This window comes from Haliotis cracherodii, unplaced genomic scaffold, assembly GCF_022045235.1.
Source record: "Haliotis cracherodii isolate W230 unplaced genomic scaffold, xgHalCrac1.p SCAF_13, whole genome shotgun sequence".
Classification (NCBI taxonomy): domain Eukaryota; kingdom Metazoa; phylum Mollusca; class Gastropoda; order Lepetellida; family Haliotidae; genus Haliotis; species Haliotis cracherodii.
The window spans coordinates 27,678,484-27,822,662 of record NW_027266268.1 but is presented as its reverse complement, the minus strand read 5'-3'; the positions used below and the strand labels follow the sequence as shown (position 1 = coordinate 27,822,662).

General features: G+C 40.2%; 5 protein-coding genes across 5 annotated transcripts; 3 read left to right on the top strand and 2 right to left on the bottom strand.

Moving 5' to 3' along the window:
• The first annotated feature begins 47,350 nt into the window (after positions 1–47,350).
• Positions 47,351–51,123, top strand: LOC139459133 (perlucin-like). Its single transcript, XM_071240585.1, has 4 exons — positions 47,351–47,420; positions 47,518–47,603; positions 49,943–50,036; positions 50,845–51,123. The coding sequence occupies exons 1-4, from the start codon at positions 47,357–47,359 to the stop codon at positions 51,063–51,065; spliced, it is 465 nt and encodes a 154-aa protein (XP_071096686.1). The 5' UTR covers positions 47,351–47,356; the 3' UTR covers positions 51,066–51,123.
• A 15,833-nt stretch (positions 51,124–66,956) lies between these two features.
• Positions 66,957–83,426, bottom strand: LOC139459132 (eukaryotic translation initiation factor 3 subunit G-like). The gene is made up of 9 exons (XM_071240584.1): positions 83,384–83,426; positions 83,233–83,276; positions 81,402–81,499; positions 79,975–80,034; positions 78,871–78,975; positions 77,830–78,133; positions 77,501–77,634; positions 67,755–67,861; positions 66,957–67,048 (listed from the first exon to the last, which is right to left on the bottom strand). Exons 1-9 carry the CDS (start codon positions 83,401–83,403, stop codon positions 67,030–67,032), a joined length of 891 nt encoding a protein of 296 aa, XP_071096685.1. The 5' UTR covers positions 83,404–83,426; the 3' UTR covers positions 66,957–67,029.
• Positions 83,427–83,653: 227 nt separating this feature from the next.
• Positions 83,654–96,945, top strand: LOC139459818 (protein C10-like). Its single transcript, XM_071241512.1, has 3 exons — positions 83,654–83,899; positions 87,599–87,775; positions 88,761–96,945. Exons 1-3 carry the CDS (start codon positions 83,857–83,859, stop codon positions 88,907–88,909), a joined length of 369 nt encoding a protein of 122 aa, XP_071097613.1. The 5' UTR covers positions 83,654–83,856; the 3' UTR covers positions 88,910–96,945.
• Positions 96,946–108,265: 11,320 nt separating this feature from the next.
• Positions 108,266–129,259, bottom strand: LOC139459131 (transcriptional adapter 1-like). Its single transcript, XM_071240583.1, has 10 exons — positions 129,179–129,259; positions 120,827–120,863; positions 120,079–120,133; positions 119,691–119,756; positions 119,430–119,530; positions 118,784–118,865; positions 117,260–117,390; positions 115,215–115,363; positions 111,128–111,287; positions 108,266–110,276 (listed from the first exon to the last, which is right to left on the bottom strand). The coding sequence occupies exons 1-10, from the start codon at positions 129,247–129,249 to the stop codon at positions 110,109–110,111; spliced, it is 1,020 nt and encodes a 339-aa protein (XP_071096684.1). The 5' UTR covers positions 129,250–129,259; the 3' UTR covers positions 108,266–110,108.
• A 145-nt stretch (positions 129,260–129,404) lies between these two features.
• On the top strand, positions 129,405–143,595 carry LOC139459817 (surfeit locus protein 4-like). The gene is made up of 4 exons (XM_071241511.1): positions 129,405–129,696; positions 135,210–135,473; positions 136,157–136,200; positions 137,448–143,595. The coding sequence occupies exons 1-4, from the start codon at positions 129,646–129,648 to the stop codon at positions 137,899–137,901; spliced, it is 813 nt and encodes a 270-aa protein (XP_071097612.1). The 5' UTR covers positions 129,405–129,645; the 3' UTR covers positions 137,902–143,595.
• The last annotated feature ends 584 nt before the right edge of the window (positions 143,596–144,179 follow it).

Below are 144,179 nucleotides of genomic sequence, written 5' to 3'. Positions count from 1 at the left end.
TTTAATCACCAAATATACGGTCAATTAGTTTAAGGTCTAATTCAGGAGAGAAAATAGAAATAAGGCAACGATGGGTTAAAACCGTCCCATGACAGTTTGCAGTCAACATTGATAATGTGTTGCCTGACAACATCTCATCGGAAACCACGTTGATTTGGAATGAACGCAATTACATAATGATGACTGAGTACTAATTAGCACTGTTGGCATGCCGTCGACTTAGACAACGGACGATGCAATTGATCCGCGAATAGCAAGACTAGCCCGAGACCATGGTTCTCCGAGTTTACATTTCAAAGAGCTTTCGAATGACTCCTCTCCTGGGTTAAAAAAATCTACGCCAAGTCAAACGTTTCAAAATTTAACGCATCAGTGTTAAAATCTATGTCTGATTTAATTCAATATTTTGACTCATGTTGACTTTGACCATATGTCCCGTGTTTTTTTCAGGTGAACAACTGACTTGCATTTGCTGGGATTTTATATTGAGACCAGATATTTATTTTCAGCTACAACTCCAAAAGGAGATATTTTTTTTATTAAAATCATGAGACAAATCAATTCCAACAATATGAAACATAATTATTATTTTCAAGACGTTTCGTGGACAATTTACTTTTTACGATACAATCTAAACTTGACTAAATACATGTACAACTACTGTTTGGTTGAATGTCAAGCATCAGAGGGTTAATCCCAAGGGACCAAGGCCATAGTTTGTCCCTATCCCAAGAGCTATGTATTAATTGACCCTTATTAAAAAGAAAATCACCGTATACGCATCGAGCTAATTGTTTTTTATGGATCTCTTACTCTCTTTTATAGAAATATAATGGATACGAATATTTCAAAAAAATCCACATACGAACGTTAACATTACAAAGCTGACCAAAACTTTGCCTATTTTGAATAACGCCAGAGAACAATCAGTCTCGATCATCCACCAAAAAAGATTCCGCTGTGCATGGAAGGCAAAATAGCGGTGAAAATAATAGGAATGGATCAGTGAATATCAGTGATGACATGAAGACACGTGCGAGAGGGTGTATGTTGTTTTACGGAGTTATTAATATCAGTTAGCGGGTAAGAGAGTAAATATTGCTAATGCAATTTTCTTCCAATATTACAGCAATATCACGACGGGGACACCAGAAATACACTTCGCATATGTAAGGAATCGAACCCAGGAAATCGTCGTGACGAGCGAACACTTCAACCACAATGCTACCCAACCGCCTTCTCCACTCAGAGCGTATTGATAAATTTCTTGACCATCTTCGGATATGTTGATAATAATTCATTTACGATCACTCTTTCTCAAACTTCATTAAGCGATCTCTTTTCTCGACAAAACTTTACGATCGATTTCAAATAGGATATTCACTGCAATGTTGTTTACAATTCCTGTATTTTACGAAAAATAAGAAAGTGCTTTTGCTCCTTTTTAGGGCCAATACGCAAGGATGCAACTGCCTTTATCTCGAGGCCATTTTATTATATGAATGGTAGCCACTTCTTTGAATCTTGTCCCTAGTGATACCTGAAACTGGATCTAAAGAAAGACTTGTCACTACAGGTAGATAAGGATACCCGTTTCGCGAACACCTGGTGTTATCCTTTTAATTGCTCACAGTTGTAGCTGTCGTTTTGTGTATGCGACATACAAATGTCAATATCTCTAAGCCATGAACTTTTTTAACTATTTCAATTTAATGCATTTCATTATTACTCATTGGGAAGGGGTAGGGTGTCTTAGTGTTTAAAGTGTTGGCTCGTCACGCGGAAGGCACAGGTTCGAATCCCTACATGGGTACAGTGGCCCATCCCCAGTGTTCCTGCAGTGACCTTGCTTGACCATTGCTAAAAGCGGTATAAAAACCATAATCACTCGTTGTTATTCATGAACAAGGTATTGTCATGTTTAAAATAGCTACCATTGTGCATATGTTAAAAGAAAGAATTAGCTCCATCAACCTTCATTCGGAAGTTACATGCTTACAAGTATGTACTCATTGATAATTTTCAATGATTCTTGAGTTCCTTTCAAACTGGCCTCCTTTATTGTTTATTTTTCATGTGACAATCATTATGAATACACCTATAGCTTTCATGTTCCGATTATGCTCTTCATTAGCCAGGTGTTTGTCTGACTTACAAATGTATGCATTTTGACATAATGCGTCTTAATCGTTTCCTTGGAAACGGGCTTTCAGAGACAATTGCATGTCTGTGACATTTCTCTGAGACTGTGTCGGGTTTTAGAAAAAAATCAAGATGGCACCGAACAAAAGTTAAGCCCCATCGGTTAGGGTTGAGAAAATAAACATTTGATATGTGTTCCTTGACACAATCACACTCGTCAGGCAAATAGTAAAAAGAGACAGTTTTTAGTTATAACAAATATTGGTGGTTTAGTTTTACATTGACCATAATTTGGTTCGTTTAAGTGTGACAGGACAAGGGGTCTAATTTTAGAATGAAAAAGAAGGAATTCGTTATTTTATGTGGTTAATAGTCATATTTACGTGATCCAAAATACCCACCACGACCGCATTACATCTAATCTTGTCGGCCTTCGTATTAGACATTTGTTTCAAATATTTATGACATTGTTGTGTGATCGCTTGCTGCTGTTACACAATGTAATTAAAGCCCTTGTTAATCTGTGTGCTAAACAACCAATAAAATCAGTTAAAGAGAATGAATCTGTTTGTCTTCTTGTTGTCATTTCCTTGTGATGTAGCTTTGCAATAACGACATTGTGTTTTTGCCTCAAATGTCTGCCATGGAGGCATTATTTGAAATGACAAACACCTTGCGCATGCTGCGTGTCAATAACGTTTTTACATGTAAAAATGATTCATTCCCTATAAAAATATTAACAAATAGTGTTAGCCATTTCCAACTTCATTGAATTCAGTTTGAATACTGTGCTGAATATTAGGACATGAAGATAATTTGATTATATAGTGTATTGTGACTTTTCCCAATGCATTGTATCTTACGTTACGTGCTCAAATACGTATATTTAGCAGATAATTCTCATTATTATGGAAACGGTTTTGTCACTTTTATTTATTGACAACGAATGTTTGGGGAAGGTTGGGGAACACCATATGCCAATGAAATTAAAATTTGCTGATCTGTTTCTTTATGCATATGAATTTATCCCCGGGTTGACAAAATCAAAACAAGGTTATTGGGCCAAGAAGTTTTACTTTAGCTTCAGATATATCGATGATCTGATATCGTTCAGTAACGGTCAAATAGCCAATTCCCTTCCACTGATTTACCACCTGAACTGGAAATACAAGAGACCGGTGACACAGCCTCATTAGTTTCATATTTAGATCTTTCCAAACAGGTTAAGACCTCTTCACAAGATTGAGGGGCGGTCGGGTAGCCTAGTGGTTAAAGCGTTCGCTCGTCACGCCGAAGACCCGGGTTCGATTCCCGACATGGGTACAATGTGTGAAGCCCATTTCTTGTGTCCCCCGTCGTGATATTGCTGGAATATTGCTAAAAGCGGCGTAAAACCATACTCACTCACATGATTGATGACAAGAGGGTTGACTTCAACTTCACAATAGGCAACTTTCCCTTCATTTCGAGTAATATTCTGGCATCTCCAGCCTTTGGTGTCAACATTTCAAAACGTTTGTGGTACAATCGAGCATACTGTTGCTTAGAGCGTCATACAACCCTTGCTCAAAAGTTGTTTGATCAAGGTTACAACACCAAGGCCTCAGTAAGGCATTCAGAAAGTTTTATGGAAGACATGAGTAGGACATTTCCAAAGTTGAGGCTTCAGTGACAAGAATGATGTCCGATGCAATTCTCCCATTTTCACTTGCACCATATGTTCCCGTACCTTTTTAGGGGAACAACTGACTTGTCTTTGCATGTGTTTGTGACGGGTGCCGCCGGTGGGGCAGAATACGCTTCTTTTCGCGCGAACCTGCCATTATCTCTATTTTGATAGTGATTCATGAACACGATGATGATTCAAGATTCATGTTCTTGATAGTCGGATTCGTACAATCGACTCTGCTTTTGCCAGAGATTTGTTATGAATATGGAAAGTGTTTTGTCGCTTTTATTTATGTTCAGATCCGTCTGGTTTGGAGGCCGGCGTAGTGTAAGACACGTTTACACGTGTACAACTGACATTTCGCCAGAATTACGCAGACTTTGATTGATGGTGTTTTTTCTGTAAAATTAATGAGTTTCTATGTAATATGGACTGAGCCTTTCTGCAACACTGACAGCGTTTTTGTGTAACACTGATGGAGTTTCTGAATAACATTAGATGTTTTTTTCTGGTGTGACATTTATGGCGTATCTGTGTAACATTTATAGAGATCCTTTTTAGCTGATGTGCAACTACGGTAAAGTACCTACCGTAGCAGTATGGTATCTCTGGTGGTAAATATTATATATATATTTTTCGGTTATTTTTGATGAATTAATTTGAAGTAAGTTATGCAAATAAAACATGTTACAAATAGATCATCAATTGTTTTTATTAGCAAGCACTTTATTGAGAATAATCCTTTTGAAAAAGTTAATTTGCGAAAAAAAAATATATTTCGTTGTATTGATACATCACTTTACACGCAAATATTCGTCTGACATGCAGACAAAGACAAATATAGCAAGATTGGCGGAAACAATTCCAATCCCTACTATAAGAAAACATGAAAATGTTACAGCGGGCAACGCTAACATGGAAATGTGTAAAAACGTCCCTAATTGACAATCTTATGCCAGACAGTGGCCCACAACAGAAAGGTACGAATGTGTATTATGTCACGATATTCATGACATTTTCCCTGACACTGCTATTTATGTAGAATAACATTTCCTTCCTCGTGTTGCCTTCAAATGCTATAGGGTGTTCTCAATGTCTAATTCTTTCCTTCATATGTACTCTGTAATTAACACAATGTATTTCCTCAAGCCAAGCATTCTTCGAGGTGTGTGGAACATTCTATTGCTGGAAGTAACGTTAGGCTCATTTGCTCTAGTGCAAAAGGTGTTGGCAAACGTGGCAGGAATGTTGTTAGTAAACTACATAATTCCATTCTCAACAACTGTTTTAATCCGTTTGCACTAATTTGGACATTTGATGGTGATTATTTAAGGGCACCTGCGCACTTGATAAACTTTAAAATAATTGTACATGTCTTAACAATGGTTTGTTTGCAGGAATGCCTGACTGCAGGGTATTTTTATGCACTTTCTTGCTTTTAAAAAATGCTTCTTAAAGTTCCCTTCTCCGTAGTTCATTCATTTTCTTAAGTTGTTTTTGTTGTGTTTTGAAATTATTTTTTTCGCTAGGTTTGCGCTCTCTTTCCTTCCTAAAGCTTCCGGTAATCTGTGCAAATAGAACTTGTAGGAATGGATGAATTGTCAAAATCACATGTTTATGTATTTATATTTATGATATACATCTTGTTTTAAGCAGTTATTAGAAATAGAATAAACTACATAAAGTTTATAACCTCGAGCCTTCTACTACGTTGCAGCTTTTTGTAATAATGGGAAACCGCAATTTTGTATTTACGTATGGTCCTGGAAATGTTTAAATATCTAAAAACAAATGATTATCATATTCAAAAATTGCATCATCTTTTGGCAATATATTACCGTCAAATCTAACATATGTGAAACACAGAATCAATATTCTGATGATCAGTAACACTTGAAAGCAATTTTGCTGCACCTTCATGTTTTGTTTGGGATATCAAAGTTAAACATTACGACACTTAAGTCAGATACATTAGTATTACTAAAACAGTACATACTAATATGTTGAATTTTTAAACGTTTTAGTATATCTAGTATATTATTTTATCCCAACAAAGTTGAATATTATTTTAGACAAAATTACAAATGTTAATCTACTTTACAAGCTGCATGTAAATACAATTCGTCAGTTCGAGTGTGTGAGTAAATATTTCTTTAAGTTTCATCAGAAGTATATAAATTATTCGTGGCTCCTTCTGTTCGATATCACCACATGGAACTGTCAATCATACGGATGTATTAATCACACGTTTGTAATTCTCAACTTCGAAAGATAAATTTGTGTAGAGTGTGGGCGTCCTTAAAGAGGACGTTTGTGAATATCTCGATACGTTCATTTCGCCATGGGCACTCTGGATAGACAGAGGTGTAGATGTAAATTTAAACAAGAACCAAGTGACAATGCTGATCAACTTCCACTTCACTCCCACAAACATAAAACTCCATGTTAAGAGGCTAACAAGCCTCACGTTGTCTTTTTCAATATTTATCCATTCCTTTTCCCGTTTTTGATTTATCTGCAACAATTCCACGACAGATTAGGTTAAATTACCCCCATTGATGCAACATGTGGTGTATTTGTTTTACCTGATTTCATAGGAATTCTCTACCCTGACGAGAAAGTAAAGGCTTACCGTTACCCTAACCCCCGTGGGCAGTCAGTGCGCCCACTCATTGAATGACTGGCGGTACACACTTTATAACACGTACATTATTTCATGCTCCTAAATAATGCAACATATTATTACCAAGTGTTAATTCTGAATTTATTCGGAAACCACCACCAGAATAAAAAAAAAACTTTTTGTTTTTTTTAATTACGTTTAACGAATAAATTTAACTAAAATAATTGATAGTAACTGTAAAAAACGTTAGATTTCTATTTACAGAATGTGATGACTTTAAGATCATTCAAACCAGGCGATCAAGTGAACATTTCAGCAATCGTAGACATTTAACGGTAAAGTGTAGGAGGGGGAGACAACTCTGCCTGGGTCAAAAAGTGCGAACACTTTCCAAGACGTCACTGTATTTGTGTGGAATTTCTATATTGTGAAAATAACTACAATTGTTTATGGTTAATCTCGGACTTGACAACGTGACGCATCTAGAGTCACCACGACACATTGTAGCACAGGGCGACGTGACACTGGACTGAGGTTTGATACGGCGTAATCATTACGTAACGTTGTCCCACAGTTATAGGCTACAGGTTCACCAGGAATTCAGTATAGTTAAAGATATTCCCTATCTCTCATATGCTTTTTACACTCTTACAGACACTTTATTCAGTAATAAAGAAATTTAGGTATCAATGTCCATAGTACAATGCAGAGTGGATATTAACATTTGTCACGTGATGTACATGATTAGATTTTAAATCAAGTTACACATTCCTCATTATAAAGACATGTTTTAAGAGTACAGAAACAGCATGGACCATATCAGGATGTTCAGACTTCAGCAGATTTATCATTAACTGACGGTCTTTAAAAATACCTTGCAACATGGGGAGAAATGTATACCTTAAATTCTTACTGGCAGAATGTTCACGTTAACTGTCTCTAATTCATTATGTAATTTGATCTTCTTTAATTGGTAATAATAAATGGAACTTGATAAACATGAACTTCATCCTATCGTTTTATTCATTTTATATAATACTATTCTATTTAAGAAAGACATAATAAATGCATGATTTTGTCTTGCAGGGCAGCTCACCATTCCGCGAACGCCTGGGATAATCACTATTTTATGGTAATTCATAAACACATGCTCATGATATAGTCGAATCGTACAATGGATCACTTATGAACATGGAAAGGGTTTTATCCGCTTTTATTAAGACATGTACATGTTTAAATATATAACTAATAAGTTCATGATTCTGAGAAGATATAAAAATGTACATTAATACATGTACATACTTCGATATTGTTCCAGTCGGTTTCGTCAATATTATTCTATATAAGATACAGTGCTACAAATAGTATGATTCCTATTTTAATTTATGTATAACTCGTACAATGTATAATGTTGTGCGTTTAAAGTATAAAATCTATTCTCAATATATATCCCACAAACTCGTGAATGAATTCCTCAGGCCTATCTTACAGTGTTACCCCTAAAACGCCACGACGTTCTCAACTGTAAGCCTTCTGTTAGTGTTAGGTCGTTTTAGTCAGACCCCATGCCCTCCTGCTGGGGTGAACGAGAAAAGACAACGCGCCTGACTCAGGGGTCATATATTTGACGTCTACCACCTCTAAGTGTGTGCACGGCTTACTAGCCACAATGTAGGCGTCACATGCAATCTTACAGGTGCATTGACTCAACACGCTGGTGATTCATTCCGTTACGTTTATAAAACACATGTTTCCTGTCAGTGTTAGAATACTGCATGACATACTATGTGTGTCCTAGTCTATCCACGAGGACCTAGACACTGGCCTTTTTGGTATTTTTCTGAAATATATCTCCTTTCTTCTTTTACCCATTCTGTATCAAACTCTTGAAAATTGTCTGAATGGAATTTTGAAGTTGACGTCAAAGAGATTTTGTACCAAAATATTTTATCGTAAAATGCGAATTCTCGCCCCTTTAATCATAGAAACGTTGTCTTTTCTCGTTCACCCCAGCAGGAGGGCATGGGGTCCGACTAAAACAACCTAACACTTGGTAGAATACAAAAGGCTTACAGTTGAGAACGTCGTGGCTTTTTATGTGTAACACTGTAAGATAGGCACTAGAAGACGTGTTATATCAGCATGCCTGAGTAATTCATTCACGAGTTTGTGGGATATATGTGGAGAATAGATTTTATACTTTAAACGCACAACATTATACATTGTACGAGTATACATAAATTAAAATAGGAATCATACTATATATATCACTGTATCTTTTATAGAATAATATTGACGAAACCGACTGGAATAATGCGAATTCTCTCCCCTTTAATCAGAGAGATGAAAGATATATTTACTGAAAGATGTTATTATCGGTTACGAAACTGGTGTAACCACCTAATCGGGTAGTGGTGTGCTACTCCGAAACGTTTGGCTTAGCAGAGATTACTATTGAATATGGAAAGGGTTTTGTCGCTTTTATTTATTGAACACCAGTAACGAAACACGTATTCGCCTTATGAACAGGATATACCCTCGATGTGGCTAAGATATATGTGATGGGAAAGAATAAGGATCTACGCCGGACTGCTGAATTCAGTTTCAATGTAGTCATTGACGCATTCATCTGATGAGATGGTGAATATCTACCTCCAAAATATATAAATACGCCAATAACACTGTTAACATCAACCCAGGCTATATTGGTGGTCATGAACAGAAATGCACCTAATACCAAATATATACACCTGAAATTTCGATATCGCTTTTTTCCAATTAATCATTCCAAAATTTTAAAGAATAATTATCAGTTGTTAAAAATTTAATTTTTCTTAATGGCGATTCTATAGTGGCTTGTAATGCCTTTTTCAAAGTAAGACAATAGGCAGATGCAGAGACGCATATGACTTATTATACTTATAGTACAATGGACTCTGCTTTTAGCGGAGATTTCTTATGAATATGGAATGGGTTTTGACGCTGTTATTTATGTACGTGTCTCTGGCTGACCGGGTACATGAAGAAGGTTCTATAGAGAAAACCTGTACAAACTGTCCCGTATTTCAGAGAGAGCTGACGGTGTAAAGAAAAATACAATGTGTTCTCACGACCCTCACCGGCCCTCAATCCGGCCAATGAAAAAACTAGTGCACAATACAGTAGTTGATGGCTTGACGTAGCTCCGAGCCATACCTGACGTCGAAATCAGCATATTACACGCATCTGCTTCTAAACCACCACGGAGAGTATGTCCCGCGTATGTCGCTAATGTGCCGGCATGCCGAGGAGGTAGATGCTTTAACCACTGGAAGGGAACACTAATGGTGTGACAAAATCTGTAGCAATGCAGGAAAATTACTCGACTGTTGTTAGACAAGCGGTTCGATATCTATGTATGCTTGATACGGCGTGATGAGTTACGTGTGTACCTGCCAGTGTACAGCTATTGGTACAACAGATGGTTGCATTGCCTAATGCAGACTGACGTACAACTGGCAGATGGTATCAGATTGTGTTGATTCCATTCTAGCTTGTCTGAGGCTTTAGAGAGATACTGTCTTCAATGACGTTGACATTGCTTCTTTAAATAGCACTGACTAGCACTGTCGTCCTTCTATTTTATCATTTTGGCACCTCCTACCACATGAAAGAGGCAGGATTTCGGATCTTCTTTCGTCATTGGTGTTTATTTTTACTTCGCTGATGTTTCAGAGTGAAGACGGTGGGTCTTGTATGTGTGTGTGTGTGTGGGGGGGGGGGGGGGGCTCGGTCAGTGGGTCTGAGGAGAAATTTTGTGTGTGGGGTTGAGGTGTTTTTTATTTCAGATAAGTTCGATGTTGTTTGGGATTGGTTGATACTGAGTAAATGTTGCTTCTATTCAGGCCACTTTACCCTTTCTCCTGTGTTCAATAGAAGTCGCTGCAGACAATGTGCACGAACGCACGATAGGGCGTACTCTCTGTGGTGCGGTGTACGTTGTGAGTACAGGTTGGAATACTTATGCCTTTTAAGAATTGTCGAAGTATTTATACTGCTTTTTAGACGGAAATTCTGCTTTTAATATGTTTATCCTATATTCTCACCTATTTTCGAAAACCTGGTATGATCACTATTTGATAGTGATTAATAAATACATGTTTATGTTATAATCGGACTTTCAGTAGCGATTTCTTATGACTTTGGACATTTTTTGTTGCTTTTATTTACATTTAAGTAAACTGAACATGGGCACCTCGGATTAAAGTCTTCTTAAACTGAAACAAATCTGTGCAAATAAAAACTTATTTGCAGGAAAATGGAGAAAATAAAAATAACAATAATTATAATGTGCATAGTTACAATGCGCAGCATCCACTCCCTAAAGCATATGTAAAGAGCGCTAGATTATTACCCTAAACATTGGATCTGTGTGCAGTCGATTTTCATTAGACGCTAGAAGGTTAAACGTCACATTACCATCTCATCCTCCCGGGTCCCCATTCACTGATTGGTAAACAGAGGCATACTTCGAACAAAGGCACTTGCCTACATGTGCTTCAGCGTATCTATCGATATTGTATCTACTTTGGCCCGGACGGGTAACTCGGGTACCCGGGTCGGGTGGGTACTGAGTAGGACCCGGGTACCCACAGGACTACCCGGACTCATGGTTAGTCACGTTATATATTGTTTAATGACAAAAAATTATCTTAAACTCTATGGTTACACTACAAGTCACTAATGTTCGCATTTCTTTCTGACTATGCACCCATTCCTTCTGATTTTTCATATGGTTGAATAAAGATATCACTCAATTCAACTTCAGTGTATGAATGACCAGATATTTCATAAATGTATCTAAATACGTTTTGCCAGGGATATGCTAAAAATGTTCCCAATCGGACATTTTGAGACATCTCCTGAGACCGACAGTGGGTACCCGGGTAGGGTCGTGTAATAGGGGGTCGGGTACCCGGGTAGTAAATTTGGATTCGTTCCAACCCTAGTATCTACTGTCCATGACAGGAATCATACCAATCGTATCTGCACGATGTCCAATATTGTTAAGTTTAAGGAAAAGATTACTGCTTTGAAGACGGAAAGCATCCTCCAATTAGCATTGTTCAAAGGAGAATACATATTTGTCAGACAGCTCAATCCAAATTGTTGATTAAAATCAACAACAACAAAATCATTTTCATGAGAAATGTACGATTCCAAATATATCATGATCACGTGTTTATGAATCACTATCAGGTTAACTCTCCACGTCTGCTTCTGATATATTTGACCCGTGAAGATCCGGGGTAGAATAGGTCTTCAGCAACCCATGCTTGCCATAAAAGGCGACTGTGCTTTTGGTAAGAGGCGACTAACGGGATCTAGTGTTCAGACTCGCCGGACTTGGTTGATGCATGTCATCGATCCCAATTGCGTGGATCGATGCTCATGATGTCATTCACTGGATTGTCTGGTCCAGATTCAATTATTTTTCTGACCACCGTCATACAGCTGGGATATTGCTGCGGCGTTAAACAACAAGCAAACAAACAATATAATTCATGTCATGATACTTTGTACGAGTACTGCCATTTATAACAAACGTTTCTCATCTCAGTGCATCACAGTTTAACGTTTTAACTCATCTTGCGTCTAGTGCTGCCAAGGTCACACCGTAACACTGCATGCTGACGTTCAAGTGTCAAACGTCTGACGTAATATTCCTGCTGCCTGATTTATTAAAGGAAGTATTTAAAATACGACTGCCGTTATAAATATTTCCATAGTCTAAATGTTTCTCATCATTGTGTTGGTGAACTGATTCAGAACGTTCCCATTCTATAACAAATAGCTAAACAAAATCTGACGTTTTTAGACTCAGTTTTATTATACATGAAGGTCAAATGGTGCTATTTGTCAAGATGGCGAGAACAAAATCCAGAGAATTTCGATGAAAAAAATCGTGTTGACGTCGGAGGAGGAACTTTTTGAAATTACAACGTTTTTCTAAAAAGTAATTTTCCTGATATTGATCTTTTACATTTCATGTTTTCATACAAACAAAAGATTTTTGTAAACCCGGGGCTGAAGTAAAACACAAATAATTCAATGAAATAGAAACAAACAACCTGAAAGAAAAAAACTTTAACACTTGGGAAAATTAGGTCTTTATGAAACAGCCATATGAAGTAAATTCTCAGTTTTTTCTAATCGTCATCGCCCTAAGTCTTCATGTTCTGGGAAGACGAAAACAGCTTGAACTTTCTTTCTTCTTCTCTGATAAAAATAACTGGAGCGATAAACAACTCTGTCATCACGGAAACTGCGATAGTTGGCAAGGGATAAACGACGCTTTCAGTGTCTTTTAATGCATATACCTACATCTTGATCTTGAATCATGTTTTTCTCTCAGACCCGACCCTAGGGTTTCACAAAATGCGAAGCAGTATTAGAAAGGCGGAACACGGCAAGTAGCCAAAGTCAAAGGGCTATTTTTTCAGGGCCTCGGTCAGAGAGTTTTGGCCTGTTGACAAAATGACTGCTCCCTTATTGTAGCAACGGAGCCAAGATATTGGTGTGGCCTAGCGGGGTGGAGGACTCGCAGGTGCAAGCGAAGATTCGACAGGGCCCCTAATCTCTTCTCTTTATTGTTGTATTGTCTCTATGTGCATATTCAGCGCAATGAAGGATAAGGCCATCGCAGTTGGCTCCGATGCAGGACTCCGTCAACAGTCGAATGTGAATTGGGAAAACAGTGCGTCTTAGTTGGTCTCAAATCGGAATAATCCGCATGTTTCCTGGGTGACACTGTGTTGGAATTTACACCCTTGTGCTACATTGTAGCTCTCCTGGATTCTTCTACATTTAGAACATTTGGAAATAATATCCATTATTCTTCAACGAGAAATTATAAAATCCAGTGAGTTCCTTAGTCCAGCTTTTCGGTTGTTTTTGTTATTGGGGAAACGGGCTGTCCACTTGTTAATCAAATTTGTTAATCCAGATTTCATCCGTGTGTGTGTGCGTGTGTGTGTGTGTGAGAGAGAGACAGAGAGAGAGAGAGAGTGAGTGAGTGAGAGAGTGAGTGAGTATGGTTTTACGCCGCTTTTAGCAATATTCCAGCAATATCAAGGCGGGGAACACCAGAAATGGGCTTCACACATTGTACCCATGAAAGATCCGGGGTAGAATAGGTCTTCAGCAACCCATGCTTGCCGTTAAAGGCGACTATGCTTGTCGTAAGATGCGACTAACGGGATCGGGTGGTCCCCGATGTTTTGGTTGATGCATGTCATCAATCCCATTTGCGTGGAACGATGCTCATGATATCAATCACTGGATTGTCTGGTCCAGACTCGATTATTTACAGTCCGCCGTCATATAGCTGAAATATTGCTGAGTGCGGCGTTAAACAACAAACCAACCAACCAGCCGATAGGGGCTTGGTATTTAACTGTTACGTCCAAGTCGATATAAGCTGTGCTATCCTTTGTGTGATCGAATTTTTTATTTTCACTGTTATTTTGCCATTTTCTGAGCGTTAACGTTTTAAATTTATAAGAATAAAGGCAGTTTCTATTATGAAAGTTCTTACCAGTCGTCAGAGAGCACCAATGGCCTGTGACCAATAACATCTGACCCTTGACATCTTGACCAGTAGGTTGCGTCAGCTGTGATATGACATATTACACACATGTATACAACAAAGACATATATTTACATGTTTCCAACATCAACGTCAGCGTCAACGTCAACGCCAGAGAATAACCAGTCTCGATTTTCCGACGAAACAGATTCCATTGGGCGTAAAATGCAAACTAGCGGTGAAAATTATTGAATGGATCACTGAAAATCAGTGATGACACCAGGTGTTCACAAGAAGGGTAAACATGTCCTGCCCTCACACTCGCCACTCACACAATTTGCCTAGAAAGGTATATGTTTGTTGCCTGACACCTGGCACATTAAATTGCAAGGGTTTGAACATGCACCAAATGGTATATGTCAAACGGTTCACAGCCAACCATGCTTGCCGTAAAAGGTGACTATGCTTGTCGTAAAAGGCGACTAACGGGATCGGTAGGTCAGGCTCGCTGACCCGGTTGATGCATGTCATCGGTCCCAATAGCGTGGATCGATGCTCATGATATTAATCACTGGATTGTCAGGTCCAGACTCCATTCTTTACAGACCGCCGTCATGTAGTTGAAATATTGCTGAGTGCGGCGTTAAACAACAAACAAACAAAATATTACCTATGTACCATCACGTTATCAAAGTGGATGTAAACAATTCAACAGCTGACACTTAAATTTGTGTTCCAGTTCTATGAAATTACTTCGTCCTGATTATGTTTCTAGGCACTTTGTCCATGTTCATCGGTTTCACCAAAGTGTTAAACGTCTAATGCCTGCATCACCTCCAGCAGTCCTCCCACATGAAGTTGACACGCCGTGACATAACTGAAATGCTGTCTGAAGCGGCGTTAAACCCAGCTCGCTCACCATTTAAATTGCCTTCATTGTTTCATTCCTTGGAGTGTCTATTCATGTTCAAATATGATTGGCTGAGTTCCAGGCCTGAAGATAAAGACTTTGACTTAATCTACTACAGATAATCTGTTGCATTGTGGCCCTCCTTGCCATGTTCTCGTCAAGTCCCGCCGCCCTAAGATGACTGTTGAGCCAGTGCAAACAGAGCTGGCCATTGGTCAACGGCCCACCTGACAAAAGCGGTCAGCCCTATTGACACGTGTATTTGTCTATGTGACCGCTACTTAAATAGCTTGACTGACGCTCGTTTAATGTTTGGGTACACGAACAAATGCCCCTGGAAACAATGAGTTTATATCTGCCAATTGACATCGTTCAAGACAGATATGTGTTTCTATCTTTATACATCCCCAGCTGTGATAAAACAGACGTTAACCCACCTCAGTCAGTCATCTGTGCTATTAAACATGGGGAATGAATTATGGGCTGAAAGTAATGAATCAACTGTGTCCTGCTGTGCCTGGGTTCTTTAATACGATGTCTCATTATGGAAATATTAGTGTGTTGGATTCAACGCCGCTGTGAACAGTATTCCAGTTATATCATGGTGTACCAGCTTAATGCGGGAGGAAAGCCCAAAGTGATGCAGGTCTCAGACTTTGTACACTTAGGTGAAACCCACGAGTGAGTGAGTGAGTGAGTGAATGAGTGGGTGGGTATGGCTTTACGCAATATTCAAGCAATATCATGGCGGGGGACACAAAAAATGGGTTTCGCGTATTGTACCCATGTCGGGAATCGAAAACGGGTCTTCGGCGTGACGAGCGAATGATTTCACCACGAGGCTACCCGACCGCCCCTTATATGGTATGGTGACGACAAACATTGAATCGTAATCACGGCGAACCAGGATTCGAACCCACAATCACGCAATGCAAATGTAAAACAGATGGGGTTCTTCACCAGCGTTGTCCAGCTAATATTGATTTCGCCTAACGGACAGTTTGTATTTTATTCCAGTCACGATGATGAGAATGTAACTTTAATGCACAATGACTTTGGTATGGATGTCTCTCTACGGTGTCTTGGGCTGTATAAAGCTCCTATCACAATTATTTGAAGGCGAATGCAAGACCAGTACAAGGCGAGTATAAGACCAGTACAAGGCGAGTATAAGACCAGTACAAGGCGAGTACAAGACCAGTACAAGGCGAGTATAAGACCAGTGCAAGGCGAGTATAAGACCAGTACAAGGCGAGTATAAGACCAGTACAAGGCGAGTATAAGACCAGTACAAGGCGAGTACAAGACCAGTACAAGGCGAGTATAAGACCAGTACAAGGCGCGTACAAGACCAGTACAAGGCGAGTGCAAGACCAGCACAAGGGGAGTGCAAGACCAGTACAAGGCGAGTGCAAGACCAGTACAAGGCGAATGCCGCAGGTACAGTGGTAGAACATGGAACAACATTATCAGCGTAGCGAATAGTGGTGAGATTTCTTAGTTATGTTTTCTGCCCGTTGCTTGCAGGACAAGTGTAAAAGTCCCATTCATTCACAGACATTTTAATGAATCGCGTTATACGCATGTATTCATGTTCTTCCCACTTCCAAATGCCTGTCAAATATTTTACCTTTAGCTGTATAAAATCGTTACAAATCGATATGCATGTCATCTCTCAAATTACTCCTGTCCACCAGGACTTTCTTTCCAAATCAATGCCTTCATTGTAACACGTGCAACTTCATATACCACCACAATACACCACGCATGCCTATAGTGCCAGGTCATCCACCATCGAGAAGACCGGGTGGCGCGGGTGGCCCAGTCGTCTAAGGCGCCGCGATTCGCTGTACAGAGTTGCGTCCCTTGGGCACGCCAGAAACCAATGATTGTGGGTTCGAATCCCGTTCGCCCCGATTACATTTCTATGTTTTTCAGCGCCATACTCGTGGGTTTCACCGAAGTGGTAAACGTCTGAGACCTTCATCACTTCGGGCTTTCCTCCCACATTAAGCTGACACGCCGTGATATAACTGGAAAAATGTTAAAAGCGGCGTTAAACCCAACTCACCCACTCACTCACTCACTCGAGAAGACCGCGACGTAGACTCAACAGGGTGAATCTGAAAGATGACATTCCAGATTTTAAAGAATGAGTTTCCCTCTCCAACTTCAAAATCATCGAGGATCACGTCAGACTAGTGAATGCAGTATGCGTGTCCTGTATTTGGGTACGTGATCAAATCGTCCCTACGTTAATTGTTACTGGAACCCAGAACTATTGGCTCGGTTAGTGGTGCAAATACTGAAACATAAACGTTGTATCAACAAACAAACGAACCCTGATGTGAGGACAATCAAGACGGTCAACGCAAAAACCTGGATCGAGACATCAAAAGCGGACATGGGTCGGACAACGTGAAGAAACGCGAAGTAAACAGATAACCACAACAAACAAAGGAATGTCAAGGTCGGAATTATTAAGTGTAGAACAAGGAAGAGTAGCACAGTGATAAACACACGGAAGCCACCATCACGACACAAACTCCCACGGTATTTGGGGATAATTAGCCTCGAATCAAAATACAAATACTATCATAGACGAGTCGTTTCGAAAGGAATTAGTAGCATTTCTCGAAAAATGAGCACGATTTAAACTGATATTTAAAACATTTGTTTTTCTAAAATGAAGGTGTTTAGTGACGAGACTATGATGTTTATGAATTTGGTTAATGTGTCTTTTGGAATGGATTGTTTGAAACAAACAATTCCAATCTAATTTTAGAATATGCACATTTAGCGCAATCTGGAAGAAAACGGAATAACATGCGAATTAATCATTTTGGATTGTGTACGGAATTTGTATTTTTATGTTTAGGAATTATCTAAAATACCATACCTTTCAACTACATTTTTGTTGGCATTTCACTCAACACAATGTATTTTCTGGTAATATGAAACTATTTGTTCTGTTTCGAAATTATTCTCTTTTTTTGTTTATCGATTTATTTAAATATTCCCCTTGCACCCCTTAAACTACATTTCAATCAGTCCGGGAATACTTGTACTGCATGGTTTTTTTTTATTTTATCATGACATCGCCTACGACCATCTAGAGTAGATACACATGCAACATTGGCTCTACACACACGGATCCAGATGAGGATGCGGGGGTGAGTGGCACGTCCCCTTTCTGAAGGACACTTAACATCTTAAAATACTTATGGGCCGGTGGGGTAGCTCTTCAAGCCGAAGACCTGGGTTCGATTCACCACATGGGTTCAATTTATGAAGTCCATTTCTGGTGTCCCCCGTCGTGATAAATTCTGGAATATTGCTAAAATCGACTTGAAATCTACTCATTTACTCACTTAATATTTATATATTTTAATTTTTAGGTGATCGGGCAAACCATGTGTAAAGATATACACTAGATATAACCAATAACTAAATCCTTATTCAACAACAATAACACAGCTAGCAAAAGCAAATCATGTTCACATTCATCTACTGATGTATGTTTACTCGTGATCACAAAATGTACCCAAAAAATATATCTGCGCTCTAACTCACCGCTATCTTTTATCAATGTTCAAATGAGGCTACAAGATAAATCTTGGAGGTGGGGGGGATTTCCATACCAAAGTGCTCTTGCAACAACAAACCAATTCTCCGAATCTTTCATGTCTTCTAAGTGTGATACGTTATTTATACAGCCTACTACCATGCACGTGAGATGCATACATCATCCAAGCGAAATAAATACTTTTTATTTTTATTCTTAGATGGATTTGTCTTTTCAAAAACAAATATAGCCTCTTCGCTTTAGATAGAAAAGCCGACAAACAAACAAACAACTTGTGACGTTGTACGATGTCCATATCGATATCCTGCGTTAACTGGAAGAAGTGGGCAGAGACTATTTAATGTTAAGATCACCTTTGTAAATTTAAATGCGTTAAACGTTCGTCCTAGCTCGGGGGTTAGTCCTTGCATGCACTACTCGCGATTGTATTGGCCAAACCGATGTCTTCATTAAATCTTCTTAGGGACGTGTTACGTATATTGTCATTGCATTATTGGCATCACAGTGTACATTGTTTGAAGTCAGTTTAATGCGTCCCTGTCGTGATGTTGCTGGAAAATTATTATTTATTTTTTTAATTACATTTTTATTGTTCCCGGAGTAATACAGTATTCCGTCAAAACATATTTCGGATTGCATATAATGACACAATGCACTCGTTAAAATGTGAGGGTTTGGAGGCAAACATCATCGCATTTCAAACTAAAAACGTTGCAACACACATTCAGACTCAAACATAGCATGTATCAACAACGAGCTAAGAATCAAATGCTGAGAAGTGACCACTTTTTGTTAAAGTTATTTTTGTCATCCTTTTTCATCGCAATAAATTTCTCAATTAAATATATGTTTTTAAGGAGTTTTAAAAGTATTTCTATTTTCGGTTTGATTCCCTCGATTCCACATACATGAATATGCCTTTTCCCCAATAAAAGTATATAACTTATTAAAGTATTAGAGTATTTAAAACCAAAGCAAATAAGATATTTTGTCAATTTAATTGAAATATTGCTGGAAGTTTGCTAAAAGATGCGTAATACCACATACACTCGCAATTAATCATATACCAATACTTTAATTCCTGATATGGCCCTCTCCTTGGTGTAGTGGATAGAACGGTGGTGTCAATGAAGTTAAATTATGGTACTTGTTGTTACCGTGCCTGGAATAATAATAATAATAATAATAATAATAATAATAATAATAATAATAATAATAAATTCATTAAAGCTACAAAACCCTTTCCATATCCAGTAGAAATCTCATTTGTACGATTCCGACTATATCATTATATATAAAACATGGACGTGTCGGTTTAGAGTCAGTATAATGTGTCTGAGAGGGGTATCCTGTTAAACGGGACTAGCACTATAAAGCCAGCATATCTTTGCTTAACGCTGAGAGGCGCGAATGAAGCTCACTTATATCATAAACATTCATTACAACTAAAATGGATAGAATTAATGCCAAAGGGGGTGGCACATGACTTCTTTTCCTTAAAACGTCATTTAATAAAATACTTGGTTTTTCATATGTTTCTAAAGTGCACTGAATTGTCATCTCTTTGTCTGTTTAATATATTCAGCGTATTTTGGCGTATATCCCCAGCTCTCTCTATAAATGTCAGTAGCCCAATATGTGTATGTAAGTGGGTAGGTCTACCTACAAAACTTGACCAACGTGGTCAGACAAACAGAACCCTGATCTTCCACAGGAGAGGTCGGATTGCACAGCTAGTCGTTCCGTCGGCTACGGTCGCCGCATCACCAACGACTATGTCGACGACAAAACATCGCCGTCCAACTTCCTGTTTGTGACAGAGGTGGTCTCTGTACCGGGAACATTGGCAACTTGGGACTAACCGAGTGTAATCGAATCACCCCCACCACAATTTCTAAAGTCGAACTGACTGTAGACGAAATGAACTGTAGTCAAAAGAAGGCGGCACCATTCCCGGTGTGCGTTCTGTCACGTGATTACGAACTTGCACCTGTTCGACCCTTATTCAACCTTCAACGATGTCGTCTGCAACTTCTCCCCCGAGTTTATCTCCCGTCGTTCAACTGAGCTACCAAACGATGGAGCCAACGGTGCCTCAGGACATTATCATAAAACAGCCATTATCAGTCATGTTACCATATAAGGTCATAATTAATATGCATATTAACATAATCAAACATGGTGCCTGACAATCGGTACGACTGTGCCCACTAACGACTCCATGGTCCCCGGTGGGGTGGTCTAGCGTTGCTTGCTGGTCGGCTGTGTCTACTGATTGTTCATTTCATTTTGACTTGATTTATTTTGTGCAGAAACTGTGATATTTACAGTTTTGCTGTCACTTAAAAGACTTTCGGGAGATTTAAAGTGCACTGTTTTTTTAAGTTCGATGAAGATGAAACGATGGCTTTCAAAATAAATTTTTTAATTATAAATTTATTCAAAGTCACAATTTTAATTTCAAACTGTTATTGCAAGAATTTATGGTAAAATGATTATTTCCGTTTCCAGTGAGAGACAGAGAATAAGCGATGGCTTTTTAAAACCCAATACTCGTGAAAACGACGTCAATCCATATCGTAATTAATATAAAACAGTTTTTTGAGAGACAGAAGTTTATTCAATATTTTAGGCCATATGACCTATAGTACAGAAGTGTTTTGTTTTTGTATCAACATTGTACAGTCTCGTGTAGGTAATAATAACTTTACATATAATATTAACGTCTAATTTCAAAAATCTTCTTCAGGACTTTTGACAGATGATATTGTATTAGCATTGCGGGAGTTCAACAAATTTTTCATCAGTTGTTCATCTTTGTACATAGTTGAAATCATAGGGAGGTATCTATTTCTAAGAAACTGATAATATTTACAAATGAGAAGTATTAATATAAATTGTCAGTTATCAAGAAACATGACAGGTACTAAAGCCTTGGAATTCATGAGAAAAAATAGCGTCTTCTTATTGATAGTTTTTCTATCCGATAAAGCGACATTGGAGGAAGGTGACGACATAAAGTAGCCCGACACGAACTATTCACACTGAAACATTTCGTGGTCAAGTACTGCAAGTGTATGACTAACGAAGTTGCTGACCACATTAGGAACCAACCACCGTGCGTGCACCGAGGCGCCCCCATGTGGCTCGCAATGAAATATGAAAAGATAAACAGGCCACATTTCCAAAAACATTTGCCAGGAGAGTTAAATATTTGATGTGAGTGCCTTTGGCCATCGCTGTGAATCGTTACTGTGACAAAAGATGCAATTTGAATAGCTAGCACACATGTATGTAACATGAAACCACGCATAGCGCACATTGCCTTAGTTGATTTTTTGGTGAAAAAATAACAACTGAATTATTGTTCTGTGGGTTTGGAGAAAAAGGTTACATTTTCAGTTTTTCACAACTAAATATTTGTCAGTTGTTCCATTATCTCCTGAGACGACCGTGAAGTGGCGTTTAATGTCACGTGGTCTTTCTTTCGAAAACTCACAATTTGTCCCATAAATGAGTCAAGATGATAATAGGAATATTAAATGTTGTTGTGTGTGGTGCTCTGTTTAACATAACTAAATAACCTTTCCTCGTGACCCATACACCTGGAAAGAGAATCATCACACTCACCTTTTTATTAATCCCTAACTTCCATGTATCTTTTGTAAGTTTAACATGTAAATATGACATTAATCTCATTCAAATGTCAAAGATGCTGCTGCTACCTGCCGGAATGTCAGAACAACAACTCTGTATGTTCGCCGGATGGTCACGAATACTATCGATCTTTACAATTAGTGTGTTCCATTTCATTTCATGTTTAAGCAGTCGTTAGGTAAGTATTGTGTTTGTTAGGTTCATCTCATGGAGCTGATTGATCACCTTTTCGCTAACAATTGGCGTCATCGCTGTTATAAAGGGATTCATAAAGATATGTTTATTATACAGCGCAATGGACACCGCGTACAGGAGTGGATTTTCACAGACTGAAGGGTTTTGTCGTTTTTAATTTGTTGTTTAATTAAGATTGAAGTTTAGGTGATTTCTTGATTGGCAAGGTTTAAATTCCTAGTGTCCTTATCTTAAGCTCTTTGTTTTCATCACTGCACTTTCCTCCCACTCTACAAGGCAGGTACTGTGAAGGTTAATATTTAAAGTTATTTAATGTGTGTTCTATTCATGCCAGGATAATGGATAAAACACTATGATTAGAAACATGTGTTTGTACCATTAATAGTATGTTATTATTTATATATACTAATGTTTGGTATGTGGAGAGTGTATGTGCATAAGATAAATTTCATTTCATAATATGTCCGTTTGTGGTTTGGTTTAAGTGTCTATTGGATTAATTTGTGTATTCAGAAACTTGCATCGTGTATTCATGATTCGATGCTCATCTAGATGTTATTTATATGTATGTAAATATATATTATTTGAGTTATCGTAAATGTACGATATGATTATTGGAAGAATTGCATATATTATTGATAATTGTTCATGGGACCATATCGTTTTCCCATGTGTAGTGTTGTACTTAAGTATACTTTAAGTTTATGATTGTAGAATATTATATCATGAATATCTTATAGGTACTGTAGATTATTACTTAAATTATACTTAAACTGTTTTTGGTTTCCTGTGCATTTCGTGCATGAACATCCTTCCATTGCGGAGCTATGATTGCTCATTGGAGTATTTATAATTGCAGGGGGTCTTCCCACCGTCAACAGCCATAAACAGACCTCTCACTCTTAGACTGTGTCATCGTTTGTTCATACCCGATAAGCATATTGTGCTTTATGTTCCATATCTATATATATTCTAACACAGAGACCGCGGGAATATAGCTGGCATATTGCTAATTGCGGCATTAGACAACATTACACACACACACACACACACACACACACACACACACACACACACACACACGAGCGCGCGCGCACGCACAGACACGCATATACACACAGACACACACAAATGTCCATGCACGTCGCTATACAGTTCAATAATCTTGAAACCTTACTTAAAACCAGTTTATCCTTACAATACAGTAACACGGTAATTTGGTTGAGGTTCCATGCCATGTCTATCCATAACTGTTCCTCTGTAAACGTACAGAGGGGGCACGGCGAACCAGTAGTCAATTAGCCGTGCAGAGTTATGGTCCTTAGGCGTGCCAGAATCCGATGATCGTGGGTTCTAATCCAAGATTCGTCCTGATAAGAAATCTTGTTTTGTCAGCACCATACCCGTTCTCGTAGGTTTCGCCAAAGTCGTAAATGTTCACAATCCAAATCACTTTGGTTTTTTCTTTCGCAAATTATGTTGACACGGACGTAATAGGAACCCGGTCACGCATCCTTATCCGTTGTTTCTTTTTACATCTAGCATGTCGCAGTGGGGTCTAATCTGTCTGTATATACGACGCATGTCTACACTGGTTCCGTATGTATATACGTCGTAGATCTACAATGGTTCTGTTGTTAACAGCACTAGGTACTCTACCGTCCTTCCCCTGTACAAGAGCGTGCCGAAACAGTCACACCCATGCTCAAGAGATGTTCCCTTCCTACCACATTTATGACAAATCTTTACAAACATAACCTCCAGTTGGCTGCCTGTATCCCCCAAGTGACGCCCGTAAGATACATCACATTGTCCCAATGGTGGACCAGTACAAGAAATCTCAAACCTCCCACCTCCGTGCCGAACATGGTCAGGCTGGCTTACTCGCGAGACACCTAAGGTTTGAGTTTTTGTAGAGGGCGTTAAGAGTTAAGGCTTGAAATCTACTTGCAGTCATTTTTTCATGTCTTCTAAAACAATCCGACCTGAAATGGTGACGATGACATTCATGCTCTGTCAAAACTTCCGCATTTGTTTTTTATGAAAGATTTTCTTTAGGTGTTCTGAGTGCTAACGTACTCGCACATGGATGTGGACATAATTCTACATTGCAACGAGCACGGATGCACTTCAAATAACATTCATAAAGATCAACACTTTGATTTCAGTCCTCGTTGAAAACTCCACTTTTACAACTGATGTTTATTTTTCGAAATTGCATTCAACTGTGGATTACCATCTTGGACCCATTACAAGCAAGCAATTACAAGCAAGTGAAACAAATGATTTGCCAAATGTCTCGTAAGGCACATATCCATAACTTGCTCTGTTCAATTGTTTGTTTGGTTTGGTTTATCGTCACAATACTGACTCTTAACATGTGGAAGTCGTTGTCGCCACAAAGATGATGTGCCTCAAAGTCATCTGCAGTTTTCAAACATTATGGCAAAGTGGTCTCCGAGGATCCGACCGCCTCGTAGGTGTAGTGAATACAGCGTCCGATTCCAAACATTATGGCCAAGTGGTCTGCGAGGATCCGACCGCCTCCTTGTTGTAGTCGATGCAGCGTCCGATTCCAAACATTATGGCAAATTGGTCTGCGAGGATCCGACCGCCTCGTAGGTGTAGTGAATACAGCGTCCGATCACAAACATTATGGCCAAGTGGTCTGCGAGGATCCGACCGCCTCGTTGGTGTAGTGGATACAGCGTCCGAGTCCAAACATTATGGCCAAGTGGTCTGCGAGGATCCGACCGCCTCGTAGGTGTAGTGAATACAGCGTCCGATTCCAAACATTATGGCCAAGTGGTCTGCGAGGATTCGACCGCCTCCTTGGTGGAGTGGATACAGCATCTCCCCGGAAAGCGAAAGGTCGGTGGTTCGATCACCGTCCGCGTCATAACAAAAGGCGTTCAAAGATGGTACTTAGTGTTACCCTGCCTGGCGCTGGCATCGAGTCAGTATACTGTATCTGTGTGGGCAGTCAACCAGGACTGTTGTGTCAGGGCATTCACGCTGAGGTAACACTAGACTTGATGCATACTAAACATGGCTCCTTTGTATAACTCATACTAACTAAATGTGTTAATTCAAGAGTCTCTGCTTACTTTTAGTAATTAATGTTATTACCTTCATTACAATTTTTGGTGATATTATATTTTACATTAACATTTAAAAAACATAAAAACGGGAATTCAAATTGATATATTACCGATATGCATATATTATGGTTCACGTATTTCCATGTTTTTGATTTTATATATCTGAGGGGCGGTCGAATAGCCTAGTGGTTAAAGCGTTCGCTCGTCACGCCGAAGACCCGGTTTCGATTCCAGACATGGGTACAATGTGTGAAACCCATTTCTGGTGTCCCCCCGCCGTGGTATTGCTGGAATATTGCTAAAAGAGGCGTAAAACCATACTCACTCACACTCACTTATACTTCTGAGAATGCATATATTTCCTTTAGAATATATTTTTCTGCAAGTTGTCATTAGAAATAACACATACACATGAATTACCGTTAGAAATTGAACACTGGTATTTTGCAAACTTCTAAATCGGTCAAGTCATTCACCTGATGAAGGAGGAAGTATATACTCCGAAACGTTGTGTTCCTCATAATAAAGAAGTTGACATCCACAAATTCTCTTCCTCTAATTCGGTGATAAGTAAACATGTGCTGAACGAAGTTTTGTTTTTCCGAACACATTATTATTAGGTCTTTGAAAGGCATTTAGAAGTGATACACATAAGGAAGAGAATATATGAATGTCAACTTCTTTATTACGAGGAATACAATGTTTTGGAGAAAATGCTTACTCCTTCATCAGGTGTTCACTCCCACTGATGAAGGACTAAGCATATACTCCAAAACGCTGTATTCCTCGTAATAAATTCTACATACATTCTCTTTTTTATTCTACATTATTATTGTAGGAGGAAAGCCCGAAGTGATGCAGGTCTCAGACGTTTACCACTTTGGTGAAACCCACGAGCACGGGTATGGTGATGACAAACCTAGAAAAATAATGTAGCGAACCGGGATTCGAACCCACAATCATAGGTTTCTGGCGTGCCCAAGGGACGCAACTCTGCACAGCGAATCGCGGCGCCTTAGACGACTGGGCCACCCGTGCCCCCTCAACGGTAGAAATTCCGGACAATCTCTCCCTTGTGAACACATGTAGAAAATCCGTCTGCAGGTTCCAGGTCCTTCTTGTTAGCTCAGTCGGGGAGATAAATCCGTTATTCCTGGCTTTGTCTCTTACACAACCACCGCAAACCGTGCTTCCGCTGTCCATGGGCAAGTCTGCCTAAGTCAAACAATCAAATACACAGCGAAACAAACAGAATAGGATTTATAAGGAATAACTCTCCCATTACACTAATATATATGTAAATCATGGCAACCAAAGGCAACAAACATACGTTAACCCAGAAAGTAAACAACTCGATCTATGCTAATATTCCAATGTTGACATATTTTCATTACATACATTGTAGTCATCTTGAAGAGGGATTGAAGATGAGGTTTAACCACGCCTTCGATAACATTTCGGCATATAAAAGGTGGCGGCAGCTCAAAGGAAAGCGCAATATTACTCAGTAATAGAAAACCCCACGAGAAGGATAGCGGATCCTCATAGCCAGGGGAGATAACTCTGCACCGCGAATAGATGCGCCTCAAGCCACTGGACCATCCGTGCCAACTCCTTCAAAAATATTATTATTATTTTTGCGACCGGTAGAGCAGGACATGCTTACCAGCTTCGCGAACACCTGGTGTCATCACTGATTTTCAGCGGTCCATTCATATAATTTCCGCAGCTATTTGCCCTTTTATGCCAAGTGGAATCTTTTTCATTAGAAAATAAAGGATGGTTATCCTCTTGCATTGTCAATTTTTTAATTATTTTTTTTTAAAAGGAAGTAATGTTACTTTCTCTCTTTCCCTATTTCAACGCTTTGACAATCATTAAATTCTACATTTTAACACCCATAGTCATCTGTCATTCATTAAAAATATTTTCACTGATCACATGAGCGACCTTGAGGATACTACAATTACAAACTGTGACTGTGTCCCAAGTGATGCAGTGAGGCAGTGCTGGGGTGATGGGGGTGACAAAATAACATTTTGATCTTGACACTGAACAGTGACGCCATCCAAGTTGCAAGTGGAAACATACCACACTGGATACGAGGTGGAGTTTCCCAATGTATATTTAATGTGCATCTCCAGCAAGACAAACAAGAATATTATATTTTATTCCATGAACCATCGTGTAGTCAATCTAATTCAATGAGTCAATAAGGAGGGTCATATCGTGATCTACGTTTTGGTAACAGTTTGCAGTCAACATTGCCGTAAGATGACGTATGCAAATCAATTGCAACAGAGAGTTAAACAACAGAAATACTATACAATAGGTTTTGTTATATTAATATCGGTTTGATTTAATAAAATTTTAACATCTATTCGTGATTAGATTGAACATATTAATAATTGATAAAAAAACCAGCTTATTAGCTTATTACTTGCATCTGACACACCCCCATCATATACATTGGTACTGTCTACAAGTTAATTTTACCCTGGTAGTATTTTAATTTTTAATTGTTTTATTTTGTTACTGGATTAGATGAGTGCATGGAAATTATGTTTAATCCGTATTAATTCTGAGGTGGATACTGCAAAAATATTGAAAGCTGCATTAAATACGCGTTACAGTGTTTTATGGCAGCGTCATTAGAATTAAACGTAAAGAGTTGTCAGTTAAAGGATTACTTTTAATCCAGACATCATTATAGGTTCCTCGCATGTATTCCAGAACGAACAACTAACGTTCATGGTATCGTGTCATTGTTTGCCAGAGTCCTGTATGGGATATTTACACTGTGTATGTATATTTAGTGAAGCTTTCAATTATATCCAGTTAAAAGACAAACGTTCCTTAACCTACGATATTGGGTGTATATAGCACTTTAGTTTACACCCAAGACGTGCTTAAAACTCTGCATCAAACGGAACAAGGTGCAGTCAAATTGTATGTTGAGTTCACATCATGCAGACCATATGCACATACGACATGAAGCATTTTAACCCAAGTGGACACAAGATTCGACATACTCATATATCCTGGCGTTTTACTGTATGTTTGGGCATATGATTCATCTCTCAATGATGAAGGGGGCACGGGTTGTCCAGTCGTCTAAGGCGCCACGATTCGCTGTGCAGAGTTGCGTCCCTTGGGCACGCCAGAAACCTATGATTGTGGGTTCGAATCCCGGTTCGCCCCGATTATGTTTCTAGGTTTGTCAGCACCATACCCGTGCTCGTGGGTTTCACCGAAGTGGTAAACGTCTGAGACCTGCATAACTTCTGGCTTTCCTCCCACATTAAGCTGACACGCCGTGATATAACTGGAATACTGTTAAAAGCGGCGTTAAACCCAACTCACTCACTATGTTTGAGCCCTTGCTGACTTTAGCAATATCCCATGGCGTGATGAAGACTAGGTTTCCCTCGGCTAATCCGCAGTCCTTGCTATACTCACAACACCTGGTGTCTCATAGCAATAACAACACTGAAATGCAGACACAAAGCCACACTTTATTTTTGTATCTCGAAGCATGAGTTTGCAGTGAGGATACAGGCCGATTGTATGGAGAGATATTGAAACACAATGAAGTGTTAAAGCAATGTTCCAATATGATCGTTTTTCGAATGTTTAATTGTTTCTTACATGGCTTTGATATCTAATTACGAGAAAGAAAATAATAGTTTTAGTTATTCTTTCAATAAATGCAATTTTGAGAAATATTTTGATATTCCAAATTCAATTGTCCCCTTATCTGACATTTTGGATGTTTTGCATCGATTATAATATTTCTATTTTGTATGGCAAACCAAGTAAAGTTTGAGGGATAGTCACCAACATCTTCATCTTGCTCAAAGAACAAAGTATTTGAAAGACAAAGGCAATTCTTTTTCAATAAATTATTATAAAACGTACATTAATAACTGATTGATAAGCATAGAATTGGACATTTTTCTAAACGTCTTTCAAAAGTATTTTATACTAAATATGATAAAGACATACATAATCTCTTTATCCATTTGTAACAAATGGCATTGTGTATTCACTCTTTATCCACTGTTCCTAGTACACGCGTGAGAGAGTAGGTCATACGTAATATGCAGATGAGATAGTGACAACCCTAGACACCGAGCGGTGCAAAAACTCAGAATCATGAACACGAACAAAGATTGCAGATACGAATGACGTTACGGTGTGCAGGACTTAACAGGAATAAATAGTGGCTGCATTATCTCCGGTCTGCGAAGATTACCGAAGACCTTGAAGAATCACGTGAATACAAAGAACATTTGCTTGAATGCGAAATGCTATTTTAAGTCAATATTATAATGCATTTAAGATATTGATCACAATAAACTAATCAATGGGAGTCAATAATAAACCAACTCACTTAAATTGCTGCCCTCTCCTCAATAATTACTTTTTGCTATCACCACTGACTTACTGTTTTACAATACACCTTCATAACCATGATATAAAAGTACCTTACCCTATTGATAGAAACAATTAAATATACAGTAAGCGATCACAAGAGGGTGAATTTTAATGGATAATCCAACCCCGAATTTGGTCAACACCCTTTGGTGACAAACTGAACAGGAAGCAATACATAATTGACTTATGCAATGTGAGGAAAAAGCTTTTCTAACAGAAATACTCGGCTTGCAATTGTCGTTTTCATGGCTTTTTAAAAAAATCTGATTGTTATTTTTTTACTTTGCTAACTTCTAGATAAAATGGACACTTTTTCTACTATTTAAAATAGATCTTATATCCTGTAATTAGCTTCGAAGCTCAGTAATGAGACGTTGATCCTGCCGTTTCTAGCGGATGTCAAGACGCGATCCGTAGATATGAAACAACAATGTGTTTAGAGAAAGTCTTAGTTTATTTGTAAATCTCCAGATGAGAGTTCCACATAATTGTTGCACAAACACACAGCCGGCGTCATGCGGAGTGTTTGTAGATGTGAGTTGCTCGCATACCACCACACAATGCGCATTGTTAAAGTGCAGTAGAAACAATGCGCTTTCTTCGATTTGGTTAAGATTTTAATTCTCTCTTCAATGTTTATGTGTGTATTTACGTCAAAAATTACGTTGACATGCACTACTCTCACTGCGTCAAGACACATATTTTTTAAAGTTTTACTTTTAAAGAAATAAAAAAAATTTTAATACGTTGGTTGAGATGTTATCGACTGTAGGCTATTTAGAATTGAAATGTGCGTTCACAATGGTCATCATTCATGAAATTACTTAATACGGTTGCATGTTTTGATTGAACGTGAACTTTTGCGTTGGGCATGATACGCTCACCTTTTCGTGACCATCTGGTATCATCGCTATTTGACTATTTCATAAACACATGCTCGTTTTATAGTCGGAATCGTACAATCGATTCTTATAAAACAAAAAAGCGTTTTTCGCTTTTATTTGTAAAATTAGATATGTATTAACACACACAATGCCATTTAGAAAGTGGTCAAAAGTAACAAATGTTTTATTTGGGATAACACTCTCTTTGTTAAGTACATATTCTAGCATTTGTTTGGGGAGAGTCCCATCCGGGATTCGATCCCACACTGCCATTGTGAGGCATTCCTAAGTCAGCGATCTAACCCAGTCAGCCACCGAGGCTTCCAGTGGTTTCCAGTGGCTCGAAAGTACGAGAAAGAAAGTGTTATCCCAAATATAACATTTATTATACAGATTTGTATTGATTGCCTGTTGAACTTTTAACAAGTTTTGACAAGTTGTAACAAGTTTTGACAAGTTTTAACAAGTTTTGACAAGTTTTGACAAGTTTTGACAAGTTGTAACAAGTTTTGACAAGTTTTGACAAACCGTGCCAGTGATGCACACTCCGATGTGACTCGTTCTGTAGTAGGTACCATGCCATCAAAGGTTATTTATGGCACTATGATAACAGCAGGTAATTCATCGCCAAGTAATTCGGAGCATCGTTGTATCGTCAGGTAGTTTATGGTCCATATATATAGCACCATAAGACAACATTGATATTATTGCGGGGTCAGTACAGTAACAGTACATAATGATAAGGACCACATTTCCATCAGAAGGTGGTGGTGATATGAAACAGGGTTTAACGTCGCGTCCAAGATTATTACACTTATATGGCTGTGTGCATGGCTGCTTGTACTAGTCCGGACTGATGCCGATTTTATAGTTCCAGCCCACTGAGATACCATGCCGCAGTTTAACATGAATACCCAACTCACATACAATATACTGACTCCGAGCCGACCAGTCCTTGTTTTACACCTGTATGAGTTCGGCACGCGGACGTGGGAGAGGACACTCAAAATGTACACCTGTTTCAGTTCGGCACGCGGACGTGGGAGAGGACACTCTAAATGTACACCTGTTTGAGTTCGGCAGGAGAGCACACTCAAGAGATATACCTGTATGAGTTCGGCACGCGAACGTAGGAGAGCACAGTTAAGAGACATACCTGTATGAGTTCGGCTATTATAAGTTCAGTACGCGGACGTTGGAGAGGACAGTTTTATGATTGTTATTGGGTTGGGCGCGCACAGGGTCTTAGAATGTTATATACTTATGTGTTAAAAAACGATCGATTGGGATTTGGGATGTAAGATTATAAACTGTGAAGGGCGGCGACGTAGTTGACATTTGGGTGTGTTATTGTGAGTTATAAGTTGCTTTGTGATTTTTTTACAGTTATTCAGGGAGGAGGATGTTTTTGTGTAGCCTTTGAAGTGGCCGTAACCATGTGGAGAGTTACAGAGGGAGAGTAAAAAACATATCTTTGCTACAGAAAAGACGTACCATGCACTTTGTTGATGCATGTGTCGTACAGTCTTATAGTGAGGTCTTGGTCTGTGTTTCTTAAATGAATGTATGTGATTGAGGTTAGACTAACATATAGACTTTGAAATCAGTGATTGCACAATGCATTTTTCTGTCCAGACTTGCATTTTTGGAAACAAGATTAGTTTTGGTTTGATAAAATACAAATATTCCAGTAAAGGGTTCAGGACTAACGTTCGGTTTGTAATGCATTTTAATTGAGTATATTTTGTTTTGATTTTATTTAAGGGGATACATAATTCAGTAATTTATATTACTCTGAAGTAAATTTTATTTAGATAATTATTTAATTTTACAACATTATTTATGTATGATTTCGGTAGCGTTGTTATTTACACGTCCACAGCTTTACGTATGTACAGACGTATGTACTTCAATACAAACTTAGGTGTTTGTTTTGTGGGTTGTACATTGAGGTAGTTTGTTGTTATACTGTGAACAATAATGTTTATCAATATCACTTTAAATGTCGTAAGGGACCTGAGTGAGCCTCTGCGAATAAGGAATTAGTTGATGAATATAATTTGTTTGTTTCGTCGTTGTCACATCCAAGGAGCACACTATTCTATGCATTAGGTCGTGACAGCACAAAACATTTCTATTAAACAATCATGGATCTGTTGTGCATTTGGCGAAGAGGCGGAAACATGAGTGCATATTTATATCACGTATATAACAGTGTTTGATTTATTGTTCCCAGTCAGTACCTCGGATCAATATTTGTGTTCGAAATTATTTGGTTTACGGGTTCCGCTTCTAACACGATGGAGTCGTTGCTCCAAAAATGTCAATGACAATGATTATCTAAAATGACTTTTAAAAGTGTTGCGAACGTTTGACTAAACAAAACAAGCGAGGCACATCTACTATCAGTGTTTCATAGGAGCAGTTGAAGTAATTTGTTTGTAACAGGCGACCAACCATGGCTATTTATGACATTTTCACGTTTATTTGACATGAATATGATAATTGATTTGCCTTTGCATGTGTTTATGACTGGTGCAACAGACGGGACAGGATGCGCTCACCTTTTTGAGAACACCTGGTCTCATCACTATTTTGAAAGTGATTCATAAGCACATGCTTATCGTATAGTTGGCACAATGGACTCTGCGTTAGCAGAGATTTGTAAGATGTTGTCACATGTAAGTATTTCCAAATGCAAGTAATCTATACTTCTCCGTCTAAACTTGCTAGGACTGCCACTTTGCCATAACTTTGAGTCTCCTTGTAAGAGGAGCGCAGTGGATGTTGATGTCCCGTGATACGGACCTTCAAGTGGAATAACACATTCATCCCCACACACACACACCCCCACACACACACCCCACCCCCACCCCTTAAGCTGACTGTCTTGTCACCATCTGGGTCTACCCTCCCTACGGCTGACTGTCCTGTCTTGTCACCATCTGGGTCTACCCTTCCTACCGCTGATTGTCTTGTCACCATCTGAGTCAACCCTCCCTACAGCTGACTGTCTTGTCACCCACCGTCTGGGTCTACCCTCCCTACGGCTGACTGTCTTGTCACCATCTGGGTCTACCCTCCCTACGGCTGACTGTCTTGTCACCACCTGAGTCTACTCTCCCTACCGCTGACTGTCTTGTCGCCATCTGGGTCAACCCTCCCTACGGCTGACTGTCTTGTCACCATCTGAGTCTACCCTTCCTACGGCTGACTGTCTTGTCACCATCTGAGTCAACCCTCCCTACGGCTGACTGTCTTGTCACCATCTGGGTCTACCCTCCCTACGTCTGACTGTCTTGTCACCGTCTGGGTCTACCCTCCCTACGGCTGACTGTCTTGTCACCATCTGGGTCTACCCTCCCTACGGCTGACTGTCTTGTCACCATCTGAGTCTACCCTCCCTACTGCTGACTGTCTTGTCACCGTCTGGGTCTACCCTCCCTACGTCTGACTGTCTTGTCACCATCTGAGTCAACCCTCCCTACGGCTGACTGTCTTGTCACCATCTGAGTTTACCCTCCCTACTGCTGACTGTGTTGTCACCATGAGAGTCTACCCTCCCTACCGCTGACTGTCTTGTGACTGGCGTGGGAGACGCCATGTAATTGAAGGGACATTACTCTTTAAAGAACCAGGAGGTAATGAACCACTATTAAAATAACCGTACCTCAGTGAATGAGTGAGTATGGTTTTACGCCGCTTTTAGCAATATCCCAGCAATATCACAGCGGGGGACACCAGAAATGGGCTTCACACATTGTACCCATGTCGGGAATCGAACCCGGGTCTCCGGCATTTAACCACTAGGCTACCTGAATGCCCCAATCCTATTTCAGACACATACAAATTATTCTGAATTCTTTGAAAATTGTTTCATATTTGATGATCACGAAACTGTTCGAAGCTTTAATGGCAACAATAATATGTCTTGAATTGATCTCTAAGTATAAATATTCCTTTAGGCACTCAGTAAAGGCATATTAAACAAAAGCCGTTTTGAAACCAAATGCAAACCACACGTGCTGAAATAGACAGACACCCGGGTGTCTATTCAAGGATTTACGGCAGTGAATGGGATCTAATGTCACGAACTTCCTTCCGTCGTCGACCCGTGCTTTTTCGACCTCACACGTTCATTACCCCATACACAACAGTGTCCACCAATTGCAATTTCCTCAAATTTTCAAGGGTTGGGTAATGAAACACATTCAGACTATATGGGTAGTTCAGGGATGAGAGTGACCGCTTCCGGGATCGAGCGTCTGCCTGGAGAGCGGAAGGTCGGCGTAAGAGATGCTACTTGATGTTACCCAGCCTGGCGCTAAGCCATTAAGGGGATAAAAGAAGGACTGTTCGGCTCGGAGTCAGTATACTGTGTCTATGTTGGGTATTCATGTTAAACAGCCGTGTGGTAGTGGGCTATCAAATCGGCATTAGTCCGGACTTGTACAAGCAGCCAAACACGTACGCACGTACGCATGCATGCATACCAGCACACGCAGATTGGTATAAAAGTGCAAAAATCTTGACCGTGACGTTAAACTCCTTTTTACCTCACCTATTATTTCTCTGATCTAGACGTATTTCCTTCCAATAAGTCCACCTTCACGTACACAACTAAAGGGGCATCACTCCATGAATAGTTAACGAAACACTACTAAAATCCTCGTTTGTTATCGTCATTCAGATCAATTCGTATTTTTTCAATAATTATATTTTCCTAAACATGCTATTATCCCCAACACTCTTTCTTGTAGTTGTCGGATCGCGCCTGTTGTTTATCATCCCACCTCATGTCGTTCCCCGGAGCCAGTGGGGCCCTGGTGGGGTGAAGTGTTTGCTCGTCACGCCGAACGCCTGGGTTTGTATCCCAACATGGGTACAGTGTGTGAAGTCAACTTTAGATGTCCTCCATCGTGATATGGCTTGAATAAAGTGAAAGGCGACCTAAAACCGTACTAACTCACTCCTAAACTATGTCCAGTCCTTGCTGTCGAACTAGTACATATGCCACAGTGTCATGTCACATGTTACACAGTCTATTTAACAAACTACAAATGTTTATCATCCATTTAATTTTTTAAATATCTACATAGTTAGATAAACATATTTCATGAAAGGATTAATCAAGAATTTTAGAGTTAATATCACGAAACGTCAAAAAGTAAAATGTTATGAGGGCTTCCAACATTATTGGTTAACAAACCCTGCCAGACAGTGGACTCTGTCAACTAATTCATACACTTGACTTGAATAGAGGCGGCTTACTACCGTGTTTACTCACTCCTACACTATTCCAGCCCTTGCGGTCAACCGAGTAAAGCTAGCACACAGTGTGAAGTGACATGTTACTTGGCCCATTCAACAAACTACAGATGTTTATCCTCCATTTCATTTTGAAATATCTACAAAGTTAGATAAACATATTTCGTGAAAGGATTAATAAAGAATATAAGAGTTATTATCATTAAACGTCACAAACTATTTAATCTCACGTAGTTATCCATTGTTTAAAATGGCGGGACGGTTTCACCAACAGATGCACTTATGCATTCTTATATTTGTCCGTGTTTGCTGTTGTAGTAGGATATCTTTCTAATTATGTAAAGCAATATGTAAATCACACCGGAAGACTTCCATTACCATGGCCTCCTGGAATATGAGTACAGCGCATCATATGCGTCATATGCATCATATACGTCATAAAGAGTGGCATGACATGAAGCGTGGCAGTAATGAACAAATCCATAGCGTATTCCCACAACATTTTATATATGTCGTGGTGGTGCATTAAATGTAACTAAAAAGGCTTCTCATAAATCAGTTATTTGCTAAACTCTGGACAGTACAGTAAACTACGGTTATAGCGAACTCAAAGGGACCACAAATTCTAGTTCGTTATAACCGAAATTCGTTATAAGCATATATACAGCATATATACAGCAAATGGCAGGGACCTAAAACCCAGTTCGTTATATCCGCCAGTTCGTTATAAGCGTGTTCGTTATAACGGTAGTTCGCTGTATTCTTATACTCGTCGGTGTTTGCGGTTGAAGTAGGATAACTTATGCAAAGCAAAGTCTTAATCAAGTTGAAAAGTCACATGGCATGGTTTGCTGTGATTTGAGTACAGCGCAAGAGAGCAATGCATCATTAAGAGTTTTCAATAACATTGGAGTGTGACAGTAGCGAACAAATCGATAGCGTATTCCTACAACATATTATACATGTCGTGGTGGCGCAGTATATGACATATGATATGTGACTTTGATAGTGATTCATAAACACACGGTCATGATATTGTCGGAATCGTACACTCGACTCTGCTTTGTACAGAGATTTCTATAGGATATGGAAAGGGTCGCTTTGTGTAACGGAATAACCGGAAAACACATTTACTTGGTAAGTACTGGAGATACCGTTTTGATATGGTTAAGCCTCAGTCACACAGACAATGCGACCGCGATGCAACCTCCTGGTGACCAAAATATTTGATAATCGCAATGAGGTTTCAGGGGTCTCTGAAAGGTTTCACTGAGGTCGCCACAAGGTTTCAGAGTGGTCGTAAAAACCCATTCGGTCGCAACCAGTCTTTTGGACGTGCACAAAGGACTTGATGCGACCGATTTGGTCGCTCGGAGGTTTCATTGGTCTCATAGAGGTCCCCAAGTGGTGTTATTTTAATCGCAGATTGGTTTCCACTGTGCGGCGATCGGTTTCGTCTACACAAAGGTGTTGACTCTTTGCAACCTTGTGGCGACCTATCGTTGATTGATGAGTGATGAGGCGGTGATCGACCGGCCAGTGTAGACCATCCCTGTAGTCTGTGTAGACCATCCCTGTTGTCTGTGTAGACCATCCCTGTTGTCTGTGTAGACCATCCCTGTTGTCTGTGTAGACCATCCCTGATGTCTGTGTAGACCATCCCTGATGTCTGTGTAGACCATCCCTGTTGTCTGTGTATACCATCCCTGATGTCTATGTATACCATCCCTGATGTCTATGTAGACCATCCCTGTTGTCTGTGTAGACCATCCCTGTTGTCTGTGTAGATCATCCCTGATGTCTGTGTAGACCATCCCTGTTGTCTGTGTAGACCACCCCTGTTGTCTGTGTAGACCATCCCTGTTGTCTGTGTAGACCTTCCCTGATGTCTGTGTAGACCACCCCTGTTGTCTGTGTAGACCATCCCTGATGTCTGTGTAGACCATCCCTGTAGTCTTTGTATACCATCCCTGTTGTCTATGTATACCATCCCTGTAGTCTGTGTAGACCATCCCTGTTGTCTGTGTAGACCATCCCTGATGTCTGTGTAGACCACCCCTGTTGTCTGTGTAGACCATCCCTGATGTCTATGTAGACCATCCCTGTTGTCTGTGTAGACCATCCCTGATGTCTGTGTAGACCATCCCTGATGTCTATGTAGACCATCCCTGATGTCTGTGTAGACCATCCCTGATGTCTGTGTAGACCATCCCTGTTGTCTATGTAGACCATCCCTGTAGTCTGTGTAGACCATCCATGTAGTCTTTGTAGACCATCCCTGTTGTCTGTGTAGACCATCCCTGTTGTCTGTGTAGACCATCCCTGTTGTCTGTGTAGACCATCCCTGATGTCTGTGTAGACCATCCCTGATGTCTATGTAGACCATCCCTGATGTCTGTGTAGACCATCCCTGATGTCTGTGTAGACCATCCCTGTTGTCTATGTAGACCATCCCTGTAGTCTGTGTAGACCATCCATGTAGTCTTTGTAGACCATCCCTGTTGTCTGTGTAGACCATCCCTGATGTCTGTGTAGACCATCCCTGTTGTCTGTGTAGACCATCCCTGTTGTCTGTGTAGACCATCCCTGATGTCTGTGTAGACCATCCCTGTAGTCTTTGTATACCATCCCTGTTGTCTATGTAGACCATCCCTGATGTCTGTGTAGACCATCCCTGATGTCTATGTAGACCATCCCTGATGTCTGTGTAGACCACCCCTGTTGTCTGTGTAGACCATCCCTGATGTCTGTGAAGACCATCCCTGATGTCTGTGTAGACCACCCCTGTTGTCTGTGTAGACCATCCCTGATGTCTGTGTAGACCATCCCTGATGTCTGTGTAGACCATCCCTGATGTCTGTGAAGACCATCCCTGATGTCTGTGTAGACCACCCCTGTTGTCTGTGTAGACCATCCCTGTTGTCTGTGTAGACCATCCCTGATGTCTGTGTAGACCACCCCTGTTGTCTGTGTAGACCATCCCTGATGTCTGTGTAGACCATCCCTGATGTCTGTGTAGACCATCCCTGTTGTCTGTGTAGACCATCCCTGATGTCTGTGTAGACCATCCCTGATGTCTGTGTAGACCATCCCTGATGTCTGTGTAGACCATCCCTGATGTCTGTGAAGACCATCCCTGTTGTCTGTGTAGACCACCCCTGATGTCTGTGTAGACCTTCCCTGTTGTCTGTGTAGACCATCCCTGTAGTCTTTGTAGACCATCCCTGATGTCTGTGTAGACCATCCCTGATGTCTGTGTAGACCATCCCTGTTGTCTGTGTAGACCATCCCTGTAGTCTTTGTAGACCATCCCTGATGTCTGTGTAGACCATCCCTGATGTCTGTGTAGACCATCCCTGATGTCTGTGTAGACCATCCCTGATGTCTGTGTAGACCATCCCTGATGTCTGTGAAGACCATCCCTGTTGTCTGTGTAGACCACCCCTGATGTCTGTGTAGACCTTCCCTGTTGTCTGTGTAGACCATCCCTGTAGTCTTTGTAGACCATCCCTGATGTCTGTGTAGACCATCCCTGATGTCTGTGTAGACCATCCCTGATGTCTGTGAAGACCATCCCTGTTGTCTGTGTAGACCACCCCTGTTGTCTGTGTAGACCATCCCTGTTGTCTGTGTAGACCATCCCTGATGTCTGTGTAGACCACCCCTGTTGTCTGTGTAGACCATCCCTGATGTCTGTGTAGACCACCCCTGATGTCTGTGTAGACCTTCCCTGTTGTCTGTGTAGACCATCCCTGTTGTCTGTGTAGACCATCCCTGTTGTCTGTGTAGACCTTCCCTGTTGTCTGTGTAGACCATCCCTGTAGTCTTTGTAGATCATCCCTGATGTCTGTGTAGACCATCCCTGTTGTCTGTGTAGACCATCCCTGTTGTCTGTGTAGACCATCCCTGATGTCTGTGTAGACCATCCCTGTAGTCTTTGTATACCATCCCTGTTGTCTATGTAGACCATCCCTGTAGTCTTTGTAGACCATCCCTGATGTCTGTGTAGACCATCCCTGATGTCTGTGTAGACCATCCCTGATGTCTGTGTAGACCATCCCTGTTGTCTGTGTAGACCATCCCTGTTGTCTGTGTAGACCATCCCTGTAGTCTTTGTAGACCATCCCTGATGTCTGTGTAGACCATCCCTGATGTCTGTGTAGACCATCCCTGTTGTCTGTGTAGACCATCCCTGTAGTCTTTGTAGACCATCCCTGATGTCTGTGTAGACCATCCCTGATGTCTGTGTAGACCATCCCTGATGTCTGTGTAGACCATCCCTGATGTCTGTGTAGACCATCCCTGATGTCTGTGAAGACCATCCCTGTTGTCTGTGTAGACCACCCCTGATGTCTGTGTAGACCTTCCCTGTTGTCTGTGTAGACCATCCCTGTAGTCTTTGTAGACCATCCCTGATGTCTGTGTAGACCATCCCTGATGTCTGTGTAGACCATCCCTGATGTCTGTGAAGACCATCCCTGTTGTCTGTGTAGACCACCCCTGTTGTCTGTGTAGACCATCCCTGTTGTCTGTGTAGACCATCCCTGATGTCTGTGTAGACCACCCCTGTTGTCTGTGTAGACCATCCCTGATGTCTGTGTAGACCACCCCTGATGTCTTTGTATACCATCCCTGTTGTCTGTGTAGACCATCCCTGTAGTCTTTGTAGACCATCCCTGATGTCTGTGTAGACCATCCCTGATGTCTGTGTAGACCATCCCTGTAGTCTTTGTAGACCATCCCTGATGTCTGTGTAGACCATCCCTGATGTCTGTGAAGACCATCCCTGTTGTCTGTGTAGACCATCCCTGTTGTCTGTGTAGACCATCCCTGATGTCTGTGTAGACCTTCCCTGATGTCTGTGTAGACCACCCCTGTTGTCTGTGTAGACCATCCCTGTTGTCTGTGTAGACCACCCCTGTTGTCTGTGTAGACCATCCCTGATGTCTGTGTAGACCTTCCCTGATGTCTGTGTAGACCATCCCTGATGTCTGTGTAGACCATCCCTGATGTCTGTGTAGACCACCCCTGTTGTCTGTGTAGACCATCCCTGATGTCTGTGTAGACCTTCCCTGATGTCTGTGTAGACCACCCCTGTTGTCTGTGTAGACCATCCCTGTTGTCTGTGTAGACCACCCCTGATGTCTGTGTAGACCATCCCTGATGTCTGTGTAGACCTTCCCTGATGTCTGTGTAGACCACCCCTGTTGTCTGTGTAGACCACCCCTGTTGTCTGTGTAGACCTTCCCTGATGTCTGTGTAGACCATCCCTGTTGTCTGTGTAGACCATCCCTGATGTCTGTGTAGACCTTCCCTGTTGTCTGCGTAGACCATCCTTGTAGATTTTGTTGACAATCCCTGAAGTTTGTGTAGACCATCCCTGATGTCTGTGTAGACCATCCCTGTTGTCTGTGTAGACCATCCCTGATGTCTGTGTAGACCATCCCTGATGTCTGTGTAGACCATCCCTGTTGTCTGTGTAGACCATCCCTGTAGTCTGTGTAGACCATCCCTGATGTCTGTGTAGACCACCCCTGTTGTCTGTGTAGACCACCCCTGTTGTCTGTGTAGACCATCCCTGTTGTCTGTGTAGACCATCCCTTATGTCTGAGTAGACATCTCCGATTTAATAGCTGAAGTCTACGAGTTTGTGTCGAAATTAACTTTGATTGATACCACTTCTGATCTCCGAGGCGCAACTTCTCCATTTACATTGTGGTGGCGACCAGACGTTTTATCAAATAGTTCTGATATTTGTAAGGAAATGATTTCCTGGCCGCAAACATCTGATTTAAACAGTTGATTTCACCGGGACAGTTAATACTTAAACCTGCCATTCACACAACTGACATTAAAAAAAGTAAGTATATATTGCCTGACGCCGCACAGCTGTACTCCTGTAGGCGATAGTAGACCTAACCCTGCCTGGCGACGGCGGCCTGTAAACAAACCAGACAATCAAGTGATCAATGAACCAGAAAATCAAGTGACACGACAGTGCATGTACTGATTTTGTTGAAACTAATAAAAACGACATGTTACTTTGAATTACGTCCACAGTGTACAAGTTCAGAGATTCCGCTGCTTATAAGTAAAGAAAATACGTTTAAGAAATTAAGGTATTCGTTTTGCAACACAATAGAGGCAGGTTTAATTTCTTCGCCAAAAACTACACCATCTGTTCGATTGAGTGATCTGAGTGAAAGAGTGAATACTAAAATGCTAATAGGTCTTCAGCAACCCATGCTTGCCGTAAAAAGCGACAATGCTTGTCGTAAAAGGCGACTAACGAGATCGGGTGGTCAGGCTCGCTGACTTGGTTGATGCATGTCATCGAATCCCAATTGCAATCGATGCTCATGTCAATCACTGGAGTGTCTGGTCCAGACTCGATTATTTACAGACCGTTGTCATGTAGCTGGAATATTGCGGCGTAAAACAAAGTGCGGCGTAAAACAACACACTAACAAACAAACAAACAAAACTAAAATGCTAAAACCGCTCCGCTGATGATACCTCGCTGTGTGTGCATGGCACTTGTCCATCCCCATGTTTGACAGAACGGACCCAGCTGCCCGACAAAGCTGTGACTTCGTGAGTGTCAACTTCTCATATTGCATTTAAAGCTTGTCAGCTGAGGGTTTAGATAATAGAAATCACACGTATGTCAGACATCTGATCTTTCCGCAGAATGTGTCAGTTCCTGCATGCAATCGATAGCGTACACCATAATGTTGCATATCAAATGCGAGATACAGTACAAGATAATTCACCTGCTGTTCGTGGTATCCTTCTGTTGTTCTCTATCTATGCATTATTAATTCTATTTCTCGAAAAGGTCAAAATAATACGCGGACTATACAAAATATAGGGATGAATTGGAAAGTCTCCATACTAACACCCGGTGTTCACAAAGGGAAACAGTATGTCCCGCTCTACTGAAACCAGCATCTTATAGAGGACCAGGACATACAGTTTGTGGTCCCTCAAAGATATTCACGAAATAGTTCACACTTATAACCTGTAGCTAAAGGTGTGTGCACCTGGTGTTTATAAAGCGATAAAGAATGTCTCCGAACCAGCATCTTATAGAGAAACAGGACATACATGTTGTGGTCCTTAAAAATAAATCCATGAAATACTTCTCACTGATAATCTGTCTCGGATTGACAAAATCAAAACAAGGTAATTTGGACAAGAAGTTTAACTTCAGCTTCAGATATATCGATGATCTGATATCGTACAAAAACGGTTAAATAGCCAACTCACTTCCACTGATTTATCAACTTGAGCTATAACTACAAGAGACCACCCGTTTCATGTTTAGTATTGTGATTTTGCATTAAGATTCAGAGTGACACAAACTCTCCACAAGACAAGAGGATGACTTCAACTTTCGAAGTTTCAAACTTTTCCTTCATGTCGAGCAAACCTCCTGCAGCTCCAGCCCTTGGTGTCTACATTTCACAACTTTTGAGGTACATCGAGCATTTAGGCACAATCGACCAAGATTTTAAAGAGCGCCATGCAACCCTTGCTCAAAAGAGGTTTGATCAAGGTAACAACATTCAAGGGCTCAGTTGAGCTTTTAAAACGGTGGGGACCGCCTCCGTAGTCTAGTGGTAGAGCATCCGCCCGGAGAGCGGAAGGTCCGGGTTTCGATCATACCAAGAGACGTTAAAAGATGGTACTTGTTATTACGCTGTCTGGCGCTCGGCATTAAGGGGCTAAAACAAGGACTGGTCGACTCGGAGTCAGTATACTGTGTCTGACTGGGGTATTCATGTTAAACTGCGGCATGGTATCTCAGTGTGCTAGCACTATATATCAGCATCAGTCTGGACTAGTAGAAGCACACACACACACACACACACACACACACACGTGCATGCACGTCGCTATATAAGTGCAATAATCTTGGACGCGACGTTAAACCTCATTTCACCTCACCTCAAAACGTTTGGGCAGGATACGCTCACCTTTTCGCGAACACCTGGTATCATTACTGGTATCATATGTGATAGTGATTCATAAACACATGCTCATGATATCATCGGAATCGTACAATCGACTTGTGACTATAGAAAGGGTATAGTCGATTTTGTACTGAGGTAAGTGCATGTATATCAGTCTAGTCAATGATTACCGTAATTACTCTGTAAATATAGACGTCAACGCCGGAGCATTACCAGGCTCAGTTATCCGTTGAAGAAAAGATTTCATCAATATTTAAATGTGTTTAGACACATACATGACATGTTTATCTAACATTTTAGGGAATTAGATTCAATCCTAAACGGAATAGACATTTGGTGAACTCGAATCACATGAAATGGCCTATCGTATAATTCAGACTATATATTCTGCTGCTAAAGACGTATTTGCTGTTTTAAAATGCAAAGTTATCAAATGACTTGATTTTAGTAAAATATTTGTCACTGTCACACGGACATGATACAAATTATCAACAATACAAATTATAATACAGACAAATAATTACCTTACAGTAGAAACAAAATAAATGCACAGGTCTACTTCACAATCTCAGGATTTAGAAATATTATGTTAGATCTTTATAAATTCTTACTAAGGGAACTAACTAACTGAGGATTTGATTTTTAGCGGTTACACATGAGGAAGAAGCGTGGATGCCGATGATGAAGAAGTGTGGAAGCTTAAGAAGAAGTGTGGAAGCTGATGATGAAGAAGTGTGGAAGCCGATGATGAAGAAGTGTGGAAGCTAATGAAGAAGTGTGGAAGCTAATGAAGAAGTGTGGAAGCTAATGAAGAAGTGTGGAAGCTAATGGTGAAGAAGCATGGAAACCAATGATGAAGAGGTGCGGAAGCAAATGAAGAAACGTGGAAGCTGATGAAGAAGTGTGGAAGCTGATGGAGAAGTGTGGAAGCTGATGGAGAAGTGTGGAAGCAGATGATGAAGAAGCGTGGAAGCTGATGGTGAAGAAACGTAGAAGCCGATGATGAAGGAGTGTGGAAGCTGATGATGAAGAAACGTGGAAGCTGATGATGGAGGACTGTGGAAGTTGATGAAGAAGTGTGGAAGCTGATGATGAAGAGGTAGGGAAACCTATGATGAAGAGGTGCGGAAGCAAATGAAGAAACGTGGAAGCTGATGAAGAAGTGTGGAAGCTGATGGAAAAGTGTGGAAGCAGATGAAGAAGTGTGGAAGCTGATGGAGAAGTGTGGAAGCAGATGATGAAGAAGCGTGGAAGCTGATGGTGAAGAAACGTGGAAGCCGATGATGAAGGAGTGTGGAAGCTGATGATGAAGAAACGTGAAAGCTGATGGAGAAGTGTGGAAGCAGATGATGAAGAAGTGTGGAAGCAGATGATGAAGAAGCGTGGAAGCTGATGGAGAAGTGTGGAAGCCGATGCTGAAGGGGTGTGGAAGCTGATGATGAAGAAGCGTGGAAGCTGATGGAGAAGTGTGGAAGCCGATGCTGAAGGTGTGTGGAAGCCGATGATGAAGAAGCGTGGAAGCTGATGGAGAAGCGTGGAAGCCGATGATGAAGAAGTGTGGAAGCCGATGTTGAAGGAGTGTGGAAGTCGATGTTGAAGAAGTGTGGAAGCTGATGATGAAGAAGTGTGGAAGCTGATGATGAAGAAGTGTGGAAGCTGATAGAGAAGTGTTGAAGCTGATGATGAAGAAGTGTTGAAGCTAATAGAGAAGTGTGGAAGCTGATGATGAAGAGGTGTGGAAGCTGATGATGTAGAAGCGTGGAAGCTGATGATTAAGAAACGTAAAAGCCAATGTGTTAAACCCCAACACTCTTTCCGGACGTGACGTTTACAAATTAATTTCTTAACATATGTGGTCAATTTGAAAGATGAAAATGAACGACAAGAGTTGAAGAGGTTGGTCTGTTTTCAAAACATAAAAGTTATTTTCTGTCAACAATGTCCAGATCAATGAAGGTTAGTTTTAAGTGATGATCCGACAGATGCGGCGTGCTCGTTGAGATACTATATCAAACAACGATGTATTTTCTCCAGTGTTATGAATTATCTGAATATTATTGCCTTTAATTTGCTGTGTCAAAGTCATGGATGATCAATAGGCTGTACTCTTAAATGGATATTAATACGTTTACGTAGAAGACGAGTTGCCTTTTATTTCTTACAACCTCGTTTACCCAGTATGTTATCATTATATACACGATGATCTGTTAGACACCCGACACACAACCAGAAAGAAAACTGCAACTGATGATGCGATCCTCACATGAAAGATGGTCTTAACATGATGAAAATGTGTGCAAGGTACGTAAATATACTCCCCTAATAAACTCTAACCAGATACGGGGGCACGGGTGGCCCAGTCGTCTAAGGCGCCGCGATTGGCTGTGCAGAGTTACGTCCCCTGGGCACGCCAGAAGCCTATGATTGTGGGTTGGAATAATGTGAAATTACCCTCCATTCATCTCTCACGGCCAGTCCAATCTGATCTCCGTTCCTGGTGGATTGGGACAGCGTCGGATTCTCTGACCGACCACGTCGGTAGACCCGAGTTCTGACGTCGGATCTAAAAAAATGGAACCTGCTCTCATCGTAAAAGGGCCCGCATTGCCAGTTCTGACGGTGAACCTGACGTACCCAACGTGAACGCTGGAGACGGTGTTGCCTCGCCAACGTCATCTTTCACAATGGCCCTGATATCACGCTGCTGTAGTCAGTGACGTACTGTGTGACGACTGATGGCGCGTACAAGCGTTGTCGCTCAAGATGGAGTCACAGCGAGGAATATGTTACATAGGTACAAGGTGCCGACATCGCGTCCTTTATTGGCTGTTGTGACGCCACGTCAACCTGGTCATCGTTGTTTTCGTACAGTTCACAACTACTGCGACGTGGGCGTAACTTACCCCCAACAGCACCATACAAGTTCCCCTCTTCCGTTGTTCAGCAGTTTGCCTTGTCACGTTCTCAGGTCTACTACTTTCGATTCCACACTTTATTTTGTCATGACACTTATATCTTTAAGTGCACGGGTATCATGCTTCACGTGTAATGAAATTTTGCTTCATAAAGTCATTTTACACGTGCAGCAGCGACGATGTTTAAATTGTTACGTTAGGTCGAACAATATGTGAAATGTATTTAACCTTCTATGAACGTAAATTGTGTTTCGGTATACTATATTTTGATCGTCAGTTTAGATGTTCCATATTCCGGATCAATATGCCACGTTTCATCAACCATATGTGTCCGTTCCCACTTTTGAAATCAATACCTTCACACCTAGCATCTAGTATAAATGTTTGATTAACGTTCTATCCAGCATTATTCTGATATCGACTGCAATGGCTCCACACCAAGTCCTCACTCTGATGGTTGTCGGTTTCTGCATGCTAATGCAAGTACAAGGTGACGTTGTTGTAGTCTTGGGTTGTAATCTTTGGTCTTTAGCACTTTTAATTCAACAATTCAAGTGTATTTATTGCATTGTTGTTCTTTCCTGCAGGAGCCCGATGCCCCCTTGGGTTTGTCAGACATAAGAGATCATGCTACTGGTTCTCCACAACCACAGGATCCTTCTCGGCAGCTCGGGTAAATCTGATTTTGTTTTCCTATATCAAGTTATTGAACAAGAGGTTTAGTCAAACTAAAATAGCAATAGTATAGCCATGACATGTTTTGTTACTTTACATGACTTGTTTTAATGTCCATCTGGAGACATACAGTGTCCCTGTACAACCCTTCATTACATCCCGTACTGACTTCATAAACACTGTTTGTTGTGAGTTAAATGGGGTTTAACGTCGCGTCCAAGATTATTGCACTTATATAGCGATGTGCATGTATGTGTGTTTGTTTGTGTGGCAGCTTGTACTAGTCTGGACTGATGACGATTTATAGTGCTAGCTCACTGAGATACCATGCCGCAGTTAAACATGGATACCCCACTCAGACACAGTATAGTGACTCCGAGCCGACCAGTCCTTGTTTTATCCCCTTAATGCCCAGCTTCAGACAGGATAACAACAAGTACCATCTTTTAACGTCCTTTGGTATGACGCGGCAGGGGATCGAACCCCGGACCTTCCGCTCTCCGGGCAGACGCTCTACCACTAGACCACGGAGGCGTTTGAACCCAACACAGTTTGAACCCAATGGAAAATACGCGTGTAGACTATTCATAGTCTCCCTTTCATTATTGTGACAACTTTTCTAACACATGTAATGAATTTAGAAGTGTCGTAAATATAAACTAACAGCACAATGGGAAGGTGTAAAAACACACCTGAATTGTCACAGACAATTGCAGACAGAATAAGGAATACACCAATTGCCTATGTTATTACCCATTAACCCCAATGTCCCCACATACTTTTAACAGACCACGGCGGACATATGAATTATGTACAAATAAAACAAGGACAAGCAGAAACTCACTCCTGGTACAGAGCCATCGCAGTAGATATTCGATCATTGGTGATAGATCATCACACATATGTGCACATAAGAACAGATACAAGGGTTATCTATTATCCACAATAACAGATGGTTATATTTCATTGCACTCTGTGTGAAGAATGATAATGACCGCATCGCCCAAAAGCTTTAATACCAATGTATCATTAGCATTTTTTTTTCAGGATACAATAAAACACAAATGTTATGCCAATAAGTCAATAGCTGGTATACCCGTTTTTGACGATATTGCATATTGTTTCTTGTCCCATTTTATTAATACTGTGGGCATAGATTTTACTTTATCATGTTCTGAATAGGATCCAGTAGCACGATGTAAATATATACTTGAACCATCATTGTAAATGCACAAGTTGTTATCGGAAATGAAATCTTCAAGGACATTTCCTTTAGTATTAACATCAACACTTCCCCATAATGGGTTTTGGCCGTTCAAATCACCCATGATAACGCAGGGCGTAGGAAGCTGTCATACAGAGATTTAAGATCTGATCTCCGAAGCACTGAAGGAGGAGAAAGATATAGCGAGCACAGAGTAAATGTTATGTGCAAAGTCAGTCGTACTGCAACAGCTTGAAAATTGGTATGAAGGGAAACAGGGTTGTGGATCACACGCTGCCTCGCCAAAACAGAAGATCCTGCAGTAGCTTTAACACCTGGAGGAGAAAATGAATGGTAGGAACTATACCAACGCAATCAGTTGTCATTCTGTTTTAGATGTGTCTTCTGGAGACAGATTGCGGACATCGTAACATATTGGATTGCTAAATGTAATTCATCAAACTTGGTCCTTAGACCTCTGCAAATCAAATGAATCAGTGGATCCATAATGTTCAAGTTACAGGTGGATGAACAGGCGATCTACGTCTTACTTCTGTTGCGCACATTAGGATGAGGAGAGCAAACATGTCCTCCAAGGTTTGATGCCTATTATAAATTTGAATAGGGTCATGGTGACCCTTCGATACACGATCTGAATTTCTGGAATAGTCAACTTTTTTGCTGGCATTTGTCAGGAAAGATTTGGAAGGTGCAACGTCTTCCCCAGAGCAGTTTGTACATTTGGGATTGTTTGAGCAGTCTAGTGTGTCATGAGGAGGTTCTCCACATCGATGACATTTCTTTCTGTTGGTACATGATTGGGCACCACGCCCAAACTGTTGACATGAGTAACACCGGAGTGGATACGGTATGTACTTATCCACACCAATATTATAGTTACCTGCTTTGATAGAATGTGGTGGAACAGGAACAGAAAAGGTAAAAAAGGTAGGTGTTTAAATTGGTCGGTTCTATTTTGTGCAGATGTTTATTCATTTCCAACTGGTAATTCCATCTTGTTCACTTAAACCACAGTGATATTAGCTGAACGCGAACAGCAACTGTTACCAGTAAAGAAAGCTACAGATGATTGTGAGTTTTAAACTTTACCTAGTTGTGACTGTTCCTTTCAGACCATGTGCCGATATTTGAGGAGTGACCTTGCCAAGGTGACAAGTAAAGATGAGGATGACTTCCTCAGGCATTTTGCGCTGGTTCGGGGAAAAGGTGAGTTCAAGGGTTATTTCCAATGATAAACCAGAATATGCTGAATATCAACAAAGTGTTTTATGCTAAATATTAAGTAAGTGAGTGGTATAGACTGAATATTCACTTGGATTTATATGCTGAATATTAAGTTAGTTTTATGTACTGAATATCAACAAGGTGTTATATGCTGAATATTAATAAGGTATTATAGGCTAAATATTAATTAGATGTTTTATGTTGAACATGGTTTTGTTTGTTTGTTGTTTAACGCCGCACTCAGCAACATTTCAACTATATGACGGTGGTTTGTAAATAATCGAGTCTGGATCAGACAATCCAGTGATTACCATTGTGAGCATCGATCCACACAACTGGGATACGACGACATGCAACCACGTCAACAAGCCTGACCACCCGATCCCGTTAGTCGCCTCCCACGACAATCATGGGTTGCTGAAGACCTAGTAGTAGTAGTAGTAGTAGTAGTAGTAGTGAAGTAGTAGTAGTAGTAGTAGTAGTAGTAGTAGTAGTAGTAGTAGTAGTAGTAGTAGTAGTAGTAGTAGTGTCAGGAGTTGATTTCTGAATGAAATGCAGAGGTAAACCCTTTTTACATGAAGTGCCTTTTGTTGAATGGTGTGAAATCTATGTTCTACTTCTATGTCCACACAAGAAAATCATAATTGACGTCAATTAGTTATAATGATACAAAATATGCATGTATGTCAAGGAAACAAGTATTTCCATCTTCATGTCAAAGCTTATACGTCTTTGTCTTAACCTGGACAAAGGCTTTGTCTATGTATGTGTATACCCTTAATATCCGTAGCCACTGGATATTTCCTGGGTGCCAGTGACGTCCGCCAGACGGGGAGGTGGTCGTGGAATGGTGAAGAACAGCAGATGACCTACACCAACTGGGCACCGGGAGAACCAAATCAACATTTAGCAGAACACTGTCTTGTCCTCTGGAAACATTTTAATTTTCAATGGGCTGATTATTCTTGCCACTTGGAACTTAACTATGTTTGTGAATGTCCAGTTTTGTAATAAATCATTACTGACATGGCAATTATTGTTTATTTGGGGGATCAAGCTCATAGCCAAAGATGGAATAAAAATCGGTGTCTAACTGTGCCGTAACTAAGGCATTTTCACAAGTTTGGCAACTTTAGAGATATAAATTGCGAAACAATTTTGCATGGGCACTAGGCTAGTCAAGCAGTAACACCTGCTATGTATGTGTCTGTAGACCTCTTCGGCTTGGAACCTTTTCCACAAATTAAAACAGTTGGATTTGACCGAAATATGTCCGAATTTTTGCCTTGTTTCATTTTGTCGCTGTGTGTACATCTGGCTGCACTTCGAAGCGTTAAGAAAGGAGAGGTCAACTTCTCCACGCTAGACTGTTTTCTAACCCGGTTCTCTATGGGTGAATTTCTAATAGTAGTAGTAGTAGTAGTAGTAGTAGTAGTAGTAGTAGTAGTAGTAGTAGTAGTAGTTTGGATTATCTCCCATGATCAACCACTCTTTGAGACTTATACATTTCTAAATTTAAAGGCAAAAGTTAACCAAGAAATCGGTTCGTACATAACATTGTTCATAACTTGAGGAATCAGTAAATGAACACATACGATCAATTATTGATTAACATGTTATGTTTAAACACACAGTTAAATATCACATAGACAATTCAATAGGTCCAATTCATGGCAACAGCAAAAGGTAACAGGCCTCACGAATATCCAGATTTGTTTTCAGCTTCGAATGCTTTCAAACAGGCCTGTCTCCCTTCTTGAATCCAATATAGTGTCGGAAGCTGGCAGGAATCTGGGTTTTTGATAGGTATAACGCCGTACTTGGCAAGTAGATAAGACGTACGTCAGGTCCTACAAGGCTCCAACTGCCCATGTGTTGCTCAAATATACACACAGACAGCCTATCGGATGTAGTTTTCAAGGTAATAAGACTATATGGGCTGTTCACAGATGAGTGATGTATACTGTTTCACTATCTTTCGAGCTTACTTCCGTGGATTGATCGTCTGCCCTGAGAGCGGATGATCGGTCGTTGGATCCCCTGGTCGCTTCATGGCAAAATACATAAAAGAATCCACACACGCACGTATTACGCACGCAAACACGCACGCACGCACCCACGAACGCACGCACACGCAGTGTAACCATCTTAAACGTTGCGTTTCACAATACCTTACCTCACCTATTATTTCCGAGTTTGATCGAGACGTGTTTTCCATTATTAAGACCACACAAATAAGGGGCATCACTACATATAAGACATGAATCGTTAACGAAACACCCTTAGAGTCCTCGTATGCGTCATTCTGATGATTTCGTACTATTTCAATAATCACAATTTTCTAAACATACTATTATCCCCAATACTTTTATTTATCACCCCACCTCATGTTGTTCTCCAGAGCCAGTGGGGCCCTGATGGGGTGAAGTGTTTGCTCGTCACTCCGAACGCCTGGATTTGTATCCCAACATGGGTACAATGTCTGAAGACAACTCTTGATGTCCTCCGTCGTGATATGGCTTGAATATAGTTAAAAGCGACCTAAAACCGTACTTACTCACTCCTAAACTATGTCCAGTCCTTGCGGTCATGCTTGTACATCTGCCACAGTGTCATGTCACATGTTACACAGTCTATTTAACAAACTACAAATTCTATCATCCATTTGACTTTGAAATATCTACAAAGTTAGATTAACATATTTCATGAAAGGATAAATAAAGAATTTTAGAGTTAATATCATGAAACGCAAAAAGTATTCACTCCCACGTATTTATCCGTTGTTTACAATGGCGGGACACCTTTTCATTCGTCGGTGTTTCATGCTGTAGTAGGATTTCTTCATAATTGTGTCAATAAATATGTACATGTAAATAACACTGAAAAAACATCCTTTAGCATGGTCTGATGTGATTTCAGAACAGCGCAAGGGAGAAATGCATCATGAAGAATCTCCATTTTTTAGGCATCTACTAAGTAAAGTTACACAAACATATTTCATGAATGGTTTAATAACGAATTTTAGAGTTAATAACATGAACCGCCAAAAATATTTACTTTCACGTATTTATCCGTTGTTTACAATGGTGGGACCGTTCCACGTACAGACAACAACGTTTTTTATTCTTATTCTGTTGTAGGATTTCCTAATAATTATGTAAAAAATATGTCCATGTAAATCACACAGAAAAACTTCCATTGTCTTGGTGTGCTGTGATTTCAGTACAGCGCAGGTAAAATGTATCACGAAGAGTCTCCAAAGATATTGGAGTGTGACTGTAGAGAACAAATCGATAGCGTATTCCTAAAACATATTGGTGGTGGTGTCGTGGTGGTGCAGCATATGTAACGAAATAACCTTCATGTAAAACTACAACGTGTGAAGGCAATTTCTGGTTTCACCTGCCGTGATATTGTTTGAATAAAATGTCAAGCGGCGTGAAACTATACCCAGTCACTTTGGTATGTGTTGAGTCTAGGAGTTGATGTGGTTGAAGTGCAGCGTTATGTGTAGTCACGACAAAGTAACGTACCACACCTTGGATATGAAACAAAAGACTGATTTAGACTACACTAGTGGCACGGACGATTGTACCGCAGCTAACAGATCGACGGCCGCGGTTTCCTAGGGCAACGCACGCCACAGGGTTATAAGAACACCTAGGGTGCTGCTACAACTCAAGGATTTCTGTGGCCAGTGAAATTAGTTATTTGAAATATATCGATTGGCTTCGGCACAAAATCACGAGTTATCTAAAAGGTCTACTTTTTAAACAATCGTTTTCAGACCTAGACACATCCACCAAATGCAGATTTTACAAGGCAGTTAAAGACAATACCGATATTGAATTGTATTTACAACATTTGTCTGGTAAAGGTAAAATTAGTTTAACTTTTTTTATTTCTTGTCACTATCTTCCTATTAAAACAGGTGAATGGAAACATATTCACATTATAGAAAGAAAATGTACTGTGTTCACCAAATGACATTACAGACGGGTACGACTATTTGTTTAACTCTGAAAAAGGTTCCTACCACTATTGTTATATAAACCGCCAATCGGTCTTTTAAATGATGAAGCTATTTCCAAGTAAACACATATCTACCTTTAGGAAACTGTCTAACTATTGTCGCCATATTTCTTTTACATTAAGGTACAAATAGTGTTGACTTTGTCGCCATGACATAACACATTAGATCTCTATGAACAGAAGGTTCTGTTAAGTTCTGATATTGAGCCCAAATCAGACCCCATGAAGCTCCGGACAACTGTGGGGGGTGGTTAAAGCGTTCACTCGTCACGCCGAAGACCAGGGTTCGATTTCCGACATGGGTACAATGTGTGAAGTCCATTTCTGGTGTCCCCAACCGTGAAATTGCTGGAATATTGCTAAAAGCGGCGTAAAACCATACTCACTAACTCACTGTAAATTGGGTGTCATGGTGCTTAACTAACACTAGAATAACCTCTTACCCACAGACGATATTAGGCGATATTGTTTGTTACAAAGGGCAATAACTCTCCTTTTGAAATATAAGATATTATTATGACATAGCTATGATTTGAGAGTTTATAATCAAATATTTCATCAAGACATGCACTGTCAGTTTATAGTTTTTTATGGGCGAGAGATATTTCATGGATTTCTTTTTAAGGACCACGAAATGTAAGATGCTGGTTCCAGTGGGGCGGGACATGCCGTCTCCCTTGCAGACACCAGGTGTTAGTATGAAAACTTTCCAAATCATCCTTGTATTTGGTATAGTCTGTGTATGACCTTTGTCATAACAGTAAGAGAACAGCCGATGGATTCACTTTTATTGAAATAGTGTTTCCACTTTGCTTGTGTGGATCGTATTTCATGTGCAACACTAAAGTGTACTGATATTGATTTTGCAAATATGAACTGACACATTCTTCGGATAGTTCTCATAAAACATCCCCGCTTAATTACTGTGTCTGTCGCGCGTGTGATATCTATTTTATCCACTCACAGCTAACCAGTTTTCACAGTCACGAAGTCACACGTTTGTGCGGCAACATGTGGATGGAAAAGTGCGATGTAAAGACAGCTCAGTATCATTGGTGGAGCAGTTTCAGCATTTTAGTATTCCACCGTACAAAACGGAGGAAGGGACTTGGTAAATATACCAAAAAGGTAACAGATCTACAGATGAAGAATTAATGTATTTGAAGTCACGATATCTAGAGGTGATGACTAAAATCATTGAAGGTTTGAAGTGGTATCCAGAGGTGCCAACTTCATGCAAAGAGGCCTCCATATAATTTTTCAAATCAATTTATGTGATTCACCACGACATTAAAAGAAAACTCTTGGTGTCAGAGAAAATATTGAGTGAAGTTGCGTATGGAACTTGAGTTTAGACGCAAGAATAGAAACGTAAAGAATGCTATGGCAGTCAGTCGAGGCAATAAGAATAGTGGACATACTTGCCGGATTCATCATTGCTGTAGATCAATTCCTAATTTTGTGAAAATCAGAAGTAGATATATTTTTCAGCAGTTGAAGCTTGTCGCTTCAGAGTTAAACTAGCCTACAAAATATTAAGCAGGTTAAGGCGACTCTGTTTTCAATTCAATGGATGATTCGTTGGTCACTGATTATGACTGTGAAAGCAACTGTACTTCATAGCTTATCGGCAAACAATACGAAAATGTACATATGTGTCATAAATATATAGCTATATATTAAGATGTATATAATATGTCGTAAGGACATTAATACATTAAACATTTAGGTTATAAGTAGGCTTTAAAAAAATTCATTCCATCAGTGTAATAGCTTATCATTTAAGAAAATGTACATTTCATGGGTCACTCCATAACTTTCTTAAACCTACTTGATCAAATGTCCCACAGCATCAAGGTACTGCGTTGAGGATGTCTGGCCTCCCTTGCAGTTACAAGTGGCGTCTGAGTAGCCTATTATCCATTCCCCGGTACACCATGTTCATGCTAGGTGGGGCTGCACTAGAATCCAATTGTGTAAGATTTGCACACTCAGCACCTTCAATCATTCTAATGAACTTCCTAGAAGTGGAAAATGGGTGGCTGATGCTTCAGCGAACAGTTCAGGCAACTAAGAGTACTGGGGATAAAAGTATGTTTAGAAAATTGTAAATATTAAAATAATGCGAAATCATCTGAATGACGCATACAGGACTATGAGGGTGTTTCGTTAACTATTCATTTCTTTTATGTAGTGATGCCCCTATTTGTGTGGACTTAATGATGGGAAACGCGTCTCGATCAAACTGGGAAATAATAGTTGAGGTAAGAGGTATGTTAAAGTTTGTAACCCTGCGTGTGACATGTGTGAGCGTGCGTGCGTGCGTGCGTGCAGACGTGTGTGGATGCTTGTAATAGTTCGGTCTTTTATCTATTTTGGCATGACGCGACCAGGTGATCCAACCACAGGACAGACGTTCAATCCACGGAAGTAAGCTCGAAAAATAGTCTAAAAAAATAGTCTGTTGCGTTTTTTATTTGTTTTGAAAAAAAAATTATATTTCGTCTGTCCACTCACCTTCTGGTTGATGTTGGAGATGATAAACACACAAAAATTATGGAAGGCTAAACATCTGGACTGGGCTCTTGTCTGCCTGAAAGCGGTACGAACAGTGGAACCAGTTTACTATCAGCGTGGATGCGGCCATAACAAGAATCTTGATATTTGTCCTCTAACCCTAAATGTAGTCACATTTATATTTTTGTGTGTTTCTTTGGGAATGTCACCATCATGCATTTTGAAAAGGTTTACGGCTGACTATTTCCCAGATGAATTAACGAAAGCACCTAACATCCCCTTACAGTCGTACTATACCATTTACATGTCAGTTGAAATGAAATAGAGTTTCAAACTGACAAACAAAGAAAATAATTTAGGTAGGGAAAGGCTATTCACCGGTTTTCTGTAAACATAACGGTCCGTTCGCGGCAAGATCAACTCCAAGCAATGTTGTGGTCGCCTATCAAAGAAGGGAGCTGTGATTGTTGGCAGCGATAGTTATGAGGAGCTTGAAATGGAGTATGAGAGTAACTCTAAATCATATTCTTCCTTTTTTCTTGGTATTGAGTCTGCTTGTACCTAAACACAGTGACCCGTGAAGATTCCGGTGTAGAATAGGTCTTCAGCAACACATACCTGCCGTAAAAAGCGACTATGCTTGTCGTAAAAGGCGACTAACGAGATCGGGTGGTCAGGCTCGCTGACTTGGTTGATACATGTCATCGATCCCAATTGCGATCGATGTTCATGATATTAATCACTGGATTGTCTGGTCCAGACTCGATTATTTACAGACCGCCGAATATTGCTGAGTGCGGCGTAAAACAACCAACCAACCAACCTAAACACAGGCATTGTTAATTTAGTGCATAGTCAGTGTTGAAATCTGACACGACCCACTCGCTCACTCAGAATCGAATCCCGGTTCGCCCCAATTATGTTGCTAGGTTTGTCAGCACTATACCCGTGCTCGTGGGTTTTACCGAAGTGGTTAACGTCTGAGACCTGCATCACTTCCGGCTTTCCTCCAACATTAAACTGACACGCCACGATATATCTGGAATACTGTAAAAAGTGGCGTTAAACCAAACTCACTCACTCGGCCATCTAGTAGATATTCCAGAATTATATTTTGTTCAGTTTTCAAATATTGAACAGAGAACTTTATCAAAATATTTTCAACACCAAGTCTGGGGAAGTCGCCATTTTGAAACTAGTGCCGTAAAACTCCAGAAAGATGCTTTCTCATTGGCTAATGGCCACTTCTTGTTAGTAATTTCTATGGTATGTCATTCTGACGTCCTCAGATCGTTAAGCAGTAGTAAGAACTAAGATCTGATTTTAATAGGACTGCATTTAACGCCCATTTAAAATATGCTTATATGTTTGTTTTACCAATACATACTTATTTATGACACAGGTTAATACTAGAAGTCGAATCGTTTCCCACGATACAAGAACTGATAACCCAGCCATGTATGTGATGGTGTTTAAGGGACAACTCCAGATATATCGTTTGACTTCACATTAGTGATAACGACATATATAAGTCAGTAGAGGATACCATATGAGGAAAATGTATTGTCCATCTGAAATAAGTAAATATCAATAATAGCCTTTAAGGGATTATTTACATGGTCAAACGTTGGGGTTTTACATCGGTATTCATGTACTATACTCACATGTATTGCAGGATTGAGAGAATGCAGCACAGCTATTTCGAAAAATTAAGCCAGCAAAAGTGAGCACCCCTTTATAAAATGTATCAAGCATTGCAAGGTTTAGTTCTACACTGCCCGTTGCTATTTTGACGTTAAACCACTAAATAGTTCGCTGAAGATGCATAGTCGGGTATAGAACATTTTAAGTTCTCCCTCGTCCTTAAAACAATACCCTCTGTCAGTCGATGTATTTCGGATTTTCTCCCCAAACTCTATTGTCACACATACTTTGAATATTAAAGACTTAGTGTATTTTGTAGTCTACATAACACATTTGGAGCTTGCTGCAGGCAGACGAGTGCTGTTGAAAGAAGCACTTCCTTATAAATATTATTGTTTAGCTTTAACATCAGCTGTTTATGTCTACATAACATATTTGGAGCTTGCCGCAGGCAGTGCTGTTGAAAGAAGCACTTCCTCATAAATATATAATAATATTTTTAAAAAACCATAAATATATTAATTTTTAGTTTTAACATCAGCTGTTTCAGTCAGAGCTGGTTATTGTGATTCAGTAGATTATAAACATGTTTGTCTGTCTCTTTTTTGTGTCCTGTGTACGCGTGTTCAACGAGTGTGGTGTCCCTACACTCTTTCCTATCCAACCAGGCTTACAGGCAAATAAAGATGATTGTCTGTTTTTGTGTCTTGAGTATTCGTATTCAACAAGTGTGGCGTTTTTACACTCTTTCCTCCCCGACAAAGCTTTCATTTTGTGCTTTAACTGGGACATGGTTCAACGCAGCGCTTGACCAAACGCACTCACTCTTTCTATCATCATGGAAGACTCCCAGTGAGCTTGAGGACAATGATATTCAAAGTAAGTAATGGTTTTTACTTTTTGTTTGTTGTTTAACGCCGCACTCAGCAATATTCCAGGTATATGACGGCGGTCTCTAAATAATCGAGTCTGGACAAGACAATCCAGTGATTGACATCATGAGCATCGATACGCGCAATTGGGATCGATGACATGCATCAACCAAGTCAGCGAGCCTGACCAGCCGATCCCGTTAGTCGCCTTTTACGACAAGCATAGTCGCCGTTTACGGCAAGCATGGGTTGCTGAAGACCTATTCTACCCCGGAATCTTCACGGGTCTTATGTTTTTTAAGACAAACAGTAACTGATCATTACATGAGCTACGGTTATAAAATATAGGAAAGAATCGGGTGTTCTTTTACTTATTTTGGGTACCGCATTTATAAGACTGGATGTCAGTAGCTTAACTCGTACGTTTGCTTATTGGGGAAAACCAATACCTGTGTGATAGAGATGGTCCTGGTCCGTGTGCGGTGGTGCGTGTGTTAGGTTTATCAACTCGCCCAAGGTACTGATAAGATAGACACTACCCCCTTCTCGCTCGCGTATTATTAATGATGATCAGGACAGTCAGTGAAAGTGACAAAAATATTCCTCCAGTGTTGAGGGAAATATCAATAGAGGAGGTTGTGCTCACAATGGTCCTCCCTTCAGAGATGCTGGCTCTCACAGTGATCACATCAACAATGAGGATAGCACTATTGTTTACATGGACATTCCTGAACGAAACCCATGCATTGATGCAGAATGTAATTTTCAGGAGTCCTGATACATCAAGTGTCCTGTTACTAAACAAAGTGGAGGCAAGGTCTGTTCTTGAGTGTGGTCTGCCCAGCATAGAAACTGTTGGTGCCAATGTATTTCTTTACGGAAACAATACGAGGCAGTGTTCTCTCATGCGAAGACAGATAGGCAATCATGGCGCAGAGAGTGTTCGAGATTCCGGAACGACCCGTCTTTTTGTACAGGGTACGTCAATAATACTCAGTGGCAAGATATGATGATAAATGCAAGAATTTCGAAAACTGCATATTTTTGTGTTTCTAGTTAAACTGATATAATTTCTAATATGAATGAAGTAACTAAGATTTCTGTTACGAAAACAACTATGCATGGCAGAATTTCAATTTTTCTATATCTATTTTAAGCTCACCTGGCTGAAAGTCAAGTGAGTAAATGAGTATGGTTTTACGCCGCTTTCAGCAATATTCCAGCAATATCAAGGGGGACACCAGAAATGGGCTTCACACATTGTGTACCCATGTCGGGAATCGAACCCTGGTCTTCGGCGTGACGAGCGAACTCTTTGACGACTAGGCTACCCGACCACCCCTCAAGTGAACTAATGTTACGGACTGTTTGTCCGGCGGCGTCGGTCGTAAATATCTTCTCCTTAGATAATTCTCTAGTAGGTTTGTCAGCACCATACCCGTGCTCGTGGGTTTCATCGAAGTGGTTAACGTCTGAGACCTGCATCACTTCGGGCTTTCCTCCCACATTAAGCTGACACTCCGTAATATAACTGGAATAATGTTAAACGCGGCGTTAAACAGGCAATCAAATGTGACAGCAGGAAAAAGTAACATGCCCTACAGCTATTGTAAATACATTCACTTTTGTTCAGAATGTCACTGTCGAAGGTCTCGAAACAAGTCTGTGTCCGTTCTTGAATCACAACTGATATTGACAACAGTTTCTACTGCCACATAACAATATGACTTACAGGTCTCCCGTTACAATACACCCACAGACACGCGTGGGGGCACGGGTGGCCCAGCCATCTAAGGCGCCGCGATTCGCTGTGCAGAGTTGCGTCCCTTGGGCATGCCAGAAACCTATGATTGTGGGTTCGAATCCCGGTTCACCCCAATTATGTTTCTAGCTTTGTCAGCACCATACCCGTGCTCGTGGGTTTCACCGAAGTGGTAAACGTCTTCGACCTTCGGGCTTTCCTCCCACATTAAGCTGACACGCCACGATATAACTGGAATACTGTTAAAAGCGGCGTTAAACTTAACTCACTCACTCACTCTTAACATAGTTTCTCACTATTTGGATTGGTCCATACATTTCTGTTATAAAAATACTCCCGTGCTTTCATTGTAGTACAAGTTTTTACTTTTGTTACTTGCTTTTGGACCGCCTCCGTGGTCTAGTGGTAGAGCGTCCGCCCGGAGAGCGGAAGGTTAAAAGATGGCACTTGTTGTTACCCTGTCTGGCGCTCGGCATTAAGGGGCTAAAACAAGGACTGGTCGGCCCGGAGTCAGTATACTGTGTCTGAGTGGGGTATTCATGTTAATCTCAGTGAGCTAGCACTATAAATCGGCATCAGTCCGGACTAGTACAAGCAGCCACACAAACACACACACGTACATGCAATAATCTTGGACGCGACGTTAAACCCCATTTCACCTCACCTACTTGCTTTTGTCAGACAGGCAGTTGTCACACAGCTTATAACATCAGGTTTGGTTGAGTGCACCCCAAGACTTACCTATCACTTCCAATTGAGAATGGAATTACCCATGTAAAATCAACAAAATCTGACAGTAGCCCTTGAAAAGTTAGAAATGAAAAGGTCTTATGTATATACTCAACAACAAAAGTTCCTGTGACACCAATATTTTAGTGTATTTTTCAAACAAGTAAAGTTTGGTTTTCAATATTGTAGTACATGTATGGAATCAAGTCACAAAAACGCAACTGCTACAGAAAAGCATGCATTCCATGCAAAAGTTGCCTTTTATGCACGCCCCATGCATTTCACTACCCAAGAATGGGTATAAAAACATGTGCGTTCACGGGATTCCATATGCATTGTTTAGCATCGTGCTGACAACAACCACTCAGAAAAACAACAAAATTACGCAATTATTCAGCATTACGAAATGCCACGCCTGTCCGAAAATGAGTGTCTGCGAGACATTGGTATGCTTGAAGCAGGATCGAGTCAACGTGATGTTGCAAAACAATTTAACGTCCACAGAAACACCATTTGGGGTTTATGGCAACGTTGGCAACAGACGAATGCAGTCAGCGACCATCCTCGGAGTGGCAGGCCACGCGTAACCAATAATCGACAAGACAACTGGATTCGAACAACACACCTACGAAATCGATTCCAGCCAGCAACAGTGACTGCAAAAAGCATCACTGGCCTTCGACGAATATCTTCACAAACCGTACGTCGTCGCCTCAGATGTGCAGGGATTGTCGCCAGAAGACCCGCCAGACGTCCCATTTTGACAGGAAACCACCGTCAAACACGTCTGTGGTGCAGATAGCGTCTACGCTGGACGACCATGCAGTGGGGACAAGTTCTATTCACTGACGAGTCTCGTTTTCACTCCAGCCACAGCTATGGACGGATTCGAGTTTACCGACGTCGAGGTGAACGTTACGTCAATCATTGTGTCATGGAAGAAGATCGGTTCGGGGGCTGCAGCGTTGTGGTATGGGGTGGGATTACAGCAAGACAGAGGACCCGTTTGATAGTGGTAGAGGGAAATCTCAGTGGACAGCGTTACCGCGACGAGATCATCGGCCATGTTGTTCTACCGTATTTGCGTCGTCATGACCCAGGCATTACCTTTCAACATGACAACGCCCGGCTTCATATTGCTCGACTTGTTCAGGATTCTTTTCAACAAAACAACGTGAATGTCATCCCCTGGCCGGCTCGCTCCCCTGATCTCTCACCAATCGAGCACATGTGGGAAGAGATGGATCTGCGCCTTCGACGTCAACCACGTGTTCCACAGACACTCCAGGAACTTCGAAACATGCTCCAGCAGATATTGACAGATATCCCACAGGGCTTTGTGCGACGCCTGGTCCATTCCATGAGACGAAGATGTGTTGCTTGCATCGTAACCAGAGGTGGACACATAAGCTTTTGATTTGTAAATTGACATTTTGGCATGTTCCTGTTTTTTTATGAAATCACGCAAGTCAGTATGCCAAATTAAACCATTTGAACACATTCATGAGACTTTTATCTGTTGCAAACCGAAATTGTTTCAGATTTGGTAAATTTTCATTAAATCTTACTCAATGTCACAGGAACTTTTGTTGTTCAGTATTGGGAAATATAAATAAAGTAATACTTGTTTATACTTTACTTCTTCATGCAGGTGACTATCTAGGAATGACGATCGCCAACTCAACTGTCTTAACAAACTTCTGTCATACAGTGAGTGAGTTGGGTTTAACGCGGCTTTTAACATTATTCCAGTTATATCGCGGTGTGTCAGCTTAATGTGAGAGGCAAGCCCGAAATGATACTAATGAGCTTATTTAAAAGACCTCTGTAATTCCATTGTGTTATATTTTGTGGATTCATGGTGCTTTCACAAGAGAAATGTCACGTGGACCTGAGGAAGACTTTGTTGAACTCCTATTTGTTTCATGTGAAGATGGAGTTTCCTCCGTGTCCAGAGGTGAAGTGAGGTGAAATGGGGTTTAACATCGCGTCCAAGATTATTGGACTTATATAGCGACGGGCATGCACACGTGTGTGTTTGGGTGTGTGTGTGTGCTTGTACTAGTCTGGACTGATGCTGATTTATAGTGCTAGCACACTGAGATACTATGCCGCAGTTTAACATGAATGCCCCCCTCAAACACAGTATACCGAGTCAGAGCCGACCAGTCCTTGTTTTAGCCCCTTAATGCCGAGCGCCAAACAGTGTAACAAACAACAAGTACCCTCTGCTCTCTGGGAGGACGGGGGCACGGGTGGCCCAGTCATCTAAGGCGCCGCGATTCTGTGCAGAGTTGCGTCCCTTGGGCACGCCAGAAACCTATGATTGTGGGTTCGAATCCCGTTTCACCCCGATTATGTTTCTAGGTTTGTCAGCACCATACCCGTGCTCGTGGGTTTCACCGAAGTGGTAAACGTCTGAGACCTGGATCACTTCGGGCTTTCCTCCCACATTAAGCTGATATGCCGTGATATAACTGGAATAATGTTAAAAGCGGCGTTAAACCCAACTCACTCACTCACTCACTCTCTGGGAGGACGCTCTTCCACTAGACCACGGAGGCGGTCCCGTGTCCAGAGGACCAAAGGGATTATGGATCTCTTTGAAGAGTAGAGGTTGCATTTGCTGGTGTTGTTTGCAGCTGCTCTTTTTTCTGCTTTTGTTTAAATCATTTTCTTTCCTCCTTTGTAAGATTAACACATTCTTTTGGGGGTTAAGTTACTGGTTTGGGAGTCTATGAGACTTGACGTTTTCTACAGTTTTTGGTTTTGGAGGTGTTACAGCTGTTTTTATCTAGTGAAGCAGAAGGCAGAACAGACTTGACAACAGCCTTTATGAAGAATCACAATATCCAGGCCCAGCTATGGCCCCCAATGTCTCCAGAATTAAACCCAATCGAAAATTTATGGGGTGCACTGGACGACTGTGAAGGTCACAACCACATAACCTCCGACAGTGAGTGAACATTCCCCAGGCCACAATTCGATATCTGATTGCTTCCATTGGACGAGATGCCAGGTTTGGACTCTTATGGTGCCCATACAAGATACTGAGCACAGATGACCTTCACCTTGAAAATCTGCTGTTCCATGTGTGCTATATGGAACCTGGGTCAATGAGAATGTGTGCAAATTTGAACATCTGTTGCCATCTGTTGTTTATTTATATGATATATAAAATATACATCCAACATCACTTTTGCAAATCTTTTCATTGTGCATAGCATATAATCTGCCAGATGAAAGATTAAGTCAACTGTCTCGGGATTGGCTTGCACTCACTGAAATGGCCAGAAAGCAAACTGACCGACACTGGGACTTTGGGACTGTTGGTTCAGAGCTGGCAAAAGGTAAACTACATTGCTTCCGTAAGTCTTGAGTTAGTCATAGTAGATTTGTTCTTGCAGTTCTGAGATTCTAATGAGAGAAGAAAAACATTAAAAAAAAAAATGTTTGTTTTGGGGAGCAGTTATGCCTGGGTCTGAACATTTATTTTGTAGTTGGCTGAGCATAATTGATAGATACTAATGAGCTTATGGTGAAAATTAGGGACACCACTCTACCAGCAGAAACGTCGATCCAGATCTGGTAAATTTTTAAAAAAATACCAGAGAATATCCTGTCTCGGTTATCCACCAAAAAAATTGCATCAGGCATAAAAGGTAAAAAGCAATGAAATCTTTATGAATGAATCACTTAAAATCAGCTATGACACCAGGTGTTCGCAAAAGAGGGTCCTGCCCTAAAGATAGCACTCGCCCCTTAATTTGCGCAAATAAATGTTTGTTTCTTGAAGCTTAAACAAGCAAAACTATTATGTGCTAGTCAAGAAAATCAAGTGACATGATAGCCCATTTACTGATTTATTGAAACTAAAAATGATGTGCTAATTGTGAACTACATCTGATGTGTAAAAGTGCAGAGATTCTGCTGGAAATGATTTTAATGAGATCGTTTTCTGTGCTCATTAATTAAGATCACAACCCAGCTATGTAACTTCCTCAATATCTTCCTTAACACCAAAGAGTCCACATTCTGTTGTGTTTGGTACTAAACTCAATTTAGGATGTTAGATCTGCAAGTATATTGCAAATTGCATTGTATTTATCAGCACCCCCCCTGGAACATGTCTCAATCTACGCAATTGGTTGTTGAATACCAGTTCTTACCCAGGTCTTCACAGGGGAAGCCAAGCATTGGTTGCAGGAGGCCAGTTCTAACTCAAGTCTACACAGAGGGAGACAATCATTGGTTGCTACAGACTAATTCTAACCCAGGTCTTCACAGGGGAAGCCAAGCATTGGTTGCAGAAGGCCAGTTCTAACTCGCGTCTACAAAGAGGGAGACAATCATTGGTTGCTACTGACCAATTCTAACCCAGGTCTTCACAGGGGAAGCCAAGCATTGGTTGCAGAAGGCCAGTTCTAACTCGAGTCTACAAAGAGGGAGACAATCATTGGTTGCTACAGACCAATTCTAACCCAGGTCTTCACAGGGGAAGCCAAGCATTGGTTGCAGGAGGCCAGTTCTAACTCACGTCTACACAGAGGGAGACAATCATTGGTTGCTACAGGCCAATTCTAACCCAGGTCTTCACAGGGGAAGCCAAGCATTGGTTGCAGGAGGCCAGTTCTAACTCGCGTCTACAAAGAGGGAGACAATCATTGGTTGCTACTGACCAATTCTAACCCAGGTCTTCACAGGGGAAGCCAAGCATTGGTTGCAGAAGGCCAGTTCTAACTCGTGTCTACAAAGAGGGAGACAATCATTGGTTGCTACTGACCAATTCTAACCCAGGTCTTCACAGGGGGAGCCAAGCATTGGTTGCAGAAGGCCAGTTCTAACTCAAGTCTACAAAGAGGGAGACAATCATTGGTTGCTACAGACTAATTCTAACCCAGGTCTTCACAGGGGAAGCCAAGCATTGGTTGCAGAAGGCCAGTTCTAACTCGAGTCTACAAAGAGGGAGACAATCATTGGTTGCTACTGACCAATTCTAACCCAGGTCTTCACAGGATAAGCCAAGCATTGGTTGCAGAAGGCCAGTTCTAACTCAAGTCTACAAAGAGGGAGACAATCATTGGTTGCTACTGACCAATTCTAACCCAGGTCTTCACAGGGGAAGCCAAGCATTGGTTGCAGAAGGCCAGTTCTAACTCGAGTCTACAAAGAGGGAGACAATCATTGGTTGCTACAGACCAATTCTAACCCAGGTCTTCACAGGATAAGCCAAGCATTGGTTGCAGAAGGCCAGTTCTAACTCGAGTCTACACAGAGGGAGACAATTATAACCCTCATCATGACGGGTCCATTCTAAAAATGAACACGAAAACAACATGTTTTCTTGTCTTTTTATTCCCTCTTGAATTACACATACGGGTGGCGCCCACCCTATTCACCATGAGTCTCCACCAATTCTCTAAGTTGTGCCAGAGGGCCTGAAACACAAGGAGAATCAGTATTACAACCTATACAATCATAATCTTTGCCATGGCAACACTGAATTTTAATGCAACTGAAATGGCAAAAAGGGATGTCTATGCAACAATGAAATATAAAGCAACAATACAATACAACAAGCATAGAAAAATCTATGACGACAACGGTGGTTTAGGCAGGTCTCCCCATAGAAATTGAGGGAGTGAGTTGGGTTTAACGCCGCTTTTAACAGTATTCCAGTTATATCACAGCATGTCAGCTTAATGTGGGAGGAAAGCCCAAAGTGATGCAGGTCTCAGACGTTTACCACTTCGGATAAACCCACGAGCACGAGCATGGTGCTGACAAACCTAGAAACATAATCAGGGCGAAACGGGATTCAAACCCACAATAATAGGTTTCTGACATGCCCAAAGGAAGCAACTCTGCACAGCGAATCGCGGCGCCTTAGACGACTGGGCCACCCGTACCCCCGAAGTACACATGAACAAGTGATCATTGACCTGATATTGACTGATTTGGATTCTCAAACACTGTGTCAATGTGTCTTAATGCAACAAAGTCAAAATTGAACAGTGTCTGTCTGTCTGTCTGTCTGCCGACAAGTCCTTATCTTAGCCTCTTGATGCCGGGTGCCAGGTAACAATTACTAGGGGATCAAGCAACTGAACCTCAGCTCTCAAAGGAAAACACAGAAAAACTCACTTGGCCCATTCTACATTGAGGATAAGATGATCATAGCCAAATCCGGACACCCCAGCAATAGCCCGTGCAGCATCTTCACGTCTATGAAAGTTGATGAAGGCAAATCCCTGAAAATACAGACAAGAAAACATCAATTATAACCTAAAAAAACAAAGTGTAAATGTGATAAACAATATGTTTTTCCTTGAAGACATTTGTTCAATGTCCTAGGAAGGAGTGAGTGTTTGCTTGCTTGCTGTTAAACGCTGCACTTTTCCAGCTATATGAGGTCTGTAAATAATCGAGTCTTGACCAGACAATCAAGTGATTGACATCAAGAGCTTCAATTTATGCATTTGTGATACAATGACATGCATCAACCAATTTAGCGAGACTGACCCCCGGATACTGTTAGTAGCCTCTTACAACCATGGGTTACTAAAGACCAATTCTAACCCAGATCTTCACGGGTCGAGTGAGTAAGTTTGGTATACCATTGTTTTGACCAGTATGTGTGTGGCTGCTTATACTAGTCCGGACTCATGCATATTTATAGTAGTAGCTCACGGAGATACCATGCCGCAGTTAAACATAAACACCCCACTCAAGTCTGAGCCGTTCAGTCCTTGTTTTAGCCCCTTAATGCCGAGCCCCATACAGGATAACAAGGACCATCTTTTAATTCTTTTGGTCAGACGCGGCCGGGAATCAAACCCCAGACCTTCCGCGCTCTCCTAGCGGATGCTCAACCACTAGAGGTTGTCTGATTGGTATGAAATTGAATGTTTGGAGGAAGGAACCAGATTAACGTCACAAACTGATAACATTACTGAGCGATGGGCTGACTTCAGCGAGGTTTCTGTCGGTTCTCATGTTTTTCTTTATTTTCCTACAATAACAAAGAATAACCTCATCGACACTCAGGATGCTAGGCTATCTGGTTTGGGTTTTTTTGTTTGGGGTGTGTGTGTGTGGGTGGGTGGTTTGTTTTGTTTATTGTTGTTTAACGCCTCACTCAGCAATATTCCAGCTATAAGACGGAGGTCTGTAAATAGTCGAGTCTAGACCAGACAATCCAGTGAATGACATCACGAGCATCGACCTACGCAATTGGGACACAATGACATGCAGTAACCAAGTCAGCGAGCGTGACTAACGACAAGCATAGTTGCACCTATTGGAAAGTATGGGTTGCTGAAAACCTACCCAAACCCAATTTGGAAGAAGGAGATTTTACTGGTGTCATCAGGCATCTGCTCATTTGTATATCAGCGATGTTCCCACGGCATGAAACAGCCTGATCAACATTGAATTGGCTGGGATTAACGTGGGGTTGATGTGACCTCCAATGATTATGAGATCAATCACTGTCTAGGACTATGTCCCTTGCCCTGGAGGTTCAGCTTCTAATGAGTCAGATTTCTACACTTCTGTGGGTATTTCACATGGACTCAATCATCACATCCCTATCTTTTGTGCTGGTTTTTTTTAAGGATTTGGTTAAGTTCAGTGAAGCCTTGGGGAACAGGAATTCGGTCCTGACTATATCTGTAACTATGCTGTGGACAAAAATCCGACCTGTCTTGGTCCAGAACTACACTTTTAATCATTACACACTTCCTTATTGCCAGGTATTAGAGTGAACAAAGTCTCACCAGATATTCTCAGTCATATTACAAGTATGTCCCAGGCATGCCATTTGTAGTTTTAAATGCTTTTAGCAATATCCCCGCAATATCACGGCAGGAGACACCAGAATACGTTACACACATTGTGCCAAGCTCTGGCTTAGTATTGTCGCTGCAGGGAATCTGCAGAAAGGACTTCATGGAACTTGTATCTGATCAGTGATGTATAAGATGTTAATAATCAATCTAAGAATTGGTTGGTTTGTTGTTAACGCCGCACTCAGAAATATTCCAGCTATATGACGGCAGTATCACTCTCAGAGCTCCAATTTTATATACATATATGAGTACAACAAAATGGATAATGTTCCCACGGCATGAAACAGCCTGATCAACACTGACTTGGCTGGGATTAACGTGGGGTTGATGTGACCTCCAATGATTATGAGATCAATCACTGTCAAGGACTATGTCCCTTGCCCTGGAGGTTCAGCTTCGTGTGTGGAGCATCTATAATACTCTTGACTGAAATACTAATGATGAAAATAGCCATTGTTAGTTTGAGAATGAATTCAGTGCTTCACATGACCACACAGTCAAAACTAAGTGTGTGTCATGGTGTGTGTCATGGTGTGTGTCAAGGTGTGTGTGCTAGAACGGACTTATGCCAATATTATAGCGCTAGCCCACTAAGATACCAGGTCCAAGTTTCACATGAATAGTTCACATGGACACAGTATACTGACTCTGAGGCCTCCAGTCCTTATATCCCCTTTATGCCAACGCCAGACAGGGTAACAACAAGTAACACCTCTTAACGTCTATTGATATGACACATCCAGGGTTCTATCCCTGGACCTTCCGCTCTCCAGGAGGACACTCTACCACTAGTCCACGGAAGCAGCCTTTTTTTCAACTGTTTTCCACTAGATAATGGAAATAGAAAGCATGAAAGAAACAAACCCGCTTTCAGTTGTTTTTTTCAGTGGTGCTGTCGCCACCCTATTTAAATAGTGTAATGTGTGTGCTACTTTGGTTTCAGAATTAGTCATCATTTTTGGCCCCAAAGGAATAAAAAATGCTGTCCAGCAGGGTGTCTTAAGTTACTTATTTAGACTTGGCCTCTACCATAAAGTAAACTTAGCATTAGGATGCTGTTACAGAATACAATTTCACTGTTGTCACAATCTGTATATGGGAGTCAGTGAGTGAGTGAGTTGAAAAGTATTCCAGTCATATCACAGAGTGTCAACTTAATGTGCGTGGAAAGCCTTGAGTGATTCAAGTCTCGGAAGTTTACCACTTTTGTGAAACCCACGAGCATGGTTATGGTGCTGACAAACCAAGAGACATAATCGGAGCAAACCAGGATTTGAACCCTCAATCATTTGTTTCTGGGGGGCCCAAGGGATGAAACTCTGCACAGTGAATAGTGGCACCTTAGATGATTGGGCCACCTGTTCCCCCTTTTGGATGTATTGGCCCAGACACCAGGTATTATCCACCTGCAGATCAACAATGTCCCTACGGCATGAAACAGGCTGATCCCCATTGCCTTACTACTTCCTCTACACCTATCCACTGGCAGGCTTTTCACACGTCTTATTTTACATGTCACATTGAATGTTCCTGCGGCTTGAAACAGCCTGAAAACTTGGCGTCCCTGGACAACTTGGAAGGAGATTTTACTAGCGTCATCAACCATCTGCTCATTTGTATATCAGCGATGTTCCCACGGCATGAAACAGCCTGATCAACACTGACTTGGCTGGGATTAACGTGGAGTTGATGTGACCTCCAATGATTATGAGATCAATCACTGTCTAGGACTATGTCCCTTGCCCTGGAGGTTCAGCTTCTAATGAGTCAGGTTTCTACACTTCTGTGGGTATTTGACATGGACTCAATCATCACATCCCTATCTTAGGTGCTGTTTTTTTAAGGATTAGGTTAAGTTCAGTGAAGCCTTGGGGAACAGGAATTTGGTCCCGACTATATCTGTCACTACGCTCTGGACAAAAATCCGACCTGTCTTTGTCCAGAACTACACTGTAAATCTTAACACACTTCCTTGTTGCCAGGCATTCGAGTGAACAAAGTCTCACCAGATATTCTCAGTCATATTAGAAGTATGTTCCCACGGCATGAAACAGCCTGATCAACACTGAATTGGCTGGGATTAACGTGGGGTTGATGTGACCTCCAATGATTATGAGATCAATCACTGTCTAGGACTATGTCCCTTGCCCTGGAGGTTCAGCTTCTAGCACAACACTGTCAGATTATGGCTAGTTTCATCCTAGTTTGTCAGTCCCAGGCATGCCATTTGTAGTTTTAAATGCTTTTAGCAATATCCCCGCAATATCACGGCAGGAGACACCAGAATATGTTACACACATTGTGCCAAGCTCTGGCTTAGTATTGTCGCTGCAGGGAATCTGCAGAAAGTACTTCATGGAACTTGTATCTGATCAGTGATGTATGAGCTGTTAATAATCAATGTAAGATTTGGTTTGTTTGTTGTTAACGCCACACTCAGCAATATTCCAGCTATATGATGGCAGTATCACTCTAAGAGATACAATTTTATATATATATATGAGTACAACAAAATGGATAATGTTCCCACGGCATGAAACAGCCTGATCAACATTGAATTGGCTGGGATTAACGTGGGGTTGATGTGACCTCCAATGATTATGAGATCAATCACTGTCTAGGACTATGTCCCTTGCCCTGGAGGTTCAGTTTTGTTTGTGGAGCATCTATAATACTCTTGAGGAAAATAGCCATTGTTAGTTTGAGAAGGAGTTCAGTGCTTCACATGACCACACAGTCAAAACTAAGTGTGTGTCAAGGTGTGTGTGCTGGAACGGACTTATGCCAATATTATAGCGCTAGCCCACTAAGATACCACGTCCAAGTTTCACATGAATACCTCACATGGATACAGTATACTGACTCCGAGGCCTCCAGTCCTTATATCCCCTTTATGCCAACGCCAGACAGGGTAACAACAAGTAACACCTCTTAACGTCTATTGATATGACACATCCAGGGTTCTATCCCTGGACCTTCCGCTCTCCAGGAGGACACTCTACCACTTGTCCACGGAAGCAGTCTTTTTTCAACTTTTTTCCACTAGATAATGGAAATAGAAAGCATGAAAGAAACTAACCCGCTTTCAGTTGTTTTTCAGTGGTGCTGTCTCCACCTTATTTAATCAGTGTAACGTATGTGCTACTTTGGTTTCAGAATTAATCGTCATTTTTTGCCCCAAAAGAAATACAAATGCTGTCCAGCAGGGGTGTTTGTTTCACATCACTTATTTAGACTTGGCCTCTACCAATAAAGTAAACTCAGCATTAGGATACTGTTACAGAATACAACTTCACTGTTGTCACAATCTGTACATGAAAGTCAGTAAGTGAGTGAGTTGAAAAGTATTCCAGTTATATCACACTGTGTCAACTTAATGTGCGAGGAAAGCCAGAAGGATTCAAGTTTCGGACGTTTACCACTTTTGTGAAACCCACGAGCATGGGTATGGTGCTGACAAACCAAGAGACATAATCAGGGCAAACCAGGATTTGAACCCTCAATCATTTGTTTTTGCAGGGCCCAAGGGACGCAACTCTGCACAGTAAATAGTGGCACCTTAGATGATTGGGCCACCTGAACCCCCTTTAGGATGTATTGGCCCAGACACCAGGTATTGTCCACCTGCAGATCAACAATGTCCCTACGGCATGAAACAGGCTGATCCACATTGCCTTACTACTTCCTCTACATCTATCCACTGGCAGTTTTTTCACACGTCTTATTTAACATGTCACATTGAATGTTCCTGCGGCTTGAAACAGCCTGAAAACTTGGCGTCCCTGGACAACTTGGAAGGAGATTTTACTAGCGTCATCAACCATCTGCTCATTTGTATATCAGCGATGTTCCCACGGCATGAAACAGCCTGATCAACACTGACTTGGCTGGGATTAACGTGGGGTTGATGTGACCTCCAATGATTATGAGATCAATCACTGTCTAGGACTATGTCCCTTGCCCTGGAGGTTCAGCTTCTAATGAGTCAGGTTTCTACACTTCTGTGGGTATTTGACATGGACTCAATCATCACATCCCTATCTTGGGTGCAGTTCTTATGAGGACTTGGACAAGTTCAATGAAACCCTGGGAACTTGAAATCGGTCCCAACTTTATCTGTATCTGCTCTACAGTCTAATGTCCGACCTGTTTGGGGGTATTTCACGTGGATTCAACATCACATCCCTATCTTTGGGACAGTGTTTTAAGGATCTGGGTAAATGAAAACTTGAAAAGTTGAAATCGATTCCAGTGCTGTCCTCACCGAGGAGTAAATGGCTACCTGGTAGGATGAGATGGCAATGTGACTGCTAACCTCCTTGCATCTTTCATAAGGCACAGGGGCGGTCGGGTAGCCTAGTGGTTTAAGCGTTCGCTCGTTACGCCGAAGACCCGGGTTCAAATTCCCAACATTGGTACAATGTGTGAAGCCCATTTCTGGTGTTCCCAGCCATGATATTGCTGGAATATTACTAGAAGTGGCATAAAACCATACTCACTCACATAAGACAGCATGGGTTGTATACTCCCGAGGGAGCTGAGAATACAATTCTAGTGCGCACTGACTTGGGTAATAATTAGCACTTTGAGCCCACTTAAGGGTGCAGATGTTAAACATAATAGACATTCACATTATTATCAGTATAGCCTCATATCCAAACTTCCTGAGGACCCATTCTGTCCCACTGTCATTGCCCCCAGCTGCTGATAATCAGTCTGAGAGCTCCAATTTTATATATATATGAGTACAAGTAAAGGTATAATGTTCCCACGGCATGAAACAGCCTGATCAACACTGACTTGGCTGGGATTAACGTGGGGTTGATGTGACCTCCAATGATTATGAGATCAATCACTGTCTAGGACTATGTCCCTTGCCCTGGAGGTTCAGCTTCTAGCCCAACACTGTCAGATTATGGCTAGTTTCATCCTAGTTTGTCAGTCCCAGGCATGCCATTTGTAGTTTTAAATGCTTTTAGCAATATCCCCGCAATATCACGGCAGGAGACACCAGAATACGTTACACATATTGTGCCAAGCTCTGGCTTAGTATTGTCGCTGCAGGGAATCTGCAGAAAGGACTTCATGGATCTTGTATCTGATCAGTAATGTCTGAGCTGTTAATAATCAATGTAAGATTTGGTTGGTTTGTTGTTAACGCCGCACTCAGCAATATTCCAGCTATTTGACGGCAGTATCACTCTAAGAGATCCAATTTTATATATATATGAGTACAAGTAAATGTATAATGTTCCCACGGCATGAAACAGCCTGATCAACACTGACTTGGCTGGGATTAACGTGGGGTTGATGTGACCTCCAATGATTATGAGATCAATCACTGTCTAGGACTATGTCCCTTGCCCTGGAGGTTCAGCTTTTAATCAATCAGATTTATACACTTCTGTGGGTATTTCACATGGACTCAATCATCACATCCCTATCTTGGGTGCAGTTCTTATGAGGACTTGGACAAGTTCAATGAAACCTTGGGAACTTGAAATTGGTCCCAACTATATCTGTACCTGCTCTACAATATAATGTCCGACCTGTTTTGGGGGATTTCACATGGACTCAATCATCACATCCCTATCTTGGGTGCAGTTCTTATGAAGACTTGGACAAGTTCAATGAAACCTTGGGAACTTGAAATCGGTCCCAACTATATCTGTACCTGCTCTACAGTTTAATGTCCGACCTGTTTTGGGGTATTTCACATGGATTCAACATCACATCCCTATCTTTGGGACAGTGTTTTAAGGACCTGGGTAAATGAAAACTTGAAAAGTTGAAATCGATTCCAACTGAACCTGTATCAGTGCTGTCCTCACCGAGGAGTAAATGGCTACCTGGTAGGATGAGATGGCAATGTGACTGCTAACCTCCTTGTATCTTTCAAAAGGCACAGGGGCGGCCGGGCAGCCTAGTGGTTTAAGCATTCGCTCGTTACGCCGAAGACCCGGGTTCAAATTCCCAACATTGGTACAATGTGTGAAGCCCATTTCTGGTGTTCCCAGCCATGATATTGCTGGAATATTACTAGAAGTGGCATAAAACCAGTGCTACTCACTCACATAAGACAGCATGGGTTGTATACTCCCCAGGGAGCTGAGAATTCAATTCTAGTGCGCACTGACTTGGGTAATAATTAGCACTTTGAGCCCACTTAAGGGTGCAGATGTTAAACATAATAGACATTCACATTATTATCAGTAAAGCCTCATATCAAAACTTCCTGAGGACCCATTCTGTCCCACTGTCATTGCCCCCAGCTGCTGATAATCAGTCTGAGAGCTCTAATTTTATATATATATGAGTACAAGTAAATGTATAATGTTCCCACCGCATGAAACAGCCTGATCAACACTGACTTGGCTGGGATTAACGTGGGGTTGATGTGACCTCCAATGATTATGAGATCAATCACTGTCTAGGACTATGTCCCTTGCCCTTGAGGTTCAGCTTCTAGCACAACACTGTCAGATTATGGCTAGTTTCATCCTAGTTAGTCAGTCACAGGCATGCCATTTGTAGTTTTAAATGCTTTTAGCAATATCCCCGCAATATCACGGCAGGAGACACCAGAATATGTTACACATATTGTTCTTAGCTCTGGCTTAGTATTGTCGCTGCAGGGAATCTGCAGAAAGGACTTCATGGATCTTGTATCTGATCAGTAATGTCTGAGCTGTTAATAATCAATCTAAGATTTGGTTGGTTTGTTGTTAACGCCGCACTCAGCAATATTCCAGCTATACGGCGGCAGTATCACTCCAGAGCTCCAATTTTATATATATATATGAGTACAAGTAAATGTATAATGTTCCCACGGCATGAAACATTTGTATATCAGCGATGTTCCCACGGCATGAAACAGCCTGATCAACACTGACTTGGCTGGGATTAACGTGGGGTTGATGTGACCTCCAATGATTATGAGATCAATCACTGTCTAGGACTATGTCCCTTGCCCTGGAGGTTCAGCTTCTAATCAATAGGATTTCTACACTTCTGTGGGTTTTTCACATGGACTCAATCATCACATCCCTATCTTGGGTGCAGTTCTTATGAGTACTTGGACAAGTTCAATGAAACCCTGGGAACTTGAAATCGGTCCCAACTATATCTGTATCTGCTCTACAGTCTAATGTCCGACCTGTTTTGGGGTATTTCACATGGATTCAACATCTCATCCCTATCTTTGGGACAGTGTTTTAAGGATCTGGGTAAATGAAAACTTGAAAAGTTGAAATCGATTCCAACCAAACCTGTATCAGTGCTGTCCTCACCGAGGAGTAAATGGCTACCTGGTAGGATGAGATGGCAATGTGACTGCTAACCTCCTTGTATCTTTCAAAAGGCACAGGGGCGGCCGGGCAGCCTAGTGGTTTAAGCATTCGCTCGTTACGCCGAAGACCAGGGTTCAAATTCCCGACATTGGTACAATGTGTGAAGCCCATTTCTGGTGTTCCCAGCCATGATATTGCTGGAATATTGCTAGAAGTGGCATAAAACCATACTCACTCACATAAGGCATCATGGGTTGTATACTCCCCAGGGAGCTGAGAATACAATTCTACTGCGCACTGACCTGGGTAATAATTAGCACTTTGAGCCCACTTAAGGGTGCAGATGTTAAACATAATAGACATTCACATTATTATCAGTATAGCCTCATATCCAAACTTCCTGAGGACCCATTCTGTCCCACTGTCATTGCCCCCAGCTGCTGATAATCAGTCTGAGAGCTCTAATTTTATATATATATGAGTACAAGTAAATGGGTAATGTTCCCACGGCATGAAACAGCCTGATCAACAGTGACTTGGCTGGGATTAACGTGGGGTTGATGTGACCTCCAATGATTATGAGATCAATCACTGTCTAGGACTATGTCCCTTGCCCTGGAGGTTCAGCTTCATGTGTGGGGAGCATATCTAATACTCTTGACTAAAATACTAATGACGAAAATAGCCATTGTTAGTTTTTATAGAAAACTCAGAAGAACATTGTAACAGAGTCAAGAAATGCCAAACTTACCTTAGATTGTCCTGTGTTCTTGTCTTTTGCCAAATAGATCCTTGAAATGGGCCCGAAGGGTCTGAATAGCTCCTGGAGATCCGACTCTCTGGTGTCCTCAGACAAGTTCGTCACACGGATAGTGGCAGCCTCATCTGCAACAATTTGTAGTGCAAAGAGTGAGTGGGGGACAGAGAGGAGAAGGGGGTCCATTTCATCAAACATGGGTACCAAGGACCTATCTACGCACTGGGTCCATTACAACAAACATGGTTACCCAGAACCCATCTATCCTATCAATACAACAAATAATGGTACTGAGGACGTATTCTGTCCGCGAGAACACTGACCTTTCCTCTGTGTGGACATCGACTCTCCCCTCCCCTTGGATGCTCCTTCCCTCAGACTGGGGGGCACGTACTTCCCTGCAGTCTTGGCTATGGCACTGGGTCCTGCAGCAGCAGCGGCAGGATTGGCCCCAGCAGCAGCATCACCCGGCGGCTTCCCATCCTCAGCCAACTTCTCCTGCAATGGCGCTAATGTGTCCTTGTATGGGCACCGGGTTGTCCAATGGTCGCCTTTACAGATACGACATTGAACGATCTTCTGTGTCTTCAGCTTATTGAGTGGGTCTTCCTCCTCTGGAGCCTGGTTCTGGAGAATGCAACAGTGAAAGAGTGAGTGAGTTAAATGCAACATTATTACTGCTATATCACAACGCTCTGTAAATCAAAGTCTGGGATGGTCTGAAAGATCTGTATACACTTGCCATGAGACCATTTGCAATTATTTCAACCCCTAATCATTGCTGATATCTGATCAAGGAATTTCTGGAGTAAGGGAGTGTTGTTTAAGTGAGTGAGTATGATTTTACGCCGCTTTTAGCAACATTCCAGCAATATCACTGCAGGGAACACCAGAAATGGGCTTCACACATTGTTCCCATGTGGGGAATCAAACCCAGGTCTTCAGCATGGCAAGCAACTGCTTTAACCACTAGGCTACTCCACCGCCGTATTGTTTAAGGACACATTCAGCAATATTCCAGCTATATCACGACAATCTGTTAACAACTGATGCTGCATCAAACAAGTCAGTTGTAGCAATGACCCACACTGCTGGGTCGCAATGACATGCAATCAGCCATGTCATCGTCTGACCACCCGATCCCCATTCAGTACATTCTTACATTAATCAGAAAGTTCTTGGAATCCATTCTGATCCGGAATCCACTCAGCATCAGGGACAACGATCAGAATACATACTGTGCTGTTGATCTGACACTGAGGTGTTGCTTCGTGTTTAATGATCTCTTTGATAGCAAATTTAATAAATTTTTTTCACTCTTGATTTCTTCTTAGTTTGCTTTATGTAAACGTGGTTTGACTTACATCCTTGTTCTGTACAAACTGCATGACAATTTCCTCGGATATGATGGTGTTTGACGAGTTGGGACCTGGAGGATCTCTCTCTGCAGCCCCGAACTTCCTCCATGTCTGAAATGTGTCAATTCCGGCCATCAGCAAGTGCGTCCATGAATGTTGTATAAACCAATGCTAAACCTTCGCCATCCTCTTTCTCAAAGGTCACAAAATCTTAACATACCATGAACTTCCAGTTTAAATACATCGCCTCAAGATATTTACCTCAATCAAGACTACTTATCAATGTCTAAAGCAACAATTACCAAGTCCCAGATGGTGAGGTGAGGTGACGTCAAATGGGGTTTCAAGACTATTTCACATTGTGTATGTGAGACTGCTTGAACTAGTCCTGACTAATGCCGGTTTTATCAAGTTAGCCCACTGAGATACTATGCCGCAGTTTAACATGAAAACCCCACTCAGACACAGTATACTGAATCTGAGCCGACCAGTCCTTGTTTTAGCCTGGGTAACGACAAGTACCATATTTTAACATCTTTTGGAATGACGCGGCCGGGCATTAAATCCCGGACCTTCAGCTCTTCCACAAGACCATGGAGGGTAATAAAGACAAGCACGCCTTAACTGAATTCGACACACCTGAAAAATAGGTCAGTGCCCTTGGGCACACCTGATTTATTTCTAATTTCAAGCCCTGGAGTGTAATGACATTCGACAGTAATTTGAGTGATGTAAGGGAGGTTACTCTAACGCTTTAGCTAATCAGGAAATTAACTTTAACCAAGAAGCCACGCATTTGGGATTGCTGGATTGACGGTGAGTTTTTGAATGATATGAATAAATTGGATTGTGTGTATTGGTTGTCATGGTGAGGACAGTTATTTGACTAGGATTTGTACTTGTCTGTGTCGGTTATATGTTGAGTTTATGGGATAAACAACATTGAACTACAGCCTGCCTTCTAGTCCTTTTATTCAGGCTTGAAACAAAAATGTTGCTGCAAATGAGTCCAGGGTATTCATAATCACAAAATATAAAAATTCACTGGATACTCGAGGATGAATAGGGCTATGACAAGAAGCCATTGGCTAGCACTGTTCAGCATCTTACCTTCCTCCGTGCAATGGACTTTGACACCTTCCTTGTCTCAACACTGTAAGTCTTCACTACCTGCAAGAAACAACATATACTACTCAAGAACTGTTAAGGATCATCCAATTCTTTCATGACAGATTAACTATAGTAATATGCAAAAACTAGGTGGTCCTCAATTCTTTTTTTGTAGTCTACACGATCAGAGAGTTGGTTTACAGGGACAGACACAGCCTCCAGTCCATTTGTCGGGAGAGGCCAGTTTTCTCCAAACATCCAGTTAATTTACATAACTCGCTAATCCAAAAGGAGCTGCAGACTGGTTGGATTTCAGTTATAGTGTCCACCCCTTGCTGGTAGTTTTTAACTTTTATCACTGTGTGACAGCTTGAAGTGGGATGTAGGCCAGAGGTGAAAGTTTCAGGCATTTACAAACTCTGCACAGTGAACTGTGACGTCATATTCTGGGCCACCAGAGCCCCAGAACATAATAAATTGAGACTTAATTCTAGGCCATGCCCTTGCCATGCTTGCGCTGACACAAAAAAAAGTAAGGCGTCCCACTGTGAAATACGAGTGGTTCATCTTGGTACATGCTTCTTTTGCTACAAGACATACAATGTGAACCCAATTGTTTACATATTACTTTTTTTAAAAATACTAAAAGCCCCAAACCTGTCTCAAAAACAGTTGATGTTACCTTTGCAGAGAATAGTTATTAACTTGATATTCTGTACATCGCTTTGATCTGTTAACACCCTCAATCCCAGAGATGAAACAACACGGTGACACACACTGTATCAATTTTACCTTTAAAACATGCACATGTCCAGTTGACAAAACAGTCTACTTAAAACATCAGAGAGTTTCATTCAACATGTTTAATAGCATCTTCCCGAGGCAAGAGAGTTAACTGACTTTAAAGTCCAGTTTCCACCCTTGCCCAACTAGGCTGGAATTCCTGGGCTCAATCGTAGCGCCACCAGTGGCTATTACGAGTTATGTCCCTTCTGTCCCTTCTATGGACCAATCAGATTCCACCTCTCATATCACTTGCATTTGCTTCAATAAAGTGGCGCTGTCGAGTCAAGATCGATCGATAATCAAGATCTATATTGTGATAAAACGAATCTTACATTGCAAAGTGCATCAAATCATCATGTGAACACCTTGATTAAAAACATGAAAAGATTTGGAAAATATCTGCCGACACCGAGTTGGCAGTGCACATGCTTTGCAAATCCTGCTATCGACCAAAATCTACATGACAGTTTGAACCTGATTTCGTTTTCATTGCGCGATTTTGATTGGACTATGCATAGACTTGTTAGTCCAGCCAACATCTAACTCCATAATACCAACCTTGTTCGGCAAGGGTGGAAACTGGACTTTTATAGTCAGTTGACTCCCTTGCTTCTGGAAGATGGTTCACTCGCTGCCCTTACCTTAACAAGTTTCCCATCATCATTGTACTTGTAGTCTGTTATTTTCTTCAGGCCATTCTTCTCATCATAGTCCTCGTGTGATGGAGGCAGACCTCCAGCTGTTGCAAGTGGGAAATGGTGAAAGTTTGTAAGCTGACTTTATCTAGGTACTTACTTAAGTATGGTCAAATCAACAAACATATAACTAAAATTATAAGCAAGAGTAAGTGAGTTTGCTTCATCGAAGAAGTATTTCAAAATATTCAGTTTTATCATGGCATATAATAATTGAAACAGATTTAAAATATTTTTAAAACAATAAGTAGCCCCATAATAGAATACTGTATAACTTCAAGCCCCTTAACTACATGTGATCACATGCTTAATGATGTAATTAAGGTAGACGCTTCAAAGCCCACTAAAAACATCAAAGTGTTTGCCACTTGCCACTGAACATACCGAAGCTATGTTGCGCATTAAGCTTCATGAGGAAGGATGTTCTATAAGTGATGAAAACATACCTCAAAACTTACTTTTCACTAATGCATATTTTAATCAAACTTGTTCTTATAAATTTTGCATCAGAACAATTGTATGTAACGATTACATATCGGCTGAATTTTGTAAACTTGTCTGTAATTTCATAGGACTGACCATGAGCATCTTTTTTAACTAGAGTGTAATGGAGGGGTCAAATATCATGTGAGGATAACAAGATGGTGCATGATTGACTCGTCTCACTTGGCACTATCGCTATAAAAAAAACAATACATGGTCATTTGACCATCCAAGTGTTAACAGAAATACATGTTGTCAAAGGTAAGACAAACTGATTGTGAAAACATCACATGCTTTAATTACCTTTACTCAAATTAACTCAATGTCAAGCTGAAACTGAGTCTGGCGGAAATGTTAAGAAATTCGACATACATACTATACAGGCAAACTATACATTTAATATTTATTTTGGTAAGTAGGAAATAAATAGTAATTTTATAGATATTTCACACACACACATATATTTATATCCTCTTACAGCCGACATCACAAGAATGTTTCTGCAGATAACAGTGAGTGAGTGAGTATGGTTTTACGCCGCTTTTAGCAATATTCCAGCAATATAACGGCGGGGGACACCAGAAATGGGCTTCACACATTGTACCCATGTCAGGGATCGAACCCGGGTCTTCGGCGTGACGAGCGAACACTTTAACCACTAGGCTACCCGACCACCCCTCTGCAGATAACAGACTGTGTCCAGGCCCAAGGAAAACATTTATATACTACAACATAACATAATGAAGCATGTAAATAAAGCATTTATACTACTCCATTAATTGTACTTATCATAATTAAAAATAGGTGCCGTTTCCGCCTGACAATTTGTTGCCATTTTCGTCAAAAGAGGTGCCATTTTTGCCTGCACCCTTTGTGAGACTATTTTTTAAACTTACTTTATCTCAATAAAAGTTTGAAACGTAAGTTATTTATTAACTTATGATGTTTGTGATATAACATTTAGTTATTCAATATATTACAGTCCTGTATCAGTACATGGTATCAGCATCAAGAACTGATTCAGGCCTAGTATCTCCTAACTGAAAAGTTTTGTTCAATGACCAACAAAAAAGCACAGACTACACACTACCATTAAGTTGCATTAACCAAGGCTGTTAGCTAGAACTGGTAGGACCGTTTTACCATTTATGTATTAACTTGGTGTGTTGGGAATGTGTAAGTTATGGGTACGCCTCTTTGTCATCTAATGCAGCTAGGGAACACTAAAATCTCTTGCTCGAATGCCAGTTTTTGCTGCGCCCGGACAACCATATGGCATTAGCGAATAACTTACTGTCATCGCCGGCTTCAACCTGCTCAGCCCAGCTGTAGGATTTGCTGAAAAATATGTGAAACAAGACATGTACATATCAATAAATGAAAATATCGTGACAAAACGTTTCAAATAAAAACACTATATCACAATAAATTTTGTAATAACTCACCTATCTTCTAAAGACGGCATGGCGACATCCGGAAGTGTGCGCCAGAGAGATTATACAAAAGTTGTGGTATGTGACCAAAACGATATTAGATCTAAAATATAAATAATAGATAGTCATTCAAACAGTTTTAATCATGGCGTTTTTTAGAAATATATTTTATATTATTAACAAACTCTTAAAGCTTAAAGAACTTAAAGGGTTTCCGCAAATGGCGATCGTATATCTTTCGTTCCGCAGTTATTTTCGGTTTTTGATAAAATAAAATGTCAAAATTTAGACTCACAGTCGATAAAGTGTAGGCTCTTAGTATATCAGTTTTTTTCAGTAGCTTCTGAAAGCAATCACCGTCCCAACAACTATTTTATTTCCTAAAAGCCTCTTTATTTCCATAGTTCTAGGACAATGCAAATCAGAGTTTAGAAGAACTCCCTAATTGTGTGTGTTTCAAGCTCCGGTAGTATCACCTTATACCAATGGCGACTTCCATGCAACAATTTACGCTTGAGGATTGTAAAGGTTGAATATTTTGTCTTTATATGTGTATTTTTCGCTTTGTTTTTTGCACGTGTGTATGCATATTTCAAAGCTTGATCAGTTGTACTGAAATATTGTTTGGGTGTCCGTTGAATGTCAATAATTTGAGTGTGAACCGGTAAGATTTGCTGCATATTCTCATGATTTGTTTGTTGTCATTTGGAGACGCGATGTGTCCAGTGTGATTGGCATTATCACGAAGGGAAATTTGACGTCTGTTTTCAATATTCTCATTACATCACAAATCTGATTAGGTTGATCTGTATGGATCTTGAACGCTGCTCAATCTGTAAAAAAATGTAACCCACTTTGCTAAAAGAATCATCATCATTATCATGGTATTTTGTGCAGAGGCCGAGAGCATGTACACAGATAGAGTACACAGCCTCAGTAATTCTATGTTTTCTTTCAAGCCCCCACTTGATAACGAGTTAGTGTTGACTTTCCAGGGATAAGGAAGCTCATCCAACTGTCACCCACTGTATGCGATTGTCAGGTGTTTGTGTTCAATGGATGGTGTAAACCAAACTATCAATCCCAGAAACTATATATATACAAGGCTGTTTTTCATAGCATTTTCAACATGTTCCATTTTCATTTGTCAGCATCAAGTAACAAACAAGGTGAAGTTTTTTGTAGATCTCTCAGTATATGAAATCTTAGCTATCATGGCCATGTGAGTTGTTGTTTATCTGCCAGCAAATGTACATTGAAAACATAGGCGAATTGAAATCAATACGCATAAGTCATTCAACGTTCATAAGTCTACCCTGTCTCAGTAGCAACTCCTATTGGTGATAAGAGCTATTTCATTTGCCAGCTTATGAAATAAGCACAGCCTATTTGCAGCTTTATGATAAAGCTCTTCACAGCTAAACCTTACTCTCTGGGCTCTTAATAGATTAGGGTTATGAAAGTCACACACAATGGGTTTTAAACGCTTTGTATGCACTGCTCATTTGTGATGTCTGTTGGCAAGTTTTGTTATATGTGCGACCCGTGAAGATCCAGGGTAGAATAGCTCTTCAGCAACCCATGCTTGCCATGCAACTCACTGTAAAAGGCGACTATGCTTGTTGTAAAACTCGACTAATGGAATTGGGTGGTCAGGCTCGCTGACTTGGTTGATGCATGTTATAAATCCCAATCGATGCTCATGATATCAATCACTGGATTGTCTAGTTCAGACTCAATTATTTACAGACCGCCGTCATATAGCTTGAATATTGCTGAGTGTGGCGTTAAACAACCAAACAACAATGTTATATGTGCATACTATGGGATAAGAAATTTGTATTGGAAATCATGCACCCAGAAACATCTTGTTGTTGATCATTCTTGGATCATAATTTAAATTGCAACATGTGCAAAGTTTTGCTAAAAATAAACACTGATCAGGGAATTAGCTCCTATATATGTCATATGTTAAAAAAAACAGATTTTCACAAATTAAGCGAAGTATTATGTATTTGTCTAAATTTTGATGTGAGTGAAGATATGATTGGGCAACCTTGTTGTTATTTTCAAATTGTGACTTTTGATGGATGGTATACATCATGTGATAGACAGATGACACTTGACTATAAGTAGTATTGAATTATTGATTTATGTTTTTTGCTGTTCTATTTATGTATTTGCTTTCTGCCTTGCAGTGCATTTTCAAAAATCTTTGCTGTTCTTTGTCCTTACCATGTTTACAACTAATGGCTCCAATTAATTCATGGCTATGTTTACTTCCGAATATGTCTGTCTTGATTTCTTGTGCATCATTATTCTTGTCATGAGTCATGGGACTAGTAGGATTGTCATGACTGATCAAAACATTGACACAAATAAGGCACTGTAAATACATGAATGACATGCAGACCGTGCTGTACCTGATATACCGTATTTCCTCTATTAGACGCCGGGCTTCTATTTATTTCGGACAAGCCTTTGACTCGGCGTCTACTGGAGGCCCGGCTTCTATTAAATAGCCCCATTTCACTATGACCACAACTGTCCCGAATCGTCTTGAAATGGAAATATTTTGTGAGCGTTATTAATTGTATCAATTGATCGACCCGGCGTCTATTAGAGGCCTGGCTTCTATTTTTTGCACTGAACAATTGACCCGGCTTCTATTAGAGGAAATACGGTACTGTTAAACCCAAGTCCTGTATTCTGCAGGGGCCAAGTCGCCCAAGGCACTTTTTCTGCCATGCGGAGGTGTGTCCCTTGAGCATACCGATTATGTTTCTAGGTTTGTCAGCACCATACCCGTGCTCATGGGTTTCACCAAAGTAGTAAACATCTGAGACCTGCATCACTGCGGGCTCACCTCCAACATTAAGCTCACACACCATGAAATTACTGGAATATATTCAAAGCTGAGTTAAACCTAACTCACTCACTCCTGTATTCTACCTCTAATAATTGTATGTAGTGATAGGCCGTGCTGAGTGTGGATCATCTTCCTGAGGCAAGGGAGTTAACTGACTATAAAAGTCCAGTTTCCACCCTTTTTGTGGGAGATTTTGTTCAACTGAAGGATTTGCAAAGCATGTGGACTGCCCGACAGATATTTTGCAAATCTTTTCATGTTTTTGATCAAGGTTGTTTAAGTGATTTGATGCACTTCACGAGGCTGGACCCCTTTTATTACAATATAGATCTGGATTATCAATCAGGTCGTCTTTTCTAGGCGCTGCTATATTTATTGAAGCAATTGCAAGTGATATCTGAGGTGATGTGGAATCTGATTGGTCAATAGAAGGGACAATAGAAAAGCCACTGGTGGCGCTTCAATCAAGCCTGGAAATTCTAGCCTAGTTCAGCAAGGGTGGTAACTGAATTTTTATAGTCAGTCAACGCCCTTGCCTTGGGAAGATGAGTGTGGATCCTACAATACACTCTTCTGACATTGAGATGGACATTATTTGTATTCAAAGTTGTGTCCCTTAGACTGTGCAGGAATGGCTGGTCATAGATTCAAGGTCAAGATTTGTCCTTCACTATCACACTGACACATTGTGATTTTAACTGAAATACTGTGAAACTGATTTACAGAACATACTTTACCTCAAACAGATCCTGGACAGCCTCTGTGGTCATACCAAAAGATGTTTACATAAAAACTTGTTGTTACCCTGCCTGGCGATTGGCATTATGGCTTAAACAAGGACTGGTGGGCTCAGAGTCAGTACACTGTGTCTGAGTGGGGTCTTCATATTAAAGTGTGGCATGTATCTCAGGGGGCTAACACACACACGCATGCACGCACGCACGCATGCACGCACGCAGGTTGCTATACGAATGCAATAATCTTGGACACAACGTTAAACCCCATTTCATCTCACCTTGCTTCTAACAGATCATTCTTATCGTAGAGGGGACACAGGTGGCCCAGTCATCTAAGGGTGCGATTCGCTGTGCAGAGTTGCGTCCCTTGGGCACGCCAGAAACCTATGATTGTGGGTTCGAATCCCGGTTCGCCCCAGTTATGTTTCTAGGTTTGTCAGCACCATACCCGTGCTCGTGGGTTTCACCAAAGTGGTAAACGTCTGAGACCTGCATCACTTTAGGTTTTCCTCCCACATTAAGCTGACACGCCGCGATATGACTGGAATACTGTTAAAAGCAGCGTTAAACCCAACTCACTCACTCACTCATTCTAATCGTAGACACTGGTGTTATTTCCAGCCTGCCTGAGTGACCTGCTGGAGGCCTTTAAACAACCTGACAATGCAGAACGACTGGAGGAGGCTCGGGACAACGCAGGCAATGATATGCTGAAGACGATGCAGATGTTCTTCCCAGTGGCCACACAGATCGAGGTTGCTGTTATTGAGAAATATGGTTTCCGTGGAGACGGAGATGGTAGGCAAATATTTGGTTAAAGGAACTTCAGATGAGCTGCATAAATTACACAAAATAAATCACTGTTACACATTAAATTTTGAGTTCCGTGTGTACAAATATGCATGAAAAATGTCAAAAACCCAATAGTATAAAAACACTGTTAGTAATTACCTGATGTATCTTTTTCAGCTTGTTTTCCTATATTTCTTAATAGATCTTTATTTACTAATTGAATGCAGGCATCACACATACATAACTCTAGTGTACTGCTATGAATTAGGATAAACACACTGTTTTCAATGTAGAGGTAGGTTACCTGTAGATTTAATCACTCTGAATTGAATTTGTAACTTAACGTACAGCGTGAGGTTTCAAAAGTTAAATATAGCATGGTAACTCTCGAGGTAACCTGACTCTACATTGAAAACACAGTATGTTTTATTTCCATTCTACCATGACTAAATAAAACGCGAACTATGTGGTGTTAGAAAATATATTGAGGGAAGGGTCCATTGTTTTGAGTGGGTTGTCAATCGGAATTTACAGATTCACCGCACTTCAGCCTTTAAACAAAATATGGCGATCTCAAGCAATTTGTTTACATCATAATATTTCACACAGACGTAGCACAGCCATGTCGTCAGCTAACATGAGGTGAGCACATAAAAAACTGAATGCATAAGGTAAAGGGAAATAACTCGGTTTATTTTCGGTTCAAAATCGCTGAATCAAAGCTTTTTACTTGGTGAAACTTTGGACAGATTTTCGGGTCTGTGAATGAATGTCAGTGAGATCAATTTGTTTAAACCCATCTCTCAGGGCATATTGTGTGATTTACCCTGTGTGTGAGCCTAGGTACCCCAAACGATCACATGCTCACACACAGGGTACATCACACCATATACCCCTTGGGATCGGTTAATAACTTATAATATATTCCCCACAATAACCAATATATTCCCCATGGTAACCTCTCACTCACATTTGAATGATCTGTTTTCAGGTATTGTACGTTTCACTCAGGCTGTCAAGCACTACGAGCAGCAAGACCCCGAAGTGGCTCAGTTAAACCAACAACTACGAACCACACTGATGCCCCCAGTACAAGCCCCGACCCCCACTCAGACAATGGCAGAAAACGGCGCCAGATAACCCAGCAGTCGTACCTAGAGATGTCGGCGGCAGAGAGCTGTTGGCACATTGTCTCAGTACTCTGGTACTATCCAATATGCATGCTTTAAGGCAGACCAGGGTGTGATAAACGGCATCCATGTTGTCCACCATGTTTTTTGGTATATTTTCTCTCTCTGTAGTGGACTAGGTTCCTAAGGACACTGCAACTTGCTCTTAGTGTTTCCCCCAAGCATTCGACATGGTCCGCGTCACATCATTAGTCTGCTAAAACAGGAACAGTGTAGGTCCAGTGATGTTAGTTTGGCGTACTATTTATTCAGTTGCTGGACATGTGATAGCTGTAGAGGACTTTGGGTTTAATAGGTGGGATGAAGATAAAAGAAACTCTGTTATTTAGTCATCACATAAGATGTTTAGGGTTGGCATTATTTTAAAGGGATTTGCTGTGGAACCTTTGTATGGCTGGGGGAAATACTAGATATACCAGCCTAAGCATTTATACAACTATCAAGTTGTTTTCATATCAGTAAACTGGTTTTAGTGTGTTTTTGACAAGATTTTAGTTTCTTCCTTTTAGTGTGCCATTATTTTTTGTTACCATGGTAACTTTCATGTAACAATGGTTATAGCTGCATATGTCTTTAAGGGCATCTTTCAAAGTTTGCTGTACCAGTAGAAACTAAGTTGAAAGATTTCCATGACATTTTCCCACAAGCATCTATAACGGTCTCAGCGTACCTGCTTTGAATGTGAACTGTATGAGAGCTTGAAAGGGTAGATTAAAAACAGTGAAACACAATGGCGATGTGTTGTGATCTTCATGCTTAGATCATCATGGTCGTAGAGCAACACAGTAATTGATGTACTGTATTCGTAATCATTTAATACCTCATCATGTTGTCTGTTTAATGACAAGCTAGATGTAAAGTAGACACGCTGTTAACTGGTCTTAGATATATATAGTAATGCTTCCTGCTGCAGAGTATGTCCTCTGTTGGACAAACCAGTTTGAATATTCTAATACTGACTGACTTTGTGTAAGAACTGAAGCTAGAGGTGAACTTCTGATTTGCTGAATGGTTGCTATGGTAACTGAATATTCTAATACTTGGTTGAGTGACATAGTACGAAGCTAATCAGTTTGGGATTTGAATTACATCTGAAATAGTCCAATGTGTAAGAACTGAAGCTGTAAGTGAAATTCTGGTTGCTGAATGGTTGCTATGGTAACTGAATATTCTAACACTTGGTTGAGTGACATTGTACGAAGCTAATCAGTTTTGGATTTGAATTACATCTGAAATAGTCCAATGTGTAAGAACTGAAGCTGTAAGTGAACTTCTGGCTGCTGAATGGTTGCTATGGTAACTGAATATTCTAATGCTTGGTTGAGTGACATTGTACGAAGCTAATCAGTTTTGGATTTGAATTACATCTGAAATAGTCCAATGTGTAAGAACTGAAGCTGTAAGTGAACTTCTGATTGCTGTATGGTTGCTATGGTAACTGTAATCATGATATATGTTACTATGGCTACGCCCAGCTAATGTCATAGGTGCTCTTTTGATGGGTCTGCAGTTCTCATGTATTTGACCATATTTACACTATTGGTGCGTTTTGTAAACATATATTGTTTTGTCACTAAGATTCAATGTTTTACATGCATCAATTATTTTCCTGCAAATATTTCTGTCAGTAGGGACTTTTCACCCTTTTGTACTTTTGATAAATTATGGATATGCAAGAAGATTCGTAGTTGGATCATTGGCGTATGAGCCAGATCATTGGGAGACGATTACCAGTATGTTCAAATTGTCATTGTGAAAGGTGTGACATATTTTTCTTATGTACAAAGTTTGATACTGTCCTGCTTATGCTAATATCAATACTTCCATTACTAAACACCTGGGCCCGTTCCACAAAGCGATCTTAGCGCTATAACTACCGTAAGCCTATGTTAAAGTATAGGAGTTACGATCTTAGCGCTAAGATTGCTTTGTGGAACAGGGTCCAGCTTTGTTATCTTGAATACATTAAGGAGTGAAATGTGAGCCAAGTGTGTGTTCACCACATTGTGTTACATCTTGAGTATCATCAGCTGTGGTTTACAGATTTTATCACATATCTATTGCAATATCACTATTATTCATTGGATATGAAACATTTTTTTAATTTTCAGGGCATTTCAAGGGAAGATTTAATATGATTTTATTCAATTTTATTGACTTTTGTAACATGACACATCATTAAATAATACAGGTTCGAGGGTTTGGAGTTTGTATAAATGAGTCCTTTATCATGTCGAAGTATTGTAAATGGCATGTCAACTTGATTACCCTTACAAAAAATAACATTTAAGGGACATTTGTAATTTATTCTTTCTCAAGTTACTTGTTTGAGTTCAGAATCTGAATCTGACTAGGGATCTGTTTGAGTTCTTTTCAGAATCGAACTATTTAATCAACAATGTTTGCCCCGTTGCTTGTGCTGCAGTGGGATGGTTCAGTCTCCTGTATTCCATCTAATAAATGTAGCAGTATTCATCTTCCTCTTCTCTGTCCCTGGTCTTCATAAGCTGTGCTTTTATCTGGACATACCTTGAACTTCTGGGTAAAACCAAAGGAAACAACAGTTAAAATTGAACAGATCTGTCAAAACCATTGATCATGTTCGAAAAGCATGCTCAGCAATTTCAGAATACCAACTATGCTGTTCTTAACGTGACTTAGAGGTCGGGTGGTCAGATTCAGTGACTTCATTGATTGTCATCGTAACCCAATGGCATGGATCTTTGCTCATGATGCTAAATTGATGCTCACAATGTCAATCACTGGATTGTCTGATTCAGGATATGTTATTTGCAGACCACCGTCATATAGCTGGAATATTGCTGAGTGCGACGTTAAAGAGCAAATAAGTAAATACAAGGTTAGAAATTAACCTACAAAGTCTACTTGCCTGAATAGGAAACCCCCTAAAATGTCCGAAGCCCTCAGGCTTGTTAAGATACCCTGAGCGTTGGTGAAACTGGCTTGGCTAGCAGGCTAGAGATAACTTCTATGCCTGTATCACTCTGTAGGGCACTTGTGTATCATAAAGCCTTTGTTTGGTTTCTTTGTCTATGAATTCATCTACAACAAATTTAATAAAATTATGATTTTAAGGACAGTTGGGTTTTTTCTACTTGCCAATTCCAATAATTTATTGCAGTGATACAAATCTTGAGATTTGATTGCTATGCCAGGTAAACCACCCAACCATAGAGAAAAGCATGCTTCAATTTACCTGTTCTATTCTTGACAACACAACCTGGCTGACACTGCTAACTGAAGACGGTTTATTTCAAATATGTGATTAGCACTTTCATTCAATTTGTTTTCTGGAGACTCAGATTATAAGGTGTGTGTTTGCTAAGAATACAGTGGTTTGAACTATGCAAGCAGTGTGTATGACACACTTGACACAGCTAGACTTCACTCTGAAAATGTCCAATCTATATTCTCGCATATATCTCAACATTTAACACGCCGGAATTTATAAGCCAGTATGTAGACACATTTAATCAGACTTTGTATCTTTGACGGGAAGTACAATGACATCAGTGACTTGGGGAAAGTTCAGTTTGACACAACAGTTTACTTACACAAAACATAATTCACAACAGTGGCTGTTTGTTCTGATAACCATGGTAACAATATACCGATGGAAGAAAGTAAAGGAACATATTGCAATATTGATGGATGTTTTCTGCTGAAAAAATACTTCGACAAATAAGTGATGCATTCATCACATTGTTGGTCGGTTGAGTGGCTCGTTGTAGGACTGATATTCTCGGGTGTTTGGGGCAGGGAGCTCAGGATTTTATCGAGAAAAAATTGTCCGTGAAAATTAAAAAAACAAACATTTATGCTTCTGACTGTTGAACAAACAAGAAATTGCCTGCCACAAAAATGATGTTCCAAGATGTTTTTCCTAACAAAAAATTCAGGCTCATAGCTTATATAAAAAAATATCGGGTTTTATTGCTGTAGTTGAGGCATGTGTGGCCCAGTCATCTAAGGTGCCACAATTCACTGTGCAGAGTTAAATCCCTTAGGCACGCCAGAAACCTATGATTATGGGTGCGAATCCCAGTTCACCCTGATTATGTTTCTAGGTTTGTCAGCACCATACCCGTGCTCGTGGGTTTCACCAAAGTGGTAAACGTCTCCGACCTGCATCACTTCAGGCTTTCCTCCCACATTAAGCTGACACACCACGATATATCTGGAATACTGTTAAAAGAGGCGTTAAACCAACTCACTCACTGAATCATAATAGCTGTAGCTGGAAAATATCTAATCTACCTACAAAATCCCAGTGCCACCCAAAGAATAGCAAATGGTTGGACCCTTAGAGCATAGGCTTGTCATGCTGAATGCCGGGAATGGTTCCCATCATGGGTACATTGCTTGTAGCCCTCTAACTGCCCCAATTGTGCTATGACTGGAATATTGCTGAATGTGGCAGACAACCCACTACATTGCTGAATTTTCCTGGCTATTTTCACACACAAATCTAGGATGAACAAATGCTCCTGAGGATGTTTTCTCCATTGTTTTTTTCCAGTCTTGATTATTTACATACCACCGTCATATAGCTGGAATATTGCTGAGTGCGGCATTTTACAATAAACAAACAAATGCCATGAGTATATATACAGCTGCCCCCATTGGGTGTTCCAGGTCATGATGGGGGCACGGGTGGCCCAGTCGTCTAAGGCGCCGCAATTCGCTGTGCAGAGTTGCGTTCCTTGGGCACGCCAGAAACCTATGATTGTGGGTTTGAATCCCGGTTCCCCTGATTAAGTTTCTAGGTTTGTCAGCACAAAAAACCGTGCTCGTGGGTGTCACCGAAGTCGTAAACGTCTCAGACCTGCATCATTTCGGGCTTTCCTCCCACATTAAGCTGACACATCGTGATATAACTGGAATACTGTTAAAAGCGGCGTTAAACCCAACTCACTCACTCACTCACTCCAGGTCATGATAGGTCCACAACAACTTGTACAGGCTGATTGATTGCAGATGCAACTAAATAGTATCTTTTGTAAACTTGATTCATCATGATATCACCTAGTGATTACCTCTTGTCAAAATTTTGTGATTTTATATATACTTACGCTCTCTGAAAAGGCATAGTGGAAATTCGGAAATAATTTTCAGCTAACTGACAGAAAAAAAGATATTGGTGTGTGTGGTAGTCAAGCCTGAAGGCATGCAACATTGCAATAGTGTCTTCACTGGAACCTGGGGCGATTGGGTAGCCTAGTGGTTAAAGCGTTCGCTCGTTATGCCGAAGACCCAGGTTCGATTCCTGACATGGGTACAATATGTGAGCCCATTTCTGGTGTCCCCCCCCGGGATATTGCTGGAATATTGCTAAAAGCGGTCTGAAACCTATCACTCACTCACTCACTCACTCACTCACACTTCCAGTAACCTGTTACACGTGAAGAGTCGCCATCCGCTATGTATTTTCAAAGTGTTTCGACATTTTTGGACTTTTGGTTTCCAAACACAGCAATGATTTGATATCTGAACCGGAAATAATGTCACTTTTACGAATCGAAACAGGAATTTGAAGCCTTATGTACGATTGTTTTTCATTTTGAATTGGGCCCTTGTGAAAATTTGTTGGCTTAAAATTGTTTTCAACACCAGGAATAACGTTGTGGTTCATTGTGTCATTGTATTTCCTGCTATGATGGATTGTAAGAGAAGGAGAGATGTTGAGCAAGCCTCTAGGTCCATAACTGTCATGTCGAAGGCTTGTTTCACATTCTGTCGGGCATTATACTACAACAGGCAAGGCGGGCTTATCAATGTCTTCTTTATATGCTGCCCAGCATTATTTCCTCCCTTGTTGTCCTTGTGTATAATAGTGTACAATAGTCCAAAAGTAGTACTGTATTTAACTTATTTAGTTCCCTTGGTATTCACAAAATGTACTATTGGGTTGTTTGAAGGGCAGGATTTCCCCCAGAGGGCGAGAAACAACACAAACATTACAGTCACACCAAGGGGACATGGGCGGAATCCCAAACATATAAGGCGCCGCAATTCCCTATGCAGAGTAGCTTCTCGACACCAGAAACCTTTGATCTGGGGTTTCATCCCAGATTTCCCTGATTATGTTTCTTGGTTTGTCAGCACCATACCTGTGCTTGCAGGTTTCGCCAAAGTGGTAAACGTCTGAGACCTGCATCACTTTGGGCTTCTTCCTATGAGGATACAGCTGAAATACTATTGAAAGCAATCCAACAGACCTCCTTACCACATTGTTATGAACTGTCTGATCTCTGTGAGAACTCTCTTGGAAGACAATAAAGTTAAGGGTGCTTAATATGTTAAATACAGTGTTAAGAACACAATAATGAATGTCAAGATGGAGTGTTTGATCTGTTCCTACGAAGTGATAGCTATATTATCTATAATGTACTTGTTTATGTCTTGTTATCTGCCCACAGGAGATAGATGACAACAGTAATGGGTTTGCACAAATTTCCACCTCGTCAGTCCTCAGGCCATATCCAGTATGTGGTCAACAGAACTGTTATATCTGTGTTGTATGTTTTTTTCCAAAGTATGAGATGACATTGAAGTATGATGGACAATTAATTAAATTTATGTTATTGGGAAGTTTAGTCATATGAAGGTACCACAATTTAAATTGAATCACTCCTGGCCATTTTGAAGCCGAGTCAAGGGAAGTAACTCTGGCAAGTGTTTCCCATTTTACTATCGTTTTCCAATAAAGCCTAGCTTGCCATTTTAGGGTATATTTGCTAATATTACGTCGCCATAAGAAATATGAATAATTATGGTTGGATTAAATTAGCAATGCACTTTTCTCTGTGAAGTTGTTTGCAATGTCTTGTTTACAGATCATGAATTATCATAATTATTGCAGAAACTTCTTGTCATGGTTCAGTAAAGGAATTGCCACAACAATTTACACAAGATATCATTAATCATAACGTAGTTAGAAGAAAACCTGTCAAACTTGAGACAAAATATTACAACTGAAATTATTTTTCTTGAATTTGAATGATTGTTCCAGTTTTCATTTGTTCTATCAGCATTATTTAATGTGAAATTGTGGTCTTCTCCCTCAATGTATAAACTAGATATTGTTTACCAGAGAGTGGTTTATTTCACCGTTTATCTTTGTCGCCCATATCTTCTTTCACAGGTTTGTATGTTTCGGTATGTGTATTTCGATGTGAATGTTTTGGAATTTAAGATACAACATATTGATCAAAGTTCAGATTATTCCTGTTGTTTTCTTGTGATGTTTTTTAAACCAATGGAAACAGCTTGTTTTAAGTGGATAGATTTATTCTGTTCTTATCTCTGTGACCAGTATGTTGTGGCCCCACAATTCATGTCTGTAGGTTCAAGAAAACCAAAAAAACATCCAATTTCAAATATATATATTTTTTATTTCCTCCATATGTTCTGTGGATAGGGTGAAAACAGTAAGGGCGTATGAAAAAAGGATTTGTCATAATTCATTGTTTTGAAGATTTTAAGACAATTTTCAATGTTTTTATTATAGTATTTGAGATAATTTATTTATATTGATAGCGTCTGTAAATGAGATAACTCTCCTTTGAAAAAAATCAGATTTTAATATTTTGAAGTCGACAAATTCGTTAACTAAGTTTTTAAAAAAGGGCTAGCCTTATTCTTGTACAAACATTTCCTTTGCTGTAACAAATGTTTTAGCAGGTGTGGCCAACTAGCCTTCCTCATACTCACAGTTCCTAGGCTTTAACACATGATTGATCAAGGTTTGGTCTAAGGAGTGTGATCTTCCTGTGCAGAGTTGCAACACTGATGATGACAGGATCTGCTGTTGATGGGTTGCATTGAAAAAATATTTCTACATGATTAAACAATCCTTAAGTGTAGATATCACTGCAATGAAATTACATCACAATGCTTTGCAGACCATTGTGACGTCATTGGTTACCATGACGTCACAATCAAATGGCATCACTAATGGCTCTGCTACTGAAACTGTTAGCAGTACTTTTTACACTTCAGACACTGCTTATTACTGTCTACAAACTGAAAAAGTAGGAAGAATGATGTTGGCAAGCCTCACAGTTTTTCCACTTTTATCAACTCATGTTGATATAAAAAGTAGTTGATATAAAAAGACACTCGGGTGAGATTCTCTATTTCAGGGAGACGTACCGGTATATGCTTTTTCTTGTTCTTGAAACAATGAACTATAATACCCTTAGGTAATCTGATTTTGTTTGATTTAGATGCCTTTACTATGAGAATGTATATCTGATAATGCAGTGACAGCTGATCAAAGGTGCTTCGGTCCATTGTACAGAATCAAGCATTTGTTCACAAACATTAGTCACACCGACTGCCATGAACGCATTGTTCTTTTTTAGGGAGAAAAACAAGTGCTTTGTTTACTTTTCTAATGTATGCAAATCAATGCTTCAACACCTTTTTTTTCTCTGATATTATATGCTATATTATAAGTAATTGTCATGTATGGTGTATAGCCACTGATTGTGTTTGGATTCATCTGGCCTGGGTGTAAGGGCACACGATTGTGGGTGGAAATGATATATAGAAGATCCATTATACGGTCAGTGGTAAATAAGTGTTGGTTTCCAGCAAAATCTCTCAATGACTGAGCAGACATACAGACTCGGTCAGGCCAGACATTCGTTTTTGTGTGGTTTAAGGATTGGGGAGGAATAGTAATTCGTCATAATTTGATGTGAAAGTTTGGAGAAAAAATTTCAGCAGGTTTCATTATAGCACATGTATCTTAGATGATTCCTTTATATTGATAGCAACAGTAAATGAGTTGGGGTTTTGAACAATTAGCTTATTTCTGGTTTTCGGAATAATAAATACACTGCTTTTCATTTTATTATGTTTTTGTGCTGTTACATTTTTGGGAGTCAGATTCGTAAACCAATCTTAAAAAAAGGTCTGTCTGAGCTGAATTGTTGTTCTATCAGCAGTGACTGTTGGTTTTCACTAAGAGATTTAGTCAAATGTGGTCAAAGAATACATGGGAATAATCACCACTAATAATGATCTGAAGATGCCAGAAGGAAAATGTTTATCATGGTCTCAAGAATTGCCTCAGTTGTGCATGAGTTAATCATGAGTGTATTTATATGGGCTCGAATTTGATTCCTTTTCCCTCAGTCTGGGGTCATTGTGTGCTTATACTGTATAATCTCAGTCCAACTATCTCAGTGTGTTTGGTGCTAATGGTCACGTTGATCAAGTGTTTAGTTGCAAGATCTTGTCCTGCCTCATACGCTGTTTGGTCCTTGATTATTCAATGTGTTATGTCATTCTATAATGAGTACTTCACTGGATTTATTCACCTCCATGGCTTAGTTTCGAGTCTGTTTCGAACGACAGGACTTTCAAAATAGTAATCTCGTCAATTTACTGTCACCTGCATGAGAAACTCTTAGGGTAGTTCTTATAGAGGAGTTAATATTCCTGCTCAAGTAGTCTGTCACACAGTCTCTGAATCATATTATTTTCACTTCCACCAAGCCGTTCTGTAATGCAAAATCTCCAAATGAATTATTAGGGGCGGTCGGGTAGTGGTTAAAGCGTTCGCTCGTCACGCCGAAGACCTGGGTTCGATTCCCGACATGGGTACAATGTGTGAAGCCCATTTCTGGTGTCCCCTGCCTTGATATTGCTGGAATATTGCTAAAAGCGGCGTAAAACAATACTCACGCCGAAGACCCGATTCGATTCCCGACATGGGTACAATGTGTGAAGCCCATTTCTGGTGTCCCGCGCCTTGATATTGCTGGAATATTGCTAAAAGCGGCGTAAAATAATACTCACTCACTCACTAACTCCAAATGAATTAAGTCTAGATGTTCCTCAGGTTTGGGAATCTGAATCTCCTTCTCACCAGGGCTTCTTTTCAACTTAAATGGAGTTGTTTGTTTCTATTAAAATTATATATTTTCAGAGACAAAGCATTAGTCTAGGGCTAAAGCAGCTATGGTAGTGGAGAGGTCCAGTGTTTTTATCACTATAGAAATTAAACTAAACGCCATGGTTAATCAAGGATGACACTGCTGATACTTCACATGCAAGGGACCTGAGCCATATTGAGACAAACTTTTGTGACTGTCATGCTTATGCTGAAACTGATGGTCAAGGGGCGGTCGGGTAGCCTAGTGGTTAAAGCGTTCGCTCGTCACGCCGAAGACTTGGGATCGATTCCCAAAATGGGTACAATGTATGAAGCCCATTTCTGGTGTCTCCCACCGTGATATTGCTGGAATATTGCTAAAAGTGCCGTAAAACCATACTGACTCACCAAAGTAGGGGACCCAGGTGGCCTAGATGCCTAGAAATGCAGTGATTCGCTGTGCCAGACAAGCTATGGTTGTTTCTAGGTTTGTCAGCACCATGACAGTGCTAATAGGTTCCCAACAATAGCACACATGTAGAACCTGCATCACAACCGGCTCTCCTCCCAAGTGATGCTGACACAGTGTATATATAACTGAAAACAGTTCAAAGCCACGTTACTCCGTACACAATAGTATTAGTGGTAGATGTCAATAGCTGTAGGACATAGGTTTCCTCCACGCATTATTCTGGCATGCAATGTTATGATTGAAGTATCGTTCAGAAGAACCGTGAAGATCCGGGGTAGAATAGGTCTTCAGCAACCCATGCTTGCCGTAAAAGGTGACTATGCTTGTCCTAAGAGGCAACTAATGGGATCAGGTGGTCAGACTCGCTGACTTGGTTGATGCATGTCATCGATCCCAATTGCGTGAATCGATGCTCATAATATTAATCACTGTATTGTCTGGTCCAGACTTGATTATTTACAGACCACGGTCATATAGCTGGAATATTGCTGAGTGCAGCGTTAAACAACAAACCAACCAATCGTTCAGAATGGCAATGACCCATCTCACTCTGGTTTTAACAAGTGTCCCCTTTGTCAATTTTCTAAGCAGTCAGCGCACTTATTGTGATGAATACAGCATACAGATTCTTTTTCACACAAACAAGACAAAAATCACAACAAAAAATAACGTTTCAGACATGTATGCAGTGTTTACAGTACTTTTGGTCTAGAGGTACAAATAGTAGGTCCTTTATTAGAATCGGTAATATGGCTCCGCTTTTTTGTATGTGAAGTTATCAATCCAGTCACAAAAAACAATCAACATTGTGCGTGCAAAGATATCGCCTGCTGATTGCAGACCATTGAATGTTTTTTTATTGTAATTTTGTACAATTTATTTGATATTTTTATGTACTTTTAGTTTTAATTTTTTTTCCTTGCCTGTCTGATCTTAAATATTTTCCATTAGATACAATTTCTAAGATGAGCTTAGTGTTTGGGTTCTTTGTAAAACTTATATTATCTATTAAGTCAAGAAGTTTGTTTTTGTATTATTAAATGTAAATAAGACTTTGATGTATGTAGATTTGTCATTTGAAGTGAACTTTTTTTTCAGATTTCTAACAGTTTTCAAATTATTTACGAGAAATACATGTCACATATTAAGGAAATAAGCTGCGAGGGAGAGGATATAGTAAGTCCATTGAGAAGACAATTTTAGTTCACTTTTATCAGTAATGTACATACTGGCCCAAACGAGCATCAAATTTGATTTGATTTTGTGAATTCGTTATTTTACATCAATTGTCTTACAACAATAAATTGCTTTACCAAAAGAAACTGTGACATTGTTGTAGAACTTTTTATCATATTTGACTCACTGTACCAACAGAACAATCGAAAGTGTTGGATGGGTTGGTCCTGCTTTGACTGGAGGCGGCACAGGTGGCACAATTACCTGTGCAGAGTTGTGGCCCTTATTGCACAACAGGATCCTATGATCATGGGTGTGATTCCTGGATTTGCACAAATTATGATTCTTGGTCTGTCAGAACCTTTTCAGCATGGTAGGTAACTAGGATCCATTTTAAAATAAAGTGCTCTCCCCCTTTCTCCCCCTCCCACTCTCCCTTGTGCTGGGGCGGTGGGGTAGGCTAGTGGCTGAAGAGTTCACTGGTCACGCTGAAGACCCAGGTTTGCTTCCCCACAGGAGACAATGTGTGAAGCCCATTTCTGGGCTGGAATATTGCTAAAACCCTACTCACTCATTCACCCTTGCGCTGATTATATGGGTGCAACTGTTGCCCAACAAGGACTTCATGGCTGCCAGGGCAGAATCACCTCATTTGCTGAGTATCTCCATTGTGATTAATACCCACTGACCTCATCACAACCATAACCTCATTTTGTACCCAATTCGATTCGAATAGCATTATTCCAAAAACAGCTAGGCATAGGAGCGATGGGGGGTGAGAGGTCACTTCATGAAGAACTATGGTGGAGAATGGGTCGTGGGTATTTATGAGAATATCATTTGTTTGTTTGTTTGTTGTTTAACGCCGCACTCAGCAATATTCCACCTATATGATGATGGTATATAAATAATCAAGTCTGGACCAGACAATCCAGTGATTGACATCATGAGCATCCATAAAAATGGAGATATAATATACCTGATAATCAAGGATGGCACAGAAGTTTGATAAGATTTAACAAACATTAGTGAAAGGTCGCAGACATGAGGACCGACTTGCTGACCATGGTGTCTATTGGAGGGCTGTGTTTAGTCAGGGATATGGCCAAAGTTGTTGACTTCCGAGCAGTCAGTGATGACGGCCAGATAATGACATGTGAAATATTCTTTCACATTGGGGAACTGGGTTCGCTTCGCTACATGGGTACAATGTTGTGGAGCCCATTTCTGGTGTCCCAGCCGTGGTATTGGTGGACTATTGCTTAAAAATGGGACCGTGAAGATTCCAGGGTAGAATCGGTCTTCAGCAACCCATACTTGCCGTAGACGACTAACGGGATCGGGTGATCGGGCTCGTTGACTTGGTTGATCCATGTCATCGATCCCAATTGCGTCGATTGATGCTCATGATGTTAATCACTGGATTGTCTGGCCCAGACTCGATTATTTTACAGACCGCCGTCATATAGGTGGAATATTGCTGAGTGCGGCGTTAAACAACAAACAAACAAACCATTCCACATGGACACACTTTTACCAACTAGGTTGGAGGGGTTTTGTCACATTTTCTTAGAAGTCCTTCTCTGTTCTTTCCCCATCTACATTGACGCCATCGTTTGAGTCTGAATGGGTTGCGGGTGGAGTTTTCTTCATGTTGGGGTGGAAGTCTGACGGAGCAAGAGTAGGGGATTAAGATGGATGCTTCAGGACTTCAAAGCCCCACTCACTGATTGGAGCCATGCTTTGACAGCAATGACTGAAGTGTGCACTGGCGCATTGTGCTAATGGAAGGCCACACCGTTTCTCAGGTTTCCACGTCTCTTATAGTTCATAATGCCATCCTGCAATTGTCTGACAAGTGCAGCATAATATGCTGCGTTTATTATCTTGCCACAATATATATCTATAAATACATCTAAATCTGTGATACAGATTCGTATTTCTGCTTAACGAGAAACGGGGGCACGGGTGGCCCATTCGTCTAAGGCGCCGCGATTCGCTGTGCAGAGTTGCGTCCCTTGGACACGCCAGAAATCTATGATTGTGGGTTCGAATCCCGGTTCGCCCCAATTATGTTTCTAGGTTTGTCAGCACCATACCCGTGCTCGTGGGTTTCACCGAAGTGGTAAACGTCTGAGACCTGCATCACTTCGGGCTTTCCTCTCACATTAATCTGACACGCCACGATAAAACTGGAATAATGTTAAAAGCGGCGTTAAACCCAACTCACTCACTCACTTAACGAGAAACTGGCAGATGTATTCTTAAATAAATAGCAAAATCACTAATACCATTAACATCCTTTTGGGACATAAGGGAGAGAAATGTCTGTTGTGATGGATACCGATGAATTAAACTATCCCTTCTTTTCTTGTAATAAGGGCAAATTAGTGCAAAATGATATTCATCTTCTAATTCTATTAAATCACTAAAGATTAATTCAGGTTTCATAAACTTTTTGCTAAAACGCTGTTTTTCATAATTTTAAACGTGTTAAACATCGAAATTTCTCCAATTCTCGAACAGTGGTTGAGTGAGTATGGTTTAACGTCGCTTTTAGCAATATTCCAGCAATATTACGGCGGGGGACACAAGAAACGGGCTTCACACAATGTAGCATGTTGGGAATCGAACCGGGTCTTCGTCGTGACGAGCGAACGCTTTAACCACTAGGCTACCCGACCGCCCCTAATTCCCGTACAAGACGTATATCAAAGCATGGGTTAACATAGAGTTTACTCTCCATTAGTGATTTATAAGACGCATAATGATTTAAGAACACAATCCCTAATCTTGTGACTCCAGTTTTGTACATCAGTGTCAATACATCTTCTCTTGAATAGTCCCATAAAATAATGTATATCTCCACAATCCTGTGATATCCAAGCATAATCAAAACCTGACTTAAACACAAGCATTCTCACATGAGATGCCCAATTAACCCAACCTTGTATGATCTTGTACTTTAAGCATTTTATAACAACCATGTGGAAGGCAATTCGGATTTATGCGTATTTGTCTGCACTAATACCTTATACATCGGTTGAAATATTTAACACATAGATGATAACGGCCAACCTCAACAAGAACAGCATTAGATGCTGCTTCATTACTGATTAACAGATATCTCTTGAAAAAAAACTTTGGACTTTTTCCATAATTTCTCTAAAAAAATCCCCAAATTATACTTCTATAACATACATTCGGAGCTATTTCACTCTCAAATATAGAAACTTTACCTTAAATCATAGGTAAGAATAAATTTTAGTCAACTTAAAAATAGGAAAACATGCTTTGTCGCTAGGGTTTCACAGTCCTTAGACCATAGAAGCCGAGATGAAAGACAATGCCCAAGTATTTATGATATGTAACTAATTTCATTTCAGTAGTTTTTAAAGAACCTTTTCTCAACTCGTTTAATAAACACCACCATTCCTGAATACAATCATATTTGACTTATCCGCATTGACATTGACCCCGTATATCACAAAAAGATTCCAATTTATCTAATTTTCTCTGCAACTCATTTACAGAGTCCGCTACTTAGACAATGTCATCCACAAACAGTAACAATTTGAGGTCATCAACAAACTCATCAACAAAAATCCCTTCGTTACACTATTATCTAAATCTGTAGCAAGTTGGTTTATAAAAAAAACATGAAAAACAGTGGTCTTAGCACACAGCCCTGTCGGACTCTGCTGGAGGTCTGAAATGCGTCAGTTCGAACAGTTCCCAGACGAACACATGCATAAACATGTTCATACATGTATACTCATTAACACTTAAAACAGTATGCTGTCCTGTAACAGTAGATACAATAATTTAGACCTATCAGCAGAATCAAAAGTTTTCCAGAGGTCAATAAATGCAGCAAAAAAACTATGCTTTGGATTTCGAAGATAATTTGTGCTAATGACTGTAAATACGGTGGCCCATAAGGGACATGGAGTCTGTTTTTCTATATTTTGATGTTTCACATACTTTTATCGTAACCTTTTGCAAATCAACACAATTTGTCATACAAATATGTGATAAATCATGTATAAAAACAACCGAAAACATGGAAAATGTACTTTCAAGTAGCTATTGAGTCGCTGAAATGTGAAGCGAAAATGTCAAAAACTAAAATGGAAATGTCAAAAACCAAAACGAAAATGTCAAAAACAAAAGCGAAAATGTAAAAAAACTAAAATGAAACCACAGAAAACTATTTCCACCTGACATTTTCGCTTTTGTCCAATAACGGATGTTAAATTACATTTAACAGTGAAATGCCCCTGTAGTTATTTGGATCCGACGCGACGTGTCTCACTTCTTAAAAAGTGCCAATACAATTCCAACATTCCATGAATTGGGGAAAATTCCAGTATCCAAAATAGAATTGAACAATAGATGTATATATAGAAGAAAGTGCAAAGCATTCTTGTAAACCTCCGGTGGCAAAACATGAATACACAAGAAAATAATCTATCAAACTTGTCAAATTTTGGCCTGTGAACGTAAAACAACCTTTCACGTCCGATGTCCTTCCATTCACCATTAAAGTCCCCACTGTTTACATATATTTAAAAATGACAAACAAAATTTATCTGTTTTCTCATCTTGTGATTTCCTTAGTTCACAGAACATATTTTCTTCATACATCTCTCCTAGATCCAGCATCCCAATTCAACATCACGTTCATTCTCTAAAATGAAATCCCGTGAAGATCCAGGTAGAATAGGTCTTCAGCAACCCATGCTTGCTGTAAAAGGCGACTCTGCTTGTCGTAAGAAGCGACTTGCGGGATCGGGTGGTCAGGCTCGCTGATTTGGTTGATGCATGCCATCGATCCGCGTGGATCGATGTACATGACGTCAATCACTGGATTGTCTGGTCCAGACTCGATTCTTTACAGACCGCCGTCATATAGGTGGAATATTGCTGAGTGCGGGGTTAAACAACAAACAAACAAACTTAAATGAAATCATCCTGGGATGCAGTTCGTGTATAAGGTCCCCATATAGAACTATGTCAATGTCTTTATCATACTCCGATTTAGTCCAAGCTATCATAGTCTCAAGTTGATCAATGCCGTTGTTAAACATGAATATCCCACGCAGACACAGTATACTGACTCCGAGACGATTAGTCCTTGTTTCAGCCCCTTAATGCGCCAGGCAGGGTAACAACAAGTACCATCTTTTAACATCTTTTGGTATTACGCGGCGGACGCTCTACCCCTAGACCACGGAGGCGGTCTGCTAGAAAAGCGTGACGTGTGTAATATATAAATACTAGTAGATATTCTATTTTTTCCAATATCTTTTTCCATTAAGAAAGGAAGAAAATATCAAATTGTTCTGATAACAATGGAAATGATGAGAACTGAGTTTTTGCCAACAGCCCGTTAATAACGTTCAGAAACATATGTCAAATAACTGAGTCGGGGAGAAATATGCTTAAATTAGAATCTAACTTTCCCTTATGGTTATAGTCGTGTTGGTCAATACCGAGTGACCAGCTGTCAGACTGTCCCTCGCTGTTCTGCCACAAGTCAAGATTTATACTACATCGAGCTGCTGGGAGAGCTAGGATTTAAAGACATCACCATGAACGAGGCTAAAGAAAACGTACATCTTTATGGATAACAACTTCTGGTATATTGCATATAGCCACGACGTTTCGATGTAGATCTTCTGTTATCCAGCCTGATAACATGGTAAGAATCCATGTAAACATACAATGTCAGTCTCAGTAAAATCAGATCTAAGTTCTCGCTGCCGAGAAACAAAGATCTCAGGACATCCCATTACGGGTCACGTCAGAACGATCTTTCATCCGATCAATCAAAGCGTCGCTGACCAGATCATGAAAGTTACAATCGGAATGTGTTTTCTAATCATGCAACCTCGAAAATGTTAACACGGGGTATTTCCTTCAAAATTATCGTCTCTCTCTCGCTTCCGTGAGATAAACATTTGAACGGAGGAGGCGTTGCACAGTACGTGGGAAGCACTGCCATACAATCGCAACCATATATTAGACATTGCGGAATGTTCGTTTGTTCAGTTTTCAAAAGTTTTATCGAGAACTGTGTCAACATATTTTTCAAGCGTAGTCTGAAATGGAAGTCGCCAGGTTGAAACCAGTGCCGTAAAGCTCGAGAAAGCTGCTTTCATATTGGCTGATGTCGACTTCTTTTTAGTCATTTCAGTAGTAGGGCAAAGTTCCCGAAATGTCGCTCTGACGTGACCCGTAATGGGCTGTCCTCAGATCTTTGTTTGGCGGCAGCGTGAACTTAGATCTGATTTTAATGAGATTGTATACCATGTTAACTTGCTGTGCAGGGTTCTGTTCCATGGATGCCAGAATAGGGAGGATGTCAGTTCAAATCCCAGATTGTGGTACTTGCATGGTTTGTCTGCACCATACCTGTCTGTGTCAGTACTTTAACTCCTCCATCAAGATGACATCACATTACTTTACCAAATTACAGTTCAAAGCAGCTTTAACCCCAATTTCCAGCATGATTCGGTAATGTAGCAGGGCTTGGAGGGATCGCAGAGAAGACATCCTCACCCTGTCAGCTACCTGACTGGGTGAACTTCTGGACATGCGGACAAGTCGTTCGACCTCAGATCAGGTCCTTGGTTCAAATCTCGAAAATTCTATGGCCACTACAGTGGCGCCCAACGTGGGATTGATCACGGTCAAGTTCAATTTGAACAAAATACGTCTCAGTACTCTACTATGCAGCCAGGGATGTGCCTCTTTTGACAGGGGTGTATGCAGCAAGGCTTTGAGTCGTCCTATATGTGACACCCTTACCTTTTCAGCTTGCAAACAGGGTTAACATTTTCGGTCATGTTGACAAGGTGATCATCAGTGAGTCTCTAATTCCATCAATCATGTCACACGAGTCAATGTCTTTACCAACACCAAAGTGAGTGAGTGAGTGAGTGAGTGAGTTTAACACCGCTTTTAGCAATATTCCAGCAATATCATGGCGGGGGACACCAGAAATGGGCTTCACTCATTATATCCATGTTGGGTCTTCGGTGTGACGAGCAAATGCTTTAACCACTAACTCCAAAGAGATGAACATACTGTGTTGTCAGTATTGAGCAATATCACCTGTACATTTGGCGACCATGTTCATGGATTCTCCCAATCATGGGGTTCCAAATAATAGTGTCCACATTATCCAAGAAGGTGAGACCAGCATCAACCAGTGATTGCATCGCACTTCTGTACAACATGGAAACAATGCATCAGAGACCCTTTCCACAAAGAACCCTTAACTTCAATAATATACACAGAAAATATGAAATAAGTTACATATTATAAATACTTTGCATTGTCGTTCATCTCGGCTTCTATGGGGTGAGTGAGTGAGTGAGTTTGATTTTACAAAGCTCTTTGCAATATTTCAGCAATATCATGGCGGGGGATACCAGAAATGGGCCTCACACATCGTACCCTTGTCGGGATATCGAACCCGGGTCTTCATCATGACAAGCCAATGCTTTAACCACTAGGCTACGCGACAGCCCCCAATATACACTGACTTAGGTTAGTTGTAGCACTAAGATGATCGTAACTCTCATACTCTAATGTAGACATACAATGGTTGTGGCAAAAAGATGATCATAACTCACATCCACTAACAACAGTTGTAGCACCAAGATTGATTTGATGGTCTGAATTTGTAACAACTAAAAATTCAAAAAGAATTAAGATTCTGACGTAAGTATGAAACACATTTATTGACATCTATGTACACAATACAATTCTTCACCAGACAAGCCAGCAAATACCAGAGCAGATGGACAGAAATAGTGAGTGGGAATACCTGTATCACCCAGGTAGCTGGAATATTACTGACTCAAGTATTCAGACGCTTCACTTCATGACTATCGAGCTGTCCCTCATGTGAAATGTGTCGTCTTTCTGCACATCATAATTATGGGACCACAGCTTCATTGTACAGAACTCCATATTTGCAGAAAAGCATATGTCAGACTCCACTTTGTACAAGAGTGTTAAATCCGATTTTCAAAATGGCCACAGAGGCAGACATATTGAAATAAAAAACACCTTGACCATTATTCAGTCATTTTAATTACGTGATGAAATAACGGTCCCATTGAAGAGTACTGAGTACAGAGTTCTGCTTAAAGAAGGATTAGGCATAGATCAGCTTTAAGTTAAAACCTTCCATGTCTGTCTGGTACCTTACTGATGTATTCTGTAAATCTGGAAATTAATGCATCTCCAAATTAATACGACTGCGGACCCCTAGCCAAAAATGCGACTCCCCCACTCCATTCCCAGTGGAATGATACATATCCTTAACTTAACTCAATCAAACAACAAATAGCACTGCAGTGATAACTCTCTGGATGCCCATTGTGTAATTCCTATTCTTTGAATGACATTGTTATATACTTGTTACAACTGCTGCTCAATAAACCGTGTTTGTGTTTATATTCAAGTTGGTATTTCCGCTATCCAAAGTGAGTCCGTCTTATTGTTTATAGTCATTTGGAGACATCAATGCGAAGTTAATTAATGCGAGCAAAGAATGTTCGCATTTAATTCACGATCGCGTTATTTCCAAGATATACAGTATCAATGTAACAGTTAAATAACTCCCTAATAACACTGTCTCTGTTTAACACATGGGATTTAATACCACATCTAGACCTACCATTGACCAACAAGCAAAGTCACCCTTTAAGTTTAACAGTCTGTAAGCAAATACCATGGATTGAGATGTTGAATAAAAATAGTGCCACAGCTCACCTGGACATGTAGTCAACAGTTTAAAATGTCAACAAAGACAGCCACTAAAAAGATTTACTGAAATAATTAGGCCTTTCAAAATAGCTGCCGTGGCAATCATATTGAAAATCAGATTCAAACCTCTTGAAAAAAATCACATACAACCCCAGCTTTCATTATGGTCAAAGTGCACAATCAAACCAAGGCCAATGTTCAAAATATTGCAAAATACAAGCCCCAAAACTGGCCATGCATGCAATATTGCGAAGATTGGATTCGAACCTCTTGAAAAAATTTAGATGCCATCCTTGGTGGGAACAAGCATCTGAAGTTCAGCTTCACTGGTCCAGTGTTTTCTGGGGTGTTTGCAACCAATAATTATTTTCCAATATGGCTATTGGCAGCCATATTTGATTTAGAATCAAGATGTCACACAAAGCCTGCGTCTTACACAAGGTGACCATCTAACCTACCAAGTTTCAGGCCTCTGACCCTTTTGAAAAGATTCTTAAATTTTATTAAAATTCCAAGTTGGATGCCTTGAACAAAACTTTAAAACTCCTAAGAGGAAGAAGCATGTAAATGGATTATGGACGCCAACGCCAACAACGGACGACATGATACAGGCAACTGTTGATTGGCTGTTTATCAGACAGGCAACTGCTGATTGGTTGTTTATTGGACAGGCAACTGCTGATTGGCTGTTTATTGGACAGGTAACTGCTGATTGGCTGTTTATCAGACAGGCAACTGCTGATTGGTTGTTTATTGGACAGGTAACTGCTGATTGGCTGTTTATCAGACAGGCAACTGCTGATTGGCTGTTCATCGGACAGGTAACTGCTGATTGGCTAGCTGCTGCTTGAGGTAGACTTCCTGCTGGTGGATGCTCTCCTGCTCCACCTCCTCTATGCTGGGATGCCAGAGACGATGCAGGATGCGCTCCACTGCGGGGGCGTAAACCGAATGGGATGGGATGCTGCTGCGATACAGCTGAAATGCACGGGAGAAAACTAATAAAATATGAAATTAATAATGTTAACGATGGTTTAAACATTACACGTATAAAATTTGAAAACCCTAAAACTCCAGTCCTGAATTAAACCTAATGAGGATTATTGCACTTATATAGAGACATGCGTACACATATTTGTGTGTGCATGTGTGAAACCAAGTGGAAAGATTTGTATATTCCCATCCCACAGAGGCAATATCTACATAAATATAATTATTTCACAGGTAATACCACAGTAAACTATGTTCATAATGAACATGCTTATAACAAACTGACAGTTTTAACGAACTGTAATTTGGCCCCGTCTATTCGCTTATAACAAACTACAGTCAAAACAAACTATAATTAGTGGTTCCTGTCAGCTTGTTATAACCATAGTTTAACATCCAAAGAGGTGAGATCAAGCGATATCTACATTGTAAATAAAATTGCATCACAATGTTTTGCAGACCATTGTTACCATTGGTTACCATGACATCACAATCAAATGACATCTGCTCTAATGGCTCTGCTACTGAAGCTGTTAGCAGTACGTTTTACACTTAAGACACAGCTTATTACTGTGTACAAACTGAAAAAGTTGCAAGAATGATGTTGGATGATAAATTGAATCTCACCCTTGTGTCATTTGATATCAAACATATCAACACCCTTCAATAAAAGTTAAAAACATTTATAGACTCGTGTAGATATATTTGATATCAAAAGACACTTAGGTGAGATTCTCCATTTAATGTAATAACAAAATCTACTTTAAACTTTAAGTGGGAATGGACTGGAGACTTGTCCTCCCTCAGACTTGGAGAGTCCTGCCCTCCCTCCAGCTCACCTTCAGAGCGTCCAGCAGATCATACAGGTTGATGGGGCCCATGTCTTCCGCTGGCTGGTGGGAAGTAGCGAGATGATGCATGGCCACCTCCTCCCCGACATCCATGGAGGACTTGATGCTGGGAGCATGGTGGCCCGTCGGGGTTACAGCAGTGGCGTAGCTGTGGGGACAAGTCATCAATGGAAACAGGTCATATCATTAAGGGACAGGCCATATCGAGCAATGGACTTTTTTACAACATGAATATATTTCATGCATGAGTCTGTGTTTGTTGTTTAACGTTATACTCAGCAAATATTCTATCTATATGACGGTGGCCTGATCACAATCCAGTGATTGATGTTGTGAGCATCGATCCATGCCGTCTGAGTACAATGACATGCCATCAGTCAAATCACACTCTGACCACCCGACCCATAAGTCTACTTTAACGAAGAGTAAGAAATTTTATGTTATGTTACAGTCAATGGAAACCAAATATTTTCAAAATAGAGAATTAACCTGATTGTCTTTTGATATCAAATATATCCACTCAAGTCAATAAAAGTTTAATACTCTGAAACTTGCCAAGGAGTTTTAAACTTACATCAACAAGTGTTGATATATTTTATGTCAAAAGACACTTGGGTGAGATTGCTGGGACCTATATTCCATACCAGAAATCCCTACGGACTGCTGTTGTTGTTGTTGTTGTTGCATTAGGTGTTTAAGAGGTCGCCTTCTGCCTAGGCAATTTCGGCTGACCTGTCCCTCTTTGGGACTCCTGTGTGTGAGAAGGGTTCACATATCTATTGTGAGTTCGGTGTTCACATAATTTCTGTTTTTGCATTGATATGATTTCTTTTTTCTTATATTGATATGATTTCATTTTTATCCTTGGCTGCTCTGTTTATATACGTTCGAGCAGCTGTCCATCTCTCAGAAATAGAGTTAGTTTGGCCTTCGCTATTGCATCTCTTGGCTTTAGGAGATCTATGACAGATAGCGGATCTAACTGCAATTCTTGTTTTAACCTAGCCCGGGCTGGGGCATGGTCTTGACATTCTAGTAACAGGTGGTCAATGGTTTCAGCCTGATTGCAAGATGAACAAACCTTGTCATAGTGCTTTTTGTGACCAAGTCTGAGGCGTGAGATAGCAGTTTCAATTTTCCTTTCATTTGAGTATGAGTTTGGCTTTTGTTGGACCTTGGGTTGAATTTTGTATAGCCATCTGCCGATCTTACTTGCGTCCCATTGGGCTTGCCATCTCTTTGCTATGGAGGCTTTGATTTTGCTTTTTATCTCTAGTTTACTAAAGGGAATAGGCTCTATATCCGCTTTGTCTAGAGCTAGCTTCGCCAGTGAGTCTGCTTTTTCATTTCCATGAATATCTATGTGAGAGGGGATCCAACACAGCTCCACCTGTTGCCCTTGGTCCGATAGTTTTGTATATTCGTATAGAATATTGTTGACTGTGTTTGGCCTGGAGTTTGAGTTTCTCCCACTGATGGCCTGAAGTGCACTTAGCGAGTCTGATAGGACGACTGCCTTTGCTTCCGGGAGTTCCGGTATGAGTTTGAGTGCATGATGAATTGCCTCCAATTCAGCCGTGAATACTGACTGACCATCAGGCAAGCGAACTGAATGTGCTTGGGGTTTGGAGCTGTGGATATGGATCCCGTAACCAGCACTGTTGTTGATAGGATTCTTGGATCCATCAGTGTATATATGGGCCCAGCTGTCCCAGGTAGTTTGAATTTTAGTGATAGCTACTGATCGTAGTAGGGTTGGGTTTTCTCTTTTAGTGACTACTGGTGTTAAAGCAGTGTCAACTTTGGGAGTTTGTAAAGTCCAGGGAGGGTGTAACCCTTTGTAATGACTTTCTGGAGGCTGAATGTCATCGCAATTGTGACTTCGAATGAGTTCACGCACTAATATCCCAGATGGCTTTAGTGAGGGATTTTTTCGAGCTAGGGCTTCATCTCGAGCGTTTTTGTCTTGCCATATCTTTTTAACCAAAGGGTTTGATGTTCGTCCCCAGAACGATAATATTGCCTGCTCTCTTCTTAGTTTCAATGGGAGTTCTCCCGTTTCTACTTGTAGTGCTTCTAGTGAGGTGCCTGTCGCTGCGCCTGTGGCCAGCATTAGGGCTTTGTATTGTATTCTGTCTAGGCGCCTCAAGACAGTATTTGATGCTGAGTGAAAAGCCTCACAACCATAGTCAATTTTTGATCTGATAAGAGCTTTGTAGAGGTCCAGCTGAGCGTCCCTCGATGTGCCCCAAGATGTGCCTGAAATTGCCCGTAATACGTTCAGGTCTTTTTGACATCTGTTTTCCACATATTCTATATGCTTGCGCCAAGTGAGGTGTTGATCAAGGATAACTCCAAGAAATATTGCAGATTTTTCGAATTTGATGGGTTTGCCTTTTATGGAGACACGGGGTATCATAGCATCTTTCCCCCGGCGTTTGAATAGAACTCCAACCGTTTTTTCACTTGAAAGGGTACATCCCCATTTATTGCACCATTGATCTACTCCGTCCAGGGCTGACTGGAGTTTTTTTCTGATTTGTGAGATATCTCTGTGCTTTACCCATATTGCTCCGTCATCGGCGAACTTAGAAGTTTGGGGAGGAGAGTTGACATGGTCAAAAAGATCATTGATCATGATATTAAACAGGGTTGGGCTTATGATGCTGCCTTGTGGCGTGCCATTGTCCAGTGCCATAGGATCTGATCGATTGTTCCCTATTTTAACTGATAGCAACCTGTCTTGCAGGAAGCTGTCTATGAAGTTTGCCATGTTCCCTTCAACTCCATTTTGTGAAAGTTTTGAGAGGAGTCCGTCATGCCATACCATATCGAAGGCTTTGCTGAAGTCCAGAAATACTGCGGCTAGGTATTGTCTGTTTAATTGGGCTTTTTTTATTTCATTTTCCAGTCTTAGAATATGATCTAGACACGAGTGTCCCTTCCTGAAGCCACTTTGGTCAGGTTTTATGTGATTGCCAGTTTCAAGATGATGCATGAGCCTTTTTGTAACCATGGCTTCCATGGCTTTGCACATGTTTGAGGTGAGTGAGATCGGTCGATAGGAGTTTGGTAGGGCTTCTTCTTTCCCTTGCTTAAGCAGCGGGATAACCGCAGCATGTTTCCATGCTTTTGGGACTTCTCCTTTGGACCATATCGTGTTATACAACTCAGTGAGTAAGCCTTTGGTTTGATCAGGTAGGTTTTTCAATATCTCGTAGCTGGTTGTGTCAAGACCAGGTGCTGTGCCTTTTCTATGTTGTATCGCATCATTAAACTCTGTCACCGTAAATGGTATATTGTATACCAGATGCTTGCTTTGCGGCCGTTTTGAGATCTTAGGCATAAGCATTTTTTCCTGTTTGAATTCTTCGCTGCAATTTGTGTTGCTGCTGACAGATGAGAAGTGCTCAGCTAGAATGTAGGCCTTTTCTTTGACTGTATGGGCGTTGGCTAACTTGGGAATTTTTGTGGGTTTCCGCTTACCCCTGATAACGTGTATTTTGCTCCAGACTGTTTTAGCTTTTGTTTTCTCATTAAGGGATTTGCAGAAGGTCTGCCATGACTCTTTCTTAGAATCGTCTATGAGTTGTCTTACTTTCGTCCTGGCTGCTCGGACTTGGGCAAAGGCTGATTTATCCCTTTTTGACCTATTTAGGGCTTTCTTTCTCACTCTCCTAGCTTTTGCTATTTCCCTGTTCCACCATGGTACCGGACTGCTGTGAAATAAGTCAACCTCAAATAACACAACACAAATCCCGCCCATTATCTATTATCAGCCAATCAGGAAACAGTAGTCTGTTAGTGGGCATGGCCTAAATATGAGAATTTCTTATTAAGTGGAATGTTTTCATGCTTACCTGACATTACACCTATAGCACTGTGTAGCATCAGGTGAGGTAAAACATAAGCATTTCTGATTAAATGCAATGTTTTTATACTTACCTGACGCTACACAGTCTATATGTGTAACGTCAGGTAAGGTAAAACTTGTTTTCTGGTAATGGAAACACAAATCAAATGTCACACAATCGCTTGCATTTTATTTATAGTGAAATAAGTCAAACTGAGGCACCTCTCTGAAGTTGTCTGATCCATGAGCTGGGTCTGACGCAAGTATGGGTTTGGTATCTGGGCGCCCAGGCCGTAGCGGAACTTCTTTTCTCGTAACTTGAACCCACTTCGCCGCGCCAGTACCAGAGAAATAATATTCTTAAGCTGAGTCTGAAAGTAGGCAGTAGGTAATTAGCAAAAGATTGTTACCATCAGAATTTGATGAGAATATTACAACAGGTTTAACAGAGCTCCAGATAAGCTTCTGGTGTTGTGGGTATTTTACCCATGCATTTTAAAATCATTGGGTATCAGTAATACTATCTGGGTATTCAAATTTCTGTTACCCACTAGTTTTTACACATGTGGGTATTTAAGTTAAATATTTAAAAACACTATTCATCTAGTCCCTGCAAACTGGTGTCATGTGGGTTCGAGAGCTTTATAGGATTCAAAAATAGCAAGATACTTCCACAAGAAAGTGTGATGGCAAATGATCATGATGTAACTGTCATCGTGGAGTTTTGCAAGGTTGACGGAATGCCCGTTTATAATTTCAAAATAAGTTGCTGATTTGGTAATCTAATACACAGGGTTATTTCACAATATTTTGATGATATGCACAAGTTATATTTTTGTAGCGTATCTGTAATGTTCGTTGTGTATTTGATACGGTTGGATTTTATTTTACTGCGTATTTCTGCATTTCTAATGCATATTTTACGCCGATACGCAGCTTATCTGGAGTTCTGGGTTTAATGTGATTCAGAAAACGAGTGTGTCAGCACTATAGATGATTGGGGTGACTGATTTGCCCCAAAAGGCCCACAGGTTATGGAAAGAAAGATTGAGTGAATGTCAGACAACTCTGGAACCCCGGGGCCAACAAACGCAAGGTTTGCAGAGATCCACGCCATCAGGGTACAATAAAGGCGAGTTGAAATGGGGTTTAAAGTTGCATTCAAGACTATTGGACTTACATAGGGACATGCATGCATGTGTTCGTCTGCAAGTGTGTGGCTGCTTGTACTAGTCCAGACGATTGCTGGTTTATAGTGCTAGCCCACTGAGATACCATGCCGCAGTTTAACATGGATACCCCATTCAAACACAGTATAGAGACTCTGAGCCGACCAGTCCTTGTTTTAGTCCCTTAATGTAAAGCATCAGGTAGGGTAAGGAAAGGTAAGGTCTTAAAGTCTTAAGGTGTGATGCAGCCTGGTGATTGAACCACCAATCTAACGCTCTCCGGGCAGACAAACCATCCACTAGACCATGGAGGCTTTTTGTTTGTTTGTTTTTGTTTGTTTGTTTGTTGTTTAACGCCGTACTCAGCAATATTCAAGCTATATGACGGCGGTCTGTAAATAATTGAGGCTGGACCAGACAATCCAGTGATTTACAGCATGAACATCGATCCACGCAATTGGGATCAATGACATGTATCAACCAAGTCAGCGAGCCTGACCACCCAATCCCGTTAGTCGCCTTTTACGACAAGCATTGTCGCCTTTTACGGCAAGTATGGGTTGCTGAAGACCTATATACTACTGGCAGTCTAAAAAGATTAACCTGATTCGTATGTCCCAATCCCACAGATGAAGTATCTAAATAGATGTAATTATTTCACACTTGATACCATCAAGCTTTTTTACAGTATTCAAGAAGTTGTTATCCATAAAATTGTGTCTACCTTGTCACTTGATACCAATGGCAATATCAATTTCAAAATTTAATTGGGAATGGACAGGCGACTATCCTTTTATGTCTATTTGTTCACTGGTATCGGGAATCAACCACCGACACCCGTCTCTCCGAGCAGATGCACCATCCAAAAGACCATAGAGGTGATACAATGAAACAAAACCTGCATGGTCACACATCGTAACAATGGCAACCCCCCAATCATCATCAGTTGCCTCTTACCAAGCACGGGGTACTTAGGATATATTGTGTCACAGAATCCCTACAGGGAGCCACACAGGTGCCCCTTGTGGCAAGCAAAGGCTGCGAGGTGCCTGTTCTGCTCACAGGTATACACATGATAAGGGGTGGGACTGTCCCTACCTCGACCGCCTGGATGAGTATCTTGACAGTGATGGAGGAAACGTCCTGGAGGTCGGACTCCCATGCACACACCAACATCCGACCATGCATCAGCGATATGTCTGGCAGCAGGCAGTCACGGGACATGAAGCCTGGCAAATAAAACATGGTCCAGTTTAACACAACACTCACTAATACACAAAAATGTGGTCCTATCTCATTAAAATCAGACCTCAGTTCTCGCTACCGCTAAACAAAGATCTGAGGACATCCCATTACGGGTCAGACCAATCAGAGCATGGCTTACCAGATTATGAAAGTGACAGGCGGAATGTGATTTTTGATCATGCAGCCTCAAAAACTTTACTCCAAACGATAGTTACGGGTTTTACGACTGTATCCATATAATCTAGACCATCTATTAGCCATTCCAGAATGTTCTTTGGTTCAGGTTTCAAATTTGTAATTGAGAATTTGTCAAAATCTGTTTCGAAGCATAGTCCCCAATTTGAAATTAGTGCCGTTAAGCACGAGAAAGCTGCCTTCGCGCAAAGGTCGGTCTGACGTGACCCGTAATGGGATTTTAATTTTAATGAGATTGAAATGTGGTCCAGTTTTACAGGTACGGTGGGAAAGCCTAGTGGTTAGAGCATTGGCTTGTCATACCAAAGGCCACGGTTCAATTCCCCACATGGGTACAATGTGTGAAGCCCATTTCTGGTGTCCCCCTGCCGTGATATTGCTGTAATATTGCGGAAAGTGGCATAAAATCCAACTCACTCACTCCAGTTTAACAAAACACTCACTAATATACTGAAAATCTGGCTGTGGTTCACATACAACACAGTGATCGAGAATGTTTCATAGCGGTGGATACCAGACGTGACCTTTCACACATTGTACATAGTGGGAAATCAAACACAGGCCTTGCCATCTCTACTTAAGAAATAAACGACGAGTGGGAAGTGTTTATATCAGAGCGCAGCCTCATGTGGTTTATTCTCCCTGCAGTGTTTTATTGTTAGATATAGACATATTTTAATAATGATGACTCCCTGAATGGAATCTGAGCTCGGCAATGTTGGACAGGTCCATTTTATGAACAGGTGAGTTTGGTATTGGTATTTCCTGCATATTCTCACAATTCTCACGTCGATTATCTGAATCTTATACTGATTATCATATTTCTCACACTTTTGGAGATCACACATTGCGGTCATCTACGCTGCTGGGCTATGGGGAACTACTGACTCGACACATCCCTCTCAAAAATAACGTCGCCCAATATATGACATCATCAAGTTGGGAGCACATATTCAAATCTGTAGAAATAATGTCATGATAGAACAATGTTTTATTACGCAAAATAAACCATAGTTCGTTCTTCATTGTTCTTTGCTATTTATCGCATAGCTATCTTACATATCTATATATACATAAGGATTTACTTATAGAACTTATGTTTACAAACGTTCCTAAAGTGCTTGTGTTTTATTTGATTTAAATGTGTACAGGTATTGGTGAAAGCAAAATTGACATTCTTACCTAAGGGTGTTACTCCATCATCAACAGATCGCGTGGTCACCTTGTGAGCATGACTTGTTGGGTTGACTGGGACAAAGCGTTGCTGGAAGAATGTAAATGTTAAAATAAAAAACAACACACCATAATGGCTGCAATAAGAACCTTCCGAATTAAACTTATAAGAAATCAGAGATTGATCCGGGACACTGACAAATGGAGAAAAAATGTAATTTGGTTAAAAAATGGGATTTTTTTAAGTTCTAAATTTTTTTAAAATTCAAAGGTATTTTAACATTGCTGGTAGTCAATAATGAGGTGAGGTGAAATGGGGTTTAACGTTGCATGCAAAGATTTATGCACTTATATGAATACCCCACTCAGCAACAGTATACTGACTCTGAGCCGACAAGTCCTAGTTTTAGCCCCTTAATGCCGGGTGCCAGACAGGGTAACAACAAGTACCATCTTTTAACATCTTTTGGTATGACACGGCCAGGGATCAAACCCCAGACCTGCTGGGTGTTCGGGTGCTCTACCACTTGACCACGGAGGCGGTCTAGTTAATAATAAGCGATTGAGGGGATACATTGAGGGGGTTAATGTTTGGAGGTAGAACATACTTTGATTGTATTTGTCAAGTTTTCATTATGTTGCATATACTGCTCACCTGGAGATTTGCACGGCCTCCAGGTATTTTTCTCTTGATCTTGCCCTTCTTGAGTTTGGTGGGAGTTGAAGTCGAGCTTGACTGTGACTTCTCTTTTGATACTGAAGCATAAACATATACCATACATAATACAGATCTTTTACTCCTAGAGTGACCAACACATCTGTTCAGACAAAGCATGCATTTAGAAAGCTTAAAATATGAACCCGAGTTCCTGGCTGTGACTGACTGAGAATTATCTGGAGAGTGATCTCCCCTTACCTGTGGTGGCACTGCTGATTTGACACCGGGCAATGATGGCCAGGAGAAACTCATTGTGTAGGTGCACTGCAACAGACAAAGAGAGGCTCATGGATTCTCAGCTCACAACTGACCCGTGAGATGATATGTAGGATCTCTAATAGGTTAAGAACACAAACTTTTCCCCAACCATTCAACTGAAAGAGCAGGGCCTATACTGCAGAATCAGAAAATTTTACAGAGTTGGTAAAAACAAGCATTTCTGAGTATTATTGTTTTTATTCTCATGATTCTAGACTTCACAGCATAGAACAATATGGGTGTCAAATCTGTTCCAGCTGAAGCATTCATAAAATCTCCAACATTCTCATCTAAAAGATTTGGGGCTTGTTTCTTGTCAACAGCTTACCTGCGTCTTCTCTCAACAAATTCCTTGCTTCCAGGTCAAAATCCTCCTTGCTGATCTGGCAAACAACATGTAACAATCATGATATGATATATACAATCAGATTACAATCAGATTACAATCAGATTACAACCATGATATAACTGAAGCCCTGTTTATGGTGTGTAATTATTACAGTGAGTGAGTGAGTGAGTATGATTTTACTCTGCTTTTAGCAATATTCCAGCAATATCACGGCGGGGGACACCAGAAATGGGCTTCACACATTGTACCCATGTCGGGAATTGAACCCAGGTCTTCGGCATGACAAGCGAACGCTTTAACCACTAGGCTACCTGACCGCCCCATAATTAGAACAAGACACAGAAGCAGGGCTTCACTTGATTGAAACTTCCCAGGGATAAACAAAGTGAGTGAAGTGAGAGTATGGTTATACACTGCTTTTAGGAGTATTCCAACAATATTACAGCGAGGGTCACCGGAAATGAGCTTCACACAATATACCCATGTGGCGAATCAAACCAAGGTCTTCTGCATGACAATCTGAAGCTTAAACCACTAAGCTACCCCACCGACACGGATACACAGAGAATCGATCAAACGTTAGTAAGGAAAGTATGCTCAACAGTGGACTAAATTAAGGGGAGATTAATTGAGATTTGCACCCATCATTGAATAATTCTTAATTACCATGTTTCCAGTTATCATCCTGAACATTTTCTGAAAAGACACTTAAAACTGACATGCTTACCTTCTGTTTAAACCAGGACTTCAAATTATGCAAATACCTGGAAAGACAAAAAATTAACTGCATGAACATGAAGATACAAAAGGAATGAATTAAACAAGGAAAAGGAATTAAGCAAGTTATTGTTCAATGGGAATGTCTACAGGTCCCATGGATCTTGAAACAGAACAAACAGTCACTTGTCCAAAGCAGGAAAAAAGGGTTAGCTGGACAGGTTGAACGTCCTGAAATAAATGTGAGTTTATTCTTTAAATGAGGATTTCTCTTTTCACAGAAAATATATATGTGTCCTTCGAAGCAGTGACCAAAAACATATTCTGTGTCTAATTAAAATCAACCCGTGAAAACCCATGCTTACGGTAAAAGGCGACTATGCTTGTCGTAGGAGAGGACTAATGGGATAGGGTGGTCAGACTCGCTGACATGGTTGATGCATGTCATCGTATCCCAGTTGCGTGGATCTATGCTCATGATGTCAATCACTGGATTGTCTGGTCCCGACTCAGTTATTTAGAGACCACCATCATATAGCTGGAATATTGCTGGGTGCGGCGTTAAACAACAAATAAACAAACAAATCTAATTAAAATCCCAGTCACCATTCCCCCAGAATAGTAAATGGTGAGTTCCTTCTGAAACTTGAAACTAACATATCAAATCTACTTGTCATGAGAGGCTGAAGCCAACATCCTTTCACACCTGAATACCTGGGGAACAGCTGTGGATGTTTAAATCACGCTTGATTCAGACAGGTGTAAAAACAGGTGAACGAGCTATCAGTGGTGTATAGAAATCGGAAGTATTTCCTTGTCCACTGACAACTTCATACACAATTCTAAGATAAGGTGGTGTTCAGTAACAGGTGTGGTAGGTTTATCTGGTCTTCTCACACAACTAATCATTACAGTAACGAGCTGAATATTGACACCATATCTGGATATCCAATAGCAAGTGGGATCTACACAGTATATTGAGAAGCTTAAAGTTAGTGACAGTCAAGTTGGAAAAAAGGAACTTTGTTGTACAAAATTGGGACTTTGTAAAATTCAAAGGTATTATCACAAGCATACAATGCAATAATGTAAATCTGGGCATTAAAACCATTATTGCACAGCGCCAGGTCCCCTGCTTTATTTGTTTTTGGTTATGGTTATAAAAAAAATTGCACTCAGAACATTGTGGGTTTCAAGTTTACAATATTTGCACTTCTCCGCCGATCTTGTTTATCATAAAATAACATTACAACAATGTAGTTATTACTTTGCAAAGATTAATTATCAAAAATTATTAATAATTTTGACACTGTGGATATATCAATGTCAACAGTATCACATATACCACTATAAATGTGTCAACTTATTACCTCATGTTCCATGAAAACAATAACAAATGTTTCAGGAAGTCATTGTTGTGGACTAGTTTTGTTTTCATAATATGTTTGTTTTCTACTTCTGAATTACATAAATATTTAAACTGAAATGTGCCATATTCTCATTCCTGATTCAAAAAGGTTCCACATGCAAATTACAATATATTGTACCTTCTGGGATATACATGTGCACTTTATGACAGGATAGGTACTTGCATCAATAGGCAGGTAGGCTACAAAATGTCTTTGCGTCGTGTTGATCCTCTGGATCCAAGTTATCTTGCCTTATCAGTGAAATACAAGTCACTGTTACTTAGGAAAACATAAGGACATCTCTTATTCCATGTTGAAAATTCTAACCTGACATTTGCAATAGACTGACTGAACTATCTGCCTCTGAATAAGCCCAGGTGAATAGACTCTACAAGGCCTAACAAGGCTCTTAGCATCAGATTCGGAAGATCCAAGTGTCAATGGACTATTATTAGCTGAGTTTACTAGACACTGTCATCAGACAAGAGTCTTGTTTGTTTGTTTGTTTGTTTGTTTGTTTGTTTGTTTGTTTGTTTCTTCCTTTTTTTATCACCACACTCAGCAATATTCCAGCTTCATGACGGCAGTCTGTAAATAATCAAGCCCGGACCGGACACTCCACTGATTGATATCATGAGCATTGATCTATGCAATTGGGATACAATGACATGCATCAACCAAGTCAGCAAGCCTGACCACCCGATCCATTAGCCGCCTCTTACGACAAGTATAGTCGCCTGTTATGGCAAGCATGGGTTGCTGTAGACCTGTTCTAACACAGATCTTAACAGGTCGACAAGTGTCTAAGGGAATGGTAATTTATTATAGGGGTGGGTGTGCCGGTGCGATTGGCCTTAGGGCTGTATCAAATTTTCCTGCACACACACCGATTTAACATTTTTTCATAACCATCACCACCCCCGTTTTATTAAATTACCAGTCCCTTAATAATGTTCAAATAAATAGTAAATCAACTATTTGCTAAAACAGAACTGTGTCATTTCATCATGGCCTCCTCCAATATAGTTGTGATAAATCTGGGCGACACCCAGCTGTCATTTTTTGATAATCCCATCTTAATCTTTCTGCCCCCCCCCCCCCCCCCCCCCCCCATCCCTCCCCTATAATATATGACCATATCCTAGGGTCACCAAGTCATGTACACACAGACAGACATGAGGTAACCTGACCAGATGGCAGTCAAACAGTAAGTCCAATCCCAAAGTAAATATATATCAATCAAATATTTCTGTAGACACTATTGATTTCCTTTCACAACTGTTTATTACCTTCAGAAAATCATTACCAACACATGTTTTCTTTTTTCAAGAAAATACCGACTTGCCAGCCTCATCATAGTCTTGTCACTGTATGTCAGCTGCCCACGGGCTGGCATTAATATTGCCCAGGATTAACTTCCCCTAATTCACATTGAATGATCTCCCCTTCAGGCTATAAGATCTTCTTTTGACTAGAGAGTCTATTTAGAGATACCGGGTATGACACATACTCCATAACAATGAAGAATGAGCCTTTTTCCTGCAGTCAGTAATGTCAGATATAGTATAATACGCAGCTACCTGTATATGTTGGGAGTCTGGAGTAGGCAACGGTTGATGGCATCAGCAGTGAGTGAGTGAGTGAGTGGGTGGGTGGGTAGGAGAGCGAGCGAGCGAGCGAGCGAGTGAGTGAGTGAGTGAGTGAGTGAGTGAGTGAGTGAACCCGGCGCTTCGGCGTGACGAGCGAAAGCTTTAACCACTAGGCTACCCGATCAACCCCCTTTAATATTAACAAAAAGTGAGTGAGTGAGTGAGTGAGTTGGGTAATATGGTGCTTTTCACATATTGTAGCCATGTCAGGGATAGATATTAACCCAGTAAGTCTACTAGCCAGAATAGTGATAACATACAGGAACATCCCCAAAATGTTCGAAATTCTACCAGCCCTCAGGATACCTTTAACAATAGTGAGTGAGGTTTTACGCCGCTTTTAGCAATATTCCAGCAATATCATGGCAGAAGACACCACAAATGGGCTTCACATATTGCACCCAAGTCCGGAACTGAACCTGGCGCTTCGGCGTGACAAGCGAATGCTTTAACCACAAGGCTACCTGATCGACCCCCTTTAACATTAACAAAACTGGATGGGGTTGGCGGGATAGTGGTAATTTCCATCCCTGCATGTGGAAATCAACCCTGAAGCTTCGGTTTCTGACATGCCCAAGGGATGCAACTCTGCACAGCGAATTGTGCGTTATCATACTGATTTTTCAATTACTTAAATGCATATATATATACAAGCACCTCAAAGTAAACTGAGTAATGGCAAATAATTTAAGCTGGAGGTCTGCAGGAGCACAACATTCCTCCTGGTCACCAAATACATCAGTTGCCATGGTTATAGTGTCATCTCTATGGGTTTCGATAACATGTTATGTTTGTTAAAAAACTAAATACATCCTATTATTTTTTATTAATCTGTTCATGTGAGGGTATTAAATTGTTGAGTAGTATGAAAGACAAATAAATAGTATAAACATGAAGATGTCCTAGCCTTACAGGTCTTCTACTAACTGGAAAGATAAGCTTTTTGCACAAAGGACACATTTCTAGAATATTCAGTCATAACCTTCTAACTTCCAAAGTTAAATGAAGGCAATTCAAATTTACTTTAACTATACAGCCACAATATTTCTTTTAATCAGAAACAGAAAACTGTACAAAGCTAATAGTGAGTGGGTTTGGTTTTACCCTGCTTTTAGCAATATTCCAGCAATATGACGGCAGGGGACACCAGGAATGGGCATTACACAAAGTAGCCCCATGTGGGGAATTAAACCCCGATCTCGGCGTGATGAGCAAACGCTTTAACACTACACTACCCCATCGCCCCGGGAACAGTAATTCAACAGCTGTTGTTAACAAATGGTTAACCATGTTAACTGGTCAAATAATTTATATTCCCTCTATTCTCTGTCCATTAATCTCTAACACAAAGACCAAAAGTGAATACTTGTTACCATGGTTACTGTAATAGTGTACAGACAGTGATATGCTAAGAACTGTATTAATACAAGATATCCAAAGTTGACATAAACCAGACCTCCAGATAAGCTTCTGGTGTTGTGGGTATTTTACCCAGGCAAATCAATGGGTATCAGTAATTCTATCTGGGTATTCAAATTTCTGTTACCCACTAGTTGTTACACATGTGGGTATTTAAGTTGAATACTAAAAAACACTATTCATCTAGTCCCTGCAAACTGGTGTTGTGTGGCTTCGAGAGCTTTATAGGACTCAAAAATACCAGGATACTTCCACAATAAAGTGTGATGGCAAATGATCATGATGTAACTGTCATCATGGAGTTTGGCAAGGTTGACGGAATGCCCGTTTATAATTTCAAAATAAGCTGCTGATTTGCTAATCGAATACGCAGGGTTACTTCACAATATTTTGATGATACGCACATGTTTTATTTTTGTAGCATATCTATAATGTTCGTTGCGTATTTGAGACGCATGGATTTTATTTTACCGCATATTTCTGCATTTCTGATGCGTATTTACGCAGATACGCAGCTTATCTGGAGCTCTGACATAAACATTACAAAAACAATGGTCTGAATGACAATTTACAATATGACATTCAGTTGAGTACATCTAACAGACCCCATGTTACATCCATGACTGGATGCTTCAATGTCTGCTCCTTGACACAATACAACTTGTTATCCAAATAATTCAAACAATGACGCAAGCTTGACACAAGTGACATATTGCAGTTATGGCTGACAGATCACGACTACAACAGCTTCATTATTTATAACACCTGCCACAAAGCACTGGGGCGTGTCTGACGAGATGATGTCAATTCACCCATAGGGTATTTCTTTATCATATCTGTATGAAAACACCAATAACAAATGTCCATCTTCCTACCTTAACATAATGTCATATATGAAAAATGCTTTTACTTATTTGTATGGCAAATTTAGTTTAGGTCAACCATAACATACATCAATTTACAGACCCTTGATGATTGAAAGAACAGGTGACCATGTGAATAGTGTTGAAAAAGAGAGAATTTATGGATATCAATTTCTTTATAAAGAGGATGACAACGTTTCGGAGTATATGCTTACTCCTTCATCAGGTGAATAGTGCTATGAGGCAGAGAGCATATATATGTTCCTGTAAGAACAACAAAAGAAATAAGAAAACAAAAGGTGGAAACTCAACAAGGGACGCCAACAGTTAATTAGCACAGATTGGTGATTAGAAAAGGACAAAAGGAAACCAGTAGCTCAATTAGCACTGATTGGTGATTAGAAAAGAACAAAAGGAAGCCAGGATCTCAATTAGCACTGATTGGTAATAAGAAATGGACAAACGGAAGGCAGGGGGTAATTGATTAAAAGAAAAATTCTCTCTCTTTGTGTATCACTTCAAATGCCATTCAAAGTGTAAAAAGAGCCAAGTAATGATTAGTTGGTTGGTTTGTTGTTTAACGCCGCACTCAGCAATATTCCAGCTATATGACGGCGGTCTGTAAATAATCGAGTCTGGACCAGACAAACCAGTGATTAATATCATGAGCAACGATCCACGCAATTGGGATCGATGACATGCATAAACCATGTCAGCGAGCCTGACCACCCGATCCCGTTAGTCGCCTTTTACGACAAGCATAGTCACCTTTTACGGGAAGCATGGGTTGCTGAAGACCTATTCTACCCCGTAATCTTCCCGGGTCGCCAAGTAATGAGAATTGGATGGTTTCAATGTATAACCTTGTTGATTGTGAGTCATTGTTCCTAACAACATGGAGCGCTGCTTTTGTCCTGGATGGTTACTCTAGCTGTAAACCAGTTGTTTATGATACTCAGTGATTCCAGGCCGCTGTGATACAGCTGGAATATTGACAACTGAAGCATAAAACAGCACTCAGTCACCTACACACTACTCAAATAAGATCTTTGATCATTTACAAACATGATGATCAGATATTATTGATGACTGATCTATTGTTCAGCACCAATGCATACAGGTAATAATACAAATGTACTGATTGTTAACAGTTGATGAGTATGCAACCAGTTCAGACATTTTCATTTATATTATAAATAACACTTATCACTTGGCTTATGAATTTCAAATCATGATGAAAATAGGTAACTTAACATTTAATTTCTTGAAAGCTTAAACTGATTGTCATCAATATCAGAAATATTAAGATTAAATATTTCCAACCATTTTTAAATATTGTTTGTCACATTTCTTACACATTACTCAATAAGGCTCTTGAAAGAAAAGTCTAAAAATAACAGTATTTAAAAAAAAAGTATTATCTTAATCAAATATATTTTGCAAATTTTAAGGTTGGCTTATTCATAATTAATCTGGACTCATACATGTTACATGCATAGCTTACATTGTGATATGACATCATAACAAACTTACAGTTAATAAACATGAAAGGTTAAAAGTCGATATTGATTGCAAATACTATCACAAAAGAGATACATTATTGAATGGTGCACATGGGATTAGGACTAGGAGATGTCTCGTTATTGATACACATGATTCCTACCAATCGTACATCATTGTTATATAAATAAACAAAATGTTGGGTTACACATTAGTGAAACTGATAGTGGACTGGTAGAATGATTTTTCACTTGTGATTCTTACACACCATGTAGCCTAAATAGGGCAGTCTGTGTGCTGAAAACATAATATTCAAACCCTGCTATTTGATGAATAGGTATGAATCTATCCCCAAACAACCCGTGCTACATCAATAACAATGTCATTCTACATAAAATATGAGTGTTCTTACTGGTAGGTACGTAAACATGGTAAAGGGACAGTATGTTGACAGTTCTATGTGTTTTTAAATGATGCATGAAATAAATTCTGAGTGCGACGTCACATGCCTGATACAATTCTCAAACCAAAACAATAGAGCTCTGCACAGCAAGGCTGACAATGCAAGTGCTGTGCAGAGTTAACTGATTTCAGTCATGTTTCTTATTTGAGGCAAATTGAAGAGAAAGCTTGTGTGTTCTTCTTATGGACTGATTAGATCATGTAGATTTGAAGTCAGTGCTTATCAAAGCCTCGATTACAATTTAAATATGCCTCAGTCTTACGACGCCAATCACTCTCCTACCCAGAATTCCTTGCAGCCAGCCGAGTACCTCTGTCACAGCATCACATTCCATTCATGTGTCAGTCACCTCTTACGACAAGCATAGTCACCTGTTATGACAAGCATAGTCACCTCTTACAACAAGCATAGTCGCCTCTTACAGCATGCATGGGTTGCTGAAGACCTTCAATGGTCACTGTCACATAGGAAGTAGTAAATGTATCTATAATGATGCAAAATAATATGTAAAGAGCACCGAAACACTTGCATTATACCCGTCTGTTCTTATTTCCAAATAAGTGCATTTCTTTACTAACAAGAGAAAAGTCTTGTCATGTGATAAGCCTACACCCACAGTGTGGTCACTGTAGCAGAATATGGTGAGCAGTGCTGAGTAAAATCGGGGGTTATCGGTTACTGTTTACAGACAAACCTTCAGAACGGTCGACTTCCTGTCCCTTTTATATCCAACAAAAGCAATACCCACTAACATAGATTCATGTTAACCAAAACAATTAACCTTTTCCTTTATAACACAATGTCTTCACATTTCCCAATGCCAGATTTTGTATCTATAGATTAATAGCATTCACAACTTTAAGCTAAAATCTAAATATAAATGACAACCGTCTATCTGACTTGTGAATGTATATTTATAACCTGATAGTGATATATCTAGACTCTAACTGAGTAGGATATAAGAATCATTTCACTGCTCACAATAAATAAATGTTCATATTTAACTTGTAGAATGATTGAATAGTCACTCTGCTACCCAAATCATCATACCACACGTACAATTTCATTGAATCTCCGAGTGCGTCTGACAAATTTTTTCTTGCAACATTTAGATCTAAGGGGGCTGCCATATTTGTGATGAGAGCTTCCGTAAATTCCCGTAAATTAACGGAAACTCTCGAACTAGGCTCTTCCGACGTGATTGCGGACGTGGCAGCGGTGCCATTTATCAGTTTTACTCCCCGTCATTTATTATTCAGATTATATGCCTTGATCAAAGGCGGTCATTTGCATGTGTCCTTCTCTTGCTGTTCAGTGGTCCTTAACAAAGATATAAATTAGTGGACTCTCTCATCACAACCGACTTCCTTTACGATTCAGAAAACGATCACATTCAGTTTTCCTAGGGAGGTTAAACAACCGGCGCAATCATCTCAACCAGCGCGTCCTCTACTTCCGGTCAGTGTGGCTGACGACTTTTACGTGGCTAAAGCTGCCGACAAACTCGGTGATAACCTTAAACCAATATGCCGCAGCAAAGTGAATTGATGGATAAAGCAGAAGATGTTGCTGACCAGGTAATAATGCCAGTGTGTCTAAGTATTGGTGTGGCTAAAGTCGCCATTAATTGCTTAATATATCAAGCATGTTTGAAACCGGCTCAAAAGACAGAGATCATTAGGGGTACCTGTCAGTGTCAACATGCTTCTCAGCTGATGCCAGTGTTTTGCTTATTTTTCTATTATATACAAATGTTTTCGTATCGATTTTTTTAAGTACATTGTATAGTAGATATAGTGTGTATGATCTGAAGATTCGTTATACAAATACGCATTATATTAGTAACACGTCATCCTTTCCCATGTGCAATTAATTCAGTGAATATTCACAGCTGGTATGTACGATCAGGGCGATAATAGTGTTTTACGCTTGAATGTTTCAGCAGCCAGCTTGTGTGTTTAAAAAAGTTACCTGTCTAAATGGTAGGGTTTTTATCCTTCTACATGTTGAATGTTACACTTACAGTAAACCAAGAGGAAACCGGTGTATTAATTGTGTAAACATGATTTACAGTCACAATATGGTGACAGCAATAATTATTTGATTCTTTCACAATTCCTTGTTAATCAAGTTGGGTCTAATAACGTGCTGTCATTGCTAAAAGTGTTACTTGGTTATGTTAGTTAAATTTGGGTTTTTGTTTTGTGTCTTGTGGACACAAGTTATGTATTGTCCAATTATCCGAAACTTTTAGGTTTATAACCTATCTGGTCAACTACCAACACTTGTCAAAACATGGTAGCAACCAACTTGTCGCTGAGCATGTTTTATGTTTAGAACATGTCTCCTTCATGAGACAAGGGAGTTAGCTGACTATTTAAAGGGGCACTGATCTAACGCAATTCCCCGGGACTGGTTGTTGCCTTTGTTATTGTTTTATCCCAGTGAGTACCCGGATGTATAGCAGAAATCTAAACTAGTTCGCGACCTCTGCTGCGCAATTCGTAAGCGCATCAGTCACTTTTATTGGTAGTAATAAGGGCGTATGGTCACATTGATCAACAAAATGAAATACAGTTTTCGAGATAATAAGGAAATGTAGGTATCTTTGTGGGTAGCACCGGTACTGGTGACGAAGTTTTGATATGTCACTTGCTTGGTAATTTTGCGATTTTCGTTTACACTATTTTGACTTGCAACACAAAGTAAATATTTCACCTGAGCACTGCTTTTTTTTAAAGTGTGTATATTTGTTTACTGTCAAAATGTGTAACTTTTTCAAATTTATTAAAAGTCTAAATATTCAGTTATTTTACAAAGTGACTGAAAAAAACATTTCCATCTGTATTATTATGATAACGAATTCCAAACATTTTGATGTTTAATGTCATCACCAAGAGACTGAAAATGTTACGTTGAAAAGTACATGTCTATGTTGTTAGGCTTCTAATCCTACATAATAATCTGTTGTGATGTTTGTAGGCCCTTTTGATCACCTTAATCAATCTGGACAGATTTTTTAGTCAATATGACTGAAATATTTACACATTTTATAAATTGCCTGAGAGAATCACATTTTACAAATTGACGGTATTATATACATGCTTACAAAGGAAAAGACCTGTGAAAACAACGTCTATCGCGCATTGAAGAATTTCTCAACCAAGACGTAGAGAAACAAGAACGAATCGGTTAAAATGAAGGAAATCAAAATGCAAATACCATAATTGCAACCTACCAAATTTCTGTGTATAAATTTTAGGAGCTTCCTTGTTCGAAGAATGTATCCGTGAATACCCACACAAAGGAACAATATCCCACTCATCTGCAGCTGTACAAAGAAACTTATTCGATGTCGCGTATCTCTGTAACAATCAAATATTTTAAAAGATCTATATCGTTTCGGGATATTATAACCCGTGTTCGTTTCTCAACTGATCACTTGGATTGTTTCAGGTGTTTCACATAGGTGTCAAGTCTCAAGGGTCGGCTGAGAAAGCCCACGTGACAACTATTTTCATAACGTCCACGGTTCCTAAAAAATCCATTGAGTGATAGATAACAATGATCAATCAATCAACGTATTATCAGTTAACCCTTTGAACAAAGTATGTTGTTTTTACATCGGCACTTCACGCCATGACATGAGTGTATTCCCTTTGTTTTAGTAAACCTAGACATGTCAACACTCACTTTTGACATATCCACTGTGCAAGATAACAGTGATTAATCAATCAACATATTTTCTGTTAATCCTTTGATGACTAGGAACGATCCGTTTATTTACAAAAAAAGTAAATCAAGTGATCATTCATCTCTTGCTGGTCTGCCACGTGCATATTACATAAGACACATTTCACCTCACTTCAAACCTGGATTTAGATTGAATAATTACCCCAGACACAATAAATGCAAAATGGGAACCTTTGTCAGGTAATCTAAGTGGTACTACCACTAATTGTACCTGTAATAAATTCATTAACTGAGCATCAAGTGAATGACGACAAATACACAAGTATAGGGTTACTCGAGAAAACGTGGATGACAACAAGGGAGTAGTAATCGTATTATCGACGCAATCCGAAATTGCTTTCACTGCATAGATACTTTTTTTAGTATTAAACTATGACCATCTGGGGTATTTCCAAATGACGACATCCGATGAGCTCCGCCGTTCTTTTTGTCTGTTTGTTTAGGCTGAAGAAATTAATCAACATGCGCCCTTTGTCGAAATCTTTATAGATCACAGTTAACCAATCAGTGTTTATGCAAAAATTCGTAAAGCAAATATTGCCTCCAGCCTCCAAGTTTATTTAGCTGTCTTTGCAGACGGTAGGCCAGTCTCTGGTCACGCTCAGTTGCGTTGCGTATCATCCGGGTACTCAAGGGGGAAAAAACAATAACAAAGGCAACAACCAGTCCGGGGAATTGCGTTAGATCAGTGCCCCTTTAAGTCCAGTTTCCATGCTTGCCAAACAAGGCTGGAATTATGGAGTTATATTTGGCTGGATTAAAGAGCCTATGCATAGAACAAGGCTGGAATTATGGAGTTATATTTGGCTGAACTAAAGAGCCTATGCATAGTCCAATCAAAATTGCATAACAAAATTGACAACCGGTTCATAAACTGTCATTTTAATTGAAGCAAATGCAAGTGATATGAAAGGTGGAATCTGATTGGTCAATAGAAGGGACGTAATTCGTTATAGCCACTGGTGGCACTATGATCGAGTCCAGAAATTCGAGCTTTGTTCAAGAAGGGTGGAAACTGTTAACTCCCTTGCCTCTGGAAGATAACATGTAGAAGTTAGGTAAAAATCATAAATGCATCCGGATTATTAATCAGATTTTGCAGAAGTTTTAACCATTGTAACCATTTTTCAAATTTAATACATTTATTACAAAATATCCTTTTAGGAATTATACATGGCTGAAGGTAAAGTTTAAAAGAAATTAACTAGAATAAAAGACATTCAGGGATTTTTCATGTTTAAGATCATGGAGGATGGAGGTAAAGTGTAATTTTGGCCAAATTGGTTAGTGAATTAGTTAGTACTACTTAACATAAGTTGGGAAATAATAACTGACATTTGCCACATGCTTGGCGCCAAATATCGGCCTCTGACGTCTGAGCAGGCCCATGTAGATAAATCAACTAAGTTCATCTAATGCTGTAAAAAACTAATAAGTGACTTCTTGATTTTACCACTGGCTATGTGGGAAAAAAACACTTGTAACCCCACATCAACTTTGTAAAAATTTTAACTTTGAGGGCTGACACTGGAGCTAGTTGACATTGTAGACATTGTAAACATTTTTGGCATAAGCTGTTCAATACGATAGTCATCAGCTTTAGGAATTGGCACTATACCTGTAGTCCTTGCCAAACTGCCCAGTTGTTAAGGTATCATAAAGACTAGTAGAAATTTGCTATTATCTAGGGTTTTGCTATATGTTATCATTATAAGGACAAGTGGGCGAAAAATGTTAGTTTCTACTGCAGGTCTAGTAGTAAACATTAAGTAACACGTGTGACCAGGCTCATAGATGTAATAGTTGTAATATATCACACGTCTGTTACCAGGGGGAAACAGATTGCATTGACACCATAAATAAATGCCACATGCCATTCGCACGAATACTTTAGTAATTTCAAACATTTAACTGTTGTCAGTTGTACTGCTCAGGTGTCAGACAGTTTTTGTGCGAGTTATATAATGTTTAGACAGTAATTATCAATCTCATCTATGTGAACATTCATGCTAATGAATTATGAAAATAGTAAAGTGTGTTTAGAGTGACATGTTGATCAAGGTACAAAATGACGTTTCATAATCTACAATCCATATTGCTATGTAGTATGTTTATCCTTCTTTTTATGTTTATTTAATACATACAACAGACAGTTATCTATTGATTTATTATGATCATAATGATTGACAGTGGCGAAAAAGTTTTGAAACAAACTGATTTCAAAGTATTGCCACTCTAAACTGTTACACGATCATGTGTATAGAAATGCTAATCTAGTCTTTATAGTTACATGCAAATCAGCCTTGTAGACCGTTGGCATGAAGCACAAACTTTCTGATCAGGAAACTCATCAACTAGAATTTGAACATTTCATTTTAAGTTATCACTGTTTCAGTCTTTGGTTTATCACATGATGTCCTTGGCATGTTTGATAAGAGATAACATGGATATTGATTTGATTAAAAAGTGAATGATATGTCTGATGTTCTCATTGTCATTTAGACAATTGAACAGTTGGTATGGCGATCAGCTTGAAGAACACTGATGATTTAGAATACAATGGGCTTTTTTTTAACTACTTTATCAATTCTTTGTAATGATGTTTCTGGGCTACTTCTTGTCCCTTTGAATACTGAGTAAGCATTTTGAGTTTATGTACAAATGCCATGATTTTCATGCCGACATGTTTACACAAGCAATGATTAATATACAATGAGGACTTGGCTTCCTCTCTGTGTTATCTTTGTATAATAATCCTACATATTTCAACATATCAATGAAGTTGTTATCTGCCCTAAACTGCTAAAAGGCATTCTGTATCTGTGTCAATCCAGCTTCAAAGTATCATGAAAGAACTTTTGTAAAACAAATTGATCATGGATCCCCAGAGCCCTATATTCACTTTAGGGGCCAGCTGAAATGAGGATCTGGACTATGTTCCTCGAAGTGATCTTAGAACAAAGAGTTTCTCATGTCAGGTGGCCCAGCCGTCAAAGGCGCTGCGAAGTGCTGTGCAGAGTTGCATCCCTTGGCCACGCCAGAAACCTATGATTGTGGGTTCGAATCCCTGTTCGCCCCAATTATGTTTCTAGGTTTGTCAGCACCATACCTGTGCTCATGGGTTTCACCGAAGTGGTAAACGTCCGAGACCAGTATCACTTTGGGCTTTCCTCCCACATTAAGCTGACATGCCACGATATAACTGGAATACTGTTAAAAGCGCGTTAAACCCAACTCTCTGATGTATGTTCGATCTACCAATGTATGTCTATTTAGCAAGCTTATTTACACTGTGATATGAATTATTGTTGGACTCAACACTCACTCTCTGTTACAGATTTTACGAAAGTCAAAGCATGTGCTGCCTCACTTAGCCCGATTCTGCCTCATCAGCACTTTCCTTGAAGATGGGCTGCGAATGTATTCCCAGTGGGGAGAACAGCGAGACTATATGAACGCATCATGGGGCTGTGGCTACTTCCTGGCGTCATTGTTTGTGCTTGTCAACCTCCTGGGCCAGCTGGTGGGGTGTGTCATGGTGCTTAGTCGACAGAAAGTACCCATCGCCTGTGGCCTCCTGTTCTTTATCATTGCTCTACAGGTGAGAGACGCCCTGCTTTGAATGGAATATTCCATTTTCGGAAATGGTTTAGACCATCTTCAGCAGTGCAAATTAACCAAAATTGTTTAGCAACCGAAATAGTGACAACATGTTTATACTGATGTCCCTAAAATTATAAGACCTGAAATTCTACCTGCCCTAAAACTGTCTCTCACTAGCAGGTTAGAGCTAGACTGCATCCCTGTCACCTAGCATTATCATCATACAGTGCTCCAGATAAGTTTTTAATCATATTAGAACAGTACTGGTCATTATCAGAACTGTATAGTACCAGACATATTTTTTCAAACTTATAAGTACCGTACTGCTTGTTTGTAGAATTGACGAGTACTGGTATGATATTGTGCCAGCATCATTTAACATGTTTAAAGACCCGGTGTAGTACAATGGGTTTTTGATGCCAGACTTAGGTAAACATAACCGAGAAGAAAGAATATGAAGGAGTTATTATTAGCCAATGACAATGCAGGATTGGTAGGAAATCCAGTTGCTGCTGACAGAAAATAATGTATTTAGTTAAAGTCGATGGTAATGTCGGGTGTGGTAAACAGACGTTTAACAATGTTTTGGAGAAGGTATTGTAACAATTAATCACGAGCGTACATGCAAAGTATTGTTTGCCAACATATTTCATTCTTTCATGGCTTCTATTTCTATTTCAGACGATAGCCTACAGTATTTTGTGGGATCTCCGGTTCCTGCTGAGGTATGTTGTACTAGTTTGTCTTTTGACATCATATCAATATGATGGTAGTTAAACAAGTGTGTGTAATCACAGAGGGGCGGTGCACAGGCACAAAGCAATAGCACACCTAAACCGAGCTTCAATTCGGATCAAAACAGGATTCTACTGACAATTGGTCAAAGGGTCCAGGGGCGGTCGGGAAGCCAAGTGGTTAAAGCGTTCGCTCATCACGACGAAGACCCGGGATCGATTCCTGACATGGGTACAATGTGTGAAAGCCATTTCTCGTGTCCCCCGCCGTGATATTGCTATAAGCGGCGTAAAACAATACTCGTTCACTCTAATCACAGCCTTCAGAAATTCTTGCTATCATGCTTGTCCACTAGCCTGAGACTACTAAACTGTGCTGGGGACAAGTAAGTATTTATGAGTAGCGTTTGAGGGCGATAATGGTGAACCAGTTCTCAATGCTTCAGTTTTGCTTGAAATTGCAACTGAATAAAACTGACAGAAAATGTAAACGTTTTGGTCCCGTTCAAGCAGACCAGCAACAGAATCTAAGGACAAGTGTAATTATCTTTACACATAATTTCTGAGGCTGCAGCAGATGGCACATGATGATGGCATTGTACTGGTCTGAATAGAAAATGACTGTGTGTCATAGAGACCCCCTGTAGACCTGGGTCCTACAGTGACACGAGTGGCCCAGTCATCTCATGTGCCACAATTCACTGTACAGGGTTGCTTCCCTTATGTATGCCTCCCCATCAGTCCTGGTTTTGTTCCCACATCAAGCTGACATGCTGTGATGTAACTGAAATACTGTTGAAAGCGGCAGTGAACCAATCATACTCACTGAGTCCCACATGCATGGGACTGCCTACATGGTCTAGTGGTAGGGCATCTGCCCTCAGAGGAGATTGTCAGGGTTTCGATCCCTGGCTGCATCATACCAAAAGATGTTATAAGATGGTACTTGTTGTTGCCCTGCCTGGTGTTAAGCATTAAGGGGCTAAAACAAGGACTGGTTGGCTCAGAGTCAGTATACTGTGTCTAGGTGGGATATTCATGTATCTGTAAACTTGGCGTTAGTCAGGACTAGCACAAGCAGCCAAACACATGTGGATGCATGTCACTATATCAGTGCAATAATCTTGAATGCAATGTTAAACCCCATTTCAACTCACCTACATGCATGGCATATTTTGTCATTGTCACTCATATGTCCAGATACCACTGCAGCTTATGAAATGAATGACTATTTGCAGGAACCTTGCCCTTGCTGGGGGCGTCTTGCTGCTGCTGGCTGAGGATCGTACAGAGGGCAGGAGCCTGTTTGCCGGCCTCCCATCCCTTGGCGAGAACAACCCAAAACAGTACATGCAGCTCAGCGGCCGTATCCTCCTCGTCCTCATGTTCCTCACACTGCTCCGTTTCGAGGTCGACTTCCTGTTGCTCGTCCAGAACCTTGTTGGCACTGCACTCATCGTTCTCATAGCCATCGGATTCAAGACAAAGTTATCTGCCCTTGTCCTAGTTGTTTGGCTGACAGGTCTTAATATGTATTTCAATGCCTGGTGGAACATTCCCGATTATAAACCCATGCGTGACTTTCTCAAGTACGATTTCTTCCAGACATTATCAGTCATAGGGGGTTTGTTGCTAGTTGTTGCTTACGGACCTGGAGGGGTTAGCATGGATGAACATAAAAAGAAATGGTAGATAAAACAAATCAAGACTAGGCATGTGTTAAGTGGAGTGTACACAGTATGATGTAACTGAAACTGTCCAAAATGCATGCGACATTTGCCAGTTGTCATAAACTCATTATCATGATTACTCACTCTTGTCACATTACTATAATGTAACCAAACGAAAGATGTCCGATGTTGATTCCTGGTATTGTGTGCCGTATGCATCTGTATGAAAGGGATGATATGAATGATTCCATTTAAACCTGCTGTTATACCAGCACGGAGTACTGCATGTAGTATTTTGTAACCTTATCAGAAGGATGTCATAGATGTTCCACACTTTACATTTACAGTGCTTAAAGCCCTCAGACATGGCTGCATTTTCTAGTCTTCATATTTTGTCAATTTAGCCAGACCAATTCTTTCTTTTTCTTTTATTGCTAAAAGCGGCGTAAAACCATACTCACTCACTCACTTCTTCTTTTACTAGTTTTCTAGATATTAATATGAGAAGGAAAGTCAATGTAAAGTTAGTGACATGATGTCCATTATACATGTTATAAAGTTAGTTGATTATTCGTTATAAGATCTTAAAGTTTAAACACTTTCTAAAAGCAGATCGAAATAAGCTTACTTTAAAGCAATCTCAGGATCTTATTATGGATATTATTGAGAATAAAGTCATTTGTCAAAACAAGGAAATAATTGGTCTAGACTTTCATAGTATCTCATTCATGGCTTACCAACATGTGTATTAATCTAATAGAAGCTGTTGTATGTAGTGTGTCATTGAAAATTATCTACCAGTTCATTATTATTCTCTGATTATATTTGTAGTGTGTGAATGTGACACAGACAGGGGAAGGTGCTATCTTGACGCATATACCTTGTCAACTTTGTAAATGTTGAAACAGTTACTCTGGATGTAGGTATGGGATGGTGTAGTGGTCCAGCAGGTGGAATGGTCGGAAGTTAAATCTGGATGGTAGTAGCCCAATGGGCTAGCGCTTGCCACTAGTTAATATTTCCATTAGTTTAGGGCATTAGTTTGGAATACTAAGTTAGCGCCGTAACGACTTGCCTAACTTGACTCCCTACAATATGAGTGCCAGGCAGTGAGGTTGTGTATCTATACAGCATGATACATGTATATATGATGAGCACATGATTTTTGATATTACTAATTTAATAATGCTACTATTTTTGCTATATTCCATCGTTCCCAGACTTATTTCTCCTCCAATGGATTCCAATTTACGTAATATATATTTTGGCTTGGTAACCATAGTAACTAGACGTTCTGATCGATGATTCAGCATCTTGACCTATCAAGTGCTGTGTTTCCATGTATTGTAGTGTGTATCTTCCAGATAACAAGCTGTTATGTTACAGCAGGAAGCATAAGGAATCCGAACACTGCCAGTCTCTGCTTGATAAATATGTTTTGGCTCATAATAATATTGAATAAACTCCAATCTGTATTGTAACTTTGGTGAATCAGTGATGCTAGTACTGCTGTCTAGAAGGATGTGTTTTGTGTATTGAAGAATACTTAGTTGTATATACCACCTCAGGAATGTTACAGAGTGAGGAAACTAGTACATGGATTAGAGGGTAATATAACATGTAGTTGTCCCAGGGACGCAATGTATTTCCACAGATGTTAAGGCCTCTTCGTTTCATATTGTCACCTTAAGTGAAGTTAAGCACCACATGGTTCGATTTAAGGAACTTATGGTAATATAACCTGCACCTGGTGCATGTTGTCGGGAAATCTAGTTGCTCCAGACAAAACCAGGTTGCACCAGACTAAACCAGGTTCCACCCTCGTCCCATAAATTTATCAAAGTTGAAGTAGATGCATAAACTAGTTTAAAAAAGTACAATCCCAGGTCTGTCAGGACTATCATGAATTACACGGTGATTTGTGATGTATGGTAAATATAGCTTAGAGATATTGTTTTCAAAGATCGTTATGTGGACAAGTAAAGGTTAGTTTGACACAAATTTGAAGCTTTTCACTTGCACTTAGTGCAAGTAGACATGAATATTACCATAGGTTGCACTTTTCAAGAATAGGTTGGACTGGTGCATGTTTTGTATACCTAAATCAAGCCCTGCTACATTACTAGAGTTAATCTGTCAGGTTAAAAAAACCAGCTGTTCTTTAACTTCTTTTCAGTAGTACATACGTATTTCCAGATGCACTTTTTATTGAAACATTTACAGGTTAAACGTTATGATATTCTTACAAAGTTGACAAGAACAGAATTGCTGGGGTATGATTGGTGTTGTTTGGGGCATTGTCGGCTATTGTTGACTGCTAGTTGCAAACTCAGTACCACAACACCACCTGCACGTGTGCCAATATACCAGACTGTGGCCAAGGGGAGATAATCAAAGAACTATTTATGTGTCATCGTTATTTATGTATTCTTTCATCAAGCATGTTGAGTATCATTGGAAGTTGCTTGTGTGTTTGTTATTTTAGAAGTTGATGAGTGTGTGGTGATCTCTAAGGGGTCTTGTTAAAAGCTTCTGAGCTGATCGTAAATTTGTGAGCATTGCCATGGTGACTGGGTGATGGGTTGCAGTAGACTTACCCTGCTGAAATAGCATAATTATTCCATAGTCAGCCAGCCTCAAATGTACAATGTCCTACACATGATCGAGACGGAGCATGGTTTTGCGGGTCTCATTAGAATCGGATCTATCACTCCAAGACGGTACCTCTCTGAATGAAGGTCTGATAATCCCAGGATAATCCCAGGATAATGAAGGACATTTTGACCTCACAATCTGAATGACTGATCTGTGGATTCAGATGACAGCTTTCTGAAACAATTTCACTTCATTGATATACCAATTAGAACCCGAAATTTCCCTTTTAACAACAAAACACAAATATGTCTTCTATGAGTTTCTTTTGGTTGTAAATGACATGGAGTAAAATTATCCACATTATAATTGAGTGGGCTTTTGTGTTCACTCGCAATTGGACAGTTAACTTCATTTTCAAGATTCAGAAGTAAGATATGCTGATCTGAATGATTTGCTCACTCGCAGAGAGGTATCCTGTGAAGGTAAAAGATCTGATTTTAATGAGGTTGCACAGTGGGTTCTCCCGAGACGGCTAGCTAGCCTTAGTGTTGGGTTCCCTTGACACCATGGCTCCAGTGAAGTGGGGCTTGAGGCCCTTCCAGTGTCTTGTCTTCAGCCTGTATGTAGTGATGTGGAGCTGGGTGTGTCCATCTGTTGTTACACAGTGTATTATATCTTCATTCTACCAGTACCCTGGACATGTTAATCTTGAGCCGGATTCAAAGGACTTGATGCTTATAATGGATACTGACAATAAGATAGAGACGTCTCTGGAATAACGGTAACAAATGGGTGTCATGTAGTTGGCAGTGCTTGATAATAATATATTATGGGTGGCGTGTCTTGAGAAACTATATTTTCACACTGTTTATTATGGAAATGGAAATATAATGTCATGGACAATTGAGGATAATGTGTCTTGCTACTCATAACCATCATTTGTATTGTTGGTGAATTTATTTTTTTCGGACTATCCCTATGCCAAATTGTACAGCCTTTTGCAGACTAGTCTAGTCAGTAATCCAGTACCTGTCCCAGTTGTTGTATATCATTTACTTGTGTATTATCACCGAGATTTGAGCACATACACCTGTTTGTTTTCAAAGCAGGCATAGAACCCAACTGTTACTAAACTTAAAATGAGACACCGGTGCACCATAGTCCGAAACTCAAAACAGTATGAATCATTCAAAATCAATATTTTGCAATTTTTATGTGATTGTGTGTGTGTGTGTCAGATGGTTTGTGAACTGATGCTATTTGACATACTAGCATTGCCATATGTAGACCATATTCGGAATAGTCTGTCATTTGAAAAAAGTAGATTTAGAGAGAAAAATTACTGTTTTGTTTTTCACCAAGTGGAATGTGATACACCTGATTTGGATACCAGGATCATATTGCATATGTTGAATTACGACCTTGGGGAATTATTTCCAAGTTACACGATACATGGCTGGGTGTGTTCTGGTTGACTATGGTTGCTATAACTGCCTAGTACTAGTGGGACGATACACCGATGCATTGATGGATCACGATTTTTTACTTATCGATCATGATCGCAGACTAAGTAAAAAGTATTGATTCTTACCTTAATTGTCTTCTTTTATAAATGTTACACTATTTACTAGTGAAAATGAGTAGTGTAGTAAATCATCTGTGTGCCAGGTATTTGGCCATCCTCTCTATGAAAAAGATGGCTTAGACCACAGAAAAGAGCACATGCAAGTATCTTGTTGCGTATCATATCGTGAGCAAGGTATCGCGATACGTATCGAAATTGCTCAGTTTGTGTATCGTCCCAGCCCTACTGCCTAGTGAAGACAGTGACATCCAATTAGCTCCCATCAGATTTTTGTACAACAGGAAAGACATATTGCTGATAATTGATCATATATATCTACCAATTTAGTTTATTCTTTTCTGGTACACCTACCTGCTTACAAGCTTTCATACGTGCAGGACACCCTATAGGTCAGACTTATTAAGCAGTGACAGCTACATTGAAGTGAAGCTACACGTTATTTATGGGTTGACATTCTGTTGGAAATGAGTTCACATCACCTGCTGGATAGAACTTTACTGTATAGGATAAGTCATGTATTGCCACTTTATGCTCAGAATTAGTGTTGTATTGTTACTTTACTATAAGTACATGATCCACAACATTACAGTATCAAGTTATATTACTACAATTAGCATATTGTCACCTTATACTCTCAGATTGAGACATGTATGGCTACCTTCCTTGTGTGATAATCAGTGTATTGTCACCTTGCTGTAAGATAATAGCTGCTGTTGACAAGGTGTACTGTTGCCATGGTGACAGTCCAGTCTGCCTTCAGACAGACCCAGTGATGGATGTATAGTTCTAGAATATAACACCCTATCAATATGCTGTACATAGCGGATAATACTGACAACGTATCTCCTTTCTTTCCTCACAGGCATTTACTGAACATACACTGTCATTGTTCTCTTTAATTTGGAATTGTTCAAATATTGCACATATTTATTATGATTTACCATGTTTACTTAAGACGGTTCATTTTTATATTTAATTTTAATCATGTAAACCCATCTTTTGCCAAAGCTTTTTCATACCCAGTAGTATATTTACATGATTCATACAGTCTGTTCAAGCGTCAATGCCTGCTGTGGTTATGTGCAATTCAAACAGCTATGTTTAGGGCAACATGACACTGTAACCTTTCTATTTTGTTGAGTATCTCTAGTTTGAGGTCAGATGCTACAGTTACATAATAAAATCACCACAATGCTTAGGGCAAATTTATAAGAAAGACTGCATGTTTCATAATTTCGCTTTTTTTTTTAAAACATGCATTTATGATTGATAAACCAAAGTTTTTTCTTTGATATTTAAGTGCAGGTATTGTACATAGGTTTAGTCTGGCTAAACGTGTTATGATTGGTGTCGTTATGCTTAAACTGAAGTTTCTTTATTGCAACCCTAGTATTGATTACCTATTGTTACGTGTACTGTTAAGCCTTAAGACGCATGTTGTTATATTTCTTTCCTCATGCATTGGTGAGTGTTGTTACCATGATGTGTAACTGTCAGTTTACATGAATGAATGTTTGTAAATAAACTGTGTTGGTTCAAGAATCGGTGTTGCCACTTTTGTAAATGTGCAGTGAAGAATTGCGTCCCTCAGGGTTTGCACCGATTGTTTCTCAGCACCTGTGCTCGTGGGTTTCACCAAAGTGGTAAATGTGTGAGACCTGCATCAGGCTTTCCTCCCACATTAAGCTGACAGGCCGTGATATTACTGGAATACTGTTAAAAGCAGTGTTACTAACACAATGCTGCCAATTATCGATTTGGAGCATTATTCTTTATCTAACAGCTCTTTTGGACATTTCTCATTATCCTGTAGTACTTTTGGACATTTCAGATTATGCAAAAGCATTGTGTTGTGTTTATCCTTATCCAACACTGGTGTAGGGTGTTTTTCATTATCCAACAGCACTTTTGTACAATTCTCATTATTCAACAGTGATGTGGGGCATTTCTCATCATCCAACAGTGGTTTTTGACATTTGTTATACAACAGCAAAATGGGTTGTTTCTCATGATGCACCAGTGATGTGGGGTGTTTCTCATCCCACAGCATTGTAGGAATTGACATTCACTTGCTCTCGTGATTTTAAAATTATCAGTATTTGAGAGAAACTTATATGACC

What these genes read in the sequence shown, in the direction of transcription:
- LOC139459133 (XM_071240585.1), top strand. Translation starts at nt 47,357, where the DNA reads ATGGCTCCACACCAAGTCCTCACTCTGATGGTTGTCGGTTTCTGCATG. An exon ending in CATGCTAATGCAAGTACAAG is followed by an intron (nt 47,421 to 47,517) that starts GTGACGTTGTTG and finishes TCTTTCCTGCAG; the next exon opens with GAGCCCGATGCCCCCTTGGG. An exon ending in TGCGCTGGTTCGGGGAAAAG is followed by an intron (nt 50,037 to 50,844) that starts GTGAGTTCAAGG and finishes TAATATCCGTAG; the next exon opens with CCACTGGATATTTCCTGGGT.
- LOC139459132 (XM_071240584.1), bottom strand. Translation starts at nt 83,403, where the DNA reads ATGCCGTCTTTAGAAGATAG. An exon ending in ATGATGGGAAACTTGTTAAG is followed by an intron (nt 80,035 to 81,401) that starts GTAAGGGCAGCG and finishes TGTTTCTTGCAG; the next exon opens with GTAGTGAAGACTTACAGTGT. An exon ending in AGAACACAGGACAATCTAAG is followed by an intron (nt 67,862 to 77,500) that starts GTAAGTTTGGCA and finishes CTGTATTTTCAG; the next exon opens with GGATTTGCCTTCATCAACTT.
- LOC139459818 (XM_071241512.1), top strand. Translation starts at nt 83,857, where the DNA reads ATGGCGACTTCCATGCAACAATTTACGCTTGAGGATTGTAAAG. An exon ending in TACGCTTGAGGATTGTAAAG is followed by an intron (nt 83,900 to 87,598) that starts GTTGAATATTTT and finishes TGTTATTTCCAG; the next exon opens with CCTGCCTGAGTGACCTGCTG. An exon ending in TTTCCGTGGAGACGGAGATG is followed by an intron (nt 87,776 to 88,760) that starts GTAGGCAAATAT and finishes ATCTGTTTTCAG; the next exon opens with GTATTGTACGTTTCACTCAG.
- LOC139459131 (XM_071240583.1), bottom strand. Translation starts at nt 129,249, where the DNA reads ATGGCAGCCCCCTTAGATCTAAATGTTGCAAGAAAAAATTTGTCAGAC. An exon ending in TTTGTTGAGAGAAGACGCAG is followed by an intron (nt 119,757 to 120,078) that starts GTAAGCTGTTGA and finishes TGTCTGTTGCAG; the next exon opens with TGCACCTACACAATGAGTTT. An exon ending in TGATGGAGTAACACCCTTAG is followed by an intron (nt 117,391 to 118,783) that starts GTAAGAATGTCA and finishes TTTATTTGCCAG; the next exon opens with GCTTCATGTCCCGTGACTGC.
- LOC139459817 (XM_071241511.1), top strand. Translation starts at nt 129,646, where the DNA reads ATGCCGCAGCAAAGTGAATTGATGGATAAAGCAGAAGATGTTGCTGAC. An exon ending in CAGAAGATGTTGCTGACCAG is followed by an intron (nt 129,697 to 135,209) that starts GTAATAATGCCA and finishes TCTCTGTTACAG; the next exon opens with ATTTTACGAAAGTCAAAGCA. An exon ending in GATCTCCGGTTCCTGCTGAG is followed by an intron (nt 136,201 to 137,447) that starts GTATGTTGTACT and finishes GACTATTTGCAG; the next exon opens with GAACCTTGCCCTTGCTGGGG.